The sequence below is a fragment of the Hyperolius riggenbachi genome, chromosome 6 (assembly GCF_040937935.1).
Source record: "Hyperolius riggenbachi isolate aHypRig1 chromosome 6, aHypRig1.pri, whole genome shotgun sequence".
Taxonomy (NCBI): Eukaryota; Metazoa; Chordata; class Amphibia; order Anura; family Hyperoliidae; genus Hyperolius; species Hyperolius riggenbachi.
This window is the reverse complement of record NC_090651.1, coordinates 303,355,918-303,500,096: the sequence shown is the minus strand read 5'-3', so window position 1 is coordinate 303,500,096 and position 144,179 is coordinate 303,355,918. Positions and strand designations below refer to the sequence as shown.

At 45.4% G+C, this 144,179-nt stretch overlaps 1 protein-coding gene across 2 annotated transcripts; it reads right to left on the bottom strand.

The window, feature by feature from the left end:
- Window positions 1-69,367: 69,367 nt before the first annotated feature.
- LOC137522823 (suppressor of cytokine signaling 3-like) lies at window positions 69,368-138,534 on the bottom strand. Of its 2 annotated transcripts, XM_068242927.1 has the most exons (3): window positions 138,130-138,534; window positions 79,388-79,486; window positions 69,368-70,561 (listed from the first exon to the last, which is right to left on the bottom strand). In XM_068242927.1, exon 3 carries the CDS (start codon window positions 70,444-70,446, stop codon window positions 69,814-69,816), a length of 633 nt encoding a protein of 210 aa, XP_068099028.1. In that variant the 5' UTR covers window positions 70,447-70,561; window positions 79,388-79,486; window positions 138,130-138,534; the 3' UTR covers window positions 69,368-69,813. The 2 variants fall into 2 exon arrangements, with proteins under 2 accessions (XP_068099028.1, XP_068099029.1); XM_068242928.1 differs by lacking the exon at window positions 79,388-79,486.
- Between the last annotated feature and the right edge of the window lie 5,645 nt (window positions 138,535-144,179).

Sequence of the window (144,179 nt, the reverse complement as noted above, 5' to 3'; positions counted from 1 at the left end):
TAAAAAACAAGCGCTAGAAGAATGAACGCCCAAACGCGTATGCGCCGACGTCCGTACCAGAGTACCAGTTTGATGACAGTCCCCAGATTAGTCCAGGTGCTGAAAATGAGTAACAAGGGATCGTGCTAAGTGTTCATGCAGCCAGATTGGAAATTCTGGGTAGTCTGTGCTGCAGAGTTGCCATGCTTAAAAAGAAACACAGCTTGGATTTACAACCATCATTGGAAATGTATTTGGCAAGGAAATGAACAGCGCTACTTAAAAACAGGCAAGTGCCTACCTGCAAAAGAGTGCAAGCCCCACTTGTGGGATAAAATACACACCTAGCATACACATGACCTATCTACCACTGGAGGATGTTGGTTTCCGTAACAGCTTGCATGCAACCTATTAAGTACTCGTCCCTCCCACTGCGAAGAAGTCAATCCTCCATGGGAGGGGACCTAACACTAACTAAATCCTAACCTATGTATATGCATAGCCTGGGTGCGGCTAATCAAGTAAAATCGAAAATTTAAAATTGCGCAAAAGGTGGATCAGCGCATCACCAGGCCGCGTCCGAATGGCCTCGAATCAGAGGTGCGCTGAGCCCCCCCAGAAACTGCAAACGCACCTTGAACCCAAACAGAAGCTCTGCATATACACCGAAAGCAAAGCTGTTAAGTGGGAGCAGCTGACCAAAAATGAATTAAATTAGTACATGGCAAGGAAATGAACAGTGCTACTTAAAAACAGACAAGAGTGCAAGCCCCACTTGTGGCATGAAATACACACCTAGCATACACATGACCTGTCTACCACTGGAGGATGTTGGTTTCCGTAACAGCTTGCATGCAACCTATTAAGTACTCGTCCCTCCAACTGCGAAGAAGTCAATCCTCCATGGGAGGGGACCTAACACTAACTAAATCCTAACCTATGTATATGCATAGCCTGGGTGCGGCTGGCTGTATTGCTGGCTGTAAATTAAAATACAAACTTCACTTTAAGCAAAGATTAAACTTTCATTTTATACCACAGGTGAGCTAAACTTTCTATCTCTGCTATGTTCTACACTCAGTATATAAGAAAATAATACTGTTTTACTAGTATGCAATGCCATCTTACAATGTTAGCAAGAGCTGCAGTATCTCCTGTCTCTCTATCACGGAGACTGCCATCTTGCGTTTTGGAAACTTTTAGAATTCCTCTACATGACTTTTGCTCCTGAGTGAGGTCCAATAGTTCCCCCAGGAGTTAAAACATTTTTTCTAGAAAACACCAGCTCCCCTGCCAGGTGTATGTTTACACTAGAGAGGCTCAATGATTTCACAAAGACTTGATGGACCACTAATGCTAAAGATAATAAAATGTAGAATATACGTGTATGCATAAATATACAGTATGTACATTTGCCCCAGAGTAAAATACACTATAAATGGCCTTTTTCCTATGTCATGGTCCCTTAGAGTAGGTTTTGGACTAGTCCATCTCCTCATGAGAGATTCTCGTGTTTTTCTTTTCTTTTTTAAAAGCACTTACTGAATGGCAGTTGCTCAGTCCAACTGCCAAAATAGTGTGCAAGCAAGGTGAGAGGCTGGTCCACCAGCTTGTACAAGTACTTTCCAGGGAGTGCTTTTGTAAAGAATAAAGGAAACACTGAGATTTCCTCAATAAGGGGGTGGACTAGTCCAAAACCTGAGTGATCTGTTATTTAATCTCCTACTGCAGGGCCGGTTCTCTCAGGAAGCAAGGTGAAACATTTGCGTCAGGCGCAGAGATTACAGGGGCAGCATTTTTGTACTGTGTGTTTACACTAACATCATGCAGTCAGAGTAGGAGGCGAAGCAAGAGGAGATTGAGGTGAAGAGGTCATCAATGGGGAAAAGCAGCTTGCTGTGCTGTGTGAGGAGTCTGACAGTGAGTGAGGAGAGGGGAGGGAGAGCAGCAGTGTTTCATTTGACTTGCACAGCAGAAGGGAGGCGGTGGCACTGCTGTCCTGAATGAGGAGGAGTGGAGTGGCTGAGCAGTTTGTTTGTCACAGACTCACACCAGTGTGCTATTGTGTTGAGCTGCAGCATATCATGTGAGAACATTAAGGCTTCTTAGCCACCAGGACGTTGCGCATAACGTGCCCCTAATGCAACGCCTGGTGGTGTTGGAGCAGGACGCTACCTAGAGATGTGTTGAGCAGCTCTTGGTGCGCCTGTTTTGTCCTAAGCGCCGGCGGAGACCACGTTAGCGGAACACTCCGCATCACGTGGTCCCGCCAGACAATAAGCGGCTGCTCCAGGAAATAAACACTGCAGTGCAGTGAATATTAATTAGCCATGTGGCTGGCCGCATTAACGGACTCTCCCCGCCTCCTCTCTGTCCCCAGAAGTAAAAAAAACCCACATCTCTGAGCGTGTGCAAACAGTCTAACGCGGCTAAAGCCGCTAGAACGCACAGCATGCTGCACTTCAGGTGAATGTGTAGCGTTACCCTGTAAAGCAACGTGGGCACTGTGAACAGCCCATTCATTTTACATTGCTGTGAGTTAGGCTGCGTTACAGGCTGCACTAACGTGCGCCTGTAACGTCTTAGGCCCCGTTCACACTTGCGGTTTTGTAAAAACCGCACCGGATGCCCGGACCGCACCGGAGCCGGATCGGACCTGATCCGCACGGTTTCCGGTCCGGATCCGGTCCGGATCCGGTCCGTTTGCATCCGTTTTCCGTGCGGTATGAACACGGTTGCGGTCCGGATCCGGATTCTTAAAGAGATAACAACCTGTATAAATACCTGGGGTTCTGGGAGGTCAGCAGAAGCTCTGGGGTCATTGTTGGAGACAGCTGGACGTGTGGAGACCATCCTTGGATACAGAGACAGCAGTTGGGACCATGAATCCAGTCATTTTTTACTGTTATTACCTGGGAATTCTCTCCTTCCTGTTGTTTACCTACTACTATGTGGGGAGTAGGCGTGCTCCTCGCAGGAGATGGTGGGTGCACCCTCTACTAGCCAGGAGGCAGAGGAAGGGAGAGTTCCAGGCCCTCTACCGGGACCTCAGACGACACCCACAGAAGTTCTACAGCTACACTCGGATGTCTATTCCCCTGTAAGTATAGGCCTAAATACACCAACCCCCACCATCCCTAAACACCCCACCCTCACCCCCACAACACCTCATCCCTGTATACCTAGCTAAACACACCACCCTGACCCCCACACACCTGTATACCTAGATATACACTACACCCCCACCCTCCACAACACTCCCAAACCTCTGTAAACACACCTCCCCCATCCTCCACCCAACACCTTGTCCCACAACATACTTTACAGCTTCTTCCTTTCCATCTCCTGACAGGTTTGATACCCTTTTGGAGATGGTGAAGGATGACCTTAGGAAGAAGGATACCACGTTCAGGAGAGCAGTCACACCACAAGAACAACTACTCTTCACACTGAGGTATGTAAAAACAAATTTCTTTATTGCAAAAACAACCACTTTCCAACATGAAAACATTCTTCCAACATGGAAGACAAAAAATAACATATCTATGGTATAGCCCGGTCAGTGTTATTAAGGAACACCAACCACCAACTTTGTGCTGGAAGAGTTGCAGGGCATAGCTGCCCAAGTGTCTTTCGGGGACACCAGTCCCTAATATTAAAATGCTTCTAAAACCTAACCACTGGCACAGGACCCTCTGAGCCATGGATGAAGGACACAGGTCAGTGAAAAGGCTAGGCCTCTCACCGACCAGTCAAGGTGTCCTTCATCCATGGTTCAAAGGGTCTTGTGCAAGTGGTTAGGAACAAGAACAAAGTGAGGAGCAAGAGGAACCGATGGCAGAGGTGCAGGACTACAGGTGCAGTGCAACAGGCACAAGGTTGTGACCCAGGTAGTGTCTTTCGGGGACACCAGGACCTAAAATTGAAGTGCTTTCAAAAACCTAACCACTGGCACAGGACCCTCTGAGCCATGGATGAAGGACACAGGTCAGTGAAAAGGCTAGGCCTCTCACCGACCAGTCAAGGTGTCCTTCATCCATGGTTCAAAGGGTCTTGTGCAAGTGGTTAGGAACAAGAACAAAGTGAGGAGCAAGAGGAACCGATGGCAGAGGCGCAGGACTACAGGTGCAGTGCAACAGGCACAAGGTTGTGACCCAGGTAGTGTCTTTCGGGGACACCAGGCCCTAAAATTGAAGTGCTTTCAAAAACCTAACCACTGGCACAGGACCCTCTGAGCCATGGATGAAGGACACAGGTCAGTGAAAAGGCTAGGCCTCTCACCGACCAGTCAAGGTGTCCTTCATCCATGGTTCAAAGGGTCTTGTGCAAGTGGTTAGGAACAAGAACAAAGTGAGGAGCAAGAGGAACCGATGGCAGAGGTGCAGGACTACAGGTAGTGTCTTTAGGGGACACCAGGCCCTAAATTAGTGCTTCTAAAACCTAACCACTGGCACAGGACCCTCTGAGCCATGGATGAAGGACACAGGTCAGTGAAAAGGCTAGGCCTCTCACCGACCAGTCAAGGTGTCCTTCATCCATGGTTCAAAGGGTCTTGTGCAAGTGGTTAGGAACAAGAACAAAGTGAGGAGCAAGAGGAACCGATGGCAGAGGTGCAGGACTACAGGTGCAGTGCAACAGGCACAAGGTTGTGACCCAGGTAGTGTCTTTCGGGGACACCAGGCCCTAAAATTGAAGTGCTTTCAAAAACCTAACCACTGGCACAGGACCCTCTGAACAATGGATGAAGGACACAGGTCAGTGAAAAGGCTAGGCCTCTCACCGACCAGTCAAGGTGTCCTTCATCCATGGTTCAAAGGGTCTTGTGCAAGTGGTTAGGAACAAGAACAAAGTGAGGAGCAAGAGGAACCGATGGCAGAGGTGCAGGACTACAGGTGCAGTGCAACAGGCACAAGGTTGTGACCCAGGTAGTGTCTTTCGGGGACACCAGGCCCTAAAATTGAAGTGCTTTCAAAAACCTAACCACTGGCACAGGACCCTCTGAACAATGGATGAAGGACACAGGTCAGTGAAAAGGCTAGGCCTCTCACCGACCAGTCAAGGTGTCCTTCATCCATGGTTCAAAGGGTCTTGTGCAAGTGGTTAGGAACAAGAACAAAGTGAGGAGCAAGAGGAACCGATGGCAGAGGTGCAGGACTACAGGTGCAGTGCAACAGGCACAAGGTTGTGACCCAGGTAGTGTCTTTCGGGGACACCAGGCCCTAAAATTGAAGTGCTTTCAAAAACCTAACCACTGGCACAGGACCCTCTGAGCCATGGATGAAGGACACAGGTCAGTGAAAAGGCTAGGCCTCTCACCGACCAGTCAAGGTGTCCTTCATCCATGGTTCAAAGGGTCTTGTGCAAGTGGTTAGGAACAAGAACAAAGTGAGGAGCAAGAGGAACCGATGGCAGAGGCGCAGGACTACAGGTGCAGTGCAACAGGCACAAGGTTGTGACCCAGGTAGTGTCTTTCGGGGACACCAGGCCCTAAAATTGAAGTGCTTTCAAAAACCTAACCACTGGCACAGGACCCTCTGAGCCATGGATGAAGGACACAGGTCAGTGAAAAGGCTAGGCCTCTCACCGACCAGTCAAGGTGTCCTTCATCCATGGTTCAAAGGGTCTTGTGCAAGTGGTTAGGAACAAGAACAAAGTGAGGAGCAAGAGGAACCGATGGCAGAGGTGCAGGACTACAGGTAGTGTCTTTAGGGGACACCAGGCCCTAAATTAGTGCTTCTAAAACCTAACCACTGGCACAGGACCCTCTGAGCCATGGATGAAGGACACAGGTCAGTGAAAAGGCTAGGCCTCTCACCGACCAGTCAAGGTGTCCTTCATCCATGGTTCAAAGGGTCTTGTGCAAGTGGTTAGGAACAAGAACAAAGTAAGGAACAAGAGGAATCAAAGGCACAGGTGCAGGACTACAGGTGCAGTGCAACAGGCACAAGGTTGTGACCCAGGTAGTGTCTTTCGGGGACACCAGGCCCTAAAGTTCAAGTCCAGCAAAAACAAAAGTTCCCTGACATGGTCATCTGAACACCTCTGAACCTTGGTTGAAGGAGATGGGGCAGGGAAAAGGTTGGGCTAAAAAGCCCTGGGATGGTATCCTTCCTCCGAGGATCGGAGGTATTCAGAGGAGCATGTCCAGGAACAATATGACTGTTTTTTTCAAATTTGATCGGCACCACTACTAGAAAAGGTGGGAGTTGCTGCCTGGAAATCTGGACTCTCTTGGGTGCTGGTCGTGGATGAGCTGGACCCTGACAGCGGTGGCCCATATTGACTGCCTCTGTAGCCGGTGTACATCTGTGATGATTGCCAGGGGGGCACCGCTGTAGGTTGTGGGGGTCTAAAAATTGGTGGTTGCAACAATGGCGTGTCCATGTGTTGTTTGATCGTGTCCAGCAAAGTGGAATGGCACGCCATCATGTTTTGGGAAGGCACCTTTTCCAAATATGGTAGTAGAGACATCACAGTGTGAAAACACGGGTGTGCCTGCAATTTCAGCAGTTCCTTGCTTTGTTGATGCATTTGCTGCATCATGTTCTGCAGCTGGCCCACCGACTGATGATGCTGCGCACGCAGTTGGTCGATTTCTCCTCTGTGCATCTCATGCATCATTTTCAGCTCGTCCCTGTAGTGCCCATGTACAGCTTCGAGCTCACATTGCAGTGAAGTGATGTGGGACTTGTACTGCTCCATGATATGGCCCCTGTCCTCATCTTGCAACTGCCGGGTTATGAGAGTTTGGTGGCTCTGCAGAATCCCGAGAAGTCCGGAGACAGCCCCGGACATCTCGGACTCTGTCTCTCTCCTTGTTGGGGGGAGGGTACCTCGACGCCTCACTGGTGGGGTGTTCCTCACTGGTGGTGTGGCAGCATCTTCCCGTCCTCTGGCATGCGTCGGGGTTGCCCTGCGCGCTGGTTGTGCTGCAGTCTCTCTGTGCTCCTCTCTTTGTTCTTGGTCCCCTGGAGCTTCCATACCGGTCGATTGTGGAGGTGCAGCTTCTGCCACACTCGGTCCTGCAACCTCAACATCCAAGCTCTCTTCTCCCAAGTCATCATCAAAGCCGAGAGCTTGGATAGCGAAGGACTCCCTCCTCCTACTCCTCTCCTCGGGGCAATAGGTGACATCGGCGACCTCATCATCCAACACGCTCTCCTCACTGCTGAAGCGTGCCTCCTGGGTCGGTTCCTCTTGCTCCAAATTGTCTTCAGTCCTGTAGATAAAAAAAAATATTTATTGGTGTGCCAAACAGCATGTGGCGTCAATTCACAGAGCTAGCAAACACTAATCAAACACTTTATCAACCGTTTCTACCAAACGTTTGATAAAGCTTTTGAGAAAAGTTCGCTAAAGCCATGGGAATTGAGGCCAGTTCAATACATGGCCGAAGTCATGGTACTTGTCTGCTAAAATGAGTTCTCAGTTCCTGCCCACAGTAGTGGTACTTACAGTCTAGGTTCCAAGCTTTCATTGATGAAAGATAATTGCTTGGCAAATTGGTAGTCTTTTGGTCGCTTTCCCCCGCCACTGCCACTTCGTTCGGCAAGTTTTTTCTTCCGTAGCCATTTTACGTATGCATCACGTATATTGCGCCACCTTGTCTTGAACCTTTCTCCTGTAACGACATGAAAAATTGATTTCGATTATTTCTCTTGTAGGTACATCGCAACTGGACAAACATATACATCACTACATGTGACATTTCGTATTGGGAAGAGCACGGTGGCAGGCATCGTCGTGAGGACTTCGAGGATCATTTGGACGCGACTGAGGGCCAGATACATGCCTGTGCCAGACACCAAGAAATGGGAGGAGATCGCCCAGGGCTTCTGGACCGAGTGCAAGTTTCCTAATTGTGTTGGCGCACTGGATGGGAAACACATCAGGATTCAGAAACCCGTGGGGAGTGGCAGCCATTATTTCAACTATAAAAAGTACTTTAGCATTGTTCTAATGGCAGTGGCAGATGCGGACTACAAGTTTGTGGACGTGGACGTGGGGTCGTACGGTAGTTCCAATGACTCTGGAATTTTCCAGCGTACGACCCTTTGCCGGCTGCTGGAGGAAGGCAGACTGCGTCTCCCCCGTGACAGACCCTGGCCTGGGACAAGGGCACCGGCCTACCCCTATGTGTTTGTGGGGGACGAGGCCTTCGCCCTGTCCGACCATGTAATGCGTCCGTACCCAGACAGGGGACTTGATGCCAGCCAGCTACACTTCAATGCTCGGTTGAGCCGTGCAAGGAGAATGGTGGAGTGCACATTTGGGATCCTGGTGTCAAAGTGGAGGGTGTTCCACACGCCCATGCTGCTGAAACCGGCCAACGCAGTTGTCGTGGTGAAGGCAGCATGCATCCTCCACAACTTTGTGCGGCAGGATGAAAGAGACACTCCGGAACCCCCGAATGTGCTTCCACTAATGCCCCTGCGGAGGTATGCAAGCAGGCCAAGAGTAGTGTCACTGCGGAACAGGGACCAACTGAGACTTTATTTTAATACACCACCAGGACGAGGGTGAATGTTTGGTTTTTAATATGTTTTGTTGAAATGTGTTTATTTTGTAGTTTCAAGTTTTTAAGTGATTTTAAATGTGTTAATTTTTTACAAGAAATAGATGTTTAATAATTGGTCATTGTGTATGTTTTATGTGCACAGGTGGGGTACATCGCAGGTGGGTGGGATACATCACAGGTGGGGTACAGGTGGGTGGGATACATCACAGGTGGGTGGGATACATCACAGGTGGGTGGGATACATCACAGGTGGGGTACAGGTGGGTGGGATACATCACAGGTGGGTGGGATACATCACAGGTGGGTGGGATACATCACAGGTGGGTGGGATACATCACAGGTGGGTGGGATACATCACAGGTGGGTGGGATACATCACAGGTGGGGTACAGGTGGGTGGGATACATCACAGGTGGGTGGGATACATCACAGGTGGGTGGGATACATCACAGGTGGGTCGGATACATCACAGGTGGGTGGGATACATCACAGGTGGGTGGGATACATCACAGGTGGGGTACAGGTGGGTGGGATACATCACAGGTGGGTGGGATACATCACAAGTGGGTGGGATACATCACAGGTGGGTGGGATACATCACAGGTGGGGTACAGGTGGGTGGGATACATCACAGGTGGGTGGGATACATCACAGGTGGGTGGGATACATCACAGGTGGGTGGGATACATCACAGGTGGGGTACAGGTGGGTGGGATACATCACAGGTGGGTGGGATACATCACAGGTGGGTGGGATACATCACAGGTGGGGTACAGGTTGGTTGGATACATCACAGGTGGGGTACAGGTGGGTTGGGGAACAGGTGGGTGGGCCACGGGTGGATGGGCAACACGTGGGTGACACAAATCCATAGCAAAAGTGGAATACATCACAAGCTAACCACAAGCCCCCCAAAAAACTTCTAGTCAACATACCCTCTGTGCCTTGCTGTTTCTTGCTCAAGTGCTCAAAGTCCTCCACATACAGCTTGGCAATTTTTTTCCACAGGCCTCTGCATTTTTTGATGTTGCTGTGGTCCGCATCCCCCTTGTCCCACAGGGCTGGTACCTGCTGCACCTGTAGGATGAGGTCTTCTGCTGTGTAGGGCCTCACCCCCTCGTTATCAGACATATTGTCAGACATGTTGCTGCCAAAGAGCTCCAGCTTGAAGTCACTGCTGCTCCACTCTGTGAACGCTGGGCCCATGTGGTCCCCATCCAAAATGGCCACCATACCATAGAGAAAGCATAGGAAGTGGGGTAGAACGTCCGGTTTTTATAGCCAGTGTGTTGTGCGCTCTCCGGTCCTCATTGGTTTCCATTGGCCGGATGCAACAGTCCGGCTCCGGTCCGGATACGTCAGCCGGAGGAGCCGGACCAAAAAATAGCGCATGTTGGAATGGACGCCGGAGTCCGGATCCGGTCCGGCTCCGGTCCGGACAAAACGGACGCATGTGAACGGTCACATAGACTTTCATTGCTATGCCGTGCGTCCGTTTCGTCCGGTCCGCATGCGGTCCGGCTCCGGCACGGCGATTCCAGATAGCAACCGCTAATGTGAACCGGGCCTTACTGTGAAAGCAGCCTAAATGAAGCAGAGTAAATGTTTGGGTGCTGTGCGATCATTCCAATTGGGGGACGCATCCTCACAAACTTGTCTCAGACATCAAAAAAGTCTAGAACAGGCCCTAACCTACTGTAAGACATAGCAACATAGGAGAAAAGTGATTTATAGAGATATCCTTCCGACCTCAATAACCACAAGCCCGCACACAGCCCAGCTATCCTGCCAGGGGAGGACTGGCCCAGGGGGACGGGGGGCAATTGCCCCCCGGGCCGCCCGAATCTTAAGTAATTAGGGCCGGCCGCTGCTATACGCAGCTGCCGCAGACATACCACAGGTGACAGGTTCGCGGTGGGGATCGCAACCTCGCGTGATATTTCCCGGCAAGTTGAAGTATCCAATCAGAGAAGGGGCTGAGGCTGTGGTGTGCCCTTGTGCGTTGCTGCGCCTGCGGTGGATGTGAGCGGCACAAGGACACAAATAGCTTAGATCCTCTCCGGCCTGGTGGGTTGACCCTGCTTGACTCCACCCTCCGCCTGCAGACATTGCCGCCCGCAACGTGCTGCTGTGCCTGCGGTGTCATCGGAGTGAGCTGTCTCACTCTTCAGCTCACTCTTCAGCTTTCTGTGCTGGGGGGGCTGGGGGCCTGGAGCTGCGGCTACGAGTGGCTGGCTGTCCTGGCTGGAGGAGTCGGACACTCTGGGGGCTGGGAGTCGGAGATGCCACCTATACAGGGGTCTAGTCCTGGGAAAAGAAGTGAGTGGACTCACCTGGAGAACCAAAAAATGGGCGTGGTCAAGCACACCGTGGGCATGGGTGGGGCCAAATATAAATGACCTTAGCAGTGATGTAAAAGGTCTGCCAAGGAAGTTTAAGCTCTGCCGTAGTGTATCCCCCAAAAATTGATGTAATCTGACAGCATTTCACCAAAAAGACACATAATCTGGTAGAAGTTCCTCCAAAATACAGATAATATGGAAGTGGTTCCCCCAAAATAGACAATGTGGCAGCAGCATTTCCACCAACATACACATAATTTGGAAGCAGTTCCCCAAAATACGCGAAACCTGACAGAGGATCACCCAAAATACACGTAACACCCAAAAGACATAATCTGGCAGTAGTGGTCCCCCAAACATACACAATCTGGCAGCAGTTCCCCAAAATACACGTAATCTGGCAGAAGCCGTTCCCCTAACATACACATAATCTGGCAGCTGTTCCCCAAAATACATAACAGCGATTCCACAAAAATGCAGATAATCTGACAGCAGTTCCCCCAAAATAGGTACCCCAAGGTAGCCAGGTCTATAGGTGTCCCCAGTATAAGTAGCCATGAGTATAGTAGTCCCCAGTATATGTAGCCAGAGGTATAGTTGCCTAGTATATGTAGCCAGGGGTATATGTGCCCAGTATATGTAGCCAGTGCGATATGTCCCCAGTATATGTAGGCAGGGGTATATGTCCCCAGGATATGTAGGCAGGGGTATATGTCCCCAGTATATGTAGGCAGGGGTATATGTCCCCAGTATATGTAGGCAGGGGTATATGTCCCCAGTATATGTAGGCAGGGGTATATGTCCCCAGTATATGTAGGCAGGGGTATATGTCCCCAGTATATGTAGGCAGGAGTATATATGCCCAGTATATGTAGGCAGGTGTATATGTCCCCAGTATATGTAGGCAGGTGTATATGTCCCCAGTATATGTAGGCAGGTGTATATGTCCCCAGTATATGTAGGCAGGTGTATATGTCCCCAGTATATGTAGGCAGGTGTATATGTCCCCAGTATATGTAGGCAGGTGTATATGTCCCAGTATATGTAGGCAGGGGTATATGTCCCCAGTATATGTAGGCAGGGGTATATGTCCCCAGTATATGTAGGCAGGTGTATATGTCCCCAGTATATGTAGGCAGGTGTATATGTCCCCAGTATATGTAGGCAGGTGTATATGTCCCCAGTATATGTAGGCAGGTGTATATGTCCCAGTATATGTAGGCAGGGGTATATGTTCCCAGTATATGTAGGCAGGGGTATATGTCCCCAGTATATGTAGGCAGGTGTATATGTCCCCAGTATATGTAGGCAGGTGTATATGTCCCCAGTATATGTAGGCAGGTGTATATGTCCCCAGTATATGTAGGCAGGTGTATATGTCCCCAGTATATGTAGGCAGGTGTATATGTCCCCAGTATATGTAGGCAGGTGTATATGTCCCAGTATATGTAGGCAGGGGTATATGTCCCCAGTATATGTAGGCAGGGGTATATGTCCCCAGTATATGTAGGCAGGTGTATATGTCCCCAGTATATGTAGGCAGGTGTATATGTGCCCAGGTAGCCAGGTGTGCCCTGAGGCCCCCCACCCGGAGGGAGCAGAGCAGGGAAGGCGAGCTATAGGGACAGCGGGGATGGGCGGACATCTCCCCCCCCCCCCCCCATCCCTCACCTTTGTGCTCCCCTTCCTGCCTCTCCCCTCCGGCGTTTTTAAGTGTCGACCCGGCGGCGAAAGTGGGCGGAGACTTACCTCGTTCCAGTCGCATGGGACGCTCCGCTCTGTGTGCGGCTAGAAGACCAGACTAGCCGCACACAGAGCGGAGCGTCCCATGCGACTGGAACACAGGAAGTCTCCACCCACTTTCGCCGCCGGCCCGACACTTAAAAACGCTGGAGGGGAGAGACAGGAAGGGGAGCACAAAGGTGAGGGATGGGGGGGGGGAGATGTCCGCCCATCCCCACTGTCCCTATAGCTCGCCTTACCTGCTCTGCCCCCCTCCACACAAGGCAGGGTGAACGGCGTTCACTTTGAAGAAAAAGTGGGTGGACGCTGTTCACCCGCGTTCACGCAGGACTCGACCCCTGCACCTATAGCTGCTTGCTGCTGTGGAGGAGGAGGAGGTGTAGGACTGAGGAGACAGGAGGATAGAGGAGGTCGGGTCCAGGTTGCCAGAGGAGAAGGTGGTTTTTATAAATTTTGTTTCTGTACTTCTTCTCCCTTCTTGTCACTGAGTTACTCACACTTTGCTGCCTGCCTGCTACTGCTGTCAAATTCAATTCTCTGTATGAAGTCATTCAAAGGGAAAGCAGTTGTGTGGCACATCCCACTTGCAAGATAATAGCCCTCCACGCATATACACAGGCAACTCTCTATGAGGACCCCTTTATGCAGTTCTTCCACCTGTCGCAAGACGTGTGCTCCGCAAATGTATCTGAAGAAAGAGTTCAATCACATCTATACAAAGAGGCAAAGAGGCGTGCACCTTCCGTCTCAGGTTTATTTCCACATTAGTGAGACGTTCCGTAATCTGTGCCAAACCTTTAACATTGCATATTGCATAGGTATTGTTGTGCATACAAAATCTTACGTGTCCTTGGACTAGGGGGTCCTCATAGTGAAAATGGAGGTGGGTGGTGGGTACGAGGTGGCAAAGCGACGGCCGTTTCGCGTCTCCTGACGCTTGGTCACGCTGCAGACCACTATGAATGGGGTCCGTGAGCTTCCGGAATTAAGACGGAGCATAAGCCCCGCCCCTTCCGGTCGCATCACTTCCCCCAAAGCTGAGTTGGTTGCCATGGCTTCTGGGACGCTTAATTCCGGGATCGCGGACAGAGACCAATGGTTAGCTTTATTGCCATTGGTCAGTGCGAAGTAATGGAAAGTCATATTCTAAATCTCAGACTATAGCAAGTTACTAATGACGGTGTGTATAACAAACCTTGCCGCTCTTCTATATTTAGAAATATATACGGCGATTAGTTACACTTGTACAGTGCTGCCCGTAGTGGGGCACATGCGCGGTGGGCTCCTTTTCAGGCCCCACCTTCACCATCGAACAGCATATATTACAGCTGGATTAAAAGGGTCCGCTGATCCTCTAGGTTTGGCGTAACCGTTGCCTTGGCAACCAAATACTAGTGTTTAAAGTGCCAAATGTGTATGTGACTTAGCTGTGGCTATTTAAAAACACATGGGGATGCTGGCTCTTTCAGGGCGTGCAGGTCGGTGCAGCCCTTTCCCACCACTCCAGGTTCCACCCTGGAACATTTTTTTGAAAATACACTGAAGGATGTAAAAACAGCAATTTGTGAATCTGTTGATGCCAACCTGAATACAGACGATAAGAGAGCATTGAACTGGCTACGAAGGAATCGCGAGGTGGTATTAAGAAGGGCTGATAAAGGAGGTAACCTCGTCATTATGTCTAATGAACAATATCGCAATGAAGCGCTAAGACAACTTAATGATCGAGAGATATACCATCCTATCCCCTCTGATCCCACCATGCGATACCAAAATGCATTGCGTTCCTTGTTACGTACAGGGGTGGAAAAAGGTTTTCTATCATTGAAATTAGCCTCAGATCTACTCCCACTTTGTCCACGACGACCAGTGTGGTATCATATACCGAAACTTCATAAATCCCTGGCCTCACCGCCGGGAAGACCCATAGTCTCTGGCTGTGGGTCCCTCACTGAGAGGTTATCCAGGTACCTGGACCACCTCCTGCGTCCCCTTTTAAGGGGGGTGCCATCCTACCTCAGGGACACCCTTGAGGTATTAAGGATGGTGGAGCATGCCACATGGGTGCCCGGAGACAGACTGGCTACCATAGATGTGGCCAGTCTGTACAGCAGGATCCCGCATGACAAGGGAATAGCTGCAGTCAGGCGATATCTGTTGTGTACGGAAAAAGATGAAGAATATGTGAATTTCATTCTAGAATGTTTAAATTTTGTGCTAACGCACAATGCCTTTATGTTCGACCGCAGCTGGTACCATCAAGTGTCTGGGACAGCCATGGGGACCCCTGTGGCATGCTCCTACGCCAACCTCTTTTTGGGAGCGTGGGAGGAGTCTGCAGTGCTCTCGGACACCAACCCGTTCGGGAGGCACGTCAGACGCTGGTCTAGGTACGTGGATGATATCCTGGTGGTGTGGTCAGGGACAGAGAAAGAATTCACAGAATTCATGCTCTATTTAAACGCGAACAAGGTGAATATGCAATTTACATCGGAGATTAATGATCATGAGGTGACATTCTTAGATATTAAGCTAATTATTGAAGGTAACCAACTTATCACAAAAGGTTATAGGAAAAGCACAGCCACGAATTCAATCCTTCACGCACAAAGCTTTCACCCCAGACACACAATAGAAGCTATTCCCTATGGGCAATATTTGAGATTACGACGCAATAATAGCAGGGATGAGGACTATACCGTACAAGCAGATGAACTCACTGCTAGGTTTCAGAGGAGAGGGTATGATATGGACTTACTGAAAAAGTCTAGACGCAAGGCCTGGGACCAGGCGAGGAGGTCACTTCTGACCCCGAAGGAAAAACAAAATGCAAACAAAGCAGTAAGAACGACTTTCACGTTCGACTTTACCTCTATGGCCGACAAAATAAGGAAAGCTATACACTCTAATTGGTCTATGATTAAAAGAGACCCGGATTTGGCATGCATATCGCATGAGTTTCCCAGGGTGGCCTTCAGGCGAGCGCCTACCCTGGGGAACATACTTACTAGCAGCGAGTTCACCTCCCCTAGAAATAAAGATTGGTTGGCAACCTCATTGCCCCAGGGAAACTTCAGATGCGGCCACTGCAAATGGTGCAATAAATTGATCAATCGAAAGACAGTGCGATTAGGGGGTGAAACGATACAGATAAAAGGATTTTTTACCTGTCAAAGTGATTTTGTTGTATATGCTCTAATATGTCCTTGTGATCGGTATTACATAGGACAAACAACTAGACCTATGAAAGTCAGGTTTGGCGAACATATGAGTGTTATAAAAACGGGAAGGGGCTGCACACGGCTTATGCACCATATGAGAAATGAGCACTTTAAAGAAAGATTTAATCTACGCTTTTTAGCATTAGAAAAACAAGATATTCCATCAAGGGGAGGAGATAGGGAGAGATTGCTCTTGAGGAGGGAAACCAAAATGATCTTGAGGACTGAAGCAATGGGCCCAATAGGCCTTAATGATAAAATCGAACTTTCTTGCATGTTGGACCCTTAAAAAAGTAGTTCCTTTTAAAAAAATGGACTTTGAATAGTATATTATATATACATTGTAAATTGTGGACATATTGATGGAATTATGATGCCTAATATGTATTTTAGTTGATTGAAATGGTCATAATGTATATCTCTAGTTAATATTGGTAGGAAGCTATAACTAAAGGAGAGGGATAAGAAATAGTTAATACGAATAGAGCTTCGATAATAGAGATGTCATGTTGTAAAGAGTACCATTGTGGAACTCTAGCCTCTTGACAGATGCCCTATCCTAGATGTATCAAATGTAGGTACGTTTTATTAAATTTGAAACAGCATCCCCATGTGTTTTTAAATAGCCACAGCTAAGTCACATACACATTTGGCACTTTAAACACTAGTATTTGGTTGCCAAGGCAACGGTTACGCCAAACCTAGAGGATCAGCGGACCCTTTTAATCCAGCTGTAATATATGCTGTTCGATGGTGAAGGTGGGGCCTGAAAAGGAGCCCACCGCGCATGTGCCCCACTACGGGCAGCACTGTACAAGTGTAACTAATCGCCGTATATATTTCTAAATATAGAAGAGCGGCAAGGTTTGTTATACACACCGTCATTAGTAACTTGCTATAGTCTGAGATTTAGAATATGACTTTCCATTACTTCGCACTGACCAATGGCAATAAAGCTAACCATTGGTCTCTGTCCGCGATCCCGGAATTAAGCGTCCCAGAAGCCATGGCAACCAACTCAGCTTTGGGGGAAGTGATGCGACCGGAAGGGGCGGGGCTTATGCTCCGTCTTAATTCCGGAAGCTCACGGACCCCATTCATAGTGGTCTGCAGCGTGACCAAGCGTCAGGAGACGCGAAACGGCCGTCGCTTTGCCACCTCGTACCCACCACCCACCTCCATTTTCACTATGAGGACCCCCTAGTCCAAGGACACGTAAGATTTTGTATGCACAACAATACCTATGCAATATGCAATGTTAAAGGTTTGGCACAGATTACGGAACGTCACTAATGTGGAAATAAACCTGAGACGGAAGGTGCACGCCTCTTTGCCTCTTTGTATAGATGAAATTCAATTCTCTGCCCAGGCCAGTGCCCTCTGAGGTTTTTTTTTGTGTGATAATCATCCCCATTCTGACCCTGGCCTGAGGGGGAACGTTTTTTCTTCTTGTGGTGTGATTGTCGGCAGGGGAGGGGGGGAGGCAGGCAGTTAGGCACTGTCAAACAGGTAGTTAAAGGGGGGGGGGGGGGGGTAGGTGTCAGACAAGTAGTTTGTATGGTGGGTGGGCAGGAGTGGGGTTAGGCATCACCAGGTAGGTAGGTTTGTGTGTGTGTGTGTGTGTGTGTGTGTGGGGGGGGGGGTGGGTTGTTTAAAGGAGTTATCAGGCATTTTTAATGAAATAAGTGCTACTTACCCAGGGCTTCCTCCAGCCCCACGCTCCCAGCATGTCCCTCGCCGCAGCTCTGCAGTCAGCCATTCGCTGTCGCTGCCTCCCAGTCCCCGGCGATGGCACCAGTCCGACCTGGATGTCGGCCTGTACTGCGCCTGTGCGAGTAGCACTGTCAATCACCGCCACGTGGACCGAAGTCATTGCCGGGGGCTGGGAGGCAGCGGCAGCGAACAGCTGACTGCAGAGCTGCGGCAAGGGACATGCTGGGAGCTTGGGGCTGGACGAGCCCTGGGTAAGTTGCACTTATTTTCATAAAACAAAAAGCCTGATAACTCCTTTAAGGTTAGGCATCAAACACAGACAGGTAGATTGTGCGGAGAAATAGGGTTAGCATCAGGTACATAGTGTGTGTGTGTGTGTGTGTGGCTGGGGCTGTTAGTCATCACAATTTGAAGATTTGCACACAAGAAAGATATGGCTTTGGGCTGGGGATGCCGTGAAATGGGCCTCTAGTTTGTGTTGTCCCCCCAGGCCAAAAGGTCCCAGTCCTCCCCTGTATCCTGCACACTGTGTGCAGTGCATCACATATGGAACTAAAGCTACGAGTGGAGGGAGCGGAATTAAGGATGGACAAGGGGAAAAAGAACTGCTACTTCCTCCCCGCTCATACTGTAATTGCAATTTGCTTAGCATTCACTGGTGCTCCATTAGGAGGCAGCAATGTTCTTAACCCATTCGCGTTCCGTCCTTTTCACTTGAGAAATGTTCACCTCCCATTCATTAGCCTATAACTTTATCACTACTTATCACAATGGACTGATCTATATCTTGTTTTTTCAGCCACCAATTAGGCTTTCTTTGGGGGGTACATTTTGCTAAGAGCCACTTTACTGTAAATGCATTTTAACAGGAAGAATAAGAAAAAAAACGGAAAAAATCATTATTTCTCAGTTTTCAGCCATTATAGTTTTAAAATAATACATGCCTCCATAATTAAAACTCATGTATTGTATTTGCCCATATGTCCCGGTTATTACACCATTAAAATTATGTCCCTATCACAATGTATGGCGACAATATTTTATTTGGAAATAAAGGTGCATTTTTTCCATTTTGCATCTATCACTATTTACAAGCTTAAAATAAAAAAAATATAGAAATATTTCATCTTTACATTGTTACATTTATATTTAAAAAGTTTAGACCCTTAGGTAAATATTTACATGTTTTTTTTTATTGTAATGTTTTTTGTTTTTTTATATTAAACATTTTATTTGGGAATTTTTGGGAGGGTGGGATGTAAACTATAGTTTTATAATGTAATTGTGTGTTGTTTTTAAATTTTTTTACTTTTAGTTGTAGTTTCACTTTTTGGCCACAAGTTTGTTTGTTTACATGACGTCACTCTAAGCGTAACACACGCTTAGAGTGACGCAGGGGGGAGGCAACGGCCAGAAAAAGCACAGCTTCCGAGAGAAGCTGTCGCTTTTTCATCGGGGGAGAGGAACCAGTGATCGGGCACCATAGCCCGATACATTGATTCCGTAGCTACCTAATCCGCAGCCGGGAGTGCACGTGCACGCGCGCGATCGGCGGCGGGAGCGCGCGGTAGCGCGCATGGTTCCTGGACGTAGTTTCTACGTCCAGGAACCAAAATAGGTTAAAGAAATCATTGCTAACCCATATACAGTAAAACCTTGGATTGAGAGTAACTTGCTTTGCAATACAAGCAAAAATGTTTGTGAAATTTTGACTTGATATACAAGCAACGTCTTGATATACAAGCAAAAAAAAAAGTATACACTCATCACGCCATCACAACTGAGCCAATAGTTCTTCTCTCTTTGGCAATGCAGGATTGTACTTAATTGTAATTAATCTGAATGCAGGGACTGTACAATGTCACATTTCCATGAAATCCTCAAAAGCAACTGTCATTGGATAAGTTCTTTGTTAAAGCCACACACAAAAAAAGGTTGGGGCGAGCCAACAGATGGCAATGGTTCTGTTATAGTGAAAGTCTTGTTTACATTTTTATTTTATACTGTTTTACTATAACTGTTTTTGGATTGTGGAATAAATCAACTGGGTTTCCATTAATCCTTATGGAGAAATTTGCTTTGATATACAAGTCCCTTGGATTACAAGCATTTTTCCTGGAACGAATTATGCTTGCAAACTAAGGTTCCACTGTACTGTATGTAAGTTGTGCCAATAGACATTGCATTGCTTTATGATTCCTTTAACTCCATTTGCATTGGTTTGATTTTTTTTGTATTTCACTGCACTATTATTATTAATAATATATTAAATATTATTATTGTTGTTGTTATTATCATTATTTTATTACATCTGGCTTACAGAGGAATGTTAGTGAATAAATTAAATTAATGAATCAAATTGCTTATTTTTTACAATTTTACTTATTTAGTTAGCACTGGCGTAACAATACACCCTGCAGGCCCTGCTTCCGCGGGGGGGGGGGGGGGGAGGGGGGGCCCTGGGACCCGCTCGGGGCCGTTTTGTGGGGGCTGGAGGGGTGGCAGCATGAGGGGAAAGCCTTGGCCACAGTCGTCGGGGAGAGGGGAAGTTCCCCCCCCCTCCCTCACCTCGGAGCTCTCCCCTCTGCGCTCCCCTCCAGCTAGTTACAGTGTGGGCAGCGGGCAGACGCGGCAAGATACATACCTTCCGTGCGTTCCACCGCATACTCCCCACTCTAGCGTCTGTTGTCACTTCCGGCTGCCACCCCTCCAGCCCCCACAAAACGGCCCCGAGCGGGACCCAGGGAGGGGGGCCGCAATGAAATTCTGCAGGGGGGCCCGGTGGGGCCTAGTTACGCCCCTGTTAGTTAGTGTTTGCCCATTGTAAATTCTTTCCTCGCCCTAATTTTCATTGTTACATTTTTCACAGGTGGCGACATCTTTGCTGCTGGCAGGTGCATCACTGTGGAATGTTTGTGTGTTCTGAAGTGAGCAGAATGACACCTGGTCTCCCAGAGTGCACTGGGAGGAGAATTCTTCAGGACATCATAGCCTAGGCTAAATATTACTGGGCGTGCAGGGTTACCTTTTCTCCTATGTTCCTGTCACTTACAATAAGAAGTAGAAATCTGTGATTACTGACAGATTTTGGACTAGCCCATCTTCTCATAGGGGGGTTCTCAGGGTTTTCTTTATTTTTAAAAGCACTTAGTGAATGGCAGTTGCTCCGTCCACCTGCCAAAATAGTGTCCAGCGAGCAGGGAAGATGGCCAGCATATTTGTACACAACTTTTTCAGGGAATGTCTTTATAAAGAATAAAGGCCATGCTGAGAATCCCCTATGGAGAGATGGACTAGCCCAAATCCTGTCAGTAATGTCAGGTTTCTACTACCTGCTGTAAGTGACAGCAACATAGGACTCATTTTACTCTGGGGGAAAAGAATGTTTTTAGTGTGTTTGCATTATTTCTTTTGTTGTTGTTGTTTGTATTTGTACTTTATGTCTATGAAGAAGGGGTCCCCCATGCTCACACCATCGTTCTCTAAAGTAAATAGCATTAGTGAGGCAAGAAAGAAGCTGTGTAATCCGTTATGGAGACAGGTCTGTTTGATCTCAGCGGTCTGTCTCAGATTTCAATCTAGTGAGGACCACAAGAGGATAATGTCTGGTAGCTTTGGCAGAAGAATTTTTAATCCTTTGTGGATACGATGTGATTACAGCAGCATATGACAAGACCCGTGCAGTTTTTGTTATTATTATGTTATTAGATGTTTAAGTTTATGTTTTTATTTTAATTTTGTTTTTATTTTATATTTTAAATGAAAAAAATCATGTCAATCACACTCACGTAGCCTGGAGTGTTCTGCGCAGAAGTAGTTCTGCATCTGCGCAGAACACTCCAGACCACGTGAGCGTGATTGACAGCGGTGCTCGCGCAGGCGCAGTAGAGGCCGACCTGGCCAGGTAGGCTTCTGAAACGGAGGAGATCCGGGATGCCGGAGCTGCAGCGAGGGACATAACGACTGCCAGGGGCTGGAGGAAGCCCCGGGTAAGCAGATCTAAGCTGCTCAGATATGTAAGTATATGTAAAATTGCTGTGCTCTATCTGCGCACCTGTATCTTCACGATGTTCCTGAATATGGCCTTTAAGCTACATACACACGATCAACAATTGTCCGCCGTAGGAATCAGGACATGAGCATGAGCGCGGATACAGAAACGTCCTTCGGCTACAGTAGAGCACATGTTCTGTTGCTATAAAAGGAAGATGACCCTGCGCTGCCTTGGTGGTGATGTAATGGGTTAATGTCTTGGGTGCAGCTCTTGGTGCTGGGTGGCCCCAGTTAGACTAAGAGAACAAAAGAAAAAGAGAGCGCTCCTTCTTGTGCATTAACTTAATTTAAAGGGGCAATACAGCGAAAAACTGTAAAATTAAAAATATGTGCAAACATATACAATTAAGTACATTTTTTCCAGAGTAAAATGAGCCATAAATTACTTTTCTCCTATGTTGCTGTCACTTACAGTAGGTAGTAGAAATCTGACAGAAGTGACAGGTTTTGGACTAGTCCATCTCTTTATAGGGGATTCTCAGGGATATATTTATTTTCAAAAGCACTTAGTGAATGGCAGTTGCTCTGTCCAACTGCCAAAAAACTGTGCAGCAAGCAGGGAGGCTGGCCAGCATCTTTGTATAAATCCCTTTTAGGGAATATCTTTATAAAGAATAAAAAGCCTTGCTGAGAATCCCCTATGAAGGGATGGACTAGTCCAAAACCTGTCACTTATGTCAGATTTCTACTGCCTACTGTGAGTGACAGTATTATAGGAGAAAAGTAATTTATGGCTCATTTTACTCTGGAAAAAAACGTACTTAATTGTATATGTTTGCACATATTTTAAATTTTACAGTTTTTCGCTGTAGTGTCCCTTTTAGGAGAAGGAGGGTTGACAGCGGTTAAAGATCTGGCATGGTGGATGTTTAAATGATCTCTGTGGCCAGCTTTACTCACACTAGATCTTTGGCAGAGACAGCCCTAAACTCACCTAAATTCAATCTAATGAGTGTAAGCTTAAAGAAAAATTGAAGTGAGTGAAAAAAGTTACATACTTATTAAAGTAGTGGGTAGCCTGTGGATGGTGCAGATGTGGATGGTGCAGAGGCTTCCCAGAGGGTAACTAGAGGGGAGCAGCCCTTGCAATTGCAGGGGGCCCAGAGCTGTGAGGGGCCCGTGACGACTAACCTTTCCTTCCTCCGATACAGGAGACTGTACTTCAGATCAGGTGTTTGTGTGGCTACACTTGTTATGGGTGTGAACACCACGATGACCACACTTGTTTTATGACCCTTGCATCATCAATGCCGTGAAGGGCACCAAAGGGATGCAAGGGAAGGGGTGTGAACATTGTGGGGTCATCAAAATTTTGCTGGGGGGGGGGGGGCATGAATCCTAGTTACGCCACTATTCCCAGATTATCCTGCAGCCCATCATTCCAGCACTGGATTCCTGTATACCTATATGACAAATTTAGTAGAGTAGGTTTCTTTAGGCTGTGAGCAATACTGTTCCAAGAGAAAAGTAAGTGTGGCACTCCTTAATTATCAAGGAGGATCTGTGGGTAGGATCGTACAGGCCAAGAAACTCCTGCCCAGCGGGTCCCAATGCACAAATGAACGATGATGGCCACTGACGTGTGCTCCGTGTCAGGATGTAGGAAGAAAGAAAACCGAAGAGCTTTGTCAACAAGAGAAAGTACGGGCTCATTTTCATTCAGCTCATCAATTGTGTAAACATTACATGTGCAACATAGGACATCAAATACACATCACCTGAATGTCATGGCGATATCTGTGCGGGGTGGAGGTGGGTGCTCAGGGCTGCATAAGGGTCGGCGACAGCCGTTTCGCATCCACCAGGACGCTTGGTCACGCTGCGTTCCACAAAGATGGCCGCCGAGGCACTTCCGGTATATGACGGGGATAAGCCCCGCCGCTTCCGGTTGCGCGTCGGTGCCAAAGCTACCGTCTACCACCGTCAAACCGTCTACCGCCGACCAATTGACTCCTAGCTTTGGCGCCGATGCACAACCGGAAGGGGAGGGGCTTATCCCCGTCATATACCGGAAGTGCTTTGGCGGGCATCTTTGTGGAACGCAGCGTGACCAAGCGTCCTGGTGGATGCGAAATGGCCGTCGCCGACCCTTATGCAGCCCTGAGCACCCACCTCCACCCCGCACAGATATCACCATGACATTCAGGTGATGTGTATTTGATGTCCTATGTCGCACATGTAATGTTTACACAACAAATGAGCTGAATGACGGATGGTAATTTAGACAAAAGGGTCCTGAATATTCCTATCAAAGATAATCCTCCATAAGTCTGAGACTTTTCAATATAACCAACGTAAGACTAAGAGAGCAGGAGGAAATAGATTATATATAAAAATACAAATTTTATTTATTGACCAAAATACAAACACATATAATGCAAATCTACTTAAAATTGACCAGGATGTTCTCCTAATTTTAGGTCCTGAACACTTGGTCTTGAAAACCACTCAAGTGTGTTCCTATTCAAGGTCCTTTCCACCTGCTAGGAGGTACCTCCCACAATTTTTACAATAAGATATTGGATAGACTGTGCACTACCAATACTTTTCTGAGGGGATCCCCCACATTTTTTCTACTGGCTTTGACATGGTGGTCCACCCATGTGTTCTGGTCAATTTTAAGTAGATTTGCATTATATGTGTTTGTATTTTGGTCAATAAATAACATTTGTATTTTTATATATAATCTATTTCCTCCTGCTCCCTTAGTCTTACGTTGAATGACGGATGGTGCCCGTACTTTCTCTTGTTGACAAAGTTCTTTAGGCTGTGAGCCTGACCGCGAATATGCATATGTATACTGCTCATGTGCAAGTAAAGTCTGCACATGCCCAATAGAACGAAGTGCACTGAGGAAAAACATTAGGTCTGCTCATGCCCAGTCTGGATGCATTCATCCATGGCCAAGAGTGCAGTCAGGATGAAGAGGGACCCTGCAATGGAACGGTGGATCCTTTGGATCATCTAGAGCCTAGGTTCTCAACGTGTGTTACGCATACCCCGGGGGTGCTTCTGATGGTTCTAGGGGGTACTCGAGCTTGATATATTTAACCAAGAATAACAAATTTAGAGTTTTAGAAAGTGATAAATCTTATTCAAATAACACCAAATTAGTGTTTTAGCTAATTAAAAGCAATAGTAAATGCTTGGAAATTGTTTAGAATCAATTATAATCTACTACGGTTAAATATATATTTGTCAAGGCCTCAAGGGGTACTTGTGATAATGTTTACTATGCTAGGGGGTACTTGGTGAGTACAGGGTTTTAAAAGGGGTACATACCAATAAAATGTTGAGAAACACTGATCTAGAGCCAGGGCCGCCATCAGAAATTTTGGGGCCCCTCACAAATCATCATTCCGCCCCCCCCCCCCACACACACACACACAAACTGAGAAATGTGCGTAGCCATTACATGTTGGCAGAGCTAGCTGGAGGCTTGCTGTCCACAAATTAATCACGAATAACCACGGTGGATACTCGTGATTCAAGTTAGCTCTAATTGCCACAGCTGAGCGGCTAGATGCGGCGGGGTTAATTACCCAGAACGCCGCTCTCCGCCCAGCGTTTCAACGAGGTGCAAGTGTCCGAATGGACGCGTTGCAAGCCTCGATATCGAGCACTTCCTCCTTCAAGCCGGAAGGAGGAAGTGCTCCATCATTTTTTTAGAACCTCCCAGTTTTATTTTCTGTTTAAAAAAGCTAAAAAAGTAGGTTTAATGCTATTGTCTCATATGGTAATGATTCAGCTTTTCCCATAGTCTCGCATTTAGCAATCATGAGGCCCCCAACAAACCATGAGGCCCCCAACAAGACAAATTCAGCAATCATGAGGCCCCCAACAAGACAAATTCAGCAATCATGAGGCCCCCAGCAAGACAAATTCAGCAATCATGAGGCCCCCAACAAGACAAATTCAGCAATCGTGAGACCCCCAACAAGACAAATTCAGCAATCATGAGGTCCCCAACAAATCATGAGGCCCCCAACAAATCATGAGGCCCCCAACAAATCATGAGGCCCCCAACAAGACAAATTCAGCAATCTTGAGGCTCCCAACAAATCATGAGGCCGCCAACAAGTAAAAATTCAATCATTAGGCCCCCAACAAGACAAATTCAGCAGTCATGAGGCACATAAATAGACAGCATTTCACATAAATAGGCAGAATGCCCCCTTATTATGGTAGACACCTCTCACCTGGATTCTGACAGGGACCCCCAGATTAGGTAGTGAGTGACATGGAGCCCTTTAGGCAGTGAGTGACAGGGTGCCCTTTTAGGTAGTGAGTGAGTGACAGGGAGCCCCTTTAGGTAGTGAGTGAGTGACAGGGAGCCCCTTTAGCTAGTGAGTGAGTGACAGGGAGCCCCTTTAGCTAGTGAGTGAGTGACAGGGAGGCCCTTTAGCTAGTGAGTGAGTGACAGGGAGGCCCTTTAGCTAGTGAGTGAGTGACAGGGAGCCCCTTTAGGGAGTGAGTGAGTGACAGGGAGGCCCTTTAAGTAGTGAGTGAGTGACAGGAAGCCCCTTTAGCTAGTGAGTGAGTGACAGGGAGCCCCTTTAGGGAGTGAGTGAGTGACAGGGAGCCCCTTTAGGCAGTGAGTGAGTGACAGGGAGCCCCTTTAGGCAGTGAGTGAGTGACAGGGAGCCCCTTTAGGCAGTGAGTGAGTGACAGGGAGCCCCTTTAGGAAGTGAGTGAGTGACAGGAAACCCCTTTAGGCAGTGAGTGAGTGCCAGGGAGGCCCTTTAGGTAGTGAGTGAGTGACAGGGAGGCCCTTTAGGGAGTGAGTGACAGGGAGGCCCTTTAAGTAGTGAGTGAGTGACAGGGAGGCCCTTTAAGTAGTGAGTGAGTGACAGGGAGCGCCCCTCCCCCCCAGCCACCGCCGCTGCCTCCCCTACCTTGCCAGTGCTGCCCAGCGTCAGACCTCAAGATCAGCGGCGACCCGACCAGTAAGAGCGGGCGCTGGACGCACCCGCTCTATATGCGGAAGTGACGTCACGCTGAGTCCTAGCGCCCGCACTATTGTCGCCGCCTGATCGGGGTCTGACGCGGCGGCTAGAGGGATGGAGGGAGGGAGCAGCGGTCAGGGGGGGTTGAGCGGCGGCCGGGCGACACCCGCCAGGGCCGCGGCGGGGATGGGGCCCCCCCTGCAGGGCCGGGGCCCGTGACGGGAGTCACGGATGTCCCCCCCTGATGGCGGGCCTGTCTAGAGCTCTCAACTACACCTAAATACCTCTCAACATTTTGAGATCAGAAAGAGGGACACTTAGGCCACACCCCTGCCACACCCCTAGTCACACATACCATATAGATTTCATAGGAAAAGTATGTTGTTTTATAATTCAAACCACAGTGGTCCTGTCTATCCTGGTTCATTTTCCTTCATCAGTGGCGTAGCTAAGGAGCTGTGGGCCCCAATGCAAGTTTTACAATGGGGCCCCCCAAGCACTCTATACATAACAATTGATATGGCGCACCGAAACCTGCCAATGGCAACTACAGTGTCAGAGGTGCAAGAAGGGGATGGGGAACAGCTTGTTAATGATTACCACTATTCTCAAGTATCTATAGAAGTGATTGTTATGAGCACAGGACCTATAGAAAGCTAATACTGTAGTTGAGGGAGGGCCCTTCGGGGCCCCTCTGGCCCAAGGGCCCTGATGCGGTCGCTACCTCTGCAACCCCTATTGCTACGCCCCTGTCCTTCATGTTAACATTTGAAAAGAAGAAATATATCAATTTAAAGGATATAAATAACATTTATATTAAAGACTTTTTTTCAGTAGATAAATACATATATTTACATAGATCTATTCATGAGTCCTGAAAGCGTGACCAAAGAGGAAGAAAGAGGGACAGGAGGACAGGATTACCAAAGAGGGACTGTCTCTCCAAAAGAGGGACAGTTGGGAGCTATATGCACCTCCCCACTTCTCGTTTGCTTTAAATGATACTTTTTGCTTCAAAGGCTGCATGTAGGAATTGGTTACAGTGGCAAGATTCCAGCTGACATTATGTAATGTACTAATCAGAACCTAAAAATAAAAATCTGATTGGTTCTTGAATCTTGACAACACAGACAGCTTCAGCCTCTGCAGGATGTTGTCACTTGGAGGAAGCATTACTTCTTTATAGCAACAGCAAAGCACGTCACTTGAAACTAAACTTATTGAAGCTATGAAAGTGTGGCCCACCCACCAGACACTTAATCTGACAGCTTTTTATATGTGTGATGTCTGTAAACTCCAGTCCAACATTCCAAAAGCAAGACTGCTGCTCTGTAGTAAGGGGAGAGTTATAATTACCCCAGTGATAAAATACTCCTGTGGAATCAAGGCTCAGCTAGGCAGCACATTCCACACCACTGTTGCCAAAAGAAGCCATGAAATATGTATCTTTAGAATATATAAAACATTAGAATCGGATCAGTGGATTCGCAAATGTGACAAGTAGCAATGATGAATATGCAGTAATATGACTGCACAATATGTAGACATTATACACATGGCAACTGTATTGCTGCTGACACTTGTTTTTCTATGGATGAGAAGTAAGGTTAAGAGGATAAATATTTGGCAAAACCACCGAAAAATGTTAGTACCTAACTTTATTATATCAAAAATTATAAAAAGTTTCAGATAAAAATTATTGACAAAAAATGATAACTCTTCAGAGACAAGAAGTCGATCATTTCACAAGAGTCCCGAAGTGTTGATACGGACTAGTGTCGTTGCGGTATGAGCCCTTGTAAAAAGCTCAACTTCTTGTCTCTGAAGTTATCCTTTTTTGACAATCATTTGTATCGGAAACTGTATGTCATTTTTGATATAATAAAGTTAGATACTAACATACGTTGGTGGTTTCTCCAAATATTTATTCTCTTTAACTTACATAGGTTTTGATCTGAGTGTGGTGGACTACTTGAATGAGGATATTCAATGAGTTGTTGAAAACTCCTCTCCCAACTAGCACATACATTACTACTGATGAAAGGCAGCTCTTGATGACATATTTCTGGCTTTGGTAATTACCACCGAAGCCAGACCACTCAAGATGACTGACAAAGAAAAGGGGGATGTTACAGAGTACCCCAAATAATTCAATTCAATTCAAAAAAAACTTTATTGGCAGGACCAAATACACATAGAATTGCAAAAGCAAAGTAATACATGAGAGGGGGTGGTTGTGAGACTATAGTGGTGTAGAGGGTATAGGTGGACAGTATAAAGGGGTACAGTCCATAGTGGTGGGGAGTGTCACATGGCCCCTACTGGCCAGACCCCTTAGTGCCTCCCAATCTTCAGCCCAGATACATTTAGTAAACATTAGCAAACTACCAAAACTGAGCTGTACTGAGCTGAGAAGCAGAAAGAGCTGAGAAGTGATCACTAGATAAATTTTAATATATAAATACAGCAGCTATGCATTACAATGCAATGGCAGCTTTCAGAGCAGATAAACTGTAATTTGGGATTTTGAAATTTGTTAACAGACAATATTACTGGTGCACAAAAAGCAAATATGATAACTATGGGTAATAAAAAGTAGGAAAACACATTTTTATTGAATGTTATGTCAGCGTTTTATCCCACTTTAAGCTGCCACATATCAGCTCTATATTTCTCTATATCAGCTCTAAGCTCTATATCAGCCATGTGGCTGCTTCTCACTCTGCAATACTTTCAGCTCTCTCTCTGCAAGTCTGCCACACTTGGCATTCTATTTCTACAGCACTTGACACTTTTAAACTCTGAAAAGAGCATGCGGTGTTGTAATTTAGACACCAGGGAAAGCTGCTAGTAGAATATCGGAAAAATTACTCATATTTTACTCTTGGAAAAGAATATCTCATTTTTACTGCCATTTTACTGTCAGCTAAACCTGACCCCAAGGCCGGATTTACCATAAGGCACTGTAGGCTCGTGCCTACAGGTGCCAGATGATGGAAAGGTGATTCACTCCCCTCCCCAATTGTCTCCCTCCTTTCCTATGCAGAGACCTGATGAGAGTGTAAATGAGAGGTTATTCCCCATGCTCTCTGCATTACACTGATGTGATCTCCCATCAGTCAGGGGCACTAGCTACTTAATACTGAGGTTCCTCTAGCTACCTAATTCTTGGGGGCACCTCAAGCTGAGGTTCTTCTAGCCATCTAATACTAAGAGGTACCTGTAGCTACCTATGATGAGCAAGGGCAATAAGGGAGAAGTGATATCTGGCAGAGCCAGCACACTTGCGATGCAGGTTGGTGGGGATTTGTAGGTTCATGAAGGGGGAAATCTAAGGGGGAAATCTAAGGTACCAGTCCAGGACATCTGTGAGGTAAATCCGGACCTGCCTGACCCTATTCTCACTTGAACCCTGCCTCTCTCGATGCCTGACTCTAACTGACACCAGGCCAATATACTGTAACTGTTGATTTCAGCGCCACTTTCAACATTTAACCAACTCTCTGCCAATATCTGTGCCACCAATAGACGTAATTTATTGGGAGCTGCCAATGCCCAAATAACCCATTTACCATATTTTTCAGACTATAAGACGCTCAAGACTAAAAGACGCATCTAGGTTTAGAGGTGATCTTGCCTTCCAGTGACATGTCTGGTCTTATACGTTCCAATACTTCTTTGTTCGTCATTCTTGCTGTCCATGGAATGTGAAGCAACCATCGCCAGCACCACAACTCGAAAGACAAGCTACCCTACACTAACCTCTGCTGCCCCCACCATTTACACTACACTGCCTTACCAACTAAGCTACACAGCAATGCATACACTACACTACACTACGCTGGGGTTATGAATGAATGTGGAGCATGTTCCAGGGCACTGAGCAGGAAGTATGGAGGAGGCCACGAGGAACAGAGGACCTGGAGGCGTATAGTGGTGGCAGCAGGCGGCTGCAATGATCGGTGGCTACAGGAGAAGAGGATCGCAATTACAGTGGATAGAGCAAGGGGGGGGGGGGGGAGAAGTGGGGAGGCAGGATGGGTAAGTGTTTTCCTATACACTCTGCACCTATTTTTGCCATATCTTCAGAATATAAGACACACTCACTCCATAATCCCCCCCTCCCCCCCAGTTTTAGTGAAGAAAAAGTGCATCTTATAGTCCAAAAAATACGGTCATATTGCAGTCTATGCGGCGCCTATTTTATTTACAGTAACTCCTGCTGGCACCCAAAGCGGCCTCCAGCACCCAAATTACCTGCTTCTCCTTGTGGTCTCTGACAATTTGAGCTCTCTACAAGGCACCTTGCACCTTCTCTGTGCGTCTCCCTCTCACAGTTTTGGGTTTTTTTTGCTTTTTTTGCTGCAGTTTGATTTCTCGCTCTGGTACTTTGAACTCTCTCTTTTATTATGTCAATTTGTGCCCTCTAGTAGAAGTGGGGTCAGCAGCACCATGCCACAGTCAGATCATTACAAATGTTTACCATTCATGCAGCATAACCCAAACTGTTTCCGGAACACACAGGTCCGCTTTCTCAACAGAAAAGTTTGCCTTGCACTTTGAGAAAGAGGACCTGCCTGTTTCCGAATTAATCGTCAGTGTTTGGCTTATATGTCAGGAAGAACAAATGTCTGTGTTGACCTGAAGCTGGGAGCGTGCTGACCCGTTCCTAGCTGCTTGTTGTTGATGATTGCACCATCCATGCCCGGTCACTGAGATTCAAAATCTAAAAACAGGACTTGTGTTGGTTAAGCAGTCCACATTCCCTCAAATGGAGCTGGGAAAAAAGGGCGCATGCCGCTAGTGGACAAAAAGGGCGCCGCCATTCACTCCCATAATAAATAGAGTTTAATGGGCGCCGAGTAGGAAAAAAGGGCGCCGGAGCTAAATAAAGTTTATAAACGGCGCCAGGAGCTAAATAAAGTTTACAAACGGCGCCCGGCGATGTTTAATGATTTATAACTGAACTTGTGGTGATTTACGTTTATAAAATGCACCCGTGCCGAATAACGTTTATGAAAATACTAAACATATTTATCTTATTTAAATAATTAAAACATTATTTAAAGTTTTATCCCTTACTGTTTGTAAAACATTATTATTCACAAAATAAAGCGATCAGTACGTAACATAAATTGCAAAATATGTTTGTAAAACATTATTATTCACAAAATAAAGCGATCAGTACGTAACATAAATTGCAAAATATTTTTTGAATCCACAATTAGTAAAACATTATTATCCACATAATAAAGGGGGGTCTTAGGTTTAGGCACCAAGAGGGGGGTCTAGGGGTTAGGGGTAGGTACAGGGAGGGTTACTTAGGCACCAACAGGGGGGTCTTAGGTTTAGGCACCAACAGGGGGGTCTTAGGTTTAGGCATTAACAGGGGGGTCTTAGGTTTAGGCACCAACAGGGGGGTCTTAGGTTTAGGCACCAAGAGGGGGGTCTAGGGGTTAGGGGTAGGTACAGGGAGGGTTACTTAGGCACCAACAGGGGGGGGTCTTAGGTTTAGGCACCAACAGGGGGGTCTTAGGTTTAGGCACCAACAGGGGGGTCTTAGGTTTAGGCACCAACAGGGGGGTCTTAGGTTTAGGCACCAATAGGGGGGTCTTAGGTTTAGGCACCAACAGGGGAGTCTAGGGGTTAGGGATAGGTACAGGTAGGGTTCTATGTAAGAGTAGGCTTAGGTATAGTTTTAGTAAAATTTTAGTAATAATTACTAATGTATTACAACACTTATTACGAACGTAGTTATATTTATATCATCTTTATAAACAATATTTTCAGATTTTATTATAAGAACAAACCATAAATGACGGTTATTCACAATAATATACAATTATAACAATTAAACATATATTATTGGTTTTTTTATAAACGTAATTATAAGTTTAACTTTTGAAACAGGGAAGATTAACGTTTTCACAATTTCCGATTTCATAAACATTATTTAATGATTTATAATTTTGTTAAACATTATTTGTAAACGAAATATAGCACACTATATTTATAAACCCTATTAATGATTAATTATTATTTAGAGTTTACACCCCGCGCCCTTTTTGTCCAGGCGCCCTTTTTGTACGTACGCCCCTCAAATATCCTCTACCGTGTTTTCACGAAATTAAGACAGTGTCTTATATTAACTTTTGCTTCAAATGTTGTGCTAGGGCTTATTTTTAGGGGATGTCTTATATTTCTATGAACACACAAGTTCCTGTGCTGTGTGCCTCCTGCCTTCCCCACTGTGCCGCCTCGTCCTCTGCTGGATACACCTCTTCTGTTCCTCTGTGTCCTCCTTGTACATTTAAGACTGAAATACCGACAGCGGTGTTTCCCCGCTCGAGTTTACCTTACCGACAGCACTTTTATGAATTGAGGCCTTAGTGTCCTCCTGGTGTCCCCCTCTGTACTCATGTCCTCCTCTATCCCCTAAACTCCTTTGTCCCATGTAACCCTATGTCCTGCTGGTGACCCCTGCATCCTCCTCTTATCCCTAGCTCCATTTTGCACTGCCCCATGTGTCCTGTGATGTCCCCCCTGCGATTGTCCCTGTAATCCTCTTCTTCCCCCCAGCTCCATGCTGTGTCCCCGATCTTCAGCCTATGGGGAAGAAGTACGACAACTTGCTTTTCTACTGGAGCAGATGATCTCGTAGCAGCTGCCACTGTGCCAGCAGCAGTAACAGTCACTGTTTAGCAGCTTCCACGATGCCAGCAGCAGTAACAGGCACTGATTAGCAGCCGCCTCTGTGCCAGCAGCAGTAACAGCCACTGATTAGCAGCCGTCACTGTGCCAGCAGCAGTAACAGCCACTGATTAGCGGCTGCCATTGTGTACTGCTAACTGCACACGGCATATGCGTTATTTCGCATGGAAATATTTTAGTTGACAGAATGTCACAGGCATAATGTACATAACAGTAATCAGCAAAAAGTGTGTTAAATTTTGCTAGTTTGGCCCTCCCTAGTTTAGTAGTCTCAAGAACGGCGATATGGCCCTGGGCCTAAACATTTTGGACACCCCTGGTGTAAGAGGATAAAGATAATATAGGTTTACTGAATCAGCTTACCACTATACCTGTTGAGCTTGGCTGCAATCTCAAAATTACCAGCAGGTGGAGCTGTAGTTTCTACGTTTTTGGCTTCCAGGCTATTGAAGCTGTTGAATATACAGTATGGTATGTTTTTTTTATGAGAAAACAGCAACAACAAGAAAATATGCATATCTTTAATGAAATACATTTGAAGAAATACTTATGAATATATTTCGTCTACTATGTGAAGGAAGGAAAAAAAAAGTCCAGCTAATAACTAAAGCTGTGTACAAATATAATAGCTGCTGCTCTCAAATAGCCTTAAAGGGAATCTGAAGTGAAAACAAACTTATGAGATATTTATTTGTATATGTAGTACAGGTAAGAAATAGAACATTAGCAGCACAGTTGTTTCCAGTACAGGAAGAGTTAAGAAACTTCAGTTGTTATTTATGCAAAAAAGCATCTCTGTGCTCTCCGACCCAACTTGGGTCGCTGTTTTATGCATCAAAGAAACAGAAACAGATTTAGATAACATTTTTATAGCAGGGAAGTTACAACAAGGGCCATTAGCTCTACTCTGTTTTATAGTTTAAAATACAGTGTGGCTTGTAATGGCAAATATGACAGAATGCTGCAATGCTATAAAAAAGCTACATATCTAAAATTAAAATATGAGACTATTTTCTTTGCTACTAATGTTCTATTAATTATCAGTACTATACATATAAATCATTACATCATAAGTTTTTTTTCACTTCAGTGTCACTTTAGACAAAGACAAGACAAATAACATTTATATTGCGCTTTTCTCCTGGCGGACTCAAAGCGCCAGAGCAGCAGCCACTGGGGCGCGCTCTATAGGCAGTAGCAGTGTTAGGGAGACTTGCCCAAGGTCTCCTACTGAATAGGTGGTGGCTTACGGAACAGGCAGAGCCAAGATTCAAACCCTGGTCTCCTGTGTCAGAGGCAGAGCCTAACGCCGATAGGCGTCGGCGGGTCGTTAGTGGTATAGCATGAATTTTCCATGCCAGTTCACGGAGGCTGTCTCCGTGAACAGCCGGAGAGCCGCCGACCGCGGCTCGCCAGCGAACTGTAAACAGGCGGGGAAGAAATCCCCGCTGTTTACATCACACAGCGCTGCTGCGCAGCAGCGCCGTGATGTAGATCGGTGATCCCCGGCCTCTGATTGGCCGGTGATAACCAGCATATGATAGGCTGAAGCCTACCCTTCAATGCGCACGACGGATATCCGTCCTGCGCAGCCCATGAAGGGAGAGGGAGGTAAGGGAAAGGAGGGAGCGCCAAAAACGCTGCGGAGGGGGGCTTTGAAGAGCCCCCCCCCCCCGCAGATCACAAACAGCCGGCGGCGATCAGACCCCCCCAGCAGGACATCCCCCTAGTGGGGAAAAAAGGGGGGAAGTCTGATTGCCAAGGCTCAATCCTGATCGGTGCTGCGGGCTGGAGAGCCTACGCAGCACCGATCACTGCAGAAAGCCCTAGTCCTTAAAGGGAAGGTTCAGGGAGGGGATTAAAAAAATAAAAATAAATTTCCACTTACCTGGGGCTTCCTCCAGCCCGTGGCAGGCAGGAGGTGCCCTTGCCGCCGCTCCGCAGGCTCCCGGTGCCCGACCCGACCTGGCCAGGCCGGCTGCCAGGTCGGGCTCTTCTGCGCTCCATTTCCTGGCACTTCTGCGTCCCACGCCGGCGCGCTGATGTCATCGGACGTCCGCCGGGCTGTACTGCGCAGGCGCAGTAGTTCTGCGCATGCGCAGTACAGCCCGGCGGACGTCCGATGATGTCAGCGCGCCGGCGTGGGACGCAGAAGTGCCAGGAAATGGAGCGCAGAAGAGCCCGACCTGGCAGCCGGCCTGGCCAGGTCGGGTCGGGCACCGGAGACCACCAGGAGCCTGTGGAGCGGCGGCGAGGGCACCTCCTGCCTGCCACGGGCTGGAGGAAGCCCCAGGTAAGTGGAAATTTATTTTTATTTTTTTAATCCCCTTCCTGAACCTTCCCTTTAAGTGGTTTTAAATATCAAGATAAGACACAACAGGTGTATTCATTAACAATCACTTTCTCCTCCTCTCCTAGCAGAGTAATGGTGTGTACACACTTGAAAGATAAATGAAAGATCTAATGCTGGGGATACACGGTACGTTTTCGGTACCGTGTATAGACCAGCTGATCCGGCCAGCTGATAATATTCAGCTGGCCTGATCAATCCGCTCAACCCCCGTCCGCTCGATTCCCGCCGGCGGACAATGGCAGAGAATCGAGCGCTGATAAGGAAGCGCCGGCGAGGACGAGCGGTAATCGATCCGCGCGGACGAGCGGAAACACGGCTGGGGTCGATCCGGCGGTTAATCGGCCGCCGGATCGACCCGTGTATTCCCAGCATTAGACCAATTTTACCACATTCCATGTAGTATGAGAGCCATACTCTACACAGTCTATTCTATTGAGCTAAACTCCCCATCAGATAAAAATCTTTGCAAGATGCTGCACACAAAGACGCTGTACACATTCAAAAGATCAGTATCTGCAAAAGATCTGTTCCTGGAAAAGATCCCTTCCTGCAAAATGCATTCATAGTCTATGATATCTGCAGATCATCATACACACCTTGTTTAACAGACATTCATCTGCAGATCAGATCCACCAGGATGGATTTTCAGATCTGCAGATCATTGTCAGATATGCAGATGAAGTCTTAAACAAGGCGTGTATGAGGATCTGCAGATATCATAGACTATGAATGCATTTTGCAGGAACAGATCTTTTGCAGGAACAGATCTTTTGCAGATACTGATCTTTTGAATGTGTACAGCATCTTTGTGTGCAGCATCTTGCAAAGATTTTTATCTGATGGGGAGTTCAGCTTAAAGAGAACCCGAGGTGGGATTTAATTATGTTAGTGGGGCACAGAGGCTGGTTGTGCACACTAACACCAGCCTCTGTTGCCCTATGGTGTGCCTCCAAGACCCCCCTGCGCGCCGCTATACCCCACGCAGTGCTGACGACACACAGCGTGTCGCCAGCACAATGTTTACCTCTGCCTGTCTGTTAGCACCGCTCCCCCGCCTCCTCCGTATCGGCGCTACCCGCCCGTGTCACTTCCCTCCAATCAGCGGGAGGGAAGTGACGTGGGCGGGTAGCGCCGATACGGAGGAGGCGGGGGAGCGGCGCTAACAGACAGGCAGAGGTAAACATTGTGCTGGCGACACGCTGTGTGTCGCTAGCACTGCGGGGGGTATAGCGGCGCGCAGGGGGGTCTTGGAGGCACACCATGGGGCAACAGAGGCTGGTGTTAGTGTGCACAACCAGCCTCTGTGCCCCACTAGCATAAGTAAATCCCACCTCGGTTTCTCTTTAATAGAATAGACTGTGTAGAGTATGGCTCTCATACTACATGGAAAGGGGTAAAACTGGTCTGTGATCTTTCATTAATCTTTCACGTGTGTATGTAGCATAAACCAGATTAAACATTTGAGATGAGATAGATGGACATGTTTTTAGGACGGGAATGTTTGGGCAAATATACAGACATCTCCATTAACACATATGAAGAATTTATCAGCAAAAACTTTTCAAAGCACACTGGTTTTTCCTCTCCTCATTACTTTTTCTTTAGTTTTCAGAGTGGTATTGTCCAACTTGGCAGGTTTGGAGATCTGAATTTTCCCAACTTAGATGCTTAAAATACATCTACTGAACTTCAAAATCACATGCAACGTTTCATGCAAAACGCAAATTTGTATGCAAATTTTCTGCATTCCCATTGACGCGCATTGAAATATTAATTGGACATCGCAAACAAACAAACAAAAAGTTTGAATATCTTTTCTCTGAGCTTTCAGGGTCTACTCACCAGTGTTGCTCGGATACCCCTGATCACAAATTCGAGTAAATCCGGCTACAGCAGTATCGAAATCCGGAATCCGGATACGCCGTGATTGTGATCCAAATTTGAAATGGAATTACGAATTCGACTCTGATTTTAGCTGTGATTACATGTAGAATCCGTGCTACCATCACCAAAATTGAATGGATTAGAAAGGTGAGAAGTGGATACAACGTAAAAAAAAAGATTCAAAAAGAACTTTTCGTTTTTGAGATAATCGATTTTAAAGAGGAACGCCAGTAAAAATAGTCTTATAAAAGAGTGCTTTGTTTTTACAATAATTATGTATAAATGATTTAGTCAGTGTTTGCCCATTGTAAAATCTTTTAAATCCCTGATTTACCTTATGACATTTATTACATGGTGACATTTTTACTGTTGGCAGGTGATAAAGCTGCTGCATGCTTTTTTGGCAGTTGTAAACAGCTATTTCCCACAATACAACAAGGTTCACAGACAGGAAACTGCCAGGAGTACCACGGTCCTTAGAGTTTCTTGTGGGAGGGGTTTCACAATACAGCGCCCCCGATGGTCTGTTTGTGAAAAGAAATAGATTTCTCATGTAAAAGGGGGTATCCGCTACTGATTGGGATAAAGTTCAATTCTTGGTCGGAATTTCTCTTTAAAGTTTCAAATGAAAAAAGTGTTCATGATTAAAAACCTGCCAAAACCTGCTGACTTTAGCGGTTAATAGCAAAACCCCCTTACATGCTAGAAACACCAAATTTGCCAGATATGTTAAGTAGGAAGTGGGAACAGGGGGAATTTTTTACAAAAAGACCTTATCGTTTTTGAGAAAATTGATTTTAAAGTTTCAAATGACGTTTCAAAGGAAAAAAGTATTCATTTAAATGCGGTAAATACATGCATATTTTTTTCCTTTGAAACTCTAAAATTGATTTTCTCAAAACTTATAAGGTCTTTAAAAAAAAAATTCCCCTTGTTCCCAGTGGCAAATATCTGCCAAATTTGCATATCTGGCAAATGTGGTGTTTCTAGCATGTAAGGGGCTTTGCTATTAACTGCTAAAGTCGGCGGCTTTTCCAGTAATAATCACAGCCCGTGATCACAGCTAAATCCATGATCACGAGCCGGATTTGGACCACGATCATGGGTTCAATCGAAACTGAATCTGTGATCGAGAGGTGATCACGAATTTGGAATCCGACCTCGTGATCAGGAAAATCAGCTCGTGATCACGTGTAACCCCTGGAAAGCATCAATGCTACTCACATGGGTGTTGATTCACTAAAAGCTGTTAAGATTGTTGCTGTGTGCGCACATTAATTTTTCTGGTACTCATGTCACGCCAGCAGAACAGCACTCGTTGAGCAATTTTTAGCTTTAAACTGCATTTGTATGGGCGCCTATCAGGGCCGGATTTACCATAAGGCACTGTAGGCACGTGCCTACAGGCACCTGATGATGGAAAGGCGGCTCACTCCCCTCTTCGAGTATCTCCCTCCCTGATGAGTCCTGAGGAGAGTGTAAATAAGAGGTTGCTCATCCAGGTCTCAGCATTCCAATGGCCAGATCTCCATTCAGTCAGGGGGACCACTAGCTACTTAATACTGAGGATAGCTCAGGCTATCTACTGCTTAGGGGCACCTGTAGCTACCTATGATGGGCAAGGGAAGTAAAGGAGAAGTGACAGCTGTGACAGCCAGCACACTTGCGGTGCAGTTCGGTTGGGTTTTTTAGGATCATGGAGGGTGAAGTCTAGGTTGCCAGGACATCTGTGCCTATAGGCTCCTGTGAGGTAAATCCAGGCCTGGCGCCTATGTCAGCACCCATACTTCCACAGCACCCCTGTTACTTTTCATTATTTGTGGCGGGGTGAGAGGGGAGCGGTTAAGGTTAGGCGTTAGGAAGGGTGGTTTTAAGGTTCGGGGTCAGGGGTTTCAGGTTAGGCATTGGCAGATGGTGGTTTGGATTAGGCATCAGAAATGGGGGGTTTAAGGTTAGAGGTCAGGGGTGGGTGCAGGGCCGGTTCTCTTATGAGGCAAGGTGAAACATTTGCATCAGGCGGCAGAGATTACAAGGGCAGCATTTTTGTACTGTGTTTACACTAACAGCATGCAGTCAGAGTAGGAAGAGAACTAGACTCACAGCCAGCAAGTGGGCTATTGTGTTGAGCTGCAGCATGTCATGTGAGAACATTAATTGAAGCAGAGTAAATTGTTGGGTGCTGTGCGATCATTCCAAATCGGGTGTGTGGGGGGGGGGGGGGGCATCCTCAAATTTCGCCTCAGGCAACACAAAGTCTAGAACCAGCCCTGGGTGGGTAGGTAAGGGTTAGGCTTAGAGGAAGGTGTTTAGGGTTAGGCATCGGAGGGGGGAGGGTTCTGTGAGAGAGTAAAGTTAGGATCAGTTAAAAAACTTTAAAAGAGCATCAGTATTCTACTATCGGCTGTATCCTGGCGCCCAAATTTCCTTTATTTCGTATACGGATCTGAATGACTTTTAGTGAATCGACACCATTATGGCCCTGATTCAACTACATTTTTTCAACGTATCTAAAGAAAATATTTTCAACACCTTGTAAGTAAAAAAAAGTACCAATAATAGTTTAGTAAGCTTATGTGAAACTTTAGTCATTTTGAGATGACTTCTTCTGAGCACTTTTTTGCTTGCAGAAGGTTGAAAAAATACAGCATTCAATTGATTAGCCTTGAAAACATCTCCTGTGAGAATAGCTAATTGGATCATTGCATGTCGAGTGGTTTGAGGCTTGCTCAGTGTGTTGGTGTGTGTTTGTGTGCGCACTGATATACATTTTTCTCCTCCATTTTAAGGAGGGAAATTCCAGAAGTATGACCCCATCTTGTATACATTATGTGGGTGTACAACGTAAATATCTTGTGGCTATGGAGATCTTGGAGAGGAGAGTGAGCCGTGGTGTGTGGAGGACTTTATTGTAAGATATTTGGTATTTGAAGTTTGTTTTGGTAGTTGGGTTGACAGACAGTAATATTTATTTTCCTTATCATATACTTCAGGCAAGGCCAGGACCTAAATTATTAGGTCCTCTACATTAACCACTTCACGACCACAGGCTTTACCCCCCCTAAAGACCAGGCCATTTTTTACAAAAAGGGCCACTGCAGCTTTAAGGCCCCGTTCACACTGCACGCAATTCCAGCCGCGTTTTGGAAACGCGTGCAGGTGGCCGACACGCACGACATCAGACATTGCATAGAGTGCAATGTCTGATGTTCACACTGCATGCGTTCCGGACCTGTGCGGTCCGGGAACGCATGCTGCATGCATTTTTTGCAAAAACGCATGGCTGTCCCATTCACTTTTCAGTGATGGGATCAGCCACGCAACGCACACAAACGCGGATGGCTCCGTTCACATCTCAAACGCGGATGGCCACGCATGCGGAACGCATGCGAACACACGCCATCCGCGTTTGAGATGTGAACGGAGCCTAAGGGCTCGCTGCAGGGCCGCACAACTCAGCACACAAGTGACCCCCCCCCCTTCTCCCCACCAATAGAGCTCTCTGTTGGTGGGGTCAGCTCGCCCCTGGATGTTTGTTTATTTGTGTATACATGTTTATTTATTTTTTTAATAAATTTAGCTGTTTTTTATATTTATTTTTTCCTTCCCCCCCCCCCCCCCCCCCTTCCGCCAGCCAATCAGCGTGATCGGGTGTCATAGGCTTCAGCCTATGACAGCCGATCACTGCCGGGTCTCCCAGGGACTGTCCCCAGTACAGAGCTGCTGTAGATCACAGCGCTGTACATGCTTATTAGACAGCGGTTTCGCCATCTAACAGTCTCAGAGCAGCGATCACCGCTGGGAGACTGAAGGCTCTGCTCTGCTCCGCCTACCAAGCGGGGATGCACATGATCCCCTGCAAAAGCCAGCCCCAGGACTTTACGCCGATTGGCGTTGGGCGGTCCTGGGGCTGTCACCACGGCCACGCCCATCTGTGTGATGTGGTCGATAGGGAGTTAAAGGACACCTGAACTGAGAGGGATCTGAAGGCCACCATATTTGTTTTTTCTTTTTAAGAATACCAAATGCCTGGCAGCTCTGCTCATCTTTTTGGCTGCAGTAGTGTCTGAACCACACACCTGAAGCAAGCATGTGGCTAATCAGGTCAGACTTCAGTCAGAAACACCTGATCTGCTGCATGCTGTTTCGAGCTCTATGGCTAGGTCATGCGCATGTGCAGAGTGCTCCCGGGCGTGGGCATGCTCTGTAGGATGCACGCAGCTGGGCCAGCACCTGCGCACTAATCCCCTATTTCAGGGACCCGGAACAGGCTGCCAGGGGGCATTTAAGTTGGATAGGAGGGGCAGAGAGGAGAATGGGGTGAGCGGTGGTCATCAGGACAGGTGACAGTACATGCCTGCCCCCATCCACCCTTTTGCTACTTCGTTCACCTCTAGTAGCCTTTAAAGGGGGTAATAACGAGAGGACGGTGAGGGAGCCCACAGACCACATGGGGCTGGAGGAAGCCCCAGGTAAGTATAAATACAGCACTAAGTACCATCTCAGGTACACTTTAACTGGTGCATAGCAAAGTTGAAGGTGGAAATCCCCTTTAAACTATGACACACATATTGCATATACAATAACAAGAAACCATTGGAATCAGCTTGCTTTTTCTTTCGCTATCATTTCTTGGAATATTTTATAGCAGGTATATCACAGATGACCTGCTGAATCACTGGCTTTACTGGAACCCGCGTACAGTAATTTAGAATTGTATAATTAATGGGAAGAGCACATAACAGGAGATTGAAGTAAAGAGGACAATGTGAATTGGATGCTGCAAGCACAAAGTCCCCTTTCTATTTTAATCACTTAAGCATCACTCATGCTTCCCAGAAGGAGAAAAATAGCAAAGCCCATTCATGACATCATACCTGTGCTACTGGCGAATCATGTCCAAAATAGCTTGGCCTGGCCTGCATGGCCAGATCTGGAACTGACACTTAGGTAATACCAAAATTACAGATTCAGCTTAGTTAGTTTAGCGTTACAGCTAAACTCATGACTTCACCATGGTCACACTTAACCCTCCTGGCGGTCTAATTAATTCCGTCAGGAGGCAGTGCAGCAGTTTTTTGTTTTTTTTTAAATCATGTAGCGAGCCCAGGGCCTTCGGTGATCTCCGATCAGGAAATCCCGTTCAAAGAACGGGATTTCCTGGAGAGCTTCCCCCGTCGCCATGGCGACGGGGCGGGATGACGTCATCGACGTCAGCGTCGTCATGACGTCATTGGGAGTCCCGATCCACCCCTCAGCGCTGCCTGGCACTGATTGGCCAGGCAGCGCACGGGGTCTAGGGGGGGGGGCCCGCGGCGCGACGGATAGCTGAGATCGAGCGCGGGGCGGCCGCGATCGGTGTGCTGACGCAGCTAGCAAAGTGCTAGCTGCGTGCAGCAAAAAAAGAATTAAGCAAATCAGCCCAGCAGGGCCTGAGAAAACCTCCTGCGTGGCCTTTAACCGCCAGGAAGGTTAAAGGGCAACTGAAGCAAGAAGGATATGGAGGCAGCCATATTTGTTTCCTTTTAAACAATTCCTGTTGCCTGGCTATTGTGCTGATCCCCTGCCTCTAATTCTTTAAAGGTACCCATACATCTACGTACATATGCACAAAGGGAGATACTTGTTGTTTGGAAGTTGGAAACAATTATTTCCCACAATGCAACAAGGCTCACAGACAGGAAACTGTAAGGACCTTGGTCCTGACTAGAGATGGCCCTAACGGTTCGCCAGCGAACTTCCGGGGTTCGCAATCGCGGAGAAGCGCAAACTTTTCCAGAAGTTCGATTTGCCCCCCATAGTGCATCATGAGGGTCAACTTTGCAGCACATTGTAGCCAATCAGGCTACACTCCCCCCTGGAGCCACTCCCCCCCTTATAAAAGGCAGGCAGCGTCAGGCTTTTCACTCACTCATGTGCCTGCATTAATTAGAGAAGTGAAAGCTGCTGCAGACTCTCATAGGGAAAACTTAGTTAGGCTCTTGTATACTTGCTCCTTGCTGATTCTTATTGCTAAAATAGCACCCCACAACAGCTCTTTTGAGAGCTAATCTTGTTCTTGTGATCTATTTTTTTTTTGTATGTGTGTCCCACTGACACTTGTGTTGCATAGACAGCCATAGTAATTCCTACTCTGTGTGCCACTGCCAGGCCCAGCACATTCAGTGACTACCTGTGTGTGTGAAAGGTGCACACTGTAATACCCATCACTGCATATACCTACCTACCTGTTGTTTACAGCTACCTACGTGAGCGCACACAGTGTCACTTTGCCTGTCTGGTACATGTCTGTGTGTGACAGGTGCACATTGTAATACCCATCACTGCATATACCTATCTGCTGTTGTTCAATTCAGTGCACCCACCTACCCACGTGAGCGCACGCAGTGTCACTGAGCCTGCCCGGTACCTGTCTGTGGGTGACAGGTACACATTGTAATACCCATCACTGCATATACCTACCTGTTGTTCACTTCAGTCAGTGCACCTACCTACCTACATGTGTGCACACAGTGTCACTGTGCCTGTCCTGTACCTGTTTGTGTGTGACAGGTGCACATTGTAATACCCATCACTACATATACCTACCTGTTGTTCACTATGCACCAACCTACCCACGTGAGCGCACGCAGTGTCACTGTGCCTGTCCGGTACCTGTCTGTGTGTGACAGGTGCACATTGTAATACCCATCACTGCATATACCTACCTGTTGTTCACTTCAGTCAGTGCACCCGCCTACCTACGTGAGTGCACGCAGTGTCACTGTGCCTGTCCGGTACCTGTCTGTGTGTGACAGGTGCACATTGTAATACCCATCACTGCATATACCTACCTGTTGTTCACTGTGCACCCACCTACCCACGTGAGCGCACGCAGTGTCACTGTGCCTGTCCGGTACCTGTCTGTGTGTGACAGGTGCACATAGTAATACCAATCACTGCATATACCTACCTGTTGTGTTCAGTGCACCCACCTCAACACTGCATATACCTACCTGTTGTGCTCAGTGCACCCACCTTCCTACGTGAGTGCACGCAGTATGATATACCACTCCGTGCATACCTGTTATCTGCACCTGTGTAACTGCACATTGTATTAGTCAAGTCAGTGCATACCTTTCACTTCATTCCCCCCGATATGGACAAAACGGACAAAACAGGTAGAGGCAGAGTTAGAGGCAGACCCAGAGGAAGGCCACCCGGCAGGTCTGTGCGAGGTCATGCTGATGTGATTTAGTGCGGCCCTGGACCAAAGTACAGTGCTCAGAAGAAGGCACGTCCCATCAACTCCCAAGATTGTCAGGACGTGGTTGACTATTAAACACAGAACACCTGTGGAGGAGGATGAAGTACCTGCTGTTGGTGCAGTTTTGGAAGTGTCTGAGGCAAGCAAAGCTGGGCAGGATGATTATGATGATGACGATGATACGGATGCCACGTATGTTCCCAATAGAGGAGATGAACAGGGGGACAGTTCAGAGGGGGAGTCAGAGAGGAATGGGAGGAGACGAGTTCCTGAAAGAAGCAGGGAGAGCTCGTCATCAGAAATCGCTGGTGGCAGTGTCCGGCACCATGTATCACCACCTATGTACAGACAGCCAACATGCCCTTCAATGTCAGCTGCTGATGCCACCATAGTGCCATCACCCCAGGGGGGCTCAGCGGTTTGGAAATTTTTTAATGTGTCTGCCTCAGATCGGAGAAATGCCATCTGTTCTCTCTGCCTCCAAAAATTGAGCCGTGGAAAGGCCAAAGGGACAAGTGCCTTACGAAGGCACATGGAGAAAAGGCACAAACTGCTATGGGTAGAGCACCTGAGCAAAAGCAGCACACAAAAGAAAAGCCACCCTCCTTCTCCTCTTCCTCCTTCAGGTGCATCATCTTCAGCCGCTTTCTCCCTTGCACCTTCACAGCCACCCTCCTCCACTTTGCCTCTGACCTTGAGCGGTTCCTGCTCCTCTGCCCACAGCAGCCAGGTGTCTGTGAAGGAAATCTTTGAGCGGAAGAAGCCAAATTTCTGCCAGTCACTCCTTGCCCGGCGTCTGACAGCTGGCTTGGCAGAACTGTTAGCTCGCCAGCTGTTACCATACCAGCTGGTGGACTCTGAGGCCTTCCGAAAATTTGTGGCCATTGGGACACCACAAGAAGATGCCAGGCCGCAATTATTTCTCTAAAAAGGCGATACCCAAACTGTACCATGAAGTTGAGAGGCAAGTGGTGTCATCTCTGGCACACAGCGTTGGGTCAAGTGTCCACCTGACCACGGATGCCTGGTCTGCCAAGCACGGTCAGGGCAGGTACATTACTTACACAGCCCATTGGGTCAACCTGGTGACCGATGGCAAGCAGGGAGTATGTGGCTGTGCAGCGGACCAACTTGTGACACCTCCACGGTTTGCAGGCAGGCCTCCTGCCACCTCCTCTCCTCCTGCTACATCCTCTTCACTGTGTCCTCCTCCTCCTCCTTGGCTGAGTGGCAGTTCAACTCTACTGGTGCTGTCATCTCCTCTCCAGCTATACAGCCCCAGCTCCCCAGGGCCTATGCTGCATGGCAGGTACGACGGTGTCACGCCATCTTAGACATGTCTTGCCTCAAAGTGGAAAGTCACACTGGAGCAGCTCTCCTGGCTGCTCTTAACAAACAGGTGGATTAGTGGCTGACCCCGCACCAGCTGGAGATCGGCAACGTGGTGTGTGACAACAGCAGCAATCTAATTTCCACTTTGAATTTGGGAAAGATGACACATGTACCATGCATGGCACATGTGCTCGATCTAGTCATTCAAAGATTTGTGTCAAAGTACCCAAGCTTAGAGGACATCCTGAAGCAGGCCCGGAAGTTGTGTGGGCATTTCAGGCTTTTTACACGGCCATGGCACACTTTGCCGAGATTCAGCGGAGAAACAAGTTGCCGGTGAGACGCCTCATTTGCAATAGCCCGACTCGGTGGAATTTTACCCTCCTTATTTTCTCTCGCCTGCTAGAACAGGAGAAAGCCGTCACCCAGTATCTCTACAATTTCAGTAGAAGGACACAATCTGGGGAGATGTTCTGCCTCAACAACTGGACACTCATGCGAAATACATGCAGGCTCATGCGGCCGTTTAAGGAGGTGACCAACCTGGTGAGTCACAGTGAAGGCACCATCAGCGACTTGATCCTGTACGCTTACTTCCTGAAGCGTGCCGTGCGTAGAGTGGTGGATCAAGCTGTGAAGGAGCGTGAACAGTTACAGGAGGAAACATTGTGGGATCAATTCTCATCAGAACCAGATGTTTCCTCAACACCTGTGGCAGCACAGAGGGGGGAGGAGGAGGAAGAGTCATGTGGGGAAGAGGAGTCAGACTCAGGTGAGGAGGAGGCAGCGGCAAAAGAACAACTGCAGCAGGCGTCGCAGGGGGCTTGTGCTGCTCAACGTTCCCGTGGTATTGTTTGTGGCTGGGGAGAGGAGGAGGACTTACCTGACGTCACTGAGGAAGAGCAAGAGGAGATGGATAGTACGCCTGGATCCAACTTTGTGCAGATGGCGTATTTTATGCTGTCCAGCCTGTTTAGGGACCCCCGTATAAAAAAAACTGAAGAGGAATGAGCTGTACTGGGTGGCCACGCGACTATACCCTCGGTATAGGCACAAAGTGGCGGACATGTTGCCAACTCACCTGAAGGCAGAAAGGATGCAGCACTTGCAGAACAAGCTGGCAACTATGCTTTACAATGCTTTTAAGGGTGATGTCACAGCACAACGCAATGAAGGTCCCACTGCCAGTAATCCTTCTCCCATGTCCACGCAGGCAAGGACAGGATGCTCCGGCGATCTCATGGTGATGTCGGACATGCGGACATTCTTTAGTCCAATGCCTTGTCTTAGCCCTTCCGGATCCACCCTCCACCAACGCTTGGAGTGGCAGGTAGCCGACTACCTGGCCTTAAGTGTGGATGTAGACACTGTGAGCAGCAATGAACCCTTGGACTACTGGGTGCGAAGGCTTGACCTGTGGCCAGAGCTGTCCCAATTTGCCATCCAACTTCTGCCTTGCCCTGCCTCACGCGTCCTATCAAAAAGGACCTTCAGCGCAGCTGGAGGCATTGTCACTGAGAAGAGAGGTTGCCTAAGTCACAAAAGTGTTAAGTACCTGACCTTTATCAAAATGAATGAGGCATGGATCCCGGAGGGCTACTGCCAATTAGGCTTTCTTTAGGTGGGACATTATGCCAAGAATTCTTTTATTCTAAATGTGTTTTGATGGAAAAATAGGAAAAAATGTGGGAAAAAATTTATTATTTTTCAGTTTTCAGCCTTTATAGTTTTTAAATAATGCATGCTACTGTAATTAAAACCCATGAAATTTATTTGTCCATTTGTCCTGGTTATAAAACCATTTAAATGATGTCCCTATCACAATGTTTGGCGCCAATATTTTATTTGGAAATAAAGGTGCATTTTTTTCAGTTTTGCGTCCATCCCTTATTACAAGCCCATAGTTTATAAAGTAACAGTGTTATACCCTCTTGACATAATTATTTAAAAAGTTCAGTCCCTAAGGTAACTATTTATGTATTTTTTTTTATTGTATTTTTTTTTTAATTACAAAAAAAAAAAAAAAAGAAATTGGGGCGTGTGGGAGGTAATGAGTTAATTTTTAATGTATAACTAATGTATTTGTATATGAAAAATGCTTTAGGGTGCAGTTTTACTATTTGGCCACAAGATGGCCACAGTAAGTTTTTGTTTATGCGACCTGCAAGCGTACAGGAAGTATGCTTGCAGGAAGTTCAGGGAGACTGGGCAACTTTTTTTTTCACAATGATCGTGCTGCTTCTCGTAGAAGCAGCTGATCATTGCGGGGAGCTTAGATCCACGAACGGGAAAGGTTTTTCCCGTTCATTGATCCCTGGGTGAGCGGGCGTCGGCGTGCACGAGCGCGGGGACGAGCGAGCGGGCGCGCCGACCGCGGCAGGAGCGGTGTCAGGTACGGATTTCTCCGTCCCTTGGTGGTAACAGGGTGGAAAAAGTGAAGGAGAAATCCGTACCGCTGGGGGTAAAGTAGTTAAAGCACTTTAGGCCTGCAATTTAGCATTCAGTGTGATTTCTGCCCTTAAAACGCTGCTTTGTGTCCAATCCAGATTTTTCGCCTCCCCATTGAAGTCTATTGCGGTTCGGGAAAGTTTGCACGAACCAAACTTTCGTGGAACTTTGTGAACCCGGTTCGCGAACCGAAAATCGGAGGTTCGGCCCATCTCTAGTCCTGACATCACACTTTGGGAGGGGTTCCACCACAATATCAGCCATACAGACACCACTGATGATCTATTCAAGAAAAGGTAAAAATGTCTTGAAAGGGGGGTATCAGTTACTGATTGGAGTGAAGTTCAATCATGGGTTACAGTTCCTCTTTAAACACCCTAAACTGGGCAAAGGAAAATGGCTCCCATTCTCAAAATGGCTGCCCTAATGCTGGGTGTTCTTATAAATATTACATGGAATCCAGGTAATAAAATGGTTTGCATGGAATGGACGTGGTAAAAAAAAAAATAATAAGCATTACACGATTCCATCAGTTTAAAATGACTGACTGCAGCCTCAGCCATTATGTCCACTCTGCATGTTATTGGATCAATGGTCTCCTCTTCCTGTGCCTGGGATTAGCCTCTCTGATTACGTGATGGGAAGGGGAGAACAAGCTATTTAGAGGATGTGCAGGCTTCATTGATGCTTTGCAACTAATAACTTGCACTGCCTGCCCGCTGCCCTTTGAACCCATTTAAACATCAATATTTCTCAAGGTTAGAGGGCAGCTGGGATAGATACCAAACAAATTTACCATTTCAGTTATAAGTGTCTGGGGGATACGCTGAACTGCTTTAGATCACCTTATGGTTGGAGGCACTCTCCTTGCCGGGAGGGACGAGAGCGCTATATACTCTGATTTACTTTCCATTGTGTCAGATTATTACTTTGCCCAGCTTTGCTTTGTGAGATTTGAAGACGAGGCTTTCAGTAAATCTTTTCCACCTGTGTGTGTTTTTTTTTTTATAAATCTTAAAGTGTTAGTCCATTTAATTTTGATATGTAACTGTCAGTGGATGCCAGGAAACCAGCCTTGTAGAGATATTTTTGCCAACAGCAGCCGTAAGGCAGGACGGTGGGTGGTTTGCTGTAAGGCACAGACTAGAGTCAGCACCTTAAAGAGAAACTCCGACCAGGAATTTAACTTTATCCCAATCAGTAGCTGATACCCCCTTTTACATGACAAATCTATTGCATTTCACAAACAGACCATCAGGGGGCGCTGTATGACTGATATTGTGGTGAAACCCCTCCCACAAGAAGCTCTGGGACCGCGGTATTCTGGGTAAACTGCCACAATGTAACAAGACTCATAGACAGGAAGTAGCTGCTTACAGCTGTCTGTAACAGCCAAAACAGCTAGGAGCAGCTACATAACCTGCCCACAGTAAAAATGTCACCATGTAATACATGTCAGAATGTGAATCTGGGAGAGGAAAGATTTTACAATGAGCAAACAATGACTAAATCATTTATACATAATTATTGTAAAAATGAAGCACTTTTTTTATTACATTATTTTCACTGGAGTTCCTCTTTAAAGGTGACATGTGACATGATGAGATAGAAATGTGTATGTACAGTGCCCAGCACACAAATAACTATACTGTGTTCCTTTTTTTCTTTCTCTGCCTGAAAGAGTTAAATATCAGTGAGGGTCACACTGTATTCACTTCCTGTCTGAGTCAGGACTGAGTCATCCACTTACATACCTGATTTTTAACGCTTTCAGACAGAGAAAGAAAAAAAGGAACACAGCATACTTATATGTGTGCTAGGCACTGTACTAACCCATGTCTATCTCATCATGTCACATGCCACTTTGGGTATCCTTTAAACCATGGGATACACTGAACTCAGGGGTAATAAAAGACTCCATAGATGCTGAGAATTTGCTGCATGCAGGCCAAGAACACGAGGGAAAGGTATCTGCAGCTCAGGCAATGAGAGCTTAAAGAACCACTATTGTGAAGAAGTAGGCCGTTAAACTCTGACAGAACCGACAGGTTTTGGGCCAGTCCATCTCTTCATGGGCGATTTTCAGGGTTTTCTTTGTTTTCAACAGCATTTCCTGAACAGCAGTTGCAAAGTCTAACTGACAAAATAGTGTGCAAGTGATTAGGGGGGCTGGCTGGCTGGTATCTAACTATTTTGGCAGTTAAATTGCTGTTCTGGGAATGCTGTTGAAAACAAAGAAAACCCTAAAAATCGCCCATGAAGAGATGGACTGGCCCAAAACCTGTCGGTTCTGTCAGAGTTTAACTGCCTACTTTTTTCCGCGACCGTGGTCCTTTAAAGAAAACCTGAACTAAAAATTAAAAGTCAAAATAAAAATACACAAGTCACACTTACCTCCTGTGTAGTCTACTCCTCAATCCCTTTCTCCTCTCCCACGTTCCATTTGTCCACTGTGATCAAAGGAATTCTCCGTCCTCCATATTGAAAATGGCTATTACCCCATAACAGCTTCCTGGTCAGCACACTGTTAAACTGTAACATCGCCCAGTTGAGCCATATGGAAACATGGACATTACTGGGCACATCAGTTGTCCACTCAGCTATAACTGACAGCAACTGATATATAACTGACAGCAACTGATGTATTTCAGTTCTGACAAAATGTTGTCACACTAGAGGGCTTTTTTGGCGTTTTAACGCCACGGCCATAGTTGGCGTTTTCCATGGTAAAATGAAAGTCCATAGACTTTCATTTTACCTTTCACACTTAACGCTGCGTTTTGGAGCGTTGCGTTTTGAAGCTCCCAGGAGCTTTTTTAGGGCTGACTGCGGCGTTTCTCATTACAATTGATAGTAATATGTTGGCGTTAAAACGCCTTGAAAACGCCTGCAGCCAAAACGCAGCGTTTTAGCCTTTTTCCCGCTGCCTGTAGTGTGAAAGAGCCCTCATTGTCGGAAGAAAATGGTGAGCTTCTGAGAGGAACTGATGGCAAGGTAACTATTTAATGTTTATTTGAAGTTACCTCATGTGTTTATTTTAAATAATTTTACTCAGTACAGGTTCCCTTTAAAGAGGAACTCCAGTGAAAATGATGTAATAAAAAGAAGTGCTTCATTTTTGCAATAATTATGTATAAATTATTTATTCAGTGTTTGCCCATTGTAAAATTTTTCCTCTCCCTGATTTACATTCTGACATTTAGCAAATGATGACATTTTTATTGCTGACAGGTGATGTCACTGGAAGTAGCTGCTGCTTGCTTTTTTAGCAGTTGGAAACAGCTGTAAACAGTTATTTCTCACAATCCAACAAGGTTCACAGACAGGAAACTGCCAGAACCTAGAGTTGGGCCGAACCTCCGATTTTAGGTTCGCGAACCGTGTTCGCGAACTTCCGCGGAAGGTTCGATTTGCGTTAAAGTTCGCGAACCGCAATAGACTTCAATGGGGATGCGAACTTTGAAAAGAAAAAAAAAATATGCTGGCCACAAAAGTGATGGAAAAGATGTTTCAAGGGGTCTAACACCTGGAGGGGGGCATGGCGGAGTGGGATACACGCCAAAAGTCCCCGGGAAAAATCTGGATTTGACGCAAAGCAGCGTTTTAAGGGCAGAAATCACATTGAATGCTAAATGACAGGCCTAAAGTGCTTTAAAAGGTATACAGTGGCGGGTTCACAGAACAGGTATGCAGTGGCAGGTTCACTGAACAGAACAGGTATGCAGTGGCGGGTTCACTGAACAGGTATACATTGGCGTATTCACTGAACAGAACAGGTATACAGTGGCGGGTCCACTGAACAGAACAGGTATGCAGTGGTGGGTTCACAGAACAGGTATGCAGTGGCAGGTTCACTGAACACAACAGGTATGCAGTGGCGGGTTCACTGAACAGGTATACAGTGGCGGGTCCACTGAACAGAACAGGTATGCAGTGGCAGGTTCACTGAAGACAACAGGTATGCAGCGGTGGGTTCACTGAACAGGTATGCAGTGGTGGGTTCACAGAACAGGTATGCAATGGTGGGTTCACAGAACAGGTATGCAGTGGCAGGTTCACTGAACAGGTATGCAGTGGTGGGTTCACTGAACAGGTATGCAGTGGTGGGTTCACTGAACAGGTATGCAGTGGTGGGTTCACAGAACAGGTATGCAGCCAGGAACAAGCTAAGCCTAACTAATCTTTCCCTATGAGAGACAGTCTGCAGCAGCTCGCCCTACTCTCACTAATGCAGGCACACGAGTGACCGTAATGGCCGCCGCTGCCTGCCTTATATAAGGGGGGTGGGGCTCCAGGGGCTAGTGTAGCCTAATTGGCTACACTGGGCCTGCTGACTGTGATGTAGAAGGTCAAAGTTGACCCTCCATGTGCATTATGGGGCGAACCGAACTTCCGCAAAGGTTCGCCTGCGGGACGCGAACGCGAACCACGGAAGTTCGCATGGAACCGTTCGCAGGCGAACTGTTCGGCCCAACTCTACCAGGACCATGGTCCTCACAGTTTCCTGTGGGATGGGTTTCACCACAATATCAGCCATACAGAGCCCCCTGATGATCTGTTCGTGAAAAGGAATAGATTTCTCACGGGAAAGGGGGTATCAGCTACTGACTGGGATGAAGTTCAATTCTTGATTACGGTTTCTCTTTAAGGGAGAACTCCGAGATGCGTTAAAGTGTACCTGTAACGAAATAGAGGATGTGATCAGGATGGAGGGGATATAATGCCTAGATTGTAGTGATCTATTCATCGGCCACTCAGTGTAAGGGCCTATCTGCACATGTGGTGGTGGCCCAATAGGATTGCAGTATTACGCTATGTGCAGTTTTTTTTTTCTATTTTTAAAGGCGTATTTGCTTTATAATCTGGAGCAGCGCTGGAGCATCTGCTATCTGTGTTTGGACTTACATATTACATTCATATTACATGCTCACAGTGATCCTAGTTGATCTAAGGAATGTGCAATAGTTACAAACTGGAGTTCTGGTGTTAATTAGTTTGAGAGTGTTGACCACTGAACTATTGAGCTTTAGTAATGTGTAAGGAAGGATTTTTTTTTTTTTTAAAGGAAACCTGACATGAAGAGCACCTTGGGTTTTATACTTGCACGGGGCTTTCTCCAGCCGCCCGTAGTCTGTCTGCCCGCTCAGATTCTGTCCAGTCCTGTGTTGTGCCGCTGTGAGGTCCACGCACATTATCAGATCGTGCTCCTGCTGTCGGGAACATTCTTCACAAGCTCAGACACAGTCTTTGTGAACTGCTCATGCACAGAACACCCCCAGAAAAGGAAACGCAATTTGGTGGGGGTCTGTGTGGCCGAAGTTGCTCATGCACAGTGGCCAGCGACTGGGCCAGTCTGGGAATTTATCGGGCCAGACTACGAGAGAATGGAGGGGCCTGGACGGAATCCTAGTGACCAAACAAACAACAGGGGGCAATTGGAAGCCCCAGATAAGTATAAAACCTGAGGTGTTCTTCATCTCAGATACTCTTTAAAGGGACTCCAAGCACCTCTCATGGGTATGCCTTTAAAACTCCAACCAGTGCTGCAAAGTACTGAAAGATGCATACCTTTCTGTAGCTTGTGTTCTCCTCTTTCATTTGATGCCTGATGCCATTCTACACCAAATAGTTTTCGTTTAAAAATCGCGGCTGCCATCTTGGCTATGTTATATCTTCCGGGTCACCCTTGTCTTCTCTGTTAGAGAAGTGCATCACTAAATGAAGCAGGAAGAGGAAGTGACACGCATGGCCATTGCAAGTGACTCCTCCAGAGGGGTCATAGCATGACTTTGTTGGAAGCCGTCTGGCTTAAAGGCATGCCCATGAGAGGTGCTCTGAGTCCCTTTAAGAAATAGGCTCATATTGGTCCAAACACATACCGTAATAAACAGGTTTTGGCTACTATTTTTTGTCTTTTAAGACTCCATTAGTTTATAATTTGTTGCATTTGTCAGTACCATTTTCATCAAAGTACAACATTTGCATTAAAGCTATATATATTCCTGGCAAACATAATGTGATGGCAGATGCTTTATCTCAGCAGCAATGGTATGTCTTCCGGCAGCTAGTTCCAGAAGCAGATGTCCAAGGTTCCCCCATCCGTAGTTTTTAGGCTCTTCTGTGATGTTGGCACAGGAAGCATTGTAGAAATTGTGTATCAGGACAAATCTGGCTGCTCTCCTCAGTCACATGTCATCACTGTTGTACTTTCATTAAAGGGCGGCTTGCCTCTCCTATGCTCTTACTCATTTATCTGTGATTTGGTGAATGTGGGGGGTTTGTACGCATCTGTGTTTTAAACATTATCTGGGAAATAGAAAGAAAAATCAATAATTACCAGAAATTAAATTTCTCATAAATGGTCTGAAATTGACTTGTGAAAAGCTACTGTCTGCTTTTATGGTACTGAAGGTTTTGACAGAATCTGTGAATCAGCTTCTCTTGTGCTGGTGCATTACATACAGTATAACTATTTTTGCAAGGGATTGGATACACAAGACTGTACGTCAGTGGCGTAGCTAAGAAGCAATGGGCCCCAGTGCAAGTTTAGCATTGGGGCCCCCTAAGCATTCTATAGATAACAATTGATACGGTGTACCAAAACCAATCAGGGACAAGCACAGTGTCAGAGGTGCAAGAAGGGGATGGCAAACTGCTTGTTAATGATCACTTCTATTAAAATCAACTATAGAAGTGAATATTATCAGCACAGGATCAATAAAGAGCTAATACTATGTTTGAAGAGTGGGCCCCTCTGGCCCAAGGGCCCTGATGTGGTTGGTACCTCTGCACCCTCTATTGCTACGCCACAGCTGTATGTGACTGGTTTTGGAAGATTAAAACAGGGAAAAGTTACTTACGTAGTGGGACGTTTCTGGTCCTGCAGAGGCTTCTCACGTCCTTCTTGAGGCCATTACTGGACGCCGGTACCCTCTGGAGGTTTCATGGATGGCATGGAGGTTTCATGGATGGCACCTTGGGTTCAAGGTGCGTTTGTAGTCTCTGGGGGGGCTCAGTGCATCTCTGAGCTGAGGCCATTCAGAGGCGGCCTGGTGATGCGCTGATCCCACTTTTTCTGCGCAATTCTTAATTTTACTGGTAGCGCGCCCAGGCTATGCATATGCATCGGTAGGATTTAGTTAGTGTTAGGTCCCCTCCCATGGAGGAAAGACTTCTTCGACAGTGGGAGGGACGAGTACCTAACAAATTGCATGCAAGCTGTTAGTGGAAACTAACATCCTCCAAGTGGTAGACAGGTTGTATGTGTGCTCATTGTGTATTTGTATTCCATGAGTGGGGTCTGCACTTTTTTGCAGGTAAGCATTCATCTGTTTTTAAGTAGCGCTGTTCATTTCTTTGCTATGGATGGCATCGCTGTTTCATGGATGGCATCGCTGTGCAGGTGCACAATGGCTCGCACCGGAGTGGCTCCATGCCACTTTGCAGTCTGCACAGTGTGGCCCAGCGCTGCAATGGTGAGGTGGAAAGGGGAATGGGACAGGGGAGAGCCTCGGAATTATCCAGAGACTTCCCTATAATCTCTTACTAAAGTGGGCATCTAACTTTTGCATTTTTTAAAGTCAAAGGTACCCTTTAGTGGATGGTATTTTCTGGATCTAGCAAAGAAGACAATTGATCAATCAGACACTCAGCGCTCCATTCTACATCATGCTCGACCTACCTATTCCCTCATGCCTTCCAGGCTCTGGCCTTTATAACTCAGCGCATTAGGAATCTCTCATTATTACGTAATTACTGTGTCATTTTTTGCAATATTTACTTTTTGAACAACTGTCCACTGTTTTCAGTGTATGTAATAAATAATGATGGTCAATGAGATGCAAATAATTTTGAGCTGACGCAGGAATATGCAAATTTTGTATGCAAATTTATGCAGATTGAAAATGGACCAATTAAGTTTTACCTCAGCAGGATTTGCATAATCCTGGGTCAGCTCGAAATGATTTGCATCTCATTGACCATCACTAATAATAAACCCACCTTTTTAATGAAAGAAGTCATCTTTACCTATACCGGTATTTGTTTTACAAGAAAATGTGTTATCCAAGAGAATGAGTGTTTTCACTACAGTTCCACTTTATTTATTTATTTTTCCTTTACAATTGATGAACCAGCTCACTACATTTTCAGCATTTTTCTCACATTGATCATTTCAAAAAATTAAAGGGTTCTGTACTTTTTTTTTTTGGTCAATTGTGAATGAACTTAGAAAGCCTTTGTTACAAGAAATGTTAGAGGGCCTATAAACTTTCAAGTTTAAGCTGATTTAGTTAGGATTAGTGTGATCAGGTATGCATACATAGTACTGTATATTCAGTTTCTAAGGTACCTTTCAGTTTGGTGCTTTCAGAATCTCAGAGCTAGTGGCTAGATCAAAAGGGTCCATTGCAGGTTGTTATTTTCTGAGGTGGCTTTGAATGCAGTAATGTGACATGGGGATGATTGCAGATTGCGCATGGCAGGTATGTGCAGTGACGTGACATGGAGGTAATTGCAGAGTGCACATGGCAGGTATGTGTAGTGATGTGACATAGGGGGATGATTGCAGATTGCACATGGCAGGTAGGTGCAGTGAAGTGACATGGGGGACGATTGCAGAGTGCGCATGGCAGGTATATGCAGTGACGTGACATAGGGATTCATTGCAAAGTGCGCGTGGCAATTTTAACATTGTCCATGCTAGTAAAATAACGTGCATATAGCGCAACTTGCGTGATGTACACAGCACACACGTGGCTTCCGTAATCTGTGTTATGCCAACAGAGTAATGTGCAACGTGTGTGTGTACATAACGCGTGTTGCGCTATGTGTACAATAAACGTTACAATAATTGTATACACAATGGTAAAATTGTTGTTCACTATCTTCGCATGGCAATTGTAACATTGTTCATTAAATAAATCCCATGTTGAGATACACATTGTTTATTGATTTAATCTCATTGTTTATTGGTGAGATATACATGTGTTTTCTATCAGTCTTGCTCATAACGTGGCATTTGCTTCTATTCGTTTTTGTTACTGTAAGAGTTAAGAATACAAAGCTCTAGATGACAGTTTTTCTGTGATGACGGTAATAACTAATTAGAGGTCGTAAATGTTTCTGTGACCCAGAAAAACACGTTTGAACGCAGGGAACAGATAACAAGTTCGATAGTTGAAGAGTACAAAATTATACGCCTGGAAAAAAAGGTGCAGGTGATTGCTGCTGGTAGAATATCACTTTAATTAGTGATATTCTACTTCTGGATTCCAATAGTAAAATATTGGTAATGTTTATCGATATTGTACTAAGGCTAAACCTAGCTCTACTCTCACACAGAACCCTCCCTCTACTGATGCCCACCCTAACCCCTAGCCTAGTGGTGCCTAACCCTAATCCGCCCTAGTGGTGCCTAATCCTAAGACCCCCCCCCCCAGTGATGCCTAACCCCGAGACTCCAACTGGTGGTACCTAACCCTAACCTCCCCCCCCCCCCCCCGCCTAAACCTTAAGAGCCGTGATTTGCAGCATAGAAAGTTAACTTGGGTGCCCACCTGCAAAGCTGTGATTAGTGGCAAATAAGCTAAATTTCACGCTTGATAGAATCGTGGGCGCCGGAAGCTTGCGGAAATGCAAATTGTAGCCTTGCATAGTGGGCACTCCGTTATAAAAGATGCGATTTGAGGCAAAGAAGGTCAATTCTGGAGATGCCCAATAGCAGGCGCCGCAGTGCGCCCAAATTTCCATTCTTCACCACAAATCACGGCTTTTTTTCCGTAATGGCTCCTGCGCCCTTTTTTTTCTCCTGATTCATACAAAACTACCCTCATGTACCTGAGATAGTCTAAAATGTAAGTACAAATTTAACTTTGAAATACAAAATAGAACTGTCTGATTACAGGTCACATTCAAAATTAGGATTATAGATACAGTATAATTGGTAATCTCTTCAGGTTATTTTCACTTCAGGTTTGCTATAATAGAGTGCTGCCAATTTTTTTTCTGCAAATTTTGGGCGTTATCTACCTAAACATGTTGTGAGTTTGCATAAGCTTCAGCTAAAAGCTACCTTCCCAGTGGCTGTTGCATTCTCTGTAACAACAGGGACGCAACGCAGCAAATTGGGAAAGTGGTGCTGCTCATTACCCGCGTGTTGCATTGTATTTGGTAAAGCATTCAGTAAATGAAAAGTATGCTTCACTTTCACTGTTAATTCCCACACTTTGCGTTCACACACTGCATTCAGTGCATTACAATGGTGCACGCCGTTGCACTGCAAGGCACCTGCCACACCATGAACCTTTGTTCAGTATGAAAGTCCTTAACCTCCCTGACGGTATGATTCCTTCCTGATTTTAGGGTCTAAAAGCGGTACAATTTTTTCATGTGCTTTTAGACCCTAAAACCAAGAAAAAATCATACCACGAGAGAGCCTGGAGCAGCCTTTGCACTTACACACCTCCCTGGGATCCAGCACTGCAGTTCTCCCTTCTGTCCTCCGGGTGGCGCTGTAACCCTATAGTGAGATTGCCAGCTGTCGTCATGACAACAGTGTGTGATCTCACCAGGGGGATGCAGAGCCACGGTGGACAGGAAGAGGAATGGCCGCCAGCGTCTGGATCGCCCAGGAGGTGAATGAAATCGCCCGATGCGCACAGTGCTTTGCATGGACCTCCCGGCGGCTACCACAAGTGTAGCTCAGGGTTACCGCTCTGAGCTGCGGCTTTCCACCCTGAGTCTAGCTTGTGGTTACCGCTAAGGAGGTTAATCAATACAATGTTTCTCCTAAGTTTTCTCCTAGGAAATCATTTTTCATTTTCTGTTTAAAATAACTTTTCACACTGCGTAGTTTATTAGCATCACAATTGAGACAAGTTATTTCTCTTTTCTCAGCAAATGGTCGTTATGAACTCTGTTCACTTTTGTTGTTTTTTTTTCTTAGTTTTTTTCAGTTTGATCTAGAAATTGATCTTCCCTAATTGGGGTGCTGACTATATGCTTAAGGTCCGTACACACGCCGGACTGGAGGCAACGACGGGTCCGTCGTCACCTCCCGCTGGGTGGGCGTTCCAGTGACAGTCCGGCGTGTGTACAGTCTGTCTGCAGACTGATACGGCTGCTTCTGAGCGATCCGCCCGATCCACCCCTCAGCGCTGCCTGGCACTGGTTGGCCAGGCTGCGCAAGGGGTCTGGACGGGGGGGGGGGGGGGGGGGGGGGGGGGCGGCGCGGCAGGTAGCGGCGATTCTGCGGCGATCGGAGACTGCACGCAGCTAGCAAAGTGCTAGCTGCGTGCAGGAAAATTTCTTTTTTGAAAATCGGCCCAGCGGGGCCTGAGAAATCCTCCTACGCAGGTTACTCGGGATAACCGGCAAGGAGGTTAAGTCCCATCTACACCATACAATTTTTTGTCTGATTCAATTCGATTCATTGATTTGATTCAATCTGACATGTTCGGTTCATACAATTTTAAACAGAAAACAATGGCAAATTGAATAAAATCGAATCTTGATCGGACAGGTCGGATTGAATCGAATCAATGAATCGAATCAGACAAAAAATTGTATGGTGTAGATGGGGCTATAGGGTAAGAGGTCCATTAATCCTCCCATACAATAGTCCGTAGCATGCAAATATTCCCAAATAGGACTCAACCCCAAACATTATATCCAATTCCTCTTTATTGAATGTGGAGATACAACATACAAACCAGCACAAGGTTTCGGGCCTGTCGCCCCTTATCAAGTGCTCGTTACGATCACATATCAACTGCACTGTTTCCAGCATTGAAAGGGGGTTTTATCTGGTGTTGAGTTGTCAATAACAACTGCTGTGAAAAAAAGTTTTGTACATCACAACCCGGCCGTGCAGAGCAGCTTTGACCTCTCTCCCAGGATCAGTTGGTGGTGAGTGTCTTCCTCACTGAAAGGATTTTCAGTTGTGCTGACATGTGGTGTAGCCGGGGCGGCTTGAATTTCCAGTCCGGGTGGCTAGTGGGTCTGGGACGTCCCTGGTTCTGCCTGCTCACTGCCTACATGTTTTGCCCAATCACTTGGCTTTCTCAAGTCCACATGCCTTTCTTAAGGCCACAGTACTGTTGGTATGAGTGCTGGCAAGCTGGTGTGATGTCTCGCTATGTTGTGAGGCTCTGTCTGGTTAACTATAATGTGTATTGGTCCAGGGGCATCGCTGATTCATGTTTTTGGGGGGAGTTTAGTGCCACTGTCTCCATGGGGATGTCCGCTATATAATTAGCCAATAAATTTACAATGTTTTAATACAAATTGAGCCCTAGTGATTTATTTTTCTGCTTAGTATTTTCTGGGCTATGCTCAGTAAGCCTCTTCTTATGGGAATATCTGAGACTGTTCATTTTTACGAGTATGGCAATATAATAGAAGTGATATATAAATATAAACAAAGAAAGAAACAGAACCAGATATGAAAGCACTTTTAAAAGAAAAAGCCTTTGAACTAAAGTTTTACTATGCTAAAATCTTTTTTTTTTTCTTTTGGATATAGTTGAAAGTTAAGATCTCCATCAGGTTTTATCACTTTCTTTAGGGTGTATTTTTACAGAAACAAACCACAATAAAAAACTGACAGGTTCTAACGCTTTTCCACATCATCCATGTTGGCTGGAATTATTCTCGAACATCACAGGTACTATTATGGTAGATTTACATTAAAAAAGACAATCTGCACCTAAAGTGTAAGTGTAGATGAAAAAGCATCAAGCAGTTTACAGCGGGACCTAAGGTGAATAGTATACCATCATTCGGAGGACAGAAGCCCCCTGTGTCACCTCACGTGGGCAACCCAGGAATTCATTGTTGTTTACTAACTATACATGTAGCTCTCCCTCCTTCTGCTAGATGGCACTGTCCATGGGACATAGAGAGATAGCTATGTACATGTAAATCTAGTTTATAGCCTCCATGTGTCCTAATCAATGCCATCTAGTGGCAGTAGAAAGTACTAGTAGTTGTCATAGATCAAAATCATAGTCAATAAGATGCTAATAATTTAGATTTTATGCAAATATTATGTTTGTTTTATGAAAATGGATACAGCCTGGAATTGGACAAATTAAATGCTTAAAGAGAACCAGAGACAATCTAAAGAAAAGCTTTTATACATACCTAGGGCTTCCTCCAGCCCCATCCGCACGGATCGCTCCCACGCCGCCATCCACCACGGCCCGCAGCTACGAAAACCAGCCGCTGGGGAGATACGTAGAGGCTGCACTTCTCCTGTGTAGCCTGGCTCCGATGACGTCAGTGACGGGAGCCGGTTCTCGTAGTTGCGGTCAGCGGTGGATGGCGGCGTGGGAGCGATCCACGCGTATGGGGCTGGAGGAAGCCCCAGGTATGTATAAAATATTTTCTTTAGATCGTCTCTGGTTCCCTTTAAATAGAAACTTTAGTGAAAAGGGGGGAAAAACAATACATTGCAAAGTGAGAAGTTAAAAAATAGAAGAAAGATCAAGAAATGATTGATATTCGCCATGTACTTTTGTCCATATTGTTTGATCCACAATCAGCCTGCACATCATCATCTTTACTACTGGTAGATGTGAAAACAAACAAACAAACAGACAGCACCAACTGCCATTATCGATAACCACACCCACCTAACAATGCGACAGGCTAAAAGGTTGCTTTTTATAAATATACATATCACAGAGGGAGATATTGGTTGCTTGGCAGTTGGAAATGGCCATTATTTCTCACAATGCAACAAGGTTCACAGACAGCAAACTGTCATGACATCACACTGTGGGAGGGGCTTCATCACAATATCAGCCATACAGACTCCCCTGATGATCTATTTGAGAAAAAAAGTAAAGATTTTTCATGGTAAAGGGGGCATCAGCTACTGATTGGGATGAAGTTCAGTCCTTGGTTACAGTTCCTCTTTAAGCTGATGATTTTGATTGGTCCAACTGCACAATGCAAATATTTCCACAAAATGAACTTAAAATTTGCATCAACTCAAAATTATTAGCATTTCATTGACTCTCTTTAATTAAACATGTGAAATGAGGTTGTGCAGGTCACATAGACATGATGGAACATGGTGCACTGCGGTGGCAACATAATGACGTTTGCTGTACATGTAAGTAGAATTGAGTAAAAAATGAACAGAATATGTAAATTCCTGTTCATCAGGAAATTGCCTGAGCAAATCAATGCTGCCAATTAATTAACCAGCAGTTGTAGACTTAGCTGCTGGCTAATTAATGAGCAATTTGTGGTTTTCGTTTGCACTTTCTCATTTCCATTTCCTGTTGAGCAGAAATATCAATGTTCAGTAGATATTCGGCTCTACTCTAGTAGTAAGCTTCTGCAATAATTTGTAATTTTCCTTTGATGTTAAACACCCAAAGGCACAGTCCAATAAAACACTCCACTAAAACATGGAAATTCTGCGTAAAATGTCACTTAGAATACCTACTGCTGGTTCTAATTCTCACCGTCGTTCGTCTCATTCAGCTACCAGCAACACTTGTCAAAGTCCAATTAAACCCTGGCAGTAAATGTGTGGCCAGAGCTTGTAACCTGTTGGTACGAGAACTGAACTGCTATAAGACTCCTGGCACGAATAAGACTCTTTTCTGATCAAGGTGGCACACATAATGGCTTGGAAGGAGTCCTACACTATGCAACGAGCACACAATCTAGCTGACAATTTGATCAGGAATTGATTGGTGAGTAGCAATCATTTCTACTACCTTGTCACTCTTGAGTTTGGATGCTGTTTTAATAATCGCCACCGCTAGCTTTGTAGCATAAAGTTAAAGTGAACCTCCAGACTAAAAATCTACTCAGCAGCACTGAAAAGGCTTGGTGTTTCTTTAACAGTTTCACAGCATCAGAACTTTGTTTTTCTTACCCAAGCCTCCTTTTTAGCTGCACATAATAAAAAAAAAACTACCCGGCATTTTTCCCCTGATGCTGTGCAAAGCATGATGGGATTTCTGATGTTGTTCTCCTTCTGCTGTTTTGGTGCAAATTTGTTTTTTTTAATTTTGAAGTTGAGATTTGAAGCCTAGCGCACAGCTGGGAGGGGTGATCAGGACACAGGACAGTTGGAACTGTGTCCTCTGCTCTCTGTCACCTCCTTTCAACCAAAAAGAAAGCTGCCCCCATGATAAAGATGGCTGCCCCCATGAAATAACAAACATTTGCCTGTTGTCTTTAAACAGGATGGGTAAGAGATTATATTACATATCTATTTTAATTAACATAACTCATGTAACTTAATGACAGAATGTTTGTTTAGGCTGGAGTTCCCCTTTAAGTGGCAGTCGGTTCCCTGCAAGTACTCTCCATGGACCATCAATTAAAAAACACAGTTTCCAATCAAATTTTGTACAGTACATCAATCAACTAGGGCCCCAGTTTTTGTTAATTCAATGCATGTATTGAATTGACCATCTTATTTATACTTTTCCGCCCCTAGGCTACGTATGTTAGGGCTGCCTTTCCATGTGCAGCAAAGCCCCTCCCATTCTACTTGTAGCCTACTTTTGCATGTGAAACACTTATGTACTGCAGCTCCTCTCTTTCATGTACAGCTGCCTTGGACATCAGCTTCCCTTTTCATATGTTGCTCCCCATTTGCAGCCTTCTCTTTTATATTTAGCAACCCCAATTCCATGTCCGGGTGCCCCCTTGGGCTGCAGCCACCCAAGGCCCGGGCCTTTGCGGCCTTTCCTGAAATCCGGCCCTGGTCTTACATTAAGACATGAACTCCATCTAAGACTTTGGATGCATCTGCAGGTAGGTGGAGCCTTGTCCTTATAAATCTCCTGCCTAATAGTGTTACTTGGCTATGGCTAAGGGTTGAACTGGTGCCAGCTGCTGAGGCTACCTTCTTCAATCTCTAATAAACAATGACAGCTGTCCGATTCTTATACTCTGCCTCTAAAGCAAACCTGTGAGTTCCTAATCAAAACAAAAAAAGTTAGATACTTAAAGAGAACCAGAGATGAAGCAACCTCATGTATTTTACCTTATAAATCAGTGGGAACATGACAGTAAACACCTAATCTGCTCTTTGTTACATTGTTCTCTGTTTAATTTGCCTGTTATCACCTCTAAGATAAGAATCCCGACTAAGCAGTCGGTCTGGCTTTGCTACAGAATAATTATAGCTGAGACTGTGTTCTTTGCTGTCTTCAAGTCCAAGCCTGCCCCCTGCTGGCTTTGCTCAGGAATCATTATAGCTGAGTCATTATAGCAAAGCCAGAATCAATGCTCAGTCCGGGATTCTTATCTCAGCTAGATAACAGACACTTTTAGCAGTGAGGATGGAACAGAGAGCATGGTAAATGTTTTCTCTAATGTTCCCACTGATTTCTATGGTAAAATACACAAGGGTGCTTCGTCTCTGGTTCACTTTAAAGGGAGCCTTAACCGAGTAGAAAAAAAGCTTCATTTACTTGGGGATTCCCTCCGACCCCTGCAGATGTCCTGTGCCCACGCCGTCACTTACCGATCATCCGGTTCCCCGCCGTGGCTCAGTTTCACTTTCAGCACTGCGTGTCCTTGATCGCGGTCCCGTCTCTGTGGCCGTCTTGCACCTGCTCAGTACGTGTAATACGTATGTATGTACACTTAGTACTACGTACGTATGCGCACTGCGCAGGCGCAAGACGGCTACAGGGACGGGAGCTTGATCGAGGAAGCACGCAGCGCACTGCTCGGCGAACTGCCCAGTCACCAAAAACGAAACTGATCCACGGCGAGGGACCGGATGATCGGTGAGTGACGGCGCGGGCACAGGACGTCTGCAGGGGGCTGGGGCAAATCCCAAATAAGTGAAACAGTTAAAGTTCCCTTTGACTTAGTGAGGATACTTAGGCTTCCCATGTCCTCCTGGAGACCAGTGCCACTGCTGCGCTCCCTTCCAGGAATGAGCTCGGCCGCACTGTACAGGTGCACTGACAGCAGTGCCTATGCAGTAGCACGGAGTCACACGTGCACAGCAGAAAAACTCGTCCATGCACCTCTGCAATGGTGTTGGTGGTCCGTCCACATTTCAGCACCCAGACAAGTGGACAGGGTCAGGGGGAGCTCATTCAGGTGTACTTCATGTGCGCTTCATGTGAACCCACGTGAAACGCAACATCTAGAAAACCTTTTTATTTATACAAAAATTTATAATACATTTAAGAATAAAGGTTAATAAAGGTTAACCCAATGTGGAATTCATGTTAACGTTTGCTAAATAACTCTGAAACTAAGCTTTTGAGAATGAAAGGACCACTATTGCAAAAAGAATAAAAATAAATAGGTAGTAGTTAAAATCTGACAGAACCAACAGGTTTTGAGCCAGTCTATCTCCTCATGGGGGATTCTCAGGGTTTTCTTCTGTTTTCAACAGCATTTCCTGAACAGCAGTTCAAGTCAAAGTCAAAATAGTGTGCAAGTGATTAGGGAGGCTGTCTGGTATCTTACTATTTTGGCAGTTAAACTGCTGTTCAGGAAATGCTGTTGAAAACAAAGAAAACCCTGAGAATCCCCATGAGGAGATAGACTGGCCCAAAACCTGTCGGTTCTGTCAGATTTAAAGGGGAACTTCAGCCTAAACAAACATACTGTCATTAAGTTACATTAGTTATGTTAATTAAAATAGATAGGTAATATAATCTCTTACCCACCCTGTTTTAAAAGAACAGGCAAATGTTTGTGATTTCATGGGGGGCAGACATATTTTTGGTTGAAAGTAGGTGACAGGGAGCATGAGACTCAGTTCCAACTGTCCTGTGTCCTGATCACCCCTCCCAGCTGCACACGCTAGGCTTGAAATGTCAAATTCAAAACGTGAAAAAAAAATTGCACCAAAACAGTAGAACGAGAACAACAAAATAAGAAATCCCATCATGCTTTGCACAGCATTAGGAGAAAAATGCCCGGGCAGTTTTCTTCTGTGCAGCTAAAAAGGAGGCTTGTATATGAGAAACAAAGTTCTGATGCTGTGAAACTGTTAAAGAAACACCAAGCCTTTTCAGTGCTGCTGAGTCCATTTTTAGTCCGGAGGTTCACTTTAAACTGCCTACTTTTTTTTTCGCAATAGTGGCCCTTTAACATTGGGGCCTCTACTGAGGCAGCCAGCTGACACAGCTGAAAGATCAAGATACAGTGGTGATTAGGCACAGATGAAGCGGAATTAGACATGCTAAACTCTCTAAATACATACAGGGTGAATTTCTCTCTATTTCTTTTACCTTCTGTCCTGTGCAAGAGTGCAGGTGCATTAATTGTTGAGAAGTGTCATTTTTTTCTGTTATCACAGCACAGCTCTGTATTCAGTGGAGTGGAGCAGGGCATTCCCCTCTGTAGTCTCAGTTCTCTTCAGCTGTCATTACTCAGCAGACTGCCCTCTGATAAGGGTGTCTTATTTCTCCATTACCGATTCAGTATCTAGGTTATTGAGACAGTTGCTCTCTTTTCACAAATAGACACTTTTGATGAGCGCTGGATTCAGACTTCTGATCTTCTGTACCTAGCAAAGGCGTCAGGCAGTTTATCACTCCGCCTGCAGAAAGGTCATGAGTCTGATCACATCCCTTGTCAGATGTTCTGGATGTACAATCATAACAGCAGAGAGATCCATAACTTAGCCACAGGATCAGAGACGGTAATATGAAATTACAGTATCACAAGGCTGTCCACAAAACAGTGACAGCTGAGAGGAGATAAAGTAGGCTGTGGGTAGAGGGGATTCCCCGTCTCCTCTTTGCATGAAGTCATGAGAATAACATTTCTCTGAGGTTGTTTTTGTGTGTGCTGTAATATGAAATACAGTATATCGAAGATGTTTTGCTGTTTCTATAACGGTACCCACTAACGGTGAAATTTTCAGTGAAGAGTCACCCGACTGGAAGTATATACAAGGATGTGAAAAAAGAGAAAATCCTGATTTTTTATTTTGTCTGTGTCTACCTTGAAGCAATCCTGACATCATTTTCTACCTTACTCTGTCTGTGCATCATTGCCGGCCCCCTTGCAGTCTTCAGACACTGCCACCCAGGTCTGCAGTAGAAAGTGCATTGAGAAATATTGGCCAATTAGAGAGGAACAGAGGTGTGGGAGGGGAAAACAGGAGGGAAAGAGGCTTCAGCCAATCAGGCTGCATTAGTTATGTCTGAAGGGAAAGTAAAGAAGAAAAAAAGAAAACCCAGCATACCCTGCAACTTCCTTTGTGTGCCAGATGTACCAAATACGAGCCAGGGAAATTGGGGAATGATGTTTTATGGAGAAGAAAAATAAGAGTAATTTTTAACTTTTAGATTATTACTTGTTTACCAGATAAAAATAAAGAATTGATCTTTGATTTTATGCCTGACAGTTACCTTTAAGGTACCCATAGATTACTCGATTTGATCATTATAATCAAATCCGATGAAAATCCGTGCTGCCAAGTACATGCCCGATCGACGACGTGTCAAATTTTAGGCCGAAATTGGTTGCTTGTATCAATTGGACATGCTGGAAAACAGCCACGAAAATCACTAGGTGTTTGGGTATCGATTTTAAAAAATTCAAAATGGCTTTTAACCAGCTGGGCGGTCTGGACGAGCTCAGCTCGTCCAGTACCGCCGGAGCCTGCCGCTCAGGCCCTGCTGGGCCGATTTGCCCCAAATAAAGTGCAGCACACGCAGCCGGCACTTTGCCAGCCGCGTGTGCTGCCCGATCGCCGCCGCTCTGCGGCGATTCGCCGCGAGCAGCGGCGAAAGAGGGTCCCCCCAGCCGCCTGAGCCCTGCGCAGCCGGAACAAAAAGTTCCGGCCAGCGCTAAGGGCTGGATCGGATGCGTCTGACGTCAGGACGTCGGCTGACGTCCATGACGTCACTCCGCTCGTCGCTATGGCGACGGTGTAAGCAAAACAAGGAAGGCCGCTCATTGCGGCCTTCCTTGTTTATTCTGGGCGCCGGAGGCGATCGGAAGAACGCCTCCGGAGCGCCCTCTAGTGGGCTTTCATGCAGCCAACTTTCAGTTGGCTGCATGAAATAGTTTTTTTTAATTAAAAAAAACCCCTCCCGCAGCCTCCCTGGCGATCTTATCAGAACGCCAGGGTGGTTAAACTTATATAAACTGGTACAGGGGGTAGAGGTGCCACAGAGGGGGACACTGGAGGCACAGGTAGACACAGAGGAGGTACAGGGGACAGAGATGGCACAGTGTTCTGACTTAAGAACAAATTTAGCTTAAAGAGAACCCGAGGTGGGATTTAATTATGCTAGTGGGGCACAGAGGTTGGTTGTGCACACTAACATCAGCCTCTGTTGCCCCATGGTGTGCCTCCAGGACCCCTCTGTGCGCCGCTATACCCCCCGCAGTGCTAGCGACACACAGCGTGTCGCCAGCACAATGTTTACCTCTGCCTGTCTGTTAGCGCCGCTCCCCCGCCTCCTCCGTATCGGCGCTACCCGTCTGCGTCCCTTCCCTCCAGCTGATTGGAGGGAAGTGACGAGAGCGGGTAGCGTCGATACGGAGGAGGCGGGGGAGCGGCGCTAACAGACAGGCAGAGGTAAACATTGTGCTGGCGACACGCTGTGTGTCGCTAGCACTGCGGGGGGTATAGCGGCGCGCAGGGGGGTCCTGGAGGCACACCATGGGGCAACAGAGGCTGGTCTTAGTGTGCACAACCAGCCATTGTGCCCCACTAGCATAATTATATCCCACCTCGGGTTCTCTTTAAGAACAAACCTACAGTCCCTATCTCGTTCGTTAACCGGGACTACCTGTATAGAGTAATTGTGGTTAACAACCTAACAAAGGTTGGGCAACTTCCTTGTAGAAGTCACGCTATAGAAATTGCCAGAATTTCAATTACACATACATACACACAATGAATGAAACAACAATGGTAAGAATTATATATTTGTTGTATTTAATATCCATAATGGGGATAAATTCCAAAATAACCAGTCCCGTGTTTTCTCTTAAATTAAGTTGCTTGTATCCTGTTAATGCTACAATCATGTCCATATGCCACGTCTGTGGTATGCTGATAAATTAGTAATGCTCTTTAAACAAACAAATGTGGAGAAAAGTTGAATGCCGACCAAATGATATAATAGTGTTTCTTTTAGGTAAAGTCCACAACTCAGTCTGTGCAGAAAAAATGCATTGTTCTCTAAGCCAAACCAAAACTGTATTAAGGAGTTTGCCAATCACTTTTTCTCAATAACTTTTCTCTTTCCTGGATGACATCATACAGAAACAAGGGTGCTGAAAGCACTTTTTTTTAAGATACTGACATGAGGGTCTTTTAAGAGGCCACTAAAATGTGTCCCTATTTAATAAAACCTGTCTAGTTTTGAAAGGCATTTCGAAGCATCTTGGGAACAGGAAGTTCCTCCAGATTCCCGTCTGATCCAGATGCTCCTGCTGGCATGTTGGCCACCACTGTCCGTTTACATAAATACTGCAGAGAGACGACTTTACAATTTAATGGTTGTGTAAGCATAAGAGGGACTGGCTGGTCCTTCCCTTCAATGTAGCACAGATTAGAGTCAGACTCTCCTGCTGCTGTCAAACGCATGTAATGTTCAACCAGTTTCACCACGCATGGAAAGGTTGGTGGAGTCTCTGTACCCACCACTGTCTCTAGGTAGAAGGACGTTCCTTCCAGCTTAATGCGTAGGTTGGTAATTCCAGCAGATGTGCGAAGGCTCAGGGTAAACAGGTGGTGATGGTCTGAAGAGTCACGAATAAGAAAGGAACCAACAGGTTGGTCAGACAAGAGCTTTTTGGCCTCGGTACCAGAAAGGGTGCTCCAGTAGTAGCCACTGGCCTCCAGCCTTTCTAGAGCAGTCTCCACCCTTTCATAGTCTCCACAAAAGGATTTGTAGTGGTAGGAGAGCTGGGCAGCCTGTGAGCTCATGGCTGCAAGGATGGAAGATGGGAAGCAGCGATGGAAGCAACTCCAACGAAGTGTGACCATCGTCAAGCTAATGAACCTGGACTGATGCACTTTGTCAGAGGTAAGACGTAGGCTGGTCGTCCTGTTATTTCTGCACCGCTGTTAGTGCTCACCTGTGCCCATCTTCCCAACTCACCTAGGAGGATAAATACAGAAAACAATCAGATTTGTGCGCATGTACAAAGATTCAGGTTCTATTTAGGAGAATACGGAAAGAGGTTTTGAATTCAAATATTCAGAACATGTCAACACTATAATTAACCCTCCGCTCACTTTCATTTCCTGAAACATTCATCACTAGCTCTAAGGTAAAAACAAGGACAATAATTTGTACTGTGTATAGTTTTGGATTTATGGATTAGCTATTCATTTTAGTGATTTTATATAGTACACACATTGCTTATATAAATTCATAGCTTCCAACTGTCCCTCTTTGGGGACCCTGTCCCTTATTTGTCCCTCTTTTAGGACTCATGTGCAGATCTGTTTAAATATATGTATTTTTCTACAGAACACATATGTTTGTATTGACTATAAACCTTATTCTCATCCTTTAAATTGATATATTTCTTATTTTTAAAAGTTATTATGAAGAAAACCAGGATAGAAAGGACCAATGCGGTTTGCATTATAAAATCACATCATTTTATTATGAAATCTTAATGGTATTCCTGACGGGGGTGTGGCAGGGGCGAGATTAGAGGTGTGATTAGAGGTGTGGCAGAGATGTCCCTCTTTCTTGTATCAGAAAAGTTGGGAAGTATGTAAATTGCACATTTTCTTATTGTTATTAGGCAATTAGGTTATTAGTTCCTACCCTATTACAGGTGTGAAAATCTCATGGAGAGTTCAGAGACTCGCTTGTTTACAGGGATTGCCTCTACAGATTGTGCAACAAAATATTACGCAAGGGTCCCATCACTTTCACCCACACCTTTTTTTGGTTTTATTATTTGAAACATTCCGTTGAATCAAAACTAGGATTTTTGCCAAATACAAACTAAACAAGGATGTGTGCCTGTTACTTTTGTCAGTTTAAAGAGGAACTATAACCAAGGATAGAACGTCATCCCAATCAGCAGCTGATACCCCCTTTCCCATGAGAAATCATTGCCTTGTCTTGAATAGATCAGCAGAGTAGGCAGTTAAAATCTGAGAGAACCAAGAGGTTTTGGGCCAGTCCATCTTCTAATGGGGGAATTCTCAGGGTTTTCTTTGTTTTTAAAAGCAGTTCCTGAGCAGTAGTTGCAAAGTCTAACTGACATAATAGTGTGCAAGTGATTAGGGAGGCCGGCTGGTATCTTACTATCTTGGCAGTTAAACTGCTGTTCAGGAAATGCTGCTGAAAACAAAGACAACCCTGAGAATCCCCCATGAGGAGATGGACTGGCTCCAAACCTGTCAGTTCTGTCAGGTTTTAAGTATCTACTTTTCTGCGATAGTGGTCCTTTAATGGGTGTGGTTATAGATAATGGCAGTTGGTGCTGTCTGTTTTTTTCATGTCCGCCAGTAGTAAAGATGATTACATACTGGCTGATTGTGGATCAAACAACATGAACAAATTACATGGCAAATATCGGTCATTTCTTAATTTTCTACTTTTTTAAACTTTTCACTTTACAATGTGTTGATTTATTTTGTTCTCCTTTCGCTTATGTTCCTCTTTAACCCCTTCCTGACCGCCTAACGCCAACAGGCGTCAGGAAGGTGGCAGCCCAGGACCGCAGAACGCCGAAAGGTGTCAAGAGCGGTGGGTGGAGATTAGCTGGTATCACGCGCGCCAGTTTGCGCGCATCCCCGCTTGAGTGACACAACTCCGTCATCAGTCTTCCAGCGGCGATTGCCAAACATTAAGGCGGCAAAACCGGCGTCTATTTACATTCTACAGTGCTGCGATCTACGGCAGGGTTGTACTGAGGACAGCCTGGTCACTCGGCTGTCCCCTGGAGAGGCTGTGATCATGATCCCCTCTCATAGGCTGATGCCTATTAGAGAGAAGATCGCCCTGATTGGCTGGTGGGAGGAGGGGAAAAATTAATTAAAAAATAGCAATTTTTATAAAAAAAACCCCAAAACGAATGAATAAAAAAAGAAACACTGCCTGCAGCACAATGAGAGGCCACCAAAGTTCTGTGTGTGGGCAGAAAGGGGGGGGGGGGGCATTCATTTGTGTGCTAGGTTGTATGGCTCTGCAGCACACAGTTAAAGCTGCAGAGCACTTCATTATAAAAAATAGCCTGGTCGGGAGGGGGGACCTGTGGTCCTGAAGTGGTTAAAGTAAACTTGTGAGGAAAAGAAAAGTTAGGGTAGATACTTTCCTCAGTAAAGGGAAGTCTCTGGATGTTCCAGTGGCTTCTTGAATCCCCCTGCAGTCCACTGCTGCTGCTTGCCAGGATCCTCCTCTTCTTCAATGCCGCGCTCCTGTACTTGCACAAGCATGGCTGCACTGGGCAGGCACCGTCTGTGCATAAGTGGCACCGTGCTACTGTGTAGATCCGTCTTTGAGTCTGCGCGATGCAGCCATGCTTGTACACAAGCCTTTGTGGAATCTGTTAGGAGGGTCCCAGCACTGGATTGGTGGGGGCGAGGAGGATGGGAGATGCTCATCTTGTGAGGTAAGTATCTATGTTTTGTTTTTTCACTAACAGCTGCATTTTAAAGGACCATAAATTACTTTTCTCCTATGTTGCTGTCACTTACAGTAGCGGTACAGATCTGACATGTTTTGGACTAGCGCTAGCCAATCTCCTCATGGGGGATTTTAAAGGATACCCGAACTGACAAGTGACATGATGAGGTAGACATGTGTATATACAGTGCCTAGCACACAAATAACTATGCTGTGTTCCTTTCTTTAAAAAAAGGAGTATTTCCTTTAAAAAAAGGATCTATACAAAGATGCCAGCTGACCTCGCTTCTCACTTGCATGCTGTTTTGACGGTTAGACCGAGTAACTGCCATTCAGTGAGTGCTTTTGAAAATAAAGAAAACACAGAAAATCTCCCGTGAGGAGTTGACCTAGTCCAAAACCTGTCATATCTGACAGATTTTTTTCCCAGCTACTGTACGTGACAGTGTATTTTACTTTGGAACAAATGTACTATATATATATATATATATATATATATATATATATATATATATATATATATATATATATATATATATATAGGTCCTTTAAACATATTTCAGAGACAATGGTGGGTTTTCATTATTTTTGTGGAGTTGTACCAACAAATGTGACCGCCTGGACCCATTACAGTTACATAAAATACACTTATTTAGAAAGAAAGATAGCCGAAAGCTAAAAAGATCAGCTATGCTAATTAAATATGTAGAATGAACTGCTTTTAAATCACGAGGATGTCCTAGTTTCCTAAGTGAGACCGAAAGTGTATTTGTTCACAGAACGGCAATCCAGAGAGAAAAAAACATAGGAAAAACGGATAATGCAGTAATGGAAACTATGTTGTTTAGAAGCACAATTTCCAGGACATATCAGAAGAATACAAGAAAAATACTTTTGTTTTCCTTGCCATACAACCCTGCCATCCATTTCCAGAACACAGTGGACAGACGCCAGGAATAATGATATGCTATGTGCTGTAATGAACACGATTTCTTGTGTAGACAACAATGGAAAAGTACCATGTACAGTTAGTTACTGTACTATGATTGGCTGTCCCGACAATTACATGACAGGAAAACATTATGGGTAGCGGACACGATTATAGCTCACTGTGTTCATGCAACTCTCCTCTGGTATTCAGTGCCCTCTTTGGTTCTACAGTAAATGACACTGTGAAGTGAAATCTATAAACACTAACCTACAGCAACCTATGAGAAATTACCGTATTTTTTGATTGATAAGATGCGCCAGACCATAACACGCACCTTGGGTTAGTGGACAAAAATCAGGGAGAAAAAAATACTAATCCTGGTGCGCCCATGAAACAGGGGCGTCTCATGGACCTTTTCCCCCAATACCCCCAAATTATTATGTCTCCCTTGTACCTCTTGGGTCCCCTTGTACCTTTTGTATCCCCCTCTGTCCATCCTGTATCCCCCTGTGTCCCCCTCTGTCTGTCCTGTGTCCCCCTTATTCTGTTCAGTTTCCCCCCTTGCTCCCTCCAGTGTCCTCCTCTCTCTGTCCTCCTCCCCCATTCCCTATCTTCCAGCGGCTCACTCACCCTCCGGGATGTGGAGAGGCAGCGTGTGAGGAAGTGCAGATGCCCTGCGGCCAATCAGGTGGGGGGTTGGGCACAGTAAATCACTGTCGCTGCTCTGCTCCGTGACTGGAGCCGATGGTCTGGATGATAGGAACACAGGTCACTCATTCTGGCCAATCGCTGCACTCGCTGAGTGCTTTATGATGGTGATCATTAGCAAACTGTTCCCCCAACCCCTGGTTACACCACTCTGGGGCTGGCTTTGGCGTGTTTTAGTCTTACATGTCATGCAATTGTTATGAATAGATATGTGTTTGAGAGGAAATCAGTTAAACTGGGCACCAAGAGTGATAATGCCGGGTGCACAATTTAAATGCAATATGTGGCGGAGGCTCCGGATATCAGTTCCTGGGTTCAGCTTTTATATAGCTGAGCACTGGATATCGCTTTAAGCCGTATAAATGGGCGCTGGGCCTCAGAATCCAGGACAAAGTCCAGGTGATGTTAACAAGGATAATAAAAGGACAGACGCAGTATTTGTAATACGGTGGGTTGGGTGGGGAACATTTTTGCTTACAGTAAGTACTAAAAGACTTTCATGAGGGACATTTAAACAGGGACTTTAGTGATAAAGAGAAAAAAAAATCAATACATTGCAAAGCAAGAAGTTAAAAAATAAAGAGAGATCAAGAAATGATTGATATCGACAGCACCAACTACCATTATCTATGACCACACACCCTAACAATGCGATAGGCTAAAAAGTTGTTTTTTCATAGCTATAAATATGCACAGAGGGAGATACTGGTTGCTTGGCAGTTAGAAACAGCTGTTTTTCCACAATGCAACCAGGTTCACAGTGCCAGATTTATCAAAGCAGTTTTTGATTCGATTCAATCCGACCTGTCCAATTCATGATTTGACTCAGTTTGATTCAAAATTAATCGAATCTTGAATTGTATATGTCAGATTGAATCAAATTGAATCAATGAATCGAATTGAATCGAATCGGACAAAGAATCGTATGGTGTAGATGGGGCTGATTCTGGCTGATTCTCCCAGCAGCTGATAACAGATGACTCTCTGCACAGACTGGGAGTGGTTGCCAGGCAACAATGTAAACACATACGGAGCCGTTATAACAGCTGTAAGGGCAATTCCTGCCAGCAATGGATTACACCAATGAAAACTAGGTATGCAGCAGTTATATTTGTGAAATGAAAGTAAAAAAAAAACCACCCCTAACAAATGAATCAGCCTCACAGTCCGTCATCCGTCACTGTTTACATTACATGTTGTATTGATGAAATCATTAATTTAAAAAAAAAATAATAATAACTTTTTACACTATTTTAGAAGGACGTTTAATAGTTTATGCATAAACGACTTTTTATTTTTTTCCTCATTAGCAAAAGAGGTCCTTTAAGAAGAAAACTGCACTATCTAGTTATTTCTTAAGATGTCTGAGAGAATTCCGCATGGATTTCTAAAAACCTACCAATATTTTGCCTCAGACACTCTTGATAAATATCCCCCACAGACAGCAAACTGTCATGACCATGGCCCTGACATCACACTGTGGGAGGGGTTTCACCACAATCTCAACCATACAGATCCCTCTGATGATCTATTGGAGAAAAGCTAACAATTTCTCATGGGAAAGGGGGTGTCAGCTACTGATTGGGATGAAGTTCAATCCTTAGTTACAGTTCCTGCTTAAGTGTGAATTTGAAAATTGCCATGTCTATTTATAAAGGTGCCGGTGCTGCATCCATGTTTACAGAGAAATTCAATGGAGCCACAACCACTACAGGGGGGTAGGGGGCCCAAAAAAAAGGGAAGGGGGTGGAACGGGAGCATGGCCATGGACCAGGAGGTGAGTGTGGTCACGGGTGGAGCCACATTTACATGAACTTAGCAATGGTGGGACATTAAACTAGGACTATAGTAAGAATTAGATTGCGAGCGCTTCTGACACAGGTGCCCCCTAGTTTAGGTAGTGACAGGTGCCCCCCAGTTTAGGTAGTGACAGGGGCCCCCCAGTTTAGGTAATGACAAGAGCCCCCCAGTTTAGGTAGTGACAGGTGCCCCTAGTTTGGGTAGTGACAGTGACCCCCTAGTTTAGGTAGTGACAGGTGCCCCCTAGTTTAGGTAGTGACAGGTGCCCCCTAGTTTAGGTAGTGACAGGTGCCCCCTAGTTTAGGTAGTGACAGGTGCCCCTCAGTCTAGGTAGTGACAGGGACCCCCAGTTCAGGTAGTGGCAGGGACCCCCAGTTCAGGTAGTGGCAGGGACCCCCAGTTCAGGTAGTGGCAGGGACCCCCAGTTCAGCTCAGATAGTGACAGGGACCCCCATTTTAGGTTGTGACAGGGACCCCCAGTTTAGGTAGTGAAAGGTGCCCCCCACTGTACGTAGTGACAGGTGACTCACCATGTCACAGCAGGCGGCAGCCCAGCGTGAGCTTCAGACCTCAGAATCAGCCGGGGACCAGTGAGAGCAGACGCACGGTACTGTCACTTCCGCATATCAGTGCGGTGTCCGCGAGGTCCTAGCACCCGCACTCACTGGTCACCGGCTGATTGGAGGTCTGACGCTGGGCTGACTGTTCTGCCTTAGGCAGCGGGGACGGCCAGGAGGGGGGAAGGGCAAGTGCCCCATTTTGCCCAACGTGCGGATGCCCATGAACACAAAAGTGTTTTGATGTACAGTAAAATAAACTGCAGCCTTTTATAAATTGGGCAGAGTTTGCATTATTGAGAATTCCATTGTAGCCACAATGACCAATAAAGAGCTTACACTTGATCCCGCCCACTGAATATAGCCACTCATGGGTGTAGTTTCAATAAAAAGGTGGGGCTCTGCTTCTGCTCTCTCATAGGTCAGCCAGGGCACAAGGTGTTATACCACCATATGACTCATAAAAGCCAATTCGGAATGGCAGGAAGCCAGGAAACAGGCCTAAGGTATAGCGGTGTTTCTGATGAAATAGAAAGTGCAGCTTTTTACACATATGCCATGGTTTGTGTTGCGCAGAGCTGCAATGTTGCTTTTGTGCAGTACGGCAATGGTTTGCTGCCACTCCTGAAATATCCCCTATTTCACTGCGCTACACACGGTCACCACAGCCCTGCTTTCTGACGTGTGAGAGATCTGGAAATGATTGCGTTTAAAATGCCTACTGTATCATTTGTGAGACATACACTCAAAATAGTCTTAATAAATAACAGAATTGGGCCATGAAAGTTGCTCAATCGACTTCAATTATAGTAATTTTTCCCTTTAATGAAAACATTGTGTTTCTCTGGAAGGAATGTTGCAGTATGTCTGCCCTCATTAGGGAAATGCTATTATTGGGGAATGTGCAAATGATAGAAAAATAATGATTTCACAATACAATAACATACAAATAATGCACATAACACAATAACATTTCATAAAGCTGAATTCCAGGGGGTGTTGCTTTTTTATTGTCCTGCCCTGACCTCTCCCATTAACATGAACCCAAGGTGAGCGTTATATGGCGGCTGCCATATTTATTTATTTCCTTTTAAGCAATATCATTTGCCTGGCAGCCCTGCTGATCCTCTGCCTCTACTTTTAGCCACAGACCCCGAATAAGCATGCGCAGATCATATGCAGTGTTTCTGACATTATTGTCAGATCTTACAAGATTAGCTGCATGCTTGTTTGCCGGTGTGATATTCAGACACTACTGCAGCCAAATAGACCAGCAGGGCTGCCAGGCAACTGGTATTGTTTAAAAGGAAACTAATATGGCAGTCTGCATATACCTCTCATCTCTGGTTCACTTTAACCTATTTTGGTTCCTGGACGTAGAAACTACGTCCAGGAACCATGCGCGCTCCCGCGGCCGATCGCGCGCGTGCATGCGCGCTCCCGGCCCGAGGTTTGTTAGCCAGGCAATCAGTGAATCGGGCTATGGTGCCCGATCACTGATTGCTCTCCCCCGCTGAAAAAGCGACAGCTTCTCTCGGAAGCTGCGCCTTTTCTGGCTGTAACGTACCCCATGCGTCGCTCTAAGCGTGTGTTACGCTTAGAGTGACGTCATGTAAACAAACTCACCGCCATCTTGTGGCCAAAAAGTAATACTACAACTAAAAGTTAAAAAAAAAATGAAAATTAACACACATTTACATTATAAACCTATTGTTTACCTCCCACCCTCCCAAAACTACCCAAATAAAATGTTTACTATAAAAAAACAAAAAACATTACAATAAAAAAAACAAAACATGTAAATATTTACCTAAGGGTCTAAACTTTTTAAATATCAATGTAAAGATGAAATATTTCTATATTTTTTTTATTTTAAACTTGTAAATAGTGATATATGCAAAACGGAAAAAATGCACCTTTATTTCCAAATAAAATATTGTCGCCATACATTGTGATAGGGACATAATTTTAACGGTGTAATAACCGGGACATATGGGCAAATACAATACGTGAGTTTTAATTATGGAGGCATGTATTATTTTAAAACTATAATGGCTGAAAACTGAGAAATAATCAATTTTTTCCATATTTTTTCTTATTCTTTCTGTTAAAATGCATTTACAGTAAAGTGGCTCTTAGCAAAATGTACCCCCCAAAGAAAGCCTAATTGGTGGCGGAAAAAACAAGATATAGATCAGTTCATTGTGATAAGTAGTAATAAAGTTATAGGCTAATGAATGGGAGGTGAAAAATTCTCAAGTGAAAACGACGGAACGCGAATGGGTTAAATAGTGATGATTTTGTCATGAGGGAAACAAATGCAGCTGAGTACAGTACCTGTATCGCCGAGTGCAATAGAAGTCATGTGACCACTTCTCCCTTCCTTTCAATGCAGTCTGCCAGGCAAACTCCGTCTTAAACCAAGCCTGTCCAAACCTGACAAGAGAGATTGAGCTACGATTATTAAGGGCTTTGACTCGATTTGGACTTCACATATCCTTGACTCTGACAGTATTGTTTTATGCATTCGTTATTATTATTGTGTTTTTATACAGGGTTGACATATTCTGCAGTGCTTTACAGAGTCCATAGATAGGTCAGTAACTGGAGATCGCAATCCAATCCCTATCATGGCTGTTTTCCACAACAAATCGCAAAATGCAATTTTGATGCAATTTTTACTGGATGCTCGGGACACAAGGAGAAAAACTCACAAACAAAAGCATGCAGGATTTTTTCTTTAGGTTCTAATTCTATCTGAAATTTAGGGTCAAAATCCAGGATTGATACATTTGTAGAGGGCCAGTCAACGGATCTCTGTTCTACAAACCGCCAATAAGCGGTTGTCATTTCAAAGTGGAGATCAGCATAGGCTACGATGGAGAAACGAGATGCTTGTGTCAAACGCCCTGTTTGCCAGTTTTCAACAGATTAAACGCACATTTTATAAAATTATAGAGTGTTAGTTTGTTTATGTTGAGGTCAAATGAATGCAGCTACAGAGAGCAACACTTAGCAGATGATAGATGGACAGTGCGCACATTTAGAAGCATTTGACACATCTGAAACGCTACTTGTGGTGCTTTTTCATTGCTCAATACCGAATGGACACCACTAAATGAGTCTTATTGAGTACTTTGCCACTTGGTTTTCCCAGTGGTAAAGTAATGGTTGTCAGGAAAATTAGCGCTGATTCTATGCCTAAATCCCCAAACTCCTCTTTTCCATGTGCGCATGCCGGAACAGGAAAAAAAAGGGCGCTGACATAGGCTCCCATTATAAAAATAGCGATTTGCGGCAATGAGAGGTTTGGGCACAGGGAGGCACCCAATGAAATAGCGGGTGCTGAGTCTTGCTACTATGCAAAGCCGCAATTTGCATAGGGTCAAGACTCTGTGCCAGCTATTTAATCGGGCACCTCCCTGTGGCCAAAATTACTCTTACTGCCACAAATCGCAGCTCTGCGGGAGAAAAGGGATTTATGATTTAGGCACCATGAGGAGGATTAGGGTTAAAGTAAAGCTCCTCACCTGCTATGCAAAGCCACAGTTTGCATAGTCGGTAGACTCAGCACCTGCTATTTTATCAGACGCATTCCTGCACTCAACTTTGCTGTCATTGCTGAAAATTGCGGCTCTGTGGCGGGGGAGGGTTACGGTTCAGGCACCACCAGGGGTGGGGGGTAGGGTTTTGGGGGATTTAGGGTTGGGTGCCACCAGGTGTGGGTTAGGTGCCACCGGGGGGGGTGTTAGGGCACCACCAGGTGGGTAGGCGCCACTGTGGGGGATGCATTGATAGAGGGAGAGTTCTGTGTTAGAGTAGTGTTAGGTTTAGTCATTGTAAAATATTGGTAAAGATTATCGACATTTTACTATCGGAATCCAGTAGTAGAATATCATTAATTTTCGCGATATTCTACTAGCGGCAAGCCCCTGTGCCCTTTTATTCCAGGTGCCTTTTATTCATGTACACGGGCAAATACGAGTCCCACAAATGCATTTAAGTCTATGTCACAACAGAAAGCATCCAGATAAGGCTGTCCCCTAAAAATAACGAATAGATCCAAAGCACTTAGGGAAGAAATGAATGAGAATGAATCTGGTATTGCAGGAATTCTGTAATTGAATAAGAGAGAAGTCATTTCAGCTTTACGTCAGACTTTCTGTGATGTATTGTGTCATAAAAGCAGACTTTGAGATGCCGATTCCCAGAATATACCATCACTTATCTTTATTCTGATTTGTTACCGTCAGACTGGGAAGTGCACTTCAATTAGCATGTAACAATCATCTACATTTTTAAATACCTGATCTGGCCGGCAGATTTTACAGCAGGAAGAACCAAAATGCCAGATATTAATGGTAGCGGTGACAAAGGAAAAAAGCCTCTCCATTGATTCATGTTTATCAGCCCTTTGTGTTCTGACGGCCTGCCTTTCTGCATTATTCATTCCTTCTATTACTGACTGTAACTTCACAAAGTGTGACTGTATATCCAGTGTGATTAATTCCTTCCAACACTTTAATGAGTGCCGGGCAACACTGAAAACCCACAACGGCATGTAACGCGGAGTTCGGCCAAGGCTGATTGCCCGCGAGGAAATGACTGTACCTTTCCAAAAAATGGAGATTGATTTTCTCTCCTTCCTGAAAAGCACAACATATCTAACGGGAAAGTCCATGCAGCTGTATATAGGCCATGCATGGCTCTTCACTGGGTCATTTTGGTGCAGCATAATCTGGATTAAAATTAGCCTTTGATAAGCCAAAAATTTCTCCTAACCTAACCTGGACCTAACTGCAAAACTACCCAAACAATGATCTTTTCTATTGAATCTTCCCTAACTTTAAAGAGAACCCGAGGTGTGTTTAAAGAATGTTATCTGCATACAGAGGCTGGATCTGCCTATACAGCCCAGCCTCTGTTGCTATCCTAAACCCCACTAAAGTCCCCCTGTACTCTGCAATCCCTCATAAATCACAGCCTTGCTGTGAGGTTTTGTTTACATCTGTAGTGTCAGTCTCAGCTGCTCCCCCGCCTCCTGCATAGCTCCGGTCCCTGCCCCCGTCCCTTCCCTCCAATCAGCAGGGAGGGAAGGGATGCAGGCGGGGACTGGAGTTCTGCAGGAGGCGGGGAGAGCAGCAGACTGACACTATAGAGATAAACACAGCCAGCTCTGACAAGCTGTTTGTCAGCAGCGTGGCTGTGATTTATGAGGGATTGCAGAGTGCAGGGGGACCTTAGGGGGGTTTGGGATAGCAACAGAGGCTGGGCTGTATAGGCAGATCCAGCCTCTGTATGCAGATAATATTCTTCAAACCCACCTCGGGTTCTCTTTAAAGGGAACCTAAACCGACCTGTAAAAAACAAGTTTCATTTACCTGGGGCTTCTACCGGCCCCCTGCAGCCGCCCTGGACATCTGTATATCTATGCTGGGTTGGGGGAGCTACCTAATACTGGGGGCACATCTGGATATCTATACTAGGGGCACAATTAGTTGTATCTATACTGGGAAGGGGTCTACCTAATACTGGAGACACATTGGGCAGTACGGTGGCGTAGCGCTCTTGCCTTTCAGAGACTGGGGACCCACCCCAGTTCGAATCCCAGCCAGGTCAACATCTGCAAAGGAGTTTGTATGGTCTCCCTGTGTCTGTGTGGGTTTCCTCCGGGCACTCCGGTTTCCTCCAACATCCCAAATACATACAGATAAGTTAATTGGCTTCCCCTAAATTGGCTCTAGACTACAATACATACACTACACGATACATACATAGACATGTGACTCTGGTAGGGGTTAAATTGTGAGCCCCTGTGAGGGACAGTTAGTGACAAGACAATATACTCTGTACAGCGCCGCGTACTATGTCGGCGCTATATAAATACTTAGAATAAACATCTGCCTATCTATACTGGTTGGGGGTGGGTTACCTAATACTGGGTGCACATCTGGCCAATACTGGGGGCACATCTGGCTATCTATACTCGGAGGGGGGATACCTATTACTGGGAGCAAAACAACCTTCTGCGCTCTTGGCTCCGCTCCTCTATCAAATTTAGGAATTCATTGTGGTCCACGAGTCAAAATGTTTGCTCACCCCTGGTATAGTTGCTTCTTCTGGGCATTCTATTTTTTTCTTTTTGCCTTCTTTGGAAAAAATAATAAACATCTGGCGGCTGTCACCAGAAAACTTTAAGCCCAACTCTTGTTTCCATGACAGTTAGTAAAGTTCACAATTCACCTCACTATTATGCAGCCCAAATTCGTCACCGGGGATGCAAGCAACAACATAAACCCGATTGGAGTTCTGTTTTAACCCCTGGAAACCCAGCATATGAAACCCCTTATTTACAAGACCAGTATTTACAGTTTTTATGGTGCCTTTGACTTTTTGTTCATTCTACAGAGTAACTTTCGTTTGGTGCCGTTGAAGAAGAACGAGGTTTAATAATGAAAAGTACTGTAATTTTTTTTTACGCAAGGAAACGCTGTGCATCGCAGACTAAAACAAAGGAGCATATCCAGGAAAGTCTGGTAAATTTACTGTGCACACGCCACAAATGTGCTGGTATTTACAGCACTAATGTAGCACTAGTTGGGTAAGGGGAGCAATTTGAGTTACCTAGATAATGTGAGCATTGCTAGTGTAATGTGGGTGTTATACTGACAACATGAGTATTGCCTAGGTAATGTGAGTTGCGCTACTCACGCAACACATACTATTTCAGTGGCCTAAATACTGGTAATATTGATCTGCGCTTTGTACACATAGTAATTTAAATGGACTTTCGTGAATATGCCCTGAAATCTCAGAATCAATTTAATTTGGCTGAATAAGTTTACACTTACAAGGAATTTGACTTGGCAGTTGCTTAACAGACAGACAAAACAATACTAGGACACAAGGGCCCATATGCAATTAACTTTTACTCCTGAGTTTTCTCCTAGGAGATCATTTTTCATTTTCAGTTTAGAATAAGTTCTCAGCACTTTGCAATGGAAAAAGTACCAAAAAGTAGGAGAAAAAGTACTATCAAAATTATTCTGAGTATTTTCTTGCTTGTTGGTGGTTTAAAAGGCATTTTACTGACAAGTTTGAAAATATTATCTAGGAGAAAACTCAGGAGAAAAAGTGAATTGCAATATGGGCCCAGGGCTCATATGCTGATCACTTTTTCTCCTACGTTTTCTCCTAGGTAATATTTTAAAACGTGTCAATAAAATGCCCTTTCAATTAACAGCAAGCAAGAAAATACTTAAAATAATTTTGATAGTACTTTTACAATAACTTTAAGGTACTTTATCAATTGTAAAATGCTTAAAAGTTATTTTGTAGAGAACGTGAAAATTATCTCCTAGGAGAAAACTCAGGAGAAAACGTTAATTGTATACTCACCACAGTGTCTCTCAGAGTCAGTGGAAAATGTACACTACAGGCCAAATTCGGCTGAGGCAGGGGACAATGGCCGCCTCTTCCAATAATCCAGTGTGTGTACTGCAGCCCCCAACTGCTGCCCAGCAAGCGGTCTGCCTGGTGAATCAAATCTGCTGAGTAATGGCCAATAGCTTTCTTCTCACCACTTACCCCGCCCACAGCGTGACATCTGCACAACATGGTTGGCCCTCCCCTTCCTCCGCATTGGAACAGTATACCTCATCAACTTGTTCGAAGAATATGTGTTGGTGCAGCCTTGGCCACAGTGATCGATACTCATTGGGTGACATTAAGTGTGTGTATGGGCCTTAAAGTGTACCTGAGACGAGAAGCATCTCATGTACCTTATTTACCTGGGGCTTCCTTAAGCCCCCTTGAGGCTGCTCATCCCTCGCCGTCTCCCTGGGTGGCTCCTGTCACCTGCAATGCTGACTGAAAGCCTGGCCAAGTCACGCATGCACGGCACTAAGGGGGCTTAAAGAGAACCTGTACTGAGTAAAATTATTTAAAATAAACACATGAGGTAACTTCAAATGAACATTACATAGTTACCTTGCCATCAGTTCATCTCAGAAGCCCACCATTTTCTTCTTACAGTGATCCCTTACAGTTCTGACAACATTTTGTCAGGACTGAAATATATCAGTTGCTGTCAGTTATATATCAGTTGCTGTCCGTTACAGTTGAGAGGAGAACTGATGTGTCCATGTTTCCCTATGGCTCAAGTGGGCGATGTTACAGTTTAACAGTGTGCTTACCAGGAAGCTGTTATGGGGTAATGGTCATTTTCAAAATGGAGGATGGAGAATTCCATTGATCACAGTGGACAAACAGGACGCAGGAGAGGAAAAATAGATTGAGGAGTAGACTACACGGGAAGTAAGTATGACTTGTGTATGTTTATTTTGACTTTTAATGTTCAGTTCAGGTTTTCTTTAAGGAAGCCTCAGGTAAGTATGGTACCTGAGATGCTTCTCATCGCAGGTTCTCTTTAACAGAGCAGGGGATACAACAGACATGGAAGCTATTACTGTGTCCTGAGAAAGTCATCATTATTAACAAAGGCTCCAGACCTCCACCCTGAGATATAAGCTTCCTCTGGAAGTGTCACATATGCATTATTGTGAGCATCAGGAAAAGAAGTTTCCTCCTGCTTCATTAACTTAACAAATCCAAGACATCAAGGCCCTTATTCAATTTACCTTTTTTCCTACGTTTTCTCCTAAGAGATCATTTTTCATCTTTTGTTTAAAATAACTTTTTAGCACTTTGCTATTGAAAAAGTACCAAAAAAGTAGCTGAAAAGTAGTGGCAAATTTATTCTGAGTATTTTCTTGCTTGTTGCTGGCAGCTTCAAGTGAACCTTAAGTGTCCAAAAAAAATTGAGTTTTACTCACCTGGGGCTTACCTCAGCCCCCTGCAGCTGATCGGTGCCCACGACGAGTCGCTCTGATGCGCTGGCGGCCACTTCCGGTTTCGCCGTCAGGACCCGTCAGGCTGGGGAACGCGGCTGATACTACGCGTTCCCAGCCAAAATAGCACCCCTATGCGGCCATATGTCCGCATACGGGTGCCTATGCGGACATATGGCCGCATAGGGGTGCTATTTTGGCTGGGAACGCGTAGTATCAGCCGCGTTCCCCAGCCTGACGGGTCCTGACGGCGAAACCGGAAGTGGCCGCCAGCGGGACCCAGAGCATCAGAGCGACTCGTCGTGGGCACCGATCAGCTGCAGGGGGCTGAGGTAAGCCCCAGGTGAGTAAAACTCAATTTTTTTTGGACACTTAAGGTTCACTTTAAAGGGTATTTTATTGACAAGTTGTAAAAATATCACCAAGGAGGAAGCTCAGGAGTAAAGATGAATTGCATATGGGTCCAAATGCACATAGGTCAGTGTATCAATTAAATACGCAGTTATTTTTGTAAAAAAATTAAAGTAGGGTTACACTTTAAAGTGGACCTGAACTCAGAATTTCCTCTCTGCTCTAAAAGATAAACAGCATCATAATATCCTTTAAAGAAAACATTTATTTGTTACAGCTGATACAAATCCTGCAATACATGTGCAGTATGTCTAGTTCCTGCTTTCATGGAGGCAGACATAGGGTTAACATCCCCTGTTTACAAATTAGCTGCTCTGCGGAGGGAGCCAGCTGACACAGCTGAGAAATCAAATTACAGCTGTGATTAGTCACAGATGAGGGTGTTTTCCTTATGACATATGCAAGCGGTTCAGGTCCACTTTAAGTAAAAAAATGGCAGCAGCCGTAGTAAGGCTGCCTGAATAGTGGCGAGATGGATAACAATGTTATGACTCTGACATCACTGGGTTACAGGAAAAATGGGGGTTTCACATGGCGTGTTGAAAGGGAAACTTGGCATATTAAACACGAGACAATGGACTGTATTGGGCTTTTTCCCATTCTGGCAGCGTTCAGTAACGTGGGACAGAATGTTTATAATGTAATTCGCTGAGAGCCATGTCACCGTATTCCAGCAATTGTATTCCCTGTATACTTTCCTGCCAGATCCATTCAGTGACTGCAGGGGAGAAGCCAGCAGACGTTACACATCTCCCCCCTGCTGGACCACCAAGGCTAGACTTTATGAGGGCTTCCAGTTGGTCTTTCATTCCACATGGTGTATAAATTAATGTTCTATATTGGATTATGCAAGTTACAGCTCCAGGGGCTTTAAATTCCATGCTTATGCAGTGTGAATATGCACAGTTATGTAGCTGTGTCGTTATGCACTGCTGAGAAACCAGAGTAGATTCCACAGGACTTTCTTTAAATGTTTTAGTCAAGGTGGCTACACACACAGTGATTTCATTTTCCCTTTAGGTTGAGTTAGACCTAATGGCCCAAAATGGATGTGTGTGGGCTTCGATTGCACCCCCAGAGGTTATTCCGCACAATAAAATCTGATCATAGGGTGCCTGTCTACTTGTTATAGGAATTTTTCAGGATGGTGCCAACAATCTGAGGCTCTAATGTTTTTCTACATTATTATTATTTCCTATATATAGAAGGGCAGGACGTTTTATAGAGCGCGTTGAACAAGTCACATCGTTGTTACGCAGTGTGACTCGCCAGCCAATGCCTTCATCATATTTTCAAACTCATTCTGGGGTTAGCCAACGAACCTACCCATATGTTTTATTGGGATGTGGGAGGAAACCAAAGCACCTGGAGGGAACCCTTGTGAGCATAAGGAGAACATTAGAAATTCCATGAACACATGGCTCTGTCTAGGATTCTAGCCCTGCAAGCTGACAGTGCTAATAACTTAGTCATCTTGCTGCAGCATTGACTTTCTTTCCATGAAAAGCAGGCTCCCACTTAGGGCCGGTTCATACTAGAGCAAATTCAAAACAGACATGGTAAGTGCATCCACTAGTCGGATGCGTTCCTTCCACTTTGCATCCGCTTGCAACAATTCCACTGTCCGCATCTGCCCATCTGCTTCGATCACGTGCCCTGTGTTGATCATGCCCACCGCTACCGTATTACCACTCACGTGTCCCGTCGCCACTCTGTGCCTCAGTACACAGCTCGGAGGCTGGTAAGGGCAGATAGGAGACAATAAACCATTTCTCCCTAGCAACAGGGAGAATTTCCATCGGTCCACCATGAACCAATGAGAATCCTCCCTGTTGCTGAGGCTTCTCATTGGTCTTTTGCAGCCCAATGGGGATCCCAATGCTTCTGCCACTGGGCTGTGTACAGGGACCAATTGGCGGCAGGGCACATGAGCGTTACGTCAAAATTTGCAAAGAGATAAAAACAGGTATGACCAAGAGCCCCGATAGTGTAATACGTATTGGATAAGGTGGCAATAAATTCGTATTGCTAGATACTCACAAGTCAGGGTCACCAGCAGGCAACCACTGTAAAGGCAGGTGCGGAGATTATCCTGACCCCACTCAGGATTAAGAAGTCGCTCTCTGTAGACAGGAATAAAAGGGTATCAACCCTCCACCAAGGGTGGACTCGAAATTGTATACAATGAACAGAGGCGCCAAAAGTATAAAATTAGATTAAATGAGCTTAAAAACCAACTTAAATGGCAAAAATGAAGGAGGAAGTGGTGGTCTTATCTCCCTCAAGCAGACACGACAACGACTGCGATTCAGACAGTCAAACACATTTATTAGAAACTCCCCCAAAAAAATTTGCAACGCGTTTTGCAGGCTCAATCCCGCTTCATCAGGCAATACAGGGAGGAGTATCAAGCGATCTGCACAAGGCTTCAAGTTAAGCACCCCTGCGACAGAGGTGCTTAACTTGAATCCTTGTGCAGATCTCTTGATACTCCTCCCTGTATTGCCTGATGAAGTGGGATTGAGCCTGCGGAATGCGTTGCAAATTTTTTTGGGGAGTTTCTAATAAATGTGTTTGACTGTCTGAATCGCAGTCGTTGTCGTGTCTGCTTGAGGGAGATAAGACCACCACTTCCTCCTTCATTTTTGCCATTTAAGTTAGTTTTTAAGCTCATTTAATCTAATTTTATACTTTTGGCGCCTCTGTTCATTGTATACAGTTTAGTCGAAATGGACCAGAGGTGTCAAACTCAATCACGCAAGGGGCCAAAATCTAATCCTAGTGTAATTTACAGGCCAAATTGTAAAGGTTTATTGATCAGCCTCAAGTGCGCATCTATAGGGACTGTGGGGGTTTGCTCCTCCCCCTTCTGCAGAATAGCCCAGTGGAGCAGTGTAATATTTACTTGTTCCAGTGCTGCTTCAGGTCTTCTCTGATCTTCCTGACCGCCACACGCTCTATGCTGCCATCCTCCAGGAGAAGAAAGGTTTGGAAGCACAGAGCATGTGACTGCCAAGAAGAACAGAAGAGACAACGTATAACAGGAGCGCGTGGGGGGAGGCAGAGTTTGGATCAAAGGAGGGGGCCAAATGCCAATTTCACTAGGGTGTATCCCATGAGTTATTGCTGTATCCCAGCTCTAACTGACACTGTTTTCATCAGAAACATTGCGTGTGCTTCTCGGAACAGGAAGGCAGTGCGCTGTATTACAGTGCAGGACATTGGAATGTAGCCCTCCTTGCCATTTCATGGAAGGCCAAATAAAATGCCAAGGAGGGCTGCATTTGGCCCACGGGCCTTGTGTTTGACACCCGTGCCATAGATTTTTATAAAGTGTGATTTGCGTTTTCCACTCTGCGATTCAAATAAGTGTGTCCCATCCTTATGCTTATGGTAGAAGGTCAGAATATATACTGTATAGTTATATAATAATTGGGTATGGAAAAAAGGTATAAATGGACACTGTAAACCTCCTTTACATTCTAATTCATTTATAATGATATGGAGCAATTTTTGGGTACCTGGAGTTGGAGTCAGAGGTTTCATAAACTGAGGAGATGGATGATTTATGTACCAACTCCACAGCCCTGGTAAGTATTAAGCTAAGGAGTCTGAGCAAATTTGGGTACCTGGAGTCGGAGATTTTATAAACTAAGGAGTTGAAGTCGAATGGTTTTGTACTGACTCCCCAGCCCTCTCGCCAACTCAGACTGTTTGCAGACTAGAGCCTGCTGCCAGCCACCTGTCAGGTTGTATCATCCAGTGGCCACTGTGTTTGGTCACATGATCAAATAATACAAAGTACCGGGCAAGGTAAAGCATTCTTCCTAAAGGGAGGACTGGAGCAGATGTAGTCTGCAAGTGGAAGTGATTTTTTTTTTTTTACTAATGATAACGGTATTACTCTCAATAGTGTTCTAGAAACCTGGAAATCACCACGAGTGCGTATATAAATAACTAGGGTCAATCAAACCTGTAGATGTCACCGATCATAGTTTTTTTTTTTTTAGTCAATTAGAAAATTGAATGCCATGCGGTTTCCGATAAGATCTCTGATGTAAATGACTCCATTGATTTGGATTCTGGGTGTAACCCTGTAAAATGGATTTCTTTTTACCCACCAGTACTAGAATCTTAGCAAGACTGATGGACAATGAGATACAGTACGAACTGACGTACATCGGGGATGGTGAATGGGGAGCACAGCCCCTCAGTATTGTACCATCACTCACATGTCCCTTCTGCCACTATATGCCTATTTTACAAAAGCTTCATTATCTGTACAGAGTGCCTACTGGGAAGACAGGTGACTTTCATTACTAGCGTCTACTACAGAATGGCTGTAAAACAGTAATTGCATGCTTCTTTTACAACAAGCTCGTTAAATAGCACTCTACTCACACTAGTCCGTTCATTGCTTTTGGGAAGTACTTACATTACATCAACAGCATGGTTTTTTTTCATTGCATGTAAAAAATGCGGAGCTGCAATGAAAATGGTTAAAGCCGAACTCCAGACAAATAGCAAAATAACCAGAATAAATAGTGTAATGACTTGTTTGCTGTCTAGTGCTACCTGCCAGTAGTGCTACACACCCCAGCCAATCAGGACTGGCTTTATCCTGTAAGAAAATTCTCATTGTCAAACCAACAATATGTGCTGCTAAGAGGTGAGGCCTGAGTCTCTACAACTCTTCATCCTAACCACCAATCCTGTATATCAGCCACTCACCATACTAACCACCAATTCTGTATATCAGCCACTCATCATCCTAACCAAGAATTCTGTGTATCAGCTACTCTTCATCCTAACTACCAATCCTGTATATCAGCTACTCTTCATCCTAACCACCAATCCTGTATATCAGCTACCCCCCCATCCTAACCACCAATCCTGTATATCAGCTACCCCCCCCCCCCATCCTAACCACCAATTCTGTATATCAGCTATTCTTCATCCTAACTACCAATCCTGTATATCAGCTACTCTTCATCCTAACCACCAATCCTGTATATCAGCTACCCCTCATCCTAACCACCAATCCTGTATATCAGCTACCCCCCATCCTAACCACCAATCCTGTATATCAGCTACTCTTCATCCTAACCACCAATCCACCAATCCTGTATATCAGCTACCCCCCCCCCCCTCATCCTAACCACCAATGCTGTATATCAGCTGCTCTTCATCCCTACTACCAATCCTATACATCAGCTGCTCTTCATCCTAACCACCAATCCTGTATATCAGCTACTCTTCATCCTAACCACCAATCCTGTATATCAGCCACTCATCATCCTAACCACCAATCCTGTACATTAGCCACTCTTCATCCTAACCACCAATCCTGTATATCAGCTACTCTTCATCCTAACCACCAATCCTGTATATCAACCACTCTTCATCCTAACTACCAATCCTATACATCAGCTGCTCTTCATCCTAACCACCAATCCTGTATATCAGCCACTCTTCATCCTAACCACCAATCCTGTATATCAGCCACTCTTCATCCTAACCACCAATCCTGTACATTAGCCACTCTTCATTCTAACCACCAATCTAGTGTATCAGCTGCCATTATGCCAACCAGCAGTCCTGCACGTCAATTACTCTTCATCCCAGACAGCAATCTAGGGTACTAGTTGCTCTTTATCCAACTACTAATCCCGTACATCAACTATTCATCCTCCCAATGACCAGTCTTGTGTTACAGCTGCACTTCAGCACAACAACCAATTACATGTTCTCATCCCTACCAAAGATTATGAGTACATCAGCTACTCTCCTTCATCCCAACCACCAATCATGTGAGAAAATGAAATCTGGGGCACAAAAGTGCACAATATTAGACTTGTGCACAATAAATCCTGAGTGGTGTCAGCTGGATAGAGTACTGGTAAGGCTGTTGCCATCGATGTAGGATTTGAGCCTTTGACCAGGTTTCAAATCCTGGCTCAAGCTAGTACATAAAACAGTAAGGAGTCTTTGGGTAAGGCTCCCTAATGATCCTGGTCAGCCATGGAGCATGTATAACTGTCTGAAGCCATGAGCAATTTGAGTCTGTCAGGAGTGTCTTGTGTAATGCCATTCTACAACCCCTAATTGTGTACAGCTAGTGTCCTCTTTCACTCAGGGCTGTGGAGTCAGAGTCGGAGTCGTGGGGTCGGAGCAATTTTGGGTGCCTGGAGTCGGAGTCGGGAAAAAATGTACCGACTCCGACTCCTAATGAATTTGTAACTGTAATTAAAATAGAAAATATGATAAAATGTTCTATTTCTCAGATAATAGTCATTAAAAATAATGTATATATACAGTAATAGCTGTGCTCAGTCCACAAAAATGAAATAAACCAATCAAAATTAGTTACTTGTGCTGCTTCAATAAAGCAGTCCCCGTATTTTTAAAGTCAGATATACACATCTGATTGTGACTGTACAGTATATATGATGTGTACACAGGAATCTCTTATATATACTAAATAACGTCTATGCTGTAAGAATAAAGCCTGATATGTAGCTGTGTCACTAATAGAGATGGTCAATGAGATGGAAATAATTCTGCATTGATGCTGGTTTATGATAATGTATGCACTCTCTTTGCTCATGAAATCAAATAATTTGATATGTTGTTAAAATTTGGTTTGGTGACTACAAATTAAAGGGTACCTGAGACGGATGAAAAGAAAAGTTTTATACATATCTGGGGCTTCCTCCAGCCCCCTTCAGGCTAATCAGTCCCTCGTTGTCCTCCTCCACCACCTGGAACTTCTGCTATGAGTCCTGGTAATTCAGCCAGTCAGCGCAGTCCGGCCGCATGCCGCTTCTACAGCCAGGAGCAGTCTGCACCTGCGAAATAGTGCTGCGCAGCTGTAGTACACTCCCGGCGGCGGAGTGTGTGCATGCACACTACACCAGACTGGCTCAAGTACCTGGACCCATAGCAGAAGATCCAGGTGGCGGAGGAGGACAGCGAGGGACTAATTAGCCTGAAGGGGGCTGGAGGAAGCCCCAGGTATGTATAAAACTTTAATTTCATCTGTCTCAGGTTTACTTTGTTACACAGTAGTACTATACTCTACATATGCACTCCCCACAGAGCTGCAGGGAATCCACTGAGAATGTTGTGCACATTGAACAGAGAGGTGTTGTCTGTCACCCATAAACCTTGTTCAGATTGTGCATGAAGAATGTGTAATAGAGGAAGAATCTCCTCATTCCCCTGCAGAGTACCTGCACATCATTCTTACATGTACCCACAGTTACATTGCCTAGGGCCTGATAGATGTTCTTTGTTCCGGTTTGTACCTTTTACAAGTACTCTTACCAAGGACTAGTTTTAGTCTAAAGGGAATAAATATAGTAGTCTACATATCCTTCTCACTTCAGTTGTCTTGTAAAATTCCTAAGCGTTGGCAGTTAAGAGACGAATTTCACGTTACATACTGTTAATCAACAAAATTGTAATATGCAAATTAGAGGAGTCGGAGTCGTGGAGTCGGAGTCGTGGAGTCGGTGGAATCCTAAACTGAGGAGTCGGTGGATTTTTGGACCGACTCCACAGCCCTGCTTTCACTCCCAATGCACCATTCCTGTACACCAGCTACTCTTCTCAAACTCAACTGTAAAATCCTCCTATCGGCTACTACTGCCAAAGCAGTATAAAGGTAATGTTCTGACTCCTAACTCCCCAGCCTACAATCTTATTTATGAGGAGCTGAAAAGCAACATAAGCTCAAGAGTGAATATCTTCAGCAGTTACTAAGGGGTGTGCACCAGCAGGACAACTGCAAAGTGCTTCTAGCTGATTGCTAGGAATGGCGCCTTGTGAAACCATGCAGGTCACAAATGCCTAAAGCCAGCCTTGCAGCCATAAAGTTAAGCAGCCCATACACTCAGCCGATTTTCTGGCCGACCGATCGATCGCGGTCGATCGATCGATCGATCGATCGCAAATCGGTTGGCCAATCGACCGATCGACGGCCGATTTCGATCGATTTCGATGGATTTCCATCGAACTAGCAGGGTGGAAAATTTAGGTCGATCTGATGAGATTGCTTATCAGTTTGCATTGGCCTTAATGGAAATCTGATGGCAAAAAAATGCCATCAGATCGAATTTCAACAGATTTCAAACTGAAATCTATTGGAATTCTATCCTGGTAAAAAATGTTCTAAAAACGCATCAGATAGATCATCAGATGCATTTCTTATCTGTCTGCTGCCAATCTGACGAGTGTATGGGCACCTTTACCTTGCTCGGCTTCACCACTGCAGTCCAGAGAAATAATAATGTGAACCACACTAAAATGTCTACAACAGTGAAGTGTAACCTATCAAACAGAACAGACTTGTTTATTTGCTAACCTTTCCTCCTTATCAGTGCAAATGCTTCTACCTCACTATCAGCTGAAGAGGCCTCAGCTCACTACCGAAAATTGTACAAAGCGGCTGACAGGAATATATGAAGGAAAGCTAAAAACTTTGTAAACTGTACATTTTAGCTTTGTGTAGAGTACCTGTAACCAGCACAAATCTCATGCAGGATACAAGGGACCTGGAACACTTGATAAAGGCCTGTCGACTGAAACATTGTGTCTTTTGCTACTATGGTTCATTACATTTGCTACAATTGCAAAAATCCAGGTTTGAGACCCAGTCATCTTTCCTCTTTGCTGCATTTACCTATGCCTATGGTGGATCCGGGTGTGGACTGGTTGGTTACTTGGTGCTGAATTGCTGCAGTTTGAGCTACTGCTCTTATTTTCTCTCTTACAAGGGACCTGTTAGTAGAACAGACCTTAGGTAAGATACAAGGGACCTGTTACCAGCACACACCTCAAGCAGCATAGAAGGAACCCGATACCAGCACTGACCTCAGGCATAATACATAGGACATGTTACCAGAACAGACCTCGGGCAGGATACAAGGGAGCTGTTACCTCAGGGCCGATCCACAATGCCCCCTGAAGTGGATAGTCAATTAAATGGAGAAGCACCAAGCGCTAAATGATGTACACTATTCAGCTGAAAACTTAATGAAAAAAGTACCTGATTCGTGATGAAAAGGCAGATATGTGGCATGTCTCAGTCCAAACATAGTGCGCAATGACGTCGCGTGTGTTGGAACAAACTGTTTCCACCCAATGCATCAGCCGGAAATGATGTCAAACATCTTGCGCTCCCCGATGCCAACCAGGCACTGTTGGCCAAAATATCTTCAAAGCTTCTAGGTTTAATTGCGTATAACTATACAAAATTCCCAATCCGCATTTTGGCAACCGTCTTCATTCGGCGGTTGCCGAAATCCGGATAGGGAATTTTGTTTTGTTATACGCTATTAAACCAAGAAGCTTTGAAGCTATCTTGGCCAACAGTGCCTGGATGGCATTGAGGAGCGCAAGATGTTATATTTCAATTACCAGCACAGACCTCAGGCAGGATACAATGGACCTGTTACCAGCACAGACATCAGGCAGGATATAAGGGCAGTGTTCTCCCCAGGCTCTTTTAGCCGGGTGCTTCACCCGGCTAGTTTTGGTGAGCACCCGGTTGTCATCAGCTCACCTCCTCCTATGCTGTAAGCAGAATTGTGCAGAAAGGCACCGGCCCTGCATTCTCTCATATTGCCCCACCCGGCTACTTTTTTATTCCACCCGGCTACATTTTCATGCCACCCAGCTGGAAAAAAATTCTGGGGAGGACACATAACTGAAGGGACCTGTTACCAGCACAGACCTAAGGCAGGATAGAAGTGACCTGTTACCAGCACAGACCTCAGGCATAATACATAGGACATGTTACCAGCACAGAACTCAGGCAGGATACAAGGGACCTGATACCAGCACAGACCTCAGGCATAATACATAGGACCTGTTACTACCAGTTTTACCCCAAAACAAGACAGTAAAATACTAACTAATGTATAAAGAATACGAATAATACAGTTTAAAGTACAATGTACTGTTACACAAAGTTACCAATGCAAATAGGTGAAGTGAGGAGCACCAAAGTACAAATAGGTGTGCCACGACCCCACCCCAGTGCCTCTTGGGACCAATACAGCAAGAGATGAATGGGTCGACCCATTCATCTCTTACACAAAGTTACCAAGACATAATTACGGTAATAATTACAGCTTTACATCAAAGGTCAGCGCAGGTTTAGAAAGTAATTGTATGTAGGGAATGGTAAATTCTTCACCACAATATATCAAATGCTCAGAGGTAGGTATCCGCCAAACATCAAAACTAGAAAAGGCTTACCAGCTCCCAACAACCCACATTATAAGGTTGTGAAATGGCTCATGTCACAGATAACGTCCAGGGAACATCAGACGTCGTGAAGATCCAGTGGACATCCGTGTGGAGGTAAAGTTTCAGGAATTTATATAGGAAAACAAAAACGGCAATATCTAAGCGTAACCCGTTTATTTAGATAAAATTTCTTTAAAAGGCAGTAGACATAAAAACGATAACTCACATACGGGGCCCATAAACAGGGAACCCCAGAAGATTAGCGCGCATGTAATGGTCAATCGAAGATCAATAGACAATGGTGCCGCCTGTTACCTTCCTAAGGGAAGGTAACAGGCGGCACCATTGTCTATTAAGGGAAGGTAACAGGCGGCACCATTGTCTATTAAGGGAAGGTAACAGGCGGCACCATTGTCTATTAAGGGAAGGTAACAGGCGGCACCATTGTCTATTGATCTTCGATTGACCATTACATGCGCGCTAATCTTCTGGGGTTCCCTGTTTATGGGCCCCGTATGTGAGTTATCGTTTTTATGTCTACTGCCTTTTAAAGAAATTTTATCTAAATAAACGGGTTACGCTTAGATATTGCCGTTTTTGTTTTCCTATATAAATTCCTGAAACTTTACCTCCACACGGATGTCCACTGGATCTTCACGACGTCTGATGTTCCCTGGACGTTATCTGTGACATGAGCCATTTCACAACCTTATAATGTGGGTTGTTGGGAGCTGGTAAGCCTTTTCTAGTTTTGATGTTTGGCGGATACCTACCTCTGAGCATTTGATATATTGTGGTGAAGAATTTACCATTCCCTACATACAATTACTTTCTAAACCTGCGCTGACCTTTGATGTATGCCTGACTTCTGAACTTTTGGACATTGTTCTTCTCAGCGGCGGTTCCATTGTCCCTTGGCGCCGATATATTTGCTACTAATAATTACAGCTTTAGTTACTAAATGTTTGCTCAAGACAGCTGCAGCATGTATAGTATATGTAAAAAAAAATTCTTCAATAGAAAACTATATTACATTAAAGTGTATCTCTAGTGACAAAGCAAGTCGTTTTGAATCAGGATGATACCATTTATTGGCTAACTTAGAGATAAATAAAAATAAGCTTTTGGCTAATACGCCTTCATCGGACTTGGTTCACTGACAAAATGTAAAAAACACAGCTTATATATACTGACATACAGAGGAGAAACCTTTTTGGGCTATACAGAGGAGAAACATTTGTTTTGTTTCTAGTGACAAAAACAGGACAGTATTCCTTTCCATGTGGTCAGGCTGAAAACTAATAGTCATTATTATTATTAGGAATTGTTTTGGGAGGTGACCCCATGTCTGTGGGCTCTGAATTCCAAAGAGAATACCAGCCTGCCTTTTCTTACAAATACATTAAAAAACAATTGGTACTTTTGACACAATGTACGTTGCAATAAACCATTGCAGCTAACCGGCTGTCGCACTGCAAGGCCAGCATACATGGCCAGCAATAAATGTGCTAACATGCATGCACTGTTTCCCTATTCATTTCAATAGGAATTGGGGGTCTATCATGTCCCTTGCTTTAGTTCGATCCTAGCAAAGATGCCCCTGTCCACTCTGAAAGATCCAGCTACTGCGCATGCATGGGCTCATTTGCGCACCAAATGACTGTGCTTCGTTAGCTGGGAGTGTTCTGCACATGCGCAGTTCAAGTCCTTGTGAATTTACAAGGTGCGTAGATGGGTCCGCACATGTGCAGTAGCTGCAACTAAAGTTCTGGTCATGATTTTTGGAGTGGACATCGGCACTCTGAAGATTATCGGAACTACAGCGAGGGACCTGAAATCCTGCAGGGGGCTGGAAGAAGCCCCAGATGGAGGAAAAACGTTTCAGCCATTTATTTAGGAAAGGGTTCTTTACAGTACACAAGATTAAGATGTGGAATGCAATGCCACAGGAAGTAGTTATGGCAAATTCTATATTTGCATTTAACTGCTTGCTGACCACGTCACGCCGACGGGCGTGGCCATGGCGGCAGCCGCAGGACTGCCTAACGCCGATCAGCGTAAAGTCCTGGGGCAACAGTTTGCAGGAGATTGCACCTCCTGCTTGCTCAGTGGAGCAGAGCTCCGCCTTTAGTCTCTGAGCGGCGATCGCCATGTATTTACATATGTATTTATGTATGTATTTACATTTATATATGTGACACGGCTGTCCCCCTGGGGGACAAGAGAGCGATTGGCTCTCATAGGCAGAAGCCTATGACAGCCGATCGCCGTGATTGGCCGGCTGGGGGAGGGAGGGGTTGTAAAAAAATAAATAAAAAAAATAGTAATTAGTATTAACCACTTCCGGATTCCGGGTGGTTTGGCTGATCTGTGCTGCGGGGGCTCTTCAGCCCGCAGCACAGATCAGAAATCAGGCAGGCCGTCGCGCTGCTGTGCCTAGCGGGGGCGGGGGGGCTCCTCAAAGCCCCCCTCCACAGCACTAGTCCTCCCTCTGCCTCCTTCCCTCCCTCTCCCGTCCCCTGTGTGCGGCGCAGGACGGAAAGCCGTCCTGCGCCGGATAGGATAGGCTTTAGCCTATCAGATGCCGGCGATCCCCGGCCAATCAGAGGCCGGGGATCGCCGATCTCCTCTACGGCGCTGCTGCTGCGCAGCGCCGTATATATGTAAACACCGGGGAAGATCTTCCCCGTGTGTTTACATTTACCCTGCGAGCCGCGATCGGAGGCTCGCAGGGTGTTCACGGAGACACCCTTCCGTGAACTGACATGGATGGAAACCACTTCAGGATTCAGGGGCGTAGTTAAGCGTACGCAGAATCCTGAAGTGGTTAAAAAATAAATAAATATTTATTAAAAAATAAACACAGGGGGGGGGGGGGGCATCAGACCCCACCAACAGAGAGCTCTGTTGGTAGGGGGAAAAGGGGGAGGATCACTTGTGTGCTGTGTTGTGCGGCCCTGCAGCTTGGCCTTAAAGCTGCAGTGGCCAAGTAAGTAGAAAATAGCCTGGTCACTAGGGGGGTTTAACACCATGGTCCTCAAGAGGTTAAAGGGGGCTTAGATGCTTTCCTTGCATTGAAAGACATCCATGGCTATAATTACTAAGTAATGCCCAGTGATGTTGATCCAGGGATTTTATCTGATTGCCATCTGAAGTCGGGAAGGATTTTTTTTCCCTTTTGGGGCTAATTGGACCATGCCTTGTAAGGATGTTTCGCCATCCTCTGGATCAACAGGGATATGTGAGGGAGCGAGCTGGTGTTGTACTACTTTCCGACACTGATCATGCTCTGCCTGTCGTCTGCCCCCCCCAATAGAACAGTTCATACCGCTCGGCTACAGCTGAACAATGTGGCTGTATAATGTCCATTACCCAAATTATCTCCCTAGCGATTGATCCACAATTATTAATCGTAACATTTATTCAGTATGTGTACGCAGCTTTAGGGCTGGTTCACACTATGGGCTTGATTCACTGAACCGTGATAACTCAAATATCACACCTTATCAAAGATATCACATCTTATCAAAGATATCACGCCTTATCAAAGTTAACACGCCTTATCAGAGTAGCATAGCGAGCGCTACGAACCGGCAGGGGCTCAGAGCAGGACGAGTGCCATTGCCAATTAGCAGGCATAAGTTTGTAGCGCTCGCTATGCTACTCTGATAAGGGGTGTTAACTTTGATAAGGTGTGATATCTTTGATAAGATGTGATATTTGAGTTATCACGGTTAAGTGAATCAAGCTCTATGAGCGTTTTGAGTTTTCTTCTTCTACTTGCTAGCGTTTCTAAAAGTGCTGTAAAATTCCTTGTGTAATGAAATCCTATGTGAATGTTCTAACATGCGCAATAAGCTTTTTTACCAATCGCAAACGCACCTCCTGCACCATTTTCAGGGCGACTGCACTTAAATGCAAGGTATAGGAAAAAATCGCAAATCACTTAAAGGCCCTGTTCACAGTGATCAGTTACATTGCAAAATAATTCTGCATGTCAACTCACTGCCCATATAATTCTATGGGCCAGTTCACAGTACTGCGTGGTAACTTATGACAGTATTCTAAGGATTTGTATTAAAGAGACTCTGTAACAAAATGTTCAGCCTTAGTTCTTCTATCCTATAAGTTCCTTTGCCTGTTCTAATGTGCTCTGGCTTACTGCAGCTTTTCCTAATTGCACAGTGGCTGTGTTATCTCTGATATATGATCTAATCTGTTTTCTTCTGTCAGCACAGTCGAGCTAAGGCTGGAATGTGTGGAATGTGCAGGGCTGCTTGTGATTGGTAGAAGCTATACACACCCCCTCCAGGCCCCCTGCAGGCTCTGTATGACTCACACACTCTGCTTAAGTGAGCCTATCACAAGCTGGTTAGTTTCAGTTCTGGGTCAAAGAGTGCACTGCCCCTTTGTCTGCACACACAAAATTGCAAATCGCAAAACAAAAACGCATACAAAGTTGCTTGCAAAAAACCTGCAAATCACTCTAAAAAATGCCAGGAACTGGCACACAAAAGTGATTCGCTCACAAAAGTGATTGTGAATTGTAGTGTGAAGTGAACTAGGTCTTAAATGGAAACTTAAAAAGTTAAATGAATGGAAAAGTTAAATAAAAAAAGCTTTTAACTAACCCGGGGCTTCTTAGAGCCCCCTGTGCCCACAACATCCTCCTGATCCCCTCTGGGCAGCGGCGGTGACTACCGAAAAGCTGGGCTGTCGGTGGCTACTGCGCACATGTGGCCCTGAGCCGCATGCACCCTAGTCGTGCTTCCAAGGTCTGGAGTGTTCTGCGCATGTGCAGTAGTGAATTACGTGTACTGTGCAGGTGCAGAGTGCTCCCGGACACGATCAGGGTGTACTCAGCTCAGAGCCAGGCATGCACAGTAGCCCAGCAGCCCAGCTTTGTGGGGGTCACCACTGCCCGGAGGGGATCAGGAGGATGTTGTGGGCGCAGTAGGAGTCCAGGGGGCTGGAAGAAGCCCCAGGTAAGTGAAAATCTTTTTTTTTTTCTTCTAATTAAGATTCCGTTTAAGACATTGTGCGCCAATAGCGACCGTCATGCCAAATCATATCTTTAAGACCCTGACCACTTTGCTCAATGTACCGCAATCGCTTGCCTTCCCTTTCGTGCCCGTCGTGTGCCATCACGCATATTCGAAGATGTATCGTGGAACGCTTGTTGTCAGGGAGACGTTGCAGGATCCATCTTTCTCCGTCGGGTGATGAGTATTTAGCTTTAGTGAATCAAGGCCACTGTACTTTTCCGACACCTGCACATCTCCCCTCATAGCCCTACCCAGTATCAGCTGCGGGGAGAAGCATCCACACGTCTTTGTAAGCGTGAAATTGTATCTTTCACTATTTGGTTGTATTGTCCCCTGGAGAGTTTGCTTTAATTATTGCCGTTAGCTGCTTTTCCAGTTGTTCAATAGAGCTCTTTATCTAGAGTTCACAATCAGCAGTAACAGGTTACAGGAGTGCTTCACTTCTGGGAAATGATGAGAGATCAGGAGAGAAAGCGAGAGGCTGACCAGCCTAGCAGGGGGGTTTTCCTGCTGTCACGGCAAAAGTGGAAAGGAGAAAGAGAGACACTAATAGGCCGAATTTCAAAACCACAAGCTTGCCGCTTATGTCAGAGCGGTGCAAAACATTTACACTGCAAACACAGCACCACACAACACAGCTTCACTTTATATGGCAGAGATGGGGGCTTATAAGAGACCTGCTTCATAGGATGTTTAAGGGACGGCCTTCTGAGCAAGAGCCGTAGGAGGAACAGGTTAACCAAAACCAAACATTTCAGCAGCTCATTAACTAGCCACAGAATACCTGCTGTGATCTGCTCGGGAGCAAAAAGCACATTCAAATAGAAAATAATACAGGTAATGCAGAAAATGGCCAAGAAATGAAAGGCCTCTGGACTGAGGTGCTGTGCAATACGTGGATCTCTATGCCCCAATATACACGTCTTCATAGCTCGCAACTGTCCTTTTTTTTTGTCCCTCTTTGGGAACCCTGTCCCTCTTTCTTACTCATTTGTCCCTCTTTCAGGACTGATGTACAGATCTATGTAAATATACGTATTTTTCTACTGAAAATTTATTTAATTGACTCTAAACTTTATTCCCATCCTTTAAATTGGTATATTTCTTATTTTATGTGAATATGAAGGAAAATGAACCAGGATAGAAAGGACCAGTGTTGTCTGAATGATAAAACATATTTTCCTCATGCAATTTTTGTGGTATGTGTGAGTAGGGGTGTTTTGGGGGTGTGGCATGGGCGTGGCTTAGGGTGTCCCACTTTCTCATTTCAAAAAGTTGGGAGGTATGTGTCTTTACTGACAAAGTTTAGGTTGCAACACCTTTCAGTCCTCTACCTAACTTTGTGCTACTGACCACATGCAAGAGAATTCTGGAAAACATATTGTTCCCCCGCAGATCAAATCCTCATAGACTGGGCATTCCATGTGAATCAGGTAGTTTTGGAGCCTCCTTAGGCACTCATGTTAAAAGCCGCGATTAGTGGCCATCAGTTAAAATTATAGTGGATGGCCCAAATTTCCATAGCCATGCACCACTCTAGGGATTTGGGTGTGTGATACGGAATCAGTGCGATTCACATGGCAGCAGATTAGAGGTATAGGCAGCATTTCCCTGCCCCGAAACGCCTGCGGGGAAACGCTGCAGATTAGACCAGAATTCGGACATTGTGGAAATGGGCCGTTAAGGAAAGCACTTGAAAATAACTTTTCAATCCATTTCAACCTCATTCTACGAATAGCGCATTGTTAGCGCGTTGATGAGATATTTCAGAAATTGCCCGTTAGATTGCCATAAATGCGGCCAGCTTTATGAGACACGTTGGGGTAGTTTTTTTAGATTTTCAAAACTGGATTTGGAGCCGCCCAAGTTTTATGGCGTGTGTTGGGCACACTGCTAACTACTATCAGATGGTATATTTAGCACAGAGCTTGGCATTGTGCTTTAATTACTGATCAGCACTAGGGACTGGGTGGAAGGTAACCGGAGCTCTTTCCACCGGAGCCTGGAGTTCAGCTTTAAATAGAAGGAACAATCATGTGATAGAAGATTAATTATGTATCAGGCATCAATTAGCTATTGTTATTTGCAGCTTTGCTGTGAGCCCGCCTGGCTCTGTTCCAAGTCACCGTGTGAACTCATCAGGCACCGCAAAATATTCAAAATTTGAAGTCCTAGTGTGTTGATTACTTAAGAGGCACTATCATCACGCTCTAATTAAATACAGGAAGTCCCCGGTTAACAACCAAGATAGGGACTGTAGGCTTGTTAACCTGAATCCGTTCTTAAGTCGGAACACTGAGCAATCTCTGTCCCCTGGGCCTCCTCTGTCACTTCTGTTCTCCAGTGCCTTCATTGTCCCCTTCCGTACCATCTCTGCCCCCAAGCTGTGTCACCTCTGTCCGCATTTTCCCTCCTTGAACCCCTCAGTGCCCCCCTCTGTGGCACCTCTGCGTCCCTCTGTACCACCTCTGTCTCAGTTTCCTCCTTGCCCCCTCTTTGCCACCTCTGCCTCCACTGTGTCCCTCTATACTACCTCTGCCCCCCTGTTCCCTCCTTGTCCCCCTCTTTGCCACCTCTGCCTCCACTCTGTCCCTCTATACTACCTCTGCCCCCCTGTTCCCTCCTTTTCCCCCTCTGTGCCACCTCTGCCTCCACTGTGTCCCTCTGCCCCCGTCCCCCCTTTGTGCCTCCTTCTGTCCTAGTGATGATCCTAATGTGATAATTTCACTTATGCTAAATTTTGCCTAAAATTCTGCAATCACGATTATATGCAATTACGATTTTGAAATTGAATTGAATCAACGCAAACTTGTAAAGGGTCCACAGCTGGATCCCATGTTTGCTTTAAAATGTACAAAATGTATATACAGAACTCAGAATTCGTATTATAGTTTAGTGCACATTTTCACAAAAACGACGTCTTTTTGAAAAAAAATTCTTGACTTGTTAAAACAGAATGGTCTTGTTCGTATCGGCAGGTCATTGGTAATTCAGATGTTCATAAGTCGGGACTACCCGTTTCCTGGCTTTTAAGTGAAACAGGCTTCTGAGTGGCCCAAGAAGCCCCTGTGGTCAGAAATTGATATTTGCTGTAGAATTTCTTCAAGTTGTCTGATCCATCCTGAGCCTGCTGCTAAGCATCTTTATTGCTGGCAGACGAGAAAAAAAAACCAAACACGACAAAAAAACAGAGCACCAACTGCCAGTATCTACAAACACATCCACTAACAATGTCATAGGCTGAAAGAGGGGGATACTGCTGGCTTGGCAGTTGGAAACAGCCGTTATTTTCCACAATGCAATGAGGTTCACAGGCAGCAAACTGCCATGGCCCTGACATCACACTGTGGGAGGGCTTTCACCACAATATCAGCCGTACAGATATTCCTGATGATCTATTCGAGAAAAGGTAAAGATTTATTGAATGGAAAGGAGTACCGGGGGTAAGTCCCTCTTTAACTGACTGGATCCCTAGACTGACAAATTTGCCTCGCCATAAGCTCATATGGACACATCCCTCAGCTACAGCCAAACTACATGTACTGTTGCTATGGAGAGAAAAGGCTTAGTGCCCAATGAAACAAATTGTGGCTGGAGAGGTATGGAGGAGACCAATGTGCTCAGTGGGTGGCATACAACAGCTCCTCGCTGCATACATGAAAAAGTCCACATTGCCCTCATTTATCAACTGCCAGGTCCATCTATCCCTCTTCCTGGACCACTTCTGTGCTTGGCTGCTCCACTTTCTGACTACTGATCTCCCCCACAATCAAGCCCGTTTTACCGATCCGCCGCAGACACCCAAGTTGCCTGTTTCAGCCGTACATGGTCTCCAATTATAAATACATTTATATTTTTGTTCCCTAAATTCATCTTTCCTTTTGTGACCAGTTCCCCATTTGGCCAAATACCACAGCGGAGATGAAATATCCTGTTCCGACTGCATTCTCTTACATCAACCCATGACAGTGCCAGGCATTGTTGAGCTAATCATTAACAAATAAAAAGGTTGTGAGGATCTCGGCGTATTTTGACTCATGAGCTTGGCATCCTACGGGGTGGCTGCAGACTTTCGATCTGTTCAAATGGACAACAGTAGACAGTGCTTTTATTTCTGTCCTTGATAAAAAAAAAAAAAAAAAGGCTGCACAACATACATGGTGCAATTAATTTCATTATGCATTAAAAATTAGCTTTAAAAAGCCTGTGCTGAACCTTGACCATGTCACAAGGGAGCAGTTCCTCTGCCTGTGACAGGTGAGATGTTCCAAGGCATCCACAATAGCTCGGATTTTTGTTTTACATTCCTTTCCCTCCACAACTCCACCACTGCATAAGGCAAATGCAGTACAGTCCATTTGAGATATTGAGGTGCAGGGGCGTAGCAATAGCCATAACAGCTGCTATGGGGCCCTAGAGAAGAGGGGACCCAGATGGTACTTGATGCATTCACTACTAACTTTGCTTTGTTGCTCCACCTTCTGGCTTTGTCTCAGTGCCCATGGACTATACATAGTGTGCAGTGCATGAGAATGTAAATTACCAAATCAACTCACAGTCATCGGGTAGGGGCAGGTGGCATTGCTCAAGAGTGCCTAAATATGATGTCCCAATGAAAATTTTGCTATGGGGCCCTATTATGTCTAGCTACGCCACTGTTGGGGTGTATGCACAAAACCGTGTTAAAGGATATCCGAGCTAAAAAAACAGACTTAAAGGGAACCATACTTACCTGGGGCTTCCTTAAAGGGGACCTGAAGCGAGTAAAATTATTTAAAATAAACACATGATGTAGCTGCAAATTGAATATTACATACGTACCTCACCGTCACTTCCTCTCAGAAGTTCACCATTTTCTTCTTACAGTTATCCCTTCAAGTTCTGACAATATTTTGTCAGAACTGAAATATACCAGTTGTTGTCAGTTATAAATCAGCAGCTGTCAGTTACACTGAATGTGCAAGGTACAGTATATAGGGAGATATGATGTTACCCTAAAGGGGCTCTCTAAACTTCAGAATTGACCCAACAGGACCCAACTCACATCACCTCTCTCTGGCACTGGTGCAAAGGCTAGCAAATGACAATATGGCAAATGCCACAATATGCAGCTAGGGAGGTAAATTTCGGAGCCGGGGTTGCAGCATGCATAGCGGGCGCTCTAGCCGTATATTGGGGCCATTGTGAAAGCTACAATTAGCGGCAAAGAAGGTACATTTCGGTGGCGGGAGACGCAGTGAAACAAAATTTCCATCTTTTGCCGCAAATCGCAGCTTTTACAATAAGCGCACTGTCTTATACGTAAGGGCTCCTGTGTTCTCTTTTTCTCTCTCCCTTACCACCTATAGGTGACCCAAATCCCTGGTAAACACCATGCAATTTCCTGTCCAATAGGTTGAATTGATTATTTCCAACAGTTCTGATCTTATTTCCGATCATTTTTCTAATTGATTTTGTATAGAAGTGAATGGAAAACAAACAAGAAAAACTATCGCAAATCAGATCGGGTTCACAAATCAATCTGGGAAACTACATGGTATGTACCAGGCAAGAGAGTTTCACTTTTAAAAATTTCAATTACGCCAAGAAAAAAACAGTTCCTGGAATGGGCTGTAAGTGCAAAGCACAGTAAGCTGTTAATATACTATTATCAAAGGAGCTGTTAAATCATTGTGACAGGTGCACTTTGTGCATGATGTTATCCAAACGCAATCCACTTGCCTCCCTGACAAGTGAGCAATCGACCGTCCTGAAAATCTTTCAGTGGAAGCTGATTACCCTGTGTTCATGTCCTGCAGTTCATGTAACGAGCATTTACATTGCAATAGTGCTGCGTATGGCATGTTGTTCCTGCTGGCTGTAAGCACAGTGCATAACCTGCTACGCCCAGCTTTACTTTTCCATTGACTTAATCACCAGATGGAGTGAGCACCTGTGATGCCTGTCCCCTTCATAAAGCGGGTGTTACACTGCAGACACTTGTCTAAACCTGTGCTCCTCACCTGGCCTATTTCAGCAATGTCAAGCGTTTGGTACAGTACGATTACCGCAATACTGAAAGGATCGCATCAATGCGGGCAGCATGGTGGCGTAGTGGTTAGTGCTCTTGCCTTGTAGCGCTGGATTCCAGGTTCGAATCCCAGTCAAGGCACAATCTGCATGGAGTTTGTATGTTCTCCCCGTGTCTGTGTGGGTTTCCTCTGGGCACTCTGGTTTCCCCCCACATCCCAAAAACAAACAGATAAGGTAATTGGCTTCCCCCTAAATTGGCCCCAGACTAAGATAGATACACTACACGATATATACATAGACATATGACTATGGTAGGGATTAGATTGTGCATCCCTCTGAGGGACAGTTAAGTGACAAGACAATATACTCTGTACAGCGCTGCGGAAGATGTTGGTGCTATATAAATAATAATAATGCTGCACAAATCTCTTGTAAGTACACCGGCTAGGAAAAAAAACAGATGTCCACAGACCAGTGGAGGCTCTGTCATATGGGCAGCTGAAGGTGGTAAATTCACCGCCTGTCAGCTGCTCTCATGCACCGGGCGCTTCTTAGTGCTTGGTACCGGTGGTGGACAGGCAGCCCCCTATGCTCAGATGCAACATGATGCAGTTGTCTGCCCTCAGGTAATGCCACCGCATGCCAGCGACTGATCAAGTGGCCATGTTGCAGGCCGCATCGATATATATGGCAGATTCAATCATTGTTATTATCAATGCCAAAAGTAATGTATGGGCACCCTCAGGCAGTACACTTTGTCCCTCCCTCCCATACAATCCCTGCTCCTGATTCTAATAACTCCCTCCTGAGTTTTCTCGTCTAATTTACAAACATTATTTAACCCTCCTGGCGGTTTGCTAAAAATCCGCCAGGGGGCAGCAAATGCGGTTTTTAAAAATGTTTTCTTCTTTTTCATGTAGCGAGACAAAGTCTTGCTACATGATAGCCGCATCCCCCCAGCCCAGATAGCCGCATCCCCCCAGCCCAGTCAAAGAACGGGATCTCCTGGAGGGCTTCCCCCGTCGCCATGGCGACGGGGCGGGATGACGTCACCGACGTCAGACGTCGTGACGTCAAGGGGGACTCCGATCCACCCCACAGCGCTGCCTGGCACTGATTGGCCAGGCAGCGCACGGGGTCTGGGGGGGGGCGGCTGCGGCGCGACGGATCGGCGGCGATCGGGCACTGCACGCAGCTAACAAAGTGCTAGCTGCATGCAGCAAAAAAAAAAATTAAGCAAATCGGCCCATCGGGGCCTGAGCGGTGCCTCCCGGCGGCATAGCCCGTGCTCAGCACGGGCTTACCGCCAGGGAGGTTAAAGGACATGTTGGAGGAAAAACAAAAAACAAGATCTACTTACCTGCGGTCCCCTCCGTTGCAGATGTCGACCTGGCAAGGTCGGCATCTGTAAGGGAGGGGATCACGGGACACCAGAGATGCGACAAAAGACAGATCGGCTGCCAGGGGCAGAAAGAAGCCCCAAGTAAGTAGATCTTGTTTTTCTTCGCATCTGTCCTTTAACACCTGGAAAGTGCAAAAGTACTACAAAATAGTGAAGAAAAATAATATCAAGCTTCAAGGGATTCTTAAATTTTTTTTTAAAAAATGACCTGTTACTTACCTGGGGCTTCCTCCAGACCCCTGAATCCTTTCTGGTCCCTTGCCATCATTCCACGTTGCTTAGTTCTCCCAGTGTCCTCTTACATAAGCCACGTGAGGCAGCGAGTCACCTCCTCGATCGCGCTCTCGTGGTCAGGAGCATTCTGCACATGCTCAGTAGAAATTCTTGTTTACTGCACAAGCGCCGAACACGCCGCGCAGCATGGGGATGATGGCGTGGCTTCAGGGGGCTGGAGGAATCCCCAGGTAAGTAATTCTTTTTTTTCCAGTAGAGCGAACAAGATCGAGCTCGACTATTTCTGCCAGAGCCCGAGGTGGAACTTGTTTCTGCACGTTGTTTGGAGGCTGCCAGGGCTGAATTCCGAAGTCTGAAGAGGATAGGGAAGCCTTATTAGGATCCAGAGACTTCCCCCTCCACAGGACTACTGCGCCTGCACTGAACGCCCAGGTCGGCGGCTGCTGCTGAGGACCCCGGGAGACCGGTTGGAGCAGAGCTGCAGTGAAGGACACCCAGGCTTCTAGGGGCTGGAGGAAGCCCCAAATAAGTAGATCTGATTTTTTTTAAGTTTCCCAGATGTTTCATTTAAGTTAATCTGGCACAATTTATTTTAAGTAGTTTTCTATTTGCAGGGGGTGAATAGCTATTGTATGAAGTGTGAAAACACAGCACATGTCAGCAACCCATACACCGTGCGATTGCCTGGCAGCAGGAAACTGCCTCATGTCATAACTGAGCCCGCCTACCACCTGGCTCAGATGTGCCTCCATGGGACCCACGCCTCTCCGCTGCCTGTGCTGAGCTTAACCACTTGCCGACCGCACACTCATAACGTGCGTCGGCAAAGTGGCAGCTGCAGGACCAGCGACGCAGTACTGCGTCGCCAGCTGCAGCCTAATTAATCAGGAAGCAGCCGCTCGTACGAGCGGCTGCTTCCTGTCAAATCACGGCGGGGGGCTCCGTGAATAGCCTGCGGGCCGCCGATGGCGGCTCGCAGGCTAGATGTAAACACAAGCGGAAATAATCCGCTTTGTTTACATTTGTACGGCGCTGCTGCGCAGCAGCGCCGTAAGGCAGATCGGCGATCCCCGGCCAATCAGCGGCCGGGGATCGCCGCCATGTGACAGACCACATCCTGTCACTGGCTGCACAGGACGGATAGCGTCCTGTGCAGCCCGGAACACCAGGGGGAGGCAGCAGGTAGGAGAGGGAGGGGGAATTTCGCCGCGGAGGGGGGCTTTGAGGTGCCCCCCCCGCCACCCACAGCAGGCAGGAGAGATCAGACCCCCCCAGCACATCATCCCCATAGGGGGGAAAAAAGGGGGGCAATCTGATCTCCCTGCCTGCACCCTGATCTGTGCTGGGGGCTGCAGAGCCCACCCAGCACAGATCAATCAAACCAGCGCTGGTCCTTAAGGGGGGGTAAAGGGTGGGTCATCAAGTGGTTAAGCAAGCGCCTGGCTGGTGCAACGGCGCAGCTGACAGATAGTGAATGCAGCACCTGCAACTGGTTGTGTACAAGAGGCCTCAGCTAGAGTGAGGAGGGATAGAACTAAGTTATTCATGCAGACTGTGCCCCACTGTGGTGAATGCCCAATCAGTTCTCCTCTCATTGGCAGTAAGCGCTCTAACGTGACTTTAATGTTAACCATTGGAGTCATTAGAAGACACTTCGGAAGACAACAAATAACCCTCTTCATTGTTGATTCTATTTTTTTCCTGGAGAGATTCACCCCACATTCTGTCTGGACAAGACATGAAGGCAAAGCTCTCTAATAGTGCCCATGAATGGTACAACCTTTTCATCAGATGCGTTCTTTTGACGCACTTTGACTGATCGTAACTAACCCGACTGAAATTATCAATTGATCCCATTGATGGAACAAATTTAAGAATGTTTTACATTCTGATTCACTCATAAAATCTAACTTTTGGTTCGATCATTTTTTCCTTTTCCGATCGACCAAAGAGTTGTATCACATCGATTTGCGCCATTAACTGCACAATTTTCTATACAATTTGATCATAAATACGGCATTGAAAGATCGAATCTGAAGGAAAAATTGTACTGTGAAAGTGACACTGAAGAGAAACAAAACGTATGGTACAATGAATTGTATAAGAACATTAGTAGCAAAGAAAAGAGTCTCATGTTATTTTCAGTTATATAGCTTGTTTTTTTTTTATAACATTGCATCATTCTCTAATATTTGCAGTTTAGAAACTACACTCTGCATTTTAAACTATGAAGCAGAGCAGAGCTAAAGACCCTTTGAACTTCCCTGCAGTACACTCTTATCTGAAGTTGTCTTTCACGGTTTCTTTGACTTATAAGTGCTTCAGAAAATAGCAATAGCATTAGTCAGAGAGCTCAGAGAAGCTCTTTTGCATAGATAACAACTGAAGTTTCTTAACTCTTCCTGTACTGGAAACAATATGACTGCTACTAATGTTCTATTTCTTAGCTGTACTACACATACAAATCATTATAAGTTTATTTTCACTTCAGATTCCCTTTAATGGGCACCGTTACAGAAATGCAGTTAACAGTAACAACTTAGAAGAGGTTCTTATTCTTTTCCACTGTATCCTACACCATAGCAATTGGCTGAATTTGGTCTGAGGATTGCACCTATCCACATCACTAGTCTCGTCAGAGCGGGCTCATCCACCAGGCAACCTAGGCAGGTGCCGGCGGGGCCTAGTGGGTGTCAAGGGGTCCATCTGGCACCTTCTTTGACCTCTCTTTGCTTCAGTTTACCAAAAAGACTACCTTGCCTAGGGCCCCGTTACCTCTTAATCCATTTAATCCATCTCTGAGTCTCGTCTCAGGAAATGATACAAAGTAGTAATAGACCGACACTCCATGAAGATTCTCAAGTCTTTATTTACTGCTAATGTTACATAATCCGACGGTTCGAGGCAACAGTCAGCAGCTCGTCATTGCAAACCTACAGAGGATCTCCATGGTGCACATTTTCTGCATTGTGTTCCTTGATAAAGAGGCACTCTGTTGCCTCGAAACATCGGATTATGTAACATTAGCAACAAATAAAGACTTTTGAATCTTCATGGAGTGCTGGTCTATAACTACCCTATACAGTATGCCTTAGGTGATTCAGTGACCGTGACCACATAATGTAAGGGCACTTACCAGAGAGCATCCTCACTCTGCCACCTACAATTACAGGAAAGTGCATAACTGATCTTTTGTTAGGCCCGGTTCACACTCAGCTCTTTGCCCGCGATCGCGTTCGGCTCCGCGGTCGCGACTTGCGGGCAAAATCTTGCAATTCAGTGCGATTTGCGCTTGTGATTCCCGTTCAATAGAACGGGAATCACAGACAATCTTTCACTAGAAAGTAGCGCCTGCACAACTAAAAAAGTCCATGCAATGGTTGCAGAGCAATACAAAAGGTACAGTTCAGTATAGTGGACGTGATTCTCAAAGTATAAGTCGTAGTTAGCTGATAATCTCATCAATACATGGATCACCACCACCACACCGCAAGGTTCCGGACTCACCAGATGGTAGGACCTATACTAGGCCAAGTTGCACATTGGGACACTTAGGGCCGTCCCTCACCGTCTCTGGGTAGTCCACTTGCTCACAGATCAGTAGCCTTGAGCTTGCCACTATGCAAATCAACAGAGTTCCTCAAAGGAAAAGACTCCACATAGTGTAAACCATACAGTTTATTAAAAGTATAAAAATCAGTTGCACTTGCAATCTGAAGACAAAAATATGGCACAGAGTTTTTAGGAAGGGCTCTCCCCCGTTATGCTGGGCCCCGGCTGCCGTCGTATATCCCTTGCCGTGCTGCGAGTTGTGTCCGTGCGCGCTGCGGCCACCTCTGCCCGGTCAGGACGCCGTTCCGTGTACCCACGCCTGCCACAATCTGGTCACTCTCTCACTTCCGTGCCTAGGCCCCGCCTGACATGTTTCATCATAAAGACTCATCAGGAGCTGGGGCCTGGCACTACTGTGAGAATTTTTATGCGCCGAGCCTATCCCCCTCCCCTTCCTACGTCACTTTCCTTGTTGCGCGCGAGCGTTGTGTACCAGCAATGCGCTCCACGCGGACTTCCTATTCCGCTATGAGCGTGCGTACCAGCGATCCCATACTCTCTTGTACCACTATTCTATCCACCACCTCCTTGTAATGATCTGCTCAGCAGCCTGTGCAGGCAGGCAGCTTTTTGACCATTGTTCAGGTCTGCATTCTGCAGGTCTCTGGAAGAGAGACCTTTTCTCAGTTTTTCAGCTTGCTGCTGCTGAAGAATTTGCATACGTTTGTCATGAAAATTGCCTAGCCACATCCCTTGCTCTATATATACCATGTGATATCACAGACCTTCACTGGTCATAAGGATTCATCCTGTGAAACACTCTGGAGAGTGTCAGCCTTGCTCATTGTTTGAATATTAGTTTAGAGTAATTCCTGGGACTGCACTAGGCAGGTTTCCCTAGTGCAGTTAGGATTGCTTATCTGTTTTGTTTGTCTGTTGCGATTGTCTTGTCCCAGCGGTGGTCAACAGGAAATCGTTCTGTGTGTCTGGGTGCTAACCTGAACAGCGGTTGTTACTGGTAGCCCCTTCTGTTCTGTCTTCCTGGATCGCACTAGCCTCTTGCGCTAGTGCTGTGGATCCTTCTGGTCTGCTACTCTGTACCTGGATCGCACTAGCATCTTGCGCTAGCGCTGTGGATCCTTCTGTTCTGTCTTCCTGGATCGCACTCGCCACTTTTGCTAGTGCTGTAGATCCTATATCTCGCTTATTCCTGTTTTCGTGTATCTGTCTTGTCCGCTACGAACGCTTGCTGGAGGCTCGGTGAGGTAACCGTTAAGCAAGCGCTCGCGTCCTTTGTGTTATGTCTGTCTGTCGGTGGTTAGTTAGGCGTGTTTGTCTCTATTGTACTTATCACGTGGAGACCGCGCATAAACGCGTGCACTGTTGCGAATGAGTGCTGTGTTCGCGTTTAGCTAGCGTTTGTTATTTTCCATATCTCCTCATTGTATGATTTGCTGTGCCTTTGCTACTCTCGTGCTCTGTCTTGCTGTAGCCTTGTGTCACGTCTGGCGATCGCACCCTTGCTTCATATCTGCTGTGGTGTGTGCACCGTCGCGGGTTGGCGTCTAGTTTGGTGCACATACTTACAATCTGTCTCTGTGCTCATTCTCAATCGCCTCTCTTGCGATTGCGTTTCTTCCCTTCGTACAATTCCTGTCTGGCGTATGTGGTAGGGCAGAGGAGCTGTTCCTCTGCACTCCACAGCTCCACCTGCCGACAGGAATTTCCCTCTACAGGTGCATTGCACCTTCTGCTGGGTTTTCTCAAATTACACGTTTGTGGAGGATTTCCACAATCGTTACACAATCGTTACACTCCTACCTTCAACGCTGTTCCCCCCACGGACGCCCCTCCTCCCGCAGAAAGAGTCCCGCGCCTCCTCAGCAACATCACAGGAGGCCAGGAACTCTCCGCAGGCAGACCCAGCAGGAAAATTCAAAATTGTGACATATTCCGCACCCCGCTTAAAGGGGAAAAGCCCATTCACATTATAATGCAGTTCAACTACAAAACATAAAAAATACAAAATAGTTTTAAAACACATATAAATCTACCAGATAACAAATGACCTACATAATAAGACATTACCTAAATGCAGATGAAGTAACTTACATGATAAACATGCAGTATGCCACCACATATATAGATACATATTAACGGTATATGCTACATGACCCCATTATGATTATTTCCCCAGAAAGCATACAATGTCCTAATCAATATTTAACCCCTTAGGGGTAAGAGTATCTAAATTGAATATCCATCTTGTCTCTGCTTGAGAGATGGCCCTGGTTTTATTACAGCCCCTCCAATTTGGTGTAAGTTTGTATATTCCACAAAAACACATATTTTTGGTGTTGCACTGATGTGCCTCACCAAAATGTGCTGACAAACTGTGTGCAATGAAGCCCTTGCCCACATTTCTTATATGCTCCCCCATACGTTCCTTGAGGGTTCTTGTGGTACATCCCACATATTGACGCCCACATCTGCTGTATCCTGTCCCCCCCTCCGGCCATCCTCTTCCCCTTCCCCACTGTTCTCCTCCCCTTCCTGGGGTCCTCTCTAAAAAATGCTCATACTCACCTTGTTGTTGTATGGGATCATACCTGTTGGAAATCGGTATATTATACTCATTTCCATATTGTCCCATGGGTCTTTGTCCTCCATATCCTCTACCCTGTCCCCAATGTTCCCCTCTCATTGATCCCCTACTCCCCCCCTGTGTACCCCTCTATTCTGGACATATCTTCCCGTTGGATCTGTATACCCATTGGGGGTACTATTGTATGTTCTACCTCGAGGTGGATTTCCTCTATGGTTTCCCTGTCCTCGATTGGGGGCATGGGTTCCCTCAGAGCCTCGATTAGATGTATCTCTTGGGACTTCCTCCCCCTGCTGGGTTTCCATCTGTTGTTTTTGGGCCTGTGCTGCTTTTTCTTCTTTTCTCTTTATCTGCCATTTATATGCCTCTTTTTTCCTGGTGGCCTCTGCATCTCTTTGAAATTTTATTTTCTTATCTACCATTATTTGTTTCTCACTTTTCTGTAGGGCTTCACTGAGTTTGTTCTATTTAATTTTATATTCTTCAGTCACACTAAAGAGTGTTAGATTAGCTTTAATATTCTCTATCTCTCCTCCAAGTCTCTCTAACCGTTTATTCTTTCTTTTTATTAATAATTTAACCAACCCCTGTCCACATTTATCAAAGTATTCCTCCCACTCCTGATCATTTTCATCATCATCCTCACCGTCATTGGCCATGAGATCCCACCTTAACCTTTTAGGTATAATTCCTTCTTTGTCATATTTTGTGAGGGTGGCTACATCCCACCATGTTAAAGAGAAACTCCAACCAAGAATTGAACTTTATCCCAATCAGTAGCTGATACCCCCTTTTACATGAGAAATAGAATGATTTTCACAAACAGACCATCAGGGGGCGCTGTGTGACTAATTTTGTGCTGAAACCCGTCCTACAAGAGGCTCTAAATACCGCGGTACTCCTGGCAAACTGCCACAATGTAACAAGGCTCACAGACAGGAAATGGCTGTTTACAGCTGTCTAACAGCAAGAAACAGCTAAATAACCTGCCCACAGTAACAATGTCACCATGTAATAAATGTCAGAATGTGAATCTGGGAGAGGAAAGATTTTACAATGAGCAAACACTGACTAAATCAATTATACATAATTATTGTAAAAATGAAGCACTTTTTTTATTACATTATTTTCACTGGAGTTCCTCTTTAACTGCTCTTTCATCATGACCCCCTGTAATTTCTTAAATTCCTGATCCATGCTATTACCATTTTCACCATGCATGAGAAAAACCTCATCCAAATTAATGAGCCTACGTGCTCTCTGTTCAAAGGCATCCATAATAAAAGCGGCTTGATACAGTTATAAAAATGAAGAGATGAAAATTACCGCTTAAAAGGGTGCGCTTATCTCCATATACGATAAAATTAATAACTTTAGAAATAGCGCTACACCAATGTCCCTAATCTCAATTTGCATGTAGGAAACACCCTAAACGCTAAAAATGATTGTTGGAGCAGCTCCTTCTACATACATAGACAATCTCTCACTAGAAGGTAGCGCCTGTACAACTAAAAAAGTCCATGCAATGGTTGCAGAGCAATACTCCTGATGAGTCTTTATGACGAAACATGTCGGGCGGGGCCTAGGCACGGAAGTGAGAGAGTGACCAGATTGTGGCAGGCGTGGGTACACGGAACGGCGTCCTGACCGGGCAGAGGTGGCCGCAGCGCGCACGGACACAACTCGCAGCACGGCAGGGGATATACGACGGCAGCCGGGGCCCAGCATAACGGGGGAGAGCCCGTCCCAAAAACTCTGTGCCATATTTTCGTCTTCAGATTGTAAGTGCAACTGATTTTTATACTTTTAATAAACTGTACGGTTTTACACTATGTGGAGTCTTTTCCTTTGAGGAACTCTGTTGATTTGCATGGTGGCAAGCTCAAGGCTACTGATCTGTGAGCAAGTGGACTACCCAGAGGCGGTAAAGGAACGGCCCTAAGTGTCCCAAAGTGCGACTTGGCCTAGTATAGGCCCTACCATCTGGTGAGTCCGGAAGCTTGCGGTGTGGTGGTGGTGATCCATGTATTGATGAGATTATCAGCTATCTACGACTTATACTTTGAGAATCACGTCCACTATACTGAACTGTACCTTTTGTATTGCTCTGAAACCATTGCATGGACTTTTTTTAGTTGTGCAGGCGCTACCTTCTAGTGAGAGATTGTCTATGTATGTAGAAGGAGCTGCTCCAACAATCATTTTTAGCGTTTAGGGTGTTTCCTACATGCAAATTGAGATTAGGGACATTGGTGTAGCGCTATCTCTAAAGTTATTAATTTTAGGGAATCACAGAGCAATCGCCCCCACAATGCTGCATGCAGCGCATTTGCGATTGATCAAAACCGCTGCAGTGTGAATGTATCCATAGAGATACATTGTAGCAGCGTTTTGCTGGTCGCCGGCGATCAGCAAATCGCTGAAGAATCGCCCCAATGTGAACCAGCCCTCAAAGTGAAAGAGTATCTTAACCTAATTGAGAAATCGTAGCCCCCATCCATGCACTTCCTCAAGCCTACGGGCCCATTCATTCACAGCAACAGCCACTGTTATAGTTTACTCACCCTTCTGCTGCTACCTCCACCTGCTAGAGGGTGCTATACTGTAGTGTAGATAATAGATTTTTAAAAAAGAAGTAATCAGCTTTCCACAGCTGAAGACTCCAAAACAGCTGGAATGATTGAATTGGTGGCATAATGAGTTAAACATTGTACTGGATTGGCCTCAAGGGGAGTATTGTATAGCTCCCAACTGTCCCTCTCTGGGAACTAAATCCCTCTGTTCTTCCTTATTTGTCCTTCTTTCAGGACTCATGTACAGATCTCTGTAAATATATGTATTTTTCTACTGAAAAATGTGCTTAAAGTGGATCCGAGATGAACTTTTATTCATTGCATAATTGTGTTCCTTACATATACAGAGAAAAGTCAAGCGTGCAGCTGCCAAGATGCCACCAGTTTGGCCATATTTCAGAGCTGCAACATCACTGGAGTGGCCAAAAGCACAAGGTGTGCAATACTCAGAGACATGGCCAAGGTAAGAAAGGCTGAAAGACGACCACCACTGAACAAGACACACAAGCTGAAATGTCAAGACTGGGCCAAGAAATATCTCAAGACTGATTTTTCTAAGGTTTTATGGACTGATGAAATGAGAGTGAGTCTTGATGGGCCAGATGGATGGGCCCGTGGCTGGATTGGTAAAGGGCAGAGAGCTCCAGTCCGACTCAGACGCCAGCAAGGTGGAGGTGGAGTACTGGTTTGGGCTGGTATCATCAAAGATGAGCTTGTGGGGACTTTTCGGGTTGAGGATGGAGTCAAGCTCAACTCCCAGTCCTACTGCCAGTTTCTGGAAGACACCTTCTTCAAGCAGTGGTACAGGAAGAAGTCTGCATCCTTCAAGAAAAACATGATTTTCATGCAGGACAATGCTCCATCACACGCGTCCAAGTACTCCACAGCGTGGCTGGCAAGAAAGGGTATAAAAGAAGAAAAACTAATGACATGGACTCCTTGTTCACCAGATCTGAACTCCATTGAGAACCTGTGGTCCATCATAAAATGTGAGATTTATAAGGAGGGAAAACAGTACACCTCTCTGAACAGTGTCTGGGAGGCTGTGGTTGCTGCTGCACGCAATGTTGATGGTGAACAGATCAAAACACTGACAGAATCCATGGATGGCAAGCTTTTGAGTGTCCTTGCAAAGAAAGGTGGCTATATTGGTCACTAATTTGTTTTAGTTTTGTTTTTGAATGTCAGAAATGTATATTTGTGAATGTGGAGATGTTATATTGGTTTCACTGGTAAAAATAAATAATTGAAATGGGTATATATTTGTTTTTTTTAAGTTGCCTAATAATTATGCACAGTAATAGTCACCTGCACACACAGATATCCCCCTAAAATAGCTAAAACTAAAAACAAACTAAAAACTACTTCCAAAAAAGAGTTTTTTGGGTTCATTGAGAACATGGTTGTTGTTCAAAAATAAAATTATTCCTCAAAAATACAACTTGCCTAATAATTCTGCACTCCCTGTAGTTTATAGGGCATTCCTCAAGCCAAATACTTTTTTGTTTTGTTTTAATACACTAATTCCCTATAAACGAAACAAGCCTCACCCACAGCTTCTCCAAAACGCCAAGGCACTCAGACCCATGTAGCAAGGACTTATGGGAGCTCAGTCTGGGCAGGAGGAGGAGGTGGTTACTAGCCAGAGATTTCAAAAGCAGAGGGGAGGGGGAAGTGAATTTTTCACAGGCTGAGGGTTGGAGATGCAGTTGCAGATTACCTGTGTAATGATGACAGAACATGGCCGCTCTCATTGTATCACAGGTATAAATCATCATAAACTGTTGAAGCTGTATGCTGCCAGATTTGCTGTGTAAACTATCTAAACTTTAGATAAGATATATAGACAAGCTACTTGTTATAGTTAGTTTTTCATATCGGAACCACTTTAACTGACTGTAAACTTTATAACCATCAATTAAATGGACATATTACTTATTTTCGAACGTTAAAAAGGAGGAAAAACTAATGATGATAGGGAGGATCAGGGTGGTTTGAATGATAAAACTACAACTTTTGATTCTGAATTGATTGAGATATGCATGGTGAGGGGTGTGATAGGGGCGTGGTTGGAGGTGTGACAGGGGCATGTCTTAAAGTGTGCCTCTTTCTTATCTCAAAAAGTTGGGAGGTATGGTATTGAGTTATTTGAGGTAAAACAGTCCAGACTGTATACTTAATAACTTTACTTAAACAACATAACATCAAAGACCTTCTGCAGATGCACACCCTGTCCATACACCTGACTTTGCCAAGACCATTTTCTAAACAGTCATTGAGTTGAACCAGTGGAATTCAAGTATTCCTTTTTTTGTTGTTTTAAACCTTGCAGTCCTGACCTGAAGCTCTATGTTATAGCAGACCAGAACTCAGAACTTCCTTTTCACTCTAAAAGATAAGCAACAAAATAATAACGTTAAAGAGACTCTGTAATAAAAAAAAAACGCCCCCTGGGGGGTACTTACCTCGGGAGGGGGAAGCCTCTGGATCCCAATGAGGTTTCCCCCATCCCTGTAGCTGCAGGCAATCCAGCGCTGGCTCCCCCGAAGCGTCCCTCAATTCTCGCTCGACAAGCCTGGCCTTCCCTGGCTCCAGTGGGTGGCGCTGTTGCGGCTCTCAGCACAGAAATAGATGGAAATAGCCGATTCCAGTCGGGTCTGCTCTACTGCGCAGGCGTCTTACGCCTGCGCAGTAGAGTACACCCGGCTGGGATCGGCTACTTCGGGCTATTTCCGAGAACAGAGCGACAACTGCGCCTGCGCTGGAGCCGGAAAAGGTAAATATTTACATGCTCGCCGTTCCTGGATCCGCAGCGAGACCACCGTGGGACAGAGGAGGATGGGGGAAACCTCGATAGGATTCAGATGCTTCTTCCTCCGGAGGCGAGTACCCTCCAGGGGCATATTTTTTAAATACAGATTCTCTTTAAAGAAAATCATTTCTTTGTTACAGCTGATACAAAGCCTGCAATACATCTGCAGTGCGTCTACATTCTGCTTTCATGGAAGCAGACATATTGTTAACGTTCTGTATTTACCAATTAGCTCTATGCTGTGGAAGGCAGCTGACACAGCTGAGGGATTAAATTACAATTTATAAGGGGGATATTAGACAGGCTAAACTCTCTAAATACATACAGGGTGCATTTCTCTATGTTTTTTCTTTCCCGTGCAAGAGTTCAAGTCCACTTTAAGACTTTGGTATAGATTTTTTTTTTTTATTATTTTTTACAGCCAAACACTGCTTTACTGTAAAAATGGGGTATCAATTCAGGCTTAGCCTAATGCTGTCAATTCTTTTTTTAACTTTACAGTAAAGAAATATGACATGGTTCAAAATACTGTACAATGATCTGAGTCACCAAAATATGGCAAAAGTCAGCAAGGAAGTTAAGAATGACCTTTTTGGGGAAATTATGCAGCTCTGACGTTCACAGCGAGCTCAGTTGTGAAAATATTTTTCAAGTTTAGTTCCAATTTCAATATTTCGAGCTCCTGGCCAGGATGGATGGCGTAAGCTGCGCCGCTCGGAGTTTCAGGTAACCCCAAGTGACACAACCCTTTCTTTCATAAAAACTCATTTGCGCATAACAAGCTTTCTTGAAAGCCAAACACTTCTCCAAAAATTTCCAACCACAAATGACATCACTTTCTGTGTTGCAAGAATCCGGCAGAACTAAAGATAGAGGTAAGATATCACAGGACAGCTGAGTCGAAGAGGCAGAGCTGGCCCTGGGGATGCTGGGAACTCTCCAAGCCTGATTAAAGCCTAACCTTCCGACTCGGCTATTCCATTGCAAATAACCAAAAGAAGTGTCAATGTTTTCCATAGATTAAATGAGTGGCAAACTTGGAGGAGGTTTGCTGGAAATTATGCATGTGTTCTAGGTTACAGAAAAGATTTAATCCTTTCAGGACCAAAGATGTGCAAGTAAATAGTATAGAGGGACTCCAATAGTGACTAAATAAGCCATAAAAAGGAGTGACAAGAGACTAGGGGCCTGATTCACTAACTGGTGCTAACCTAGTTAGCACGCCTAAAGGCTTTGGGCGTGCTAACCAGGGTGCTACTGTAAGTAGTTAGCACGCACCTAGTAAAATCAGATCGCGTGCAAAGTATCGCACGCAAAACTTTGCACGCGCAAAAGCCAGCCGAAAACGGCGCACCCGATGCGCCTGCGCTGGAGCCGGAAAAGGTAAATATTTACATGCTCGCCGTTCCTGGATCCGCAGCGAGACCACCGTGGGACAGAGGAGGATGGGGGAAACCTCGATAGGATTCAGATGCTTCTTCCTCCGGAGGCGAGTACCCTCCAGGGGCATATTTTTTAAATACAGATTCTCTTTAAAGAAAATCATTTCTTTGTTACAGCTGATACAAAGCCTGCAATACATCTGCAGTGCGTCTACATTCTGCTTTCATGGAAGCAGACATATTGTTAACGTTCTGTATTTACCAATTAGCTCTATGCTGTGGAAGGCAGCTGACACAGCTGAGGGATTAAATTACAATTTATAAGGGGGATATTAGACAGGCTAAACTCTCTAAATACATACAGGGTGCATTTCTCTATGTTTTTTCTTTCCCGTGCAAGAGTTCAAGTCCACTTTAAGACTTTGGTATAGATTTTTTTTTTTTATTATTTTTTACAGCCAAACACTGCTTTACTGTAAAAATGGGGTATCAATTCAGGCTTAGCCTAATGCTGTCAATTCTTTTTTTAACTTTACAGTAAAGAAATATGACATGGTTCAAAATACTGTACAATGATCTGAGTCACCAAAATATGGCAAAAGTCAGCAAGGAAGTTAAGAATGACCTTTTTGGGGAAATTATGCAGCTCTGACGTTCACAGCGAGCTCAGTTGTGAAAATATTTTTCAAGTTTAGTTCCAATTTCAATATTTCGAGCTCCTGGCCAGGATGGATGGCGTAAGCTGCGCCGCTCGGAGTTTCAGGTAACCCCAAGTGACACAACCCTTTCTTTCATAAAAACTCATTTGCGCATAACAAGCTTTCTTGAAAGCCAAACACTTCTCCAAAAATTTCCAACCACAAATGACATCACTTTCTGTGTTGCAAGAATCCGGCAGAACTAAAGATAGAGGTAAGATATCACAGGACAGCTGAGTCGAAGAGGCAGAGCTGGCCCTGGGGATGCTGGGAACTCTCCAAGCCTGATTAAAGCCTAACCTTCCGACTCGGCTATTCCATTGCAAATAACCAAAAGAAGTGTCAATGTTTTCCATAGATTAAATGAGTGGCAAACTTGGAGGAGGTTTGCTGGAAATTATGCATGTGTTCTAGGTTACAGAAAAGATTTAATCCTTTCAGGACCAAAGATGTGCAAGTAAATAGTATAGAGGGACTCCAATAGTGACTAAATAAGCCATAAAAAGGAGTGACAAGAGACTAGGGGCCTGATTCACTAACTGGTGCTAACCTAGTTAGCACGCCTAAAGGCTTTGGGCGTGCTAACCAGGGTGCTACTGTAAGTAGTTAGCACGCACCTAGTAAAATCAGATCGCGTGCAAAGTATCGCACGCAAAACTTTGCACGCGCAAAAGCCAGCCGAAAACGGCGCACCCGATGCGCCTATAAAGGCGCATTGGATGCGCCCTAAATGTCGCACCTATGCAACATTTAGGGCGCCTTTATAGGCGCATCGGGTGGGCCTATTCATTTTGCGCACACCGGGCTTTGCACGTGATACTTTGCGCGTGAGCAAAGTTTGTTTAGGCGTGATAAAGGGCTTTTCACTTTACCACTGTAGAAAATATAACTAGAGGAAGCCATTCAAAAAAGGTGTCATGTTGGGAATACATCTTGAGATTTTTTGGCAGATAGATGGCTCGAAAGATAATTTCCAACAGGTCCAATCTGATTTCAATCGTTTTTCTGATCGATTTTCTCATAGAAGTGAATGGAAATCAATCAGAAAAACGATCGGAAAATCGATTGGCCAATTAATCTGCTAAAAGAACTCATTGTGTATTCCCAGCATTACAGGTTGCTTGTAGTGATGACCAAGGTGGTGGGATTTCATTGGTGGGATGACCACATATAGTGCCATAAACCCAATCAGAAGTCAGCCTCTCCAGCACAGCCTTTCACAGGTTTGTATTTTTGTAGCAGTCACTGTACCCTGCCAATGAGGCGTTTTGCAGCTTTGGTCTGGCTTCCAACTTGGGGCTGAGGTCTGCTGGCTCCATGTTGTGTTTCTCTCTCTATGACGAGGAGAAGAAGATCCTCAACATTTTAAGGTGTGTTCTGAGCTATTTCCTGTAGATGGAAGGTCTGAATGTCTCCTGGGCGTTATGATGTTCATTAAGCATTTTCAAGGTGCTCCTATTTAAGTTGGTTAAGGGGTTTGAGCTCAAGAAATGGATGAAAGACATGACCCATAATATTCGTAAGACTCAATGCCATCTGAAAGTCGAGTATGAGTGCCAGTGTGATGGCCGCCGTAGAAATCCATTGTAGGTATGCCTCATGTTACCTGCCATTTTCCTGACACAGCAAACGTAAAGAAGACACCAACATTAAACGCTAGTGTGAATTTAGCCTTATTGTTATAAGCCTCCAGAAAAGACAGGAGACTGCCTGAAGTGGCTTTGTGTGGAAGCCGGTGCTGGAGTTTGGCCCCTCCCCAAAATAAAAGATTTGGTGGTTTTTCCAGGCCCACAAAATCAACTCTGGGTTTTGCACCGGGAAAGGGACTCCTGGGGGATGTAGTGAGTTGAGCATCATGCTGAGATCAGCAAGAGAGTACCTCCATTTTGTTTTGAACCAGAAACAAGGTAAAAGTGGAGATATTTTGTTGGGATGTTAGAACAATGTCTCCTGCATTGACTAAATATGATGTGTTGGTACTGATGATCCCACACGGCAATCACAAATGCTCAGCCTCCTGTCAGATGTGTTTGGAGCATAGTTCCACCCTCTTGCAGAAAATGGCTTTTTCTAAATCAGATATAAAAAAAAAAGGCAGAGAACCTGACTGATACTGTGCTCCAGTGACTCTTATTACACAAACGACGTGCCGGGCATTATAACTTTTCAGTATTAGCGTACCTCTTGAGTTTTTCATGTACAGCAAAGGTGCACTTTAAAAGTATTATTTTTTCAATTTACAGTTGCAAACAATTAATCGAATTCAGATAGATCTCTGCGCACAAGATCAAAAGCAAGTATTGGATGGCTGTGATCATCAGGCCCTCGGACCGTACTGCACTAAAAACAGACATAATTCTGTATTGGAAATCATTTCATGGACTCGGGCACACTTCTGAAAACTATTGCCTTTGAACACACCTCATTGCTGTATCCACAAATGCAAGACACTGCAAAGAACAATCCATATATAAACATGATCCAAAAACATTATTGCCTTCTCTGGTAGATGTTTCCTTGAGTGAGTAGAAATTGTCCCATAGTCCAGTGTTCCCCAACCCTGTCCTCAGGGCCCACCAACAGTGCATGTTTTGTAGAAATCCACAGAGGTAGATTATTAGCACTGGTGAGACACTAATTACCTCATCTGCGCATGTTTGTGGTTTCCTGCAAAACATGTACTGTTGGTGGACCTTGAGGACATGGTTGGGCAACTCTGCCATAGACTATCTACAGTTCAAGAAGCTGTCATCTCCTATTTCCAGAAAACAGGGCTCCAAAACTGCCAACAATGTCATGAATGTAGCAGTAAACGAGAACACTACTTTACTTCAGTCATTTCTACGCTTTACATGTCAAAAACTTGCCTCAACTACTTGAAAACAGACCTTGTTTTACGTTAGTAAAGTTTAAATTGGAAGACCTGTAAGTCTCTGTATTCTCTGTAATTAGAATAAAGTACATCATTCAAGTTATGACTTTACTGTAAAGTCTGTACAAAAAAAAAGGTGTTTTACAAGTTACTGTAAAGTCTGCCCATATAAGCCGGACTTTCAGAAGCTAGAAGACTACCTGCCAAGCCATTAAATGACACATTCCATGTCCTTAGGCATCCATACAGATTAGGAATGACATACAGCCCCGGACTACCTCTACAGTCTCCATCACCACCTTCCTCTGATCGTAAAGTGTAATCTTCCACAGAGCCCTTTAAAGGAAATGAAATGGACCTTTATATTGCATATGAATTAATAGTCCCATCTGTGCTGCAATGTACACAAAAGTACAAGCCGCTGTGGATCTGGCAAAGATTAGCGTATTACCAATCGCAGGGTTCTAATAAAAAGACCAGACAGAAGCTGCTAAACTCTTTAAAAACATTGGATGGCCCTAGTTCTGTGGAGTTTACCATTTAATAGAGGAGCCAGATTAATCTGCTTGTGTTTCTGGGTTCTGCTGAATTCCAAATACAAGATAAGGAAGCGACGTTTGGACACGCTGAAAGCAACACGGATCACGTAGCTATTTTAAGCACTTGGTATTCCTGTCTGCTTTATTGAAGGTTAGTCAACGCTATATTATGTTTGTTTCATTAGAAGGCGGAAGAGTCACCTAGTGTCTTTCGGGCTTTTAGTATTGAGAAGAAAGTTCTGTAACTTATAGCAACCAATCTGATTCCGGTCAAATGTACTTCCTGATTGCTTGCTTTGGGCTACTGGATATTTCACATCATAACTGCTTTGTACAAGGCATGCAGCCTAATTAAAGCCCCACTCCTGGCATTGGTGGTGTGACAGTAGCCCCTGCAACCCTTGCCTTTGCAGGGGGGGGGGGGGGCAGTAGATTGCAGTGCTGTACCATGTAAATAGACGGCGATTTCACCGTGTAGCAGTCTCTAAGTGGCGATCACCGCTGGGAGACTGATGACGGAGGCACGCAATCTCCTGCAAAACTCTGCCCCAGGACTTCACACCAATTAGCATGGAGTGGTCCTGGGGCTGCTGCCACCGCGTTCACGCCAATCGGCATGGAGCAGCCGGCAAGGGATTAAGTTCTGTGACAGGATGTGTCTTTGGTACTTCTTGGGCAGCCTTCAGAAGAACTCATGTCCCCAAGTGCTTCCGAACATGGGCACATCTGTACTGCACATGCACAAGCCCGGAATCGCACATGCGCAGTACAGATGGGCTCGTCTTCAGAAGTATTCGAGGAGGCGTGTACATTTCCAAGGCTTCCCAAGTGGTGCTGAAATGGTGGGACTGGGAAGGCTCTATGGGATCCAGACCCCTACATACTGTAGGTAAGTATCTAACCTGAAGTGAGTTCTCTCATTCACATCAACTTTAAAGAGGATCTGTAAGAAAAAAAGTGCCCCTATGGGTACTTACCTCAGGAGGGGGAAGCTTCTGGATCCTAATGAGGCTTCCCCCATCCCTCCAATCCAGCGCTGTCAGCTGCCGTAGATTCGCCGGGGCTCCAGGATCATAACAATCCTGTGTGAGATTCGTGCAGGCACAGTAATGGCTTCCCTTTGAGCTCATATGGAAATAGCTGAGCCCAATTGGATCTGCTCTACTGTGAAGGCGCACCGTGTCTGCGCCTGCACAGTAGAATTGATCCGATCGGGCTCAACTATTTCTGCCTGAGCCCCTAGGAAAACTGATACTGTGCCTGCATGAGGCTGACACAGGAATGTTATGATTCTGGAGCCTTGGCGGATCTTCGGCGGCTGACAGCACTGGAACGGAGGGTCGGAGGAAGCCTCATTAGGATCCTGAGGCTTTCCTCAACCAAGGTAAGTACCCATAGGGGCACTCTTATTTCTTACAGAACCTCTTTAATAACCAAGAATTTTGATGCACAAATTGCTGTAGGGGTGTCCACTGGATCTATTTACTCACTGACCATCTCTACTAAAGATGTGAGTATTCTCTCTTGTCTAAACAATCATCTACCACCAGTATTTTTCCAGCAGCGCTTCCAAAAATCTCCTAGTTATATATACGAATATCAGCCAACTTGATTCACCACAGTGTAATCACACTACATCTCCTAGCGCACGGATGGGAGTGGCTTAGAAACGTTATGTGATTACACTGTGGTGAATCAAGTTGGCTGATATCTGTTGTATAATTTAGAGACTTTTGGAAGCGCTACTGGAAAAAGACTGTTTGAAAGGCTTGTGCTCCTGAAAATTGCAAAAACAGAAAGGTCTCCACCTGGATTTGAAGCTTAAAAGCTCGACTTTATTGCATCACAGGATTAAACACAACCTTTCAGCACACAAGCCTTTGACAAGTGCGCACTTGACAAAGGCCTATGAGCCGAAACGTTGTGCTTTTAATGCTCTTATGCAATAAAGTCAAATTTTTGAAGGGAGTCTGAAGCAAAAATGAAAACAAAAAACTGATACTTACCAAAGAAGAGGGAAGGTTCTGGGTCCTATAGAGGCAGAGCGTACGAGAGGAATTGGCACAGGAGACTTTGTTGCAGGATACAGCCGTTATATATGGCTTATCCTGTTCCTGCACAAATTCCCATCGACGTTAAATACTATTCCCCCTCCAGGCCGCAATGGATGGTGCGGAATGAAATAATTCAGCTTCCAGCAATTGCTGGAGGCTGAATTATAGTGTTTTATAAGTAACTTCAGCTCCGTCTTCTGACGGCGCTGAAGTTAATCACTGCTGTGCCCAAGTCTCCTGCGCTGGAATGAAAGTGTTCGTCTATAGAGCCTTCCTACTCCCCATGGGTCAAAGACTGCTCGCTTCTGCTGGGGGTGGGCTTCGGAAGTCTTCGGGAGCATTCGAGCTCCCGAAGTCAGGCCGCTCTATACTGTGCACGTGAGAGTCCGCGTCCCTTCCCTCCCCGCTGATTGGAGGGAAGGGACGCAGGTGGGGACCGGAGATATGGAGGAGACGGGGGAGCGCCGAGAGTGACAGATCCAGAGGTAAACAGCCGGCTGCGACGCGCTGCGTGTAGACAGCTCGGCGTATGATTTATGGGGGTCAAGCAGAGCGCAAGAGGGCCTGTGGGTGGATCGGTACAGCAACAGAGGCTGGGCAGTATATGCAGACTAAGCCTCTGTGTGCAATTAGCGTTCTTAGAACCCACCTCGGGTTCTCTTTAAAGGTGGCCATACATGGTACAATTTTTCAATTAGATAATTTAGTTCGATTATTCCATTAGATCGAATATAAAGATTTTTCCAGCATGTCCGATCATTTTTCCCGAAAAAACGGGATAATCGTTCAAATTTCTTGATCGAAAAAAAAAATATTTTCAACTTTCATTCAATTCGATCATTTAGATCGAATAAACGGGAAAATCAAACGTTTTTATTGTACCGTGTATGGCCACCATAAGAGGGATTTTATGATACATTGTGAAAATTTCACCTTGGAGAAAACTCAGGAGAAAAAGTGAGTTGCATATGGGCCCTGGGTCTTTTCTGCAATTTTGAGACATATCCTTGCACCGTGCTAGGTCCAGATGCTGACTGGTTGACTCCCTGGTATGACATAGCACCAAGAGGCAGTTGAACAATTAAATAATCTGCTATCATGATAGGGTTGTGCTCCTGAACCAACAGGACACCTAGTGTAGACAGAGAGTTTTATCTGTGGTGCAGTTTACATATACTCTGCTGTTAAACAATTATCTATACTCCTCATCACCTGTGCCTGATAAATCCCCAGGGATTGTTTTGTACATAGCAATTAGCAAACAGCACTTTTTTTTTAAATTGGTAAGTGCCTATTTCCACTGTCTCGCATATGATTTGCGTATGGCTGTGGACATGTTTTTAATTAGAAATTGTGAAACCGCATGCATTTTTATGCGTGTTTTATGCGCATTCTGAAAGTGAATTTTCGCATCCAATCTTTAATCTCCATAGTAACATGACATCACTGTGACTACACATGAATCAGGAAGAATCATGTTAGATGGGAAACCGCATACTATAAAAAAGTGAAAATTCGCATTGGCATCCTGAACCACTGACTTTCATTAATCGCGATTCACATGCAAGACAGTGCGTGGTGCTAAAATCTGCAGCATGCAGTCCATATTTTTTCCTGCATCACAGTGCATTTGGAAAAACGCATGCAATGGAAACGACTCCATTGAATGGATTGGTTTCTGGGTAGGAACACACTAGGCAGAAATGCTATGTTTGTGTCCTGCAATGTGCGTTTATCTTGCTGGTCTTGCTACATATTTTTCCAAAACGCATGTAAAACGCACATAATGAAAGTCAATGGTGACACAGAGGTATTGCGTTTTTGTGTGTGTTTTTTTATGCGTTAAAAAAAAAAAAAAAAAGTTTGATGATGTATTTCTGATTCCTGTTGACTCACTAGTGGTTTGCATAAAATGCATAAAAAAAAAAAAACGCATGCAAAACGCATATGTGATTTATATATGCGAACCGCAAACACATTAAAACGCACACAAGATGCAAGAAAAATGCATGTGCGGAACAAAAACGCAAACGCACTAAAAACGCACAAAAGTATATATAGCAAAACGCTACTTTTACCGCACTGCCTAGTGTGTTCCCACCCCCAGGATATACGCATATGCGAATTTGCCTAGTGTGTTCCTACCCTTAAAGAGAACTCGAGGTGGGATTTACAAATCCTAATTGCGCACAGAGGCTGGTTCTGCATATAATACCCAGCCTCTGTTGCTATATTATCTCCCCCCAGGCCCCCCCCCCCCTGCGCTGTGCCCCCCAAAGTAAACCGCCGTGCTAGCAACACACAGCGCGTCGCAAGCAGGCTGTTTACATGTACGCTGTCACTCTCCGCCGCTCCCCCGCCTCCTCTATGCCACCGCTCCCCGTCCGCGTCCCTTCCCGCTGATTGTGTTAATGCGAATATTTGCATAGAAATTTCAAACTCAGTGGAAATGGGTCCTTGATATTCGATTGGGAGAGGAAGAATGGACACAGGCGAGCTGGAGACAATACAGGACACTCCCAGTGTTACTGGAAATGAGGCTTGCTGAGACCATGGAATGGTGATTTCAGATCAATGGAAATTAGCATTTACATGTTTCTTTTTATCTTAGTTATGTTCTATTTACCTTGTGCAGAGGCCTGGAACCCACTAAAAATTGCTGCAGCGCTGTGTGCAGCGATTCCTAGTACCATAACGATCGTGTTTCCCACACAATTAACGATTTTCATTTTTTTTTAAAAATAAACTTTATTATACTACTTACCACCAGGTGTCAAATGTCCAGCCTCCGTCCACAGTCGTGCCACCAAAGGAAGAGGTCATAGGTGCTTGTCTAGAACCATTCAGAGAAGCACCTGTGACCTCTTTTTTTGGGGGGACGGGCTATGGCGGAAGCAGGAAATCCAGATACCTGGTGAGTATAACAAAGTTTATTTAAATTGTAATCGCTTGGTCCCCCCACAGCTCTTGAAAATCACTTTTCAAAGTAATTTTGCAGCACTTGCGCTCAAAATGCTGCAAGTCCTGCGATTACTACTAATCGCAATCGCACTAGTGGGCTTCCAACCACTTACTTTCATTGGCAAAGCATTTTTGGGAATCACCAGCGATTGTCAATGATCCCAAAATGCCCCAGTTGGTCCAATCCCACATTGCACAAAAAAAGTTCCACTTAGCAGAACGAAACCAAATGGATCCCAATGGTTACACAGAACCTATGCAAAGCAATAGGATCTGTTCACATAAGTCCGTTCGTATCAGATCCATTTTGTCACTCCCAGTGAACGGAATGCAAGTATAGGGAGTCTGCGGATCCGTCAGATGTGCCGTGGGTATACCAAACGGAAGGCAACAAGTAACAGAACAGAACACAAGGATGAAAAACTGATGCCCATTGTTAACAACTGATCCATTTGAAACTGAAAATGGATCAGTTTTTACGGGATCACTTTTTGATCTGTGCAGTGTGAACCAAGCCTCATAGAAAAACAAGGGAATTGTCCAGTTTTCATAACCGTCTAACTGATGACGATACTGCAGGAATCAGAGAGGCTGGGAACACACTAGGCAGTGCCGGAAACGTAGCGTTTTGCTGCATATGCGTTCGGGTGTTTTTCCTGCATTTTGTATGCGTTTTAATGCATTTGCGGTTTGCATATATAAATCACATATGCGTTTTGTATGCGTTTTTTAATAAGTTTTATGCAAATCACTAGGATGTCAACAGGGAGGGGAAATACATCAGCAAACTTCGTTTTTTTAAAAATGCATATAAAAGTGAATGCAAAACGCACTAAAACGCAATACCTCTGTGTCACCATTGACTTTCATTAGGTGCGTTTTTTATGCATTTTTGAAAAACATGCAACAAAACCAGCGTTTTTGAAAACCCACATTGCAGAACGCAAGCATATGCGTTTTTTCATGCGGCCCATTGACTTGTATTTTGTACGTTTTCCGTTTTTGCCGAGTGCGTTCCCAGCCAGACACAAATGAGTACTGCAGTTCCTGGAACCACAATCACCATCGCTGCTGGGGCAACCAACCTAAATCTCTGGTTTTATTTTCCCAGAATAGGTTGGAACGTGAGAGGAAACCTGACCAGTTGCCAGGAACTGCAGCTGTAGGGCCCCTTTGTTCCGGAGGACCCCCTGCACAGTAAGGCTGGGTGGGTGGGGGGGGGGGGCGCTAGGCCTGAAAGATAAATCGATTTTAAATCGAAATCGTGATCACCAAGATCACAATTTCAGAATCGTCAAAGTGGCAAATATCGCAATCATGTCATTTCCACATGGGGAGGTTTGAAGAAGCGCCTTCAAACTTTTCCAAAGTCCCAGCGCGTGCGGCCCGCAGTATTGGACATACTTTCCGTCCTCTATCGCCCTCTGCCGGATTTTGTGCTTGGGCAAAATTCTGAGTTCCTGTAAGTCACATGACATACAGGAAGTATTCTGTGCATTTGAGCCTGCAAGAAGTGGATAGACGGGCATCGATGGACTCGTGCTGGAAGCTATGTCCAGAACGGATGCAGCTTGGGGCACAGAGAGAGACACAGAGGGGGCACAGAAGCACAAAGGGGGCAAGAGAGAGACTCAAAGGAGGCATGAAGAGGCAAAGGGGGCACAAGGAGAGACAGGGGGACAGAGGGGGAACAAACAGGCACAGAGGGGGGAACACAGCTTAATTTGAAGGAGATCGTGAATCGAATTGAAATCGCAATTCCGGACAGAAATCGCTCAATTCATTTTTTTCCTAAAATCGTTCAGGCCTAGGGGGCGCTATGCTGGAAAGGGTAACAGCCAGGACGGGGGGGGGGGGGGGGGGGGGAGTTGCGGCGGACGGCGGGGAGGGAGTTCGTCGTCCCTCACCTGGGTCCCCCCTTCCCCGCACCCCCTCCAGCTAGTTTATGCTTAAAATACTTTAAAAACCAATGTTATAAAGCAAGCGGTGGGTGCGGAACTTACTTTCTTCCGTTCTACCACTCGCCGCGTCACTTCCTAATGCCGCCTTCTGTACTTCATTGGGTGGCATACAGGAAATGTTGCGGCTAGCGGCGGAGCGCAAGGAGGTAAGTTCCCCGCTCGCCGCTTGCTTTATAACATTGATTTTTAGGCACACAGGGACGTTACAGGTGCACATTAGTGCAGCCTGTAACGCTCCCCCAACGCACAGCACTGTAACACAAGTGGGCTGTTCACACTGCCCACGTTGCGTTACATTGTAACGCAGCAAAGTGCTGCATGCTGTGCGTTCTACGCGGCTAAGCCGCGTTAGACTGTTTGCACATGCTCAGTCATGTTGGGGAGGAGGGGAGAGCGGCCGGGCACATAGCTAATTAATATTCACTGCACTCAGTGACGTCCAGTGTTTACTTCCTGGAGCGGCCGCGCTGTGCGGCGATTGGCCGGGCGGGACCACGTGATGCCGCATGCGTCCAAGAGTACGCATCACGGCATCACGGACGCCAGAGTGAGCTGCACAACGCGGCTCACTCCGACGTCTACACCAGAGAGCACCAGGCGTTGCGTAAGGGGCACGTTATGTGCCCTATAACGTCCCCTAAACGCAATGTCCTGGTGTGTAACTAGCCTTAAAGTATTTTAAGCAGAAACTAGTTGGAGGGGGAGCGGGGACCCAGGTGCAACCCCCACGTCCTGGCTGCTACCCCCTCCAGCATGGCGGCCCCCTCCCCACCCACAGGCAGGGCTGGGACACAGAAAACAGATACGTTACTGTGTCCAAAACGGTCTGTGTAGAGGGGGATCCATTTTCCTATTGCCTGCCACTACTCCTACTTGTATCAGGATCCATATGCGGTCCGTGAAAATGCAGCAAACGCAGACGGATCCGTTTTTTGTTTGGGTAAAGACTGCTATTTTAAACATTGCTATCCGTGGCTCCGGTTTTGATCAGGTTTGAAAAACTGCGCCACGGATACGGTTCCGGACCTAGTGTGAACCTAGTCTAAGGTCGCATTCGCAGTGGGACGTTATGGTCGCACGTTATAAAGTCTTATAACGCAGCTTACCGCACTGCAATGCTAACCCTATGGGCCGTTCACAGTGCGACGTTAAAGTCGCGTTAAACAAATGTTGCGCTGTGGTAGCTCACTGCTTGCAGTGCGTTACCTCTTAACGCAGACACATTGCGACTTTAACGTCGCATTAAACCGCAACCTCCCACTGTGAATACAGCCTAATGCTGGGCATACACGGGTAGATAGTTTGTTATTAATCAAGCCGCTGATGGCGGTATCTATGTATCATTATGTAAGGCTATGGCTGAGTAAATAAATATAATTCCATATTAATTGGAAATAATTAGCAGCCACGAAAAAGTGAAAATTGAAGTGTCAGGGGTCCCAGCCTGGTACACACGTCCAATGTTGATTGGCCAATAACTTACGAATTTTACCTCAGCCATGTAGTAGGAGAGCTGACCTGCACAATCTGCTCGTAGTATTCAATATCTGTTGACACTCATACTACATGGAGGTGGTAAAATTGGTCAGTGATTGTCCAATCAATATTGGATGTGTATTCCAGGCAAAAGCCTGGTACACAATTCCAATTATAATGGGCCAATCACTGACCACCAATTTTACCACCACCGTGTAGTATGAGGGTCAACAGATATTGAATACTACGAGCAGATTGTGCAGGTAAGCTCTCCTACTACATGGCTGTGGTGAAATTGGTCAGTGATTGGCCAATAATAATTGAAAGTGTGCACAAGACTTTATATATATGTCAGCAATATTGCATACTACATACACTTCCGGTGAATAAGTAACCCGTGAAAATGCAACCTTGCACTTTTTTTCTAACAATTTGCACTCTAAAGGTGCGTACACAGATGCGACTATAGTCGTTTGAAACTATCGTTCCCCGATAGTTTCAAACGATGATCGTTTTAAAAAAAGCAGCCAACGACCATTAAGTCTAACGACGGATGAGCTAGATCGTCAAAAACGAACGATCTAGCTTGGCGGATTTTTTCCAACGACGATCGTTTGCAAAAGTAGTACATCGTTGGAAACGGTCGTTCGTACTAGGCTTGACATGCGCATTTTTCTATTTCTCCATGGAACATTTTATTTTTATGCGCAATCACAATAGTCGCTTTACGTGATGTAACGTTCGTTCTAACGATCAGATCGTTACACACCTTTAAAAGCTAACTTTACTTAGATCGTTCTTTCGTCAATTAAAAGTTTGTTCGTCGTTCACAACAAACGATCGTTGTCGCATGTGTGTACGTAGCTAAACACAAAACTTAAATCTGACCACAAGATGCGATTGCAAGCTCCTTTGACAATAACTATAATATCTATTTCTAAGTTGGTTTAAATCTAGGTAGTTTGAGATATAAGAAGCCTATATAAAATGTGACGGCATGCCCTCCATAATAAAACGTGCAGAATTGTCCGAGGACCTGAATGCAAACACTTAAAAGAGGGATTGGAAACAGCGCATGTGGAGTAATTCCTAGCAACCGTTTTCACCTTCCATCAGTTCAGCACAATGACAGTGGTTGCTGATTGGTTGCTATGGGAAATTACTGGTCCACTTATCTTTTTGGTTTTTAAATGAAGACAAATTCATCTGCATGTAAAATCTGATTGGAAGCTTTTCAGACACACCAACAAACAAACAAAAAAAGAACCACCCTTTCATTTTGCAACAAAGTCTACCTACCTACTTGTTTCTGACCCAGCATTGGGGTCTAAATGTGTTAGGTTATGAAAAGCACATATTAAATATCACTGCATGTCTTGCATGATGGAGATGACTTGTACCTTTGACGACATGGGAAAGCCTCAATACATGAATATTTAAATTATATAAAGAGAGCAGGAGGGCAGTAACCCATGGCAACCAAATTTTACACTTCGAAAGTTCAGCACAACCAAAGCAACAAACAACTGTTGTTCATCGTTTGTTATTAAATAAAGTACAAAACAGGTTGCAAGCTTTGCATTCAAAAAGTGTACATTTTGTAACAATATCAGCCTGCATAATTCTAAGCTTACCTCTATACAAGTGAACAGAATAAAAGTATTTTTTAAACCCTGCTGTTTGATGAAAAATTGTCTTGCGCTCTCGCCTTGCAGCACTAGATCCGGATTCAAATCCTAGGAAGGCTGTCTGCATAAAATGTATATACTTTTCCTGTGTTTGGGTGGGTTTCCTCTGGGCATTCCAGTTTCCTCCAACATATAAATATACTTGCTCGTTGCCTTTCTCTTGGCTTGTCTGTTGTAGGGGCATTACATTGCGAGCCCCAATGAGGAATAGTAAAGATGTACATACACTTATCGATTTTTTTCTATCAATTTCCGGTAGATTGTACCGAATCTTTGAGAAATCGATGACCCAACCTGCTAGCCCAATCGATCATCAGATCAACTTTCAGCCAAAATCAATCGAAGATATCGATCGATCAGTGGGGAGCATCGGCAGATCGATGGCCCATATCGGCGCACTGCACCGAACAGTGCAACGCTACAGTTCCATAGCTTTTTAATCAAGTTCATGCTGAAATCTATTTTAAAAAAAATCTATGAGCAGTGTGAGGAAGAATTCAATGACATAGGTTCCTCTCTGATCAGATTCTGATCTGAGAGGGATATATGTTTTGGCCACATCCAGTAGTATATGGCTAACTTTATAGTGTTGTGAATAGTTTGATATACTCTGCAAAGTGCAGCAGAAAAAAATGTCATCACTATATAAATGCTTAATAATAATAATAGTTGATATTATTATGCTTCTGCGGACCAAGATGAAAGTAGTAGTGCCCAGAGCAAGCATGCAGTAACCATTGGCAACTAAATGTCACCTCTTATTAGTAGAATGCAATCAAAACAATACAAACCTGAATTCTGGGTAGCACAGTGGCTAGCATTCTTGTCTAGTAGATTAATCCTGGGGACACACGATGCATCCCTTCCGATCGTAGGGTGATAAGACAGGAAGTCGTACTGTGTGTACATGTCCAAATTTCCCCCGATCGATAAAGGGAACGATTTTCCGATGATCACTTTGCAATACCAATCCCTTTCTGGATGATAAACAGGTCTGAAATGTTGTAAATAATCACCCGATTCCCATCGATCGGACAGGAAATTGCATCGTGTGTTCCCAGCATTAGAGTCTCATGTTCAATTCCCGACCAAAACACTCCATGCGTATATTTTTTGTATGTTCTCTACATGTTAGCATATCTCAAAAACACACTGGTGGTTGCGTTGGCATCCTTCCAAACTGCCCCCAGCCCGCGGTCGAGACATTAGATTGTGAGCCTCTCGGCGGGACATTTAGTGACACGAATTGCAGAATTACACCATAAAGCGTTGTGGAAAATGTCAGCGCTATACAAACACTTAATGACAACAAAGACTCATTCATAAAAATACTTCTTTTGGAGGGTAGCAGAGGGAGGTTGTTTTCTGCAAGGCTGCACTTCTAAAAAACAAGGCAAACTTCTACAGATCTTATAATTAAGGGATATACTGAATACTTTTCTGATCCAGGGGATACACTGAATACTTTCATAACCAAGGGATAGACTCTACACAGCTGTAGTCCCACTAGCAAGTGGAAGAAGTGGCAGATAACAACAGCAAGTTGCAAGATGTAAACTTTTGGCAGTGTTGTGTTATCTGGTACACAATGTGTGGGAGGGAGGGGGAGCTTGGAAATGCTCAGCGCAAAACATGTAACAATAATCAGAGGATGAATGGAGGTAAGGAAAAAAACAAACAAACAAAGAAAGTAACTCACCTACAACCACTCTCTCTCTAGCTTCTCTCCATTCAGCGCCAGCAGCTGTTATGAGCGACCTGGAAAATCACATGCAACATGATGCATATGTTGATGCAAACAGTGTTCGGCCGAAACGTGAGCTAAAATGATTTTTTTTTTCAATCTTTTTATCTTCTTAATACCTAGACTGCTTTTTTTTTTAAATCAACACACAGCCGTGGGGGGTTTATTTGTACTGGATGCAAATATGAATCCGAGGATAAAGGCTATCTGCTTGTCTGCAAAAGTAGCGGGGGTTCTGCATTCTTCAAGCAATTTTCCCATTGGAAGTCCGATCCCACTTTAGCACATTGAAAGCTGTACTTTTTGAAGGGGGAGGGGATGGTTTTTTTTTTCATAGTGTATGTGTGTGGGGTTTAGTTTTTTTTCTGTTTTGCAAAGCTGCTATTGGTTAAAGGGGAGGTCCGCTGTGCGTGGAGTGTGTTTGCTTGGCTGCGAGGCAGCCCCAGTCCGTCCTCCCTTCGCCCCGCTCAGCCCACCCAGTCCCTCCTCCCCTCTCCCCGCTCAGCCCCTCCCCCCTCCCTCTCTATTCCTGGAAGTGCTGAGGGTGATGTTGGTAAAGGGGTGGACTTGTAATGCTCTATCTCTTTTTTATTCTCTTTCCCTGCAGTGCAAATGTTATTACAAACACAAGCTGAAATGATAACAGGAAGTCCACCCCCCCTTCAGCACCACCAGGATTTTTTTTTCTATATATCTCTCCTAATAATCTTATTAACGCTTTAATTATTGGAAACGGTTTGTATAGATCGCTAAACTGCTGCCCCCCTGTCCCGCACTGGACCTCTATGAGAGAGTGTTGATCCGAGTTCAGTGTGAAGTCATTGATGGGATGATTTTATAGCTGTTTATTGTAATACACGTTTGATAGGATGGTATATGAAATTAATTATGCAAGAAAAAAAGTTTTGCTGAATTCATTTGAGTTTGGGCAAATGAGAAAGCAAAATGTCTGCTGAGTGTTCCTAGGAGCTCAGCAATCTGTAACTGTCTGGGCAATCTGGAGCCATTAGGATCGGTACATATGATGCAATTTCCCGTCAGATTGACAGTCAAATCAATCATTTCTGACAGATCCAATCTGATTTCTGATCGATTTTCCGATCACTTCTATACAAAATCGATCAGAAAAACAATCGGAAGTTAGATCAGAATATTGGAAATTATCGATTTGACTGTCAATCTGATGGGAAATTGCATAGTGAGTACCAGGCATTAGGGTTGGTATATGCAATAGGATGTACCTTCCAATCGACAAATGATCTTATGAGATTGCACAGAAAGGAATTCAATCATGGATTGATAGGAAAGGACCAATGAACGATCATTTGATCAGACATGCTGGTAAATATATCGGTCTTGCATGTGAATGTGTACACAACCAATTGATATACCGTCACCAGAGCAGGAAATCCACCGGAATTAGCCAACAACAAAAGATCAGACAGAAAAGCCATGTGTATATAGAGACTTGGCACTCTTGAGCGATCGATTGCTGTTCAGGAAATCACTGAGGCCCCTTGTGCACTGCGTTGCCCTGTGTTATGCTTTCCTGCCGTATAAGCCATGCATGTCTATGAAGACAAGCACTGTTTGCACAGCGCAGTGCACCAAACGTATCAAAATCACCCATTACCTCATGATCTGTGCCTACCGCATGGATTATGCAGTAATGCAAGTCAATGGGCGACGCAGTAAGTGTGTGTACAACAGGAGCGCGGTGCGATGTCACATACACGGACAGATAGGAATCCCAGTGACGTACTTCCTGCCCAGCAGAGAGTGTGTTACTAGCCGGGGGGGGGGGGGGGTCGCTGCACCTTGACCCAGGGTCATATGAAGGTTGATTTCTGACCGCTATTCTGAAGTGTAAAACCAGCCTCAGGGGGAGTGATTGGTTGGCTGGGAACCTGACCATGTGTACCATATCATAAAAACAACTTTAAAGGGAAACTGAAAAGAGAGGTATATGGAGGCTGCCATGTTTATTTCCTTTTAAGCAATACCAGTTGCCTGGCAGCCCTGCTGATCCTCTGCCTCTAATACTATTAGCCATAGCCCCTGAACAAGCATGCAGCAGATCAGGTGTTTCAGACTTTAAAGTCAGATCTGACAAGACTAGCTGCATGCTTGTTTCTGGTGTTATTTAGATACTACTGCAGAGAAATAGACCAGCAGGGCTGCCAGGCAACTGGTATTGATTAAAAGGAAAAATATGGCAGCCTCCGTATACCTCTTACTTCAGTTCCCCTTTAACCAGCTGAGCGGTCTGGACGAGCTCAGCTCGTCCAACACCGCCAGCGGCTGCCGCTCAGGCCCTGCTGGGCCGATTTTAACGAAATAAAAAGCAGCACACGCAGCCGGCACTTTGCCAGCCGCGTGTGCTGCCTGATCGCCGCCGCTCTGCGGCGATTCGCCGCGAGCAGCGGCGAAAGAGGGCCCCCCTAGCCGCCTGAGCCCAGCGTAGCCGGAACAAAAAGTTCCGGCCAGCGCTAAGGGCTGGATCGGAGGCGGCTGACGTCAGGACGTCGGCTGACGTCGATGACGTCACTCCGCTCGTCGCTATGGCGACGATATAAGCGAAACAAGGAAGGCCGCTCATTGCGGCCTTCCTTGTTTATTCTGGGCGCCGGAGGCGATCGGAAGATCGCCTCCGGAGCGCCCTCTAGTGGGCTTTCATGCAGCCAACTTTCAGTTGGCTGCATGAAATAGTTTTTTTTTTATTTAAAAAAAACCCTCCCGCAGCCACCCTGGCGATTTAATCAGAACGCCAGGGTGGTTAAGTACCCCTGAATTGGGAAAAAAAATCTGAATGAAGTCCATAGTGGACTAGATTGCCTACTGAGTCTCCTGATGCTGCTGGTTGTTTTTGGGTTCCCGCCCGTTCTAGGTGCCCAGTCCTCTTCTTTTCCCAGCCTCCTGGAAGTTCCTCTGAGCAGTGCTGAGCGATTCTGAACTGCGCATGCATGAGTTTCGAACTACACCTGCACAGTGGAAGAAAATACTTGTGGAAACACACTTAGGGCTCGATTCACAAAAGTGTGATAACTGGTATCACGCTGTGAAAAGTGCTTCACGTGCGTTTTAGCGTAAAAAGGGGAATTTTTGCACGTGATTACAGTTTTTTGCACAAAGCACTTTTTAACAGCCGTAATAACAGTTATCATGGCTTTGTGAATCAAGCCCTTAATGTTGGAGTGCAAGTGTGGTTCAGAACTCGAGCCTGCGTAGTTCTGAATTCATCAGCAAGGCTCAGGGAAACTTCTGAAGACAGGAATGGGAGGAAATCTGAAGACAACGAGCAGCACCACCATGGGCTTCAATCAAATTCCCAGATTCAGTGATACTTTTACCATTTCCTGCAAAATGGTTGTTTATAAACATCCTATTTGTGTACCTTTAGTACAAATAGGATGTGTATATAAACGTCCTGCTGATGTGCACATGCGCTGCGGGAGCCTGCGTGCAAGTGTGTTTGCGTGCATTTATACCCTTCAGCCCATGGTATGAAGAGTTTAAGCCTTGTAGACATAAACGGTGACTGTCACTCGGCAGAGATCAGGACTTGATCCCTTGGTGGACTGTGCGAGGCCGAGGCAGTAAAAACACGGTGCTAGTTTCTAGGCTAATAATGCGTTCTTTTTCTACGCAGGGGGAGGAGGGCTGTCGAAGCAGTGCATGATGAAGTGGCACAGAACTGGCAGGGTGAGTGCAGAAAAATAGACTAAGACTGAGATGGGTCAGGGGCTGCTGTACACGATGTACAAGGCTTAAAGGAATCATCCTCCAAAAGGCAGCTCCATTAGCTTGGAGGTGGCTGGATAGTGTAATGGTTAAGGGCTCTGCCTCTGACACAAGAGACCTGGGTTCGAATTTCAGCTCTGCCTGTTTAATAAGCCTACACCTATTCAGTAGGAGACCTTGGGCCAGTCTCCCTAACACTGCTACTGCCTATAGAGCGCGCCCTAGTGGTTGCAGCTCTGGCGCTTTGAGTCCGCCAGGAGAAAAGCGTGATATAAATATTCTGTGTTTGTTTGATCAGCTAAAATGAAAAAAATCCGCTTTACTTACCTGGGACTTTCTCCAGCGCCTTGCAGCCGACTGTCCCACACTGACCGCTTTGCTCTCTGCCGCCATCCCGGGCTCCCCACACGGTGCAGAGGCCAACCTCGAGGTCGTTCTTACTGCATCTGCATGACTCGCCACTGTCAATCAAGCCAATGTCCATGGCTTACTGCGCAGGCGCAGAACTACTGCACCTGCGCAGTGCACCGCGGACAATATGGGCTTGATTGACGAGGTAAGCCTCTGCACCGTGCGGGGATCCCGGGATGGCGGCAAAGAGCGGAAGCGGTCAGCGTGGCACAGTCGGCTGCAAGGGGCTGGAGAAAGTCCCAGGTAGGTAAAGCAAATTTTTTTTCATTTTAGCTGATGATTCCTTTAAAGTAACCCTGAAACCTGGGGCCCAAAAATGAAGCCTTTGGTGCGTTAGATTACCTTTGTAGGAATGTCCTGGCACTGCCATTGTCCTCGGGGTTCCCCTCCATTCCAGGTCCACCTTCATTTTTACATTCAATGGAATACTCCATTAGGAAGCTCCACCTAATGACGGCATGTAAATTGGAACTGCGTGGGCACAAGTTCCAAATAACATGAGCACAGAGAAAGCAAGCGCTCGTTCACAATCACTGTGCAGGCGCAGCTCGAAGCCTGCACACTTCAGAACAGCACTGCGCCATTCAGAGGAACTTGCTGGGAGGCACAGCAGGGCGTTACTAGAGGAGAGCAGTCCAGCAACTGCAGAGGGGCCCAGAGCTGTAAGGGGGCCCCAACTACAACTTTCCTCCCTCTGATAAAGGGGTTCATCCTTCAGATCAGGTGTTTGTGGCTACACATGTTATGGGTGTGAAGATCATGATGGCCACACTTGTTTTATGACCCTTGTAAGATGGGCCCCAAGGCTGTGAGGCTCACAAGGGGGTTGGCAAGTGAAAGGGTTTAAACATTTGGGGGCCCCATCAAAGGTTTGCTGGGGCCCCCATGATTTATAGTTACGCCCCTGAGGTCCGAGGACAACAAGCAGTGCCTAGGCACTTCTACAAAGGTAATCAAGCCCACCATGGGCTTTATTTAGTAGATTTTATCCTGGCTCAGAGGTATTTTAACTTACATCTTGCATCATTTTAGCCCTAAACACGCATTCCTAATCATTTTGGGGGACAGTTTAGCTGAAATCTATAAAAAAAAATCTGAATGCAGTGTGTTAAGGATTTGATAAGCATCAACCAGTGTATGGCCAGCTTAAGGGACCCTGAGCAGAGGCAAGAAATGGAGTACTGCACTTACCTGGGGCTTCCTCCAGCCACTTGGTGTCTTCTGGGTTCCTCTCCTCCGTCCTCCAAATGGCAGCTCCATAAGCTTGAAAATCATGCGGAACTGCACATGCCCGGCCCATCCGCGCGCCCGGCTTGATCAGGTGCCCGTAAGTGCTCTGCGTATGCCTGGTTCTTGCGCAGAACACTCACGGTGACGGGGGCATGATCGAGCCGGGCGCAGGGGGACACTCTACGGAAGGTACTATACAGGGGACACTATACAGAAGTCACTATACAGGGGGACACTATACAAAAGGCACTATACGGGGGACACTATACAGAGGAACACTATACAGAAGTCACTATACAGGGGGACACTATACGGAAGGAACTATACAGGGGACACTATACAGAAGGAACTATACAGGGGGACACTATACAAAAGGCACTATACGGGGGACAATATACAGAGGAACACTATACAGAAGGCACTATACAGGGGACACTATACAGAAGGAACTATACAGGGGGACACTATACAAAAGGCACTATACGGGGGACACTATACAGGGGAACACTATACAGAAGGCACTATACAGGGGACAGTATACAGAAGTCACTATACAGGGGGACACTATACAAAAGGCACTATACGGGGGACACTATACAGGGGAACAATATACAGAAGGCACT

Coding starts and splice junctions, on each gene's coding strand:
- LOC137522823 (XM_068242927.1), bottom strand. CDS start 70,446: ATGGTCACACTTCGTTGGAGTTGCTTCCATCGCTGCTTCCCATCTTCC.